Source organism: Pteronotus mesoamericanus, unplaced genomic scaffold (genome assembly GCF_021234165.1).
Source record: "Pteronotus mesoamericanus isolate MK-2021 breed Mesoamerican mustached bat unplaced genomic scaffold, CSHL_Meso_final scaffold_21, whole genome shotgun sequence".
Classification (NCBI taxonomy): Eukaryota; Metazoa; Chordata; class Mammalia; order Chiroptera; family Mormoopidae; genus Pteronotus; species Pteronotus mesoamericanus.
The window spans coordinates 2,835,223-2,949,647 of record NW_026555310.1 but is presented as its reverse complement, the minus strand read 5'-3'; the positions used below and the strand labels follow the sequence as shown (position 1 = coordinate 2,949,647).

Below are 114,425 nucleotides of genomic sequence, written 5' to 3'. Positions count from 1 at the left end.
AGCAAGCTCCGCAGAAAGTTTGAAAACATGGACTCCGATACTGAAAGGTTTTCATTAATAGAGAGGAATGTTTACGGTGTATTATTTGCCTGCAATCAAATCTATAATGTAAAAAAGACACAGACCAAGCAGACACCCTGGACATACTTCTGCAGAGAATCACACCTCAAGGAGAGCCTCAGGCGGGGCCTGCAGGGGTGTTCCAGAAGGAGGCCATGTCATCATGGGAGATGACAGCTCCATGCGTGTTCTGGCCTGGAAGACCTTCCTGTGGGACCCAGTGGGGAGGTCAGAGATGATCCTGACCCTGTGCAGACCTAAGCTATTGTGCGTGTTTGTGTCTTAGTTTCTAACAAAAAAAGTCTAAAAAGTAACAAATTTTAGCAATAAAAAAGCTTATAGAATGATACAAAGAAAATTTTTTTGTACAGTTGTGCAATATGTTTGTGTTTTAAACTAAGTGTCATTACAGAAGAATCAAAAAGTTAAAAAAATAAAGTTTACATAGTAAAGTAAAAACATTACTGTAGGCTAAGTACAGTATGTGTAAAGCCTACAGTGGTGGACAGTAATGTCCTAGGCCCTCACGTTCACGCACCCCTCACTCACTGTTCCAGTCCTGCAAACTCCATTCATGGTAAGAGCCCTGCAGGGATATACCGTTTTTATACCATATTTTTACTCTACCTTCCTAATGTTTAGATATATGTAGATACATAAGTACGACTGTGTTACAATCACCTTGAGTATTCAGTACAGTAACATGCTGTCCAGGCTTGCAGCCCGAGAGCCTAGGTGTGCACTCGGCTATCTTCTCTAGGTGTGTCAGTGCACTCTATCAGGTTCACACAATGATTAAATCGCCTAACGATACATTTCTCAGAACGTATCCTTGTTGTTAAGGGACACATGACTGTATATATAGTTATAAAGACAGACTACACTGTCATGCTGGTGTCTCTCCTTGGCCTGGCCCTCTACCCTCCATTCTCAACCTAGTAGAGTGATCCCCTTAAAACGTTTCATTGGATTGTGTCACTCCTCTGCTCACACACTCTGATAATCCCCCATTTCACTAGGAATAAAAGACAAATCCTAACAGTGGTCATCAGGGCCCAGCACTGCCTGCCCCTCTTGGGACCTATCTCACCTCAGCTTCTTGCTCTTGGCAACCACACCAACCTCCCGCTGCTCCTCAGACGCACTGGCACACGCCTGGCTCAGGGCCTTTGCACCGACTGTGCCTTCTGTCCAGAATGCTCTCCCCTTAGCCACACGGCTTTCTCTATTCCCACCTGCAGGTCTTTGCTCACTTAGCGCCTCTCATAGAAGCCCCTGATGCTTTTAAAAATAGCAACCTGTCCATCCTTTCCTATCCATTCTCCATTAAGCTTATCTTGCTTAGATCTTTCTCTTCATTCCATAGCACTTAACACCTTCTAATATACTCTGTAATGGACTTATTTATTCTATTTATTGATTATAGTCAGTCTTGCTCTCACTCCAAAATAAACACCACGGGAACAAGGATTTTGTCTGTTGTGTTCATTGCTGGCTCTCAAGCACTCAAAACAGTGTTGGGAGTATAGAATATTCAGTAAATATTTGTTGACTGACTGAATGTATAAATCAATGGATATCTTGGATATTTTAGATATCTGATGTTTGGCAGAAAATGTCACCTTGTGGGAAACTGGCTCTTAGGCCCAGTTTGAAAACCATGGGACTCAGAGCCCTCTGTGGCTTTTCCCAGCTTTGAGGTTGTTTTCTGAGCACCTGTGGGAACAAAGACTGACATAAACACAGAAAAGTGAAAACAGTGCTGAGTCGGACTGCTGAGAGAGGGGGTGGATTTCTTTTTTAAAGTTGCTATTCACTGTTGTAATGTCTGTGTCCTAAACACAGTTTTGGAAGAAAAATTGTTTTAAAAGACTCTAAGCTCCCCTCTCCCCCAACAATGTTAAATCACAAAATACTGGGTTACTTTGCTTTGAAAATGCCCTGTGCAGTGGCACCTGGAAGTTGGTGGCCAGCAGAGGGCAGCAAACCCCCAGAGCTGGAGAACAGAGTCTCAGTCCCTGCAGTAGGAGCTGGAAAGACCAGGCAGCTGCCTGCCTGCCTGTCTGTAACTCAGGGTTCATGCAAATGATGGTAAGAGTCCACTGACATTACAGCATCCACCTGTGCCTGAGCTTGGCCTGAGTCGCTGAGCTGTCGACCAAAGCTATTCCCTACTAGCAATAAAACTAGAAACACCTCACCATCATCAGAACACTAGCAACCATTTATTGTGTACCCACTGTGTGCTAGGCTGTGTGCCAGGCACTTCAGTTGTGCCATTATATGTCATCTCCACAACAACTCTTTGACATAGAAAATATTTTCCCATTTTATGCATAAGGCCAGAGGCTTACTGTTTTCTTCCAGTATTATTTCCTCCATTCTGCAGGTGACAAATTTTCTTAGTTATCTTTCATCTGAGGATGTCCTTTTTGATTTTTTCTTTTTGCCTTCACTTCTGAAGGATGTTTTTGCCAGATATTGACTTCTGGGTTGACAGCACTTAAAAATGTTGTTCTCTCCTCTGTCTTTCATGGTTTCTGATGAGAAACCTGTGTCACTTTTGTGTAGCTTAAAAAAATATTTTTTCCAATCTTTTTTTCTTTATTCTTCAGATTGGATAATTTCTATTAATTTATCTTCAACTTATTAACTCTTTCTTTTGTGCTGTCCTTTTTTTCCACAGAGCTCATCAATGATTTAAAAAAATTTTAAATGTAGTATTTTTCAGTTCTAAAATTTCCATTTTGTTCTGTTTTTACAGTTTCTATTTTATGCTAGGAAACATTTATTCACTTCAAGTGTGTTTGCCTTTATCTCCTGGAACAGAGTTATAATTGGGCTTTAATGTCTATGTATGATAATTCCAACTTCTGTATCATCTTGGGATTGGCATCTGCTGACTTTATTTCCCCTTGAGAATTAGTCACATTTTCCTGGTTCCTTGACTGTCAAAATAATTTTGGCTCATATCCTGGACATTTAAAGTATTAAAATGTATACACTTCCAGCCAAGATGGAGGAGTAGGTAGATACACTTTGCCTCCTCGCACTACCAAAAGAAGGACAACAAATTTAAAGACAAAAGCAACCAGAACTGCCAGAAAATTGAACTATGAGGAAGTCTGACAACCAAGGAGCTAAAGAAGAAACATTCATCCAGACTGGTAGGAGGGACAGAGAGAGGCAGCTGGGGCGGAGAGGATGCACAGCAAAGTTGTGGGTGCCCAACTGGGTGATCCCACATTTGCCTGCAGATAAACTGGGAGGAACAGCTGGGGTGTGAGACAGACCATACAATCCAGGGTTCCAGTGTGGGAAAAGAAAACCTTAAAACCTCTGAAAGTAAACACATGTGGGGGTTGCAGCAGCGGGAGAAACTCCCAGCCTCACAGGACAGTCTGTTGGAGAGATCCAAGGGGTCCTAGAATGTGCACAAACCCACCCATCCAGGAATCAGCACCAGAAGGACCCAATTTGCTTGTGAGTAATAGGGGGAAGTGACTGAAAGCCAGCCAAGAGCTGAGTAAGCAGCATTGTTTCCTCTTGGACCCCTCCCCATCACACAGCGTCACAACGCGGCAACCTGGGTTGCCCTGCCCTGGCAAATACCTAAGGCTCCGCCCCTTCCAATCTAATAGATGCTGAGACAAAGAAATATGGCCCAAACGAAAGAACAGATCAAAGCTCCAAAAATAAAACTAAGTGATGAATAGGTAGTCAGCCTGTCAGAGTCACAATTCAAAACACTGGTAATCTGGATGCTCACTGAAACGGTTGAGTATGGTTGCAAAATAGAGGAAAGAGTGAAGGCTAAACAAAGTGACACGAAGAAAAATATACAGGGAACCAACAGTAAAGGGAAGGAAACTGGGACTCAAGTCAACGATTGGGAAGAGAAGGAAGAGACAAATACTCAACTAGAACAGAATGAAGAAACAAAAATTCAAAAAAATGAGGAGAGGCTTAGGAACCTCTGGGACAACTTAAAATGTTCCAACATCTGAATCATAGGGGAGCCAGAAGGAGAAGAGGAAGAGCAAGGAATTGAAAACTTATTTGAACAAATAATGAAGGAGAACTTCCCTAATCTGGAGAAGGATATAGACTTCCAGGAGATCCAGGAAGTTCAGAGTCCCAAAGAAGCTGGATTCAAGGAAGCACACACCAAGGCACATCATAATTACATTATCCAAGATTAAAGATAAGGAGAGAATCTTAAAAGCAGCAAGAGAAACAGAGACAGTTACATACAAAGGGGTTCCCATAAGACTATCAGCTGATTCCTCAAAAGAAACATATGTGGGCAATGATTCCAAGCTTAGGTCAATTTTCTAAGCTTTTATTTTTACTTTTGTTGCTTTGTGTCTTTCTTGTGTAAATGGTGCTTAGTGGTTTGCCTGAAACTTGGGCAGTGCTTTAAATCTTACCTCAGTCCTCAAAGCCTTTGACCTGCTGCTTTGGGGTCTCTCCTGCATGTGTTGCTCAAGGGAGAGCCCAGGACTTGAGAGGATTTACACACAGAGGAACCCCTTTCTCCTCACCCTCCTTCTCCTGGATTAAGGGTCCCTCAGCCAGAAAGAACAGGTTTTTCTTGGAGTTTTGCTCCCATATCACTGCTGCCACACAGCTCCATGGCTGGGATCTGCTCTTTGGGCAAAGCCATGAGAAGAAAGAGAAAAACATAAGGATTCCTCTCCATACTTTCCAGCCCCAGGGGCCCCTTTTCCTGCTTTCTTGGGTTAAAAAGACGGGATTTCTTTTGGAGTTTTTTCTTGTCATGCTGATGGTTCACAGCCCCACAACTGGGGCCTGGCCTCAGTTCAAAGCCATGTGAGCAGAGGGAAAAAAACACATGGGTCACTTCTGCAAGCTTTCTCATCTCGCCATGCCCTACCTGCTTTTGTTTACTTTTTGGCGTCTTCTGATAGTTTATTTAAAAAAAAAATTATCCAGGGATTTTAGCTGTAATCAGTGGGAGAGACAGGTTATAATAGGCTTATTCCATCATGGATGGAACTGGAAGTCAATTTAGTTTGAACAACATCACCTTGGTTGTTTTTTTGAGAATAGACTGAACAATGTGAGAGAGGTAGAGAGCCTAGCGAGGAGGCCACTGCAGCAGTCTTGACTAGAGCCATGAAGCTGTGGCCCCAGTGGGGGTCACGGAAGTGGGGGAAGCAGTTATATTCTGGATATTATCTGAAGGTTATGTTGATGGATTAAATATGGGGGTGTTAGAGAAATAGAGGGGTTAGAGATGATTCTAAGGTTTCATTTATTTATTGAAATATTTATATGATGCTTAAGCAACTGAAGTTGCCATTATTAAGGAAGGAGCAGCACAGAGAGTGAAGAAGGAAGATGAGGAGTTTGTTTTTGGACATGTTTAGTTTGAGATGCCCATTTGATACAAAAGTGGAGATGTCAGTGAGCAATCTGTATATACCAGCCTGTAGGTAATGGGAGGTCTGGGCTGGAGATATAGACTCAAGTGTCATTGGCATATGGATGGTGTTTAAAGCCATGAAACTAGGTGAGGTCACCTATTGGGAGGGAGAAAGAGAGAGAGAAGAGAAGAGATCTGATGGCTGGATCTTGAGGAGTCCCAGAGTTGGCTTGTTGTCTGGCCTTAGCGCTTGGAAGCAATGCCGTCCGACTGGCATGTGTCAGCCAGGGTCCAATCAAGGGACAGTACCACACAGAAACTTGAACGGGGGAAGTTTAATATAGATAATATTGGGGCCTGGAGTCTTGAGGGAAAAAGAACTCTAAAGAGTATAGAAATAACAGATGTTAGGAATAGCATCTAGGGCTGTAATAGAAGCCCCAAGCAAAAGCCATGGCTGAGATCCAGACCCCATTGGAGAGAGTACAGCGACTACTCACTGGGTCCCAGAGAAGTCATTGTGGTGCTACACCATGGAACTTGCTGGAAACCTTCCATCCAGACTTACCAGAATGTACTGTTTTGGGTGCTGGGAAAAGCTTTTCCCAAGGAAGTGTCTTGCTGGAGGCACTTTGCTATGCGATTGCCCCACAAGGGTGCTGGCTGCTGCTGCTGCGTGGGCTGAGCCTGAGGTGTAGACGTTTGCGCTGCAGGAATCTGCACTGAGGACACTGCTGAGAGAGCGCAATGGGAACAAATCCCTACTTCGCAATGTGTCTCTAAAGTTTATGGAAATGCTTACTAACAAGGCCTAACTTCATGCCAGCAGGTAAAGGGAAATTTCTAAAGCGATCAGATCCATTTGCACAGATTAACCAATAAGGATGAATTTGGAGCTGAGGCAATAAATTGACAACTGGCACAGGGTGAATGTGTGTCTGGCTGAGGAGAGGCATCAAGGTCAGATGGGGGCGGCCTGGGTGTTGCTGTCACCTGAGGGGCACGTGTGACTTTGCACATGGGATATGAGGTGGGAAGTCAGGAGCCCCTGGAAGCAGGGAGGCAGGTAGCTGGTGAGTGCAGGGTCAGGCAGGTCTTAGGCTGTGAGCAGAACAACCTGTAAATTGTCCAGTTGCCTCATGTAGTCTGGGCAAGGCAGCATATTTAAAGGTGTAAGATGAGCTTCCTGCTCTCTAAGGAGGACTCTGGAGGTGAGGCAGAGCAGCTCACTGTCCCTGCTGTGAGGTATGTGCCCTAACGGAGCTCTGTCCAGGGTGTTGGTCATGACTGCAGCTTGGCTGCCCCCTGCCCCACTCTTTCACCTGTGCTATAGTCATACTCAACCCCAGGCAGATCCTCCAGCTGGGCATGCTCTCTTCAACCTCTTGGTTTTCACACATGCTATTGCTTCTGCTTGGAACACTTCTCCCTTCTTAGCATGGCTAACTCACCATCCTTCTTACCTCTGCTGGGATACCACATCCTCCTGGAAGCATTTGATGATGCCCCAGAGCTGGGGTGGGCCTCTCCTCTGTGCAGCACTGATTCTACCCTTAACACAGCATGTAGCATATCGAGTCCTAGTTGCTTGCTTGCCTGTCCATCTATCAAGCAGGACTATAAGCTCTCTGAGGACAAGGACCAAGTCTTGTTCACTGCTATTTTCCCAGTGCCAGGCCTGGCAGGTAGTAAGCACTTACCAAATGTTGCATGAACAAATAAAGGATGATAGGCCAAAAGTGGGGCACACGGGGAGGGGGGATAGCAGGGGGTGTGTGAGTACATCACTCAAGGTTTATGTGCCATGTTAAGAAGTTTGAGCTATTTTGGGAGGCAATGGGGAGCCACTGATGGCTGTAAGCATGCAGTTTTCTATGTGGGAAAGACCACTATAGCAGCCTCATGTGAATGAGTTGGATGAGGACAAGAGTGGGGACAGAAAATCAGGAGGCCCTCTGCAGTGATCCTGGAGGAACTGGGTGCAACGTGGGATCCTGGGAACATGGAAGGGCTCCCCGTGGTCAGAAAGGCACCGATGGGTTGCAGGGCAATCCCTGGAGAGAAGTAGGCTGTTTGGCACTTGTTTTCAGAGCCTTTGCTATATGTCTTCTCTCCCTCGCTGAACTGTGAAACCCTCCTGGGAAGGACCTGAGCTCTCTTTTCTTAGCACCTACCCTGTACCCAGGATACCAGCCTCTGCCCTTGGCAAGTCCCCAGGATGGGGTCTAGGAGGCCATAGCCCTCACCCAGCATGAAGAAGGAGAGGCCAGAGTCCTAGTGATGTTAGCATGGCAAGTTTATTGAAAACTAAAGAGCACAAAAAGCAGTACAAACAGGTTAACCACCCCCTCCTGTCCAGGCCTGCCTGGAGCTTGCAGACGTAAACCCTCCTGCAGTGGACAGGGCTGGATCTCCCTCACACCACCAACAGGCGTGTGGGGTGTAGCAAAGCCCACCTCTCCACAAGTACCCAACCCAACTCATGAGCTCACATGCTGTGGAGTTAAACCAATAACCCAGGAAGATAAGTAGCCAGGACATACGCCCCTTGGAAGAACCATCTTGGGGTACTAAGGGATCGCCCGGGCCACCAAGGACCGTGGATCCTTCAGGGTCAGGCGAAGAATGATAAAACCTTTTTCTGCTAGGGAAAGGAAGAGGAAGGAAGCCAAAGGACGGTGGGCCAAGGACACCTGCAATGTGGACAGTCAACTTTGCATTCTCCAAATGAATCCAAAGTTGGGATGGCGATGGTGCCCAAAGACATTCTTTTTTCTCATCCTTTCTTCTGCTCCTTTTTTTTCCCAGGCACAGATTTTTGTAATTGTATTGAATCTGCATTTCTTGAGGTTGTTTCACTGGGTGATGAGGAGTGGCCCAACGGAAGGAAATGGGGAGTCAGGCAGAAACTAGTCTGAATGGGGCTGTGGATGGAGCATCTCAGGAGGTGTAAAATATCACCCTCTGCATCAGGCCAGGCAGAGCTGTGTCACTTCTTGGCAGGAGGGGTAGCCCCTCCAGCCCAGAGTCCAGACGCCTTGGGGACAGAAGCAGGAGACACTGAGATGGTTCTTCCCTGGGCAGTGGCCGGCTGGCATTAGATTCTCAGTACTTGGTCCGGCGAGAGGTGGCGGCGGCCGCGAAGCGGACGCTGGAGCTGCGGATGCTGCGGCCCCCACTGCAGCTGCTGAAGCCACCCTCAGTGGGCAGGGGGCAGGGGACGCTGGGGGAGTAGGCCTCCCCCAGGAGCACTGAGGCTCCCCGGGAGCCTTTGCTCAGCAGGCTTCCACCACCCATGATAGCCTGCGCGCTACCCAGGCTGGAGCTGTACATGCCGCCGGAACAGATGCTGCTGCTAGAGAAGGTGACTCCGCTGCGGGAGAGAGTGGAGCTGGTGGCCAGGGGCTCAGGCCCACACACCATGCCACCGCGGGAGCTGCTCACAGCTGCAGGAGGAAGAAACGTCAGCGTCAGCGAGGCTGCCAAGTCCTTCGTGCTCCCCAGTGTGGGGTGGGGGCCAGGGCTGGCAGCATCAGGGAAGTGGCCTGGGTGGACATCTTCCCTATTGTCTACACAGTAATACCCACTTTTCCCTTTTTGTCTAGGTGACTCAAAGGCTGTGACTATGCTAGAGTCAAACATCCAGAGTGAAGTGGAAGGATTCAGTCAATTCTCCAGATGTTTGCACGTAGCCCTAGGTGGATTCTCATTTATATATGACCAAAGCCGGGCTGGGTTTTCTTGGGAGGATAGCAAACTGCATTGTCTAGACAGGTGAAGCAGTAGCCTTTATGAAGCCATGAGGCTCCTGTTCTCCAATTATATCCTGTCCCCTGGTCGTCCCCACATGGCCCTTCCAATGAGTCACTTGTCAGTTCTTTTCTGACCCACTGATGGCCCTGCTTGTAGCCCTTTAGTTTCCACTAGGCACGCCCCCATGCCCCAGGACCCTAAGCTGAAGAAAGCTTGCTTGGGCCAGCTCTCATCTGTGGAGCGCCCCTCCTTCTTGCCTCTCCTCTTATCAGAATCCCTCCTGGCTCCACTCAAGCCTGGCCTCCCGCAGAAAGCCAATCCTCGCTACCCTGTCCCTGCCCCCTGCGGGCCCTGTCATCCAAGCGCTTGCAGCTCTGACTGTCTGATCCACCCAGTTTAGCACTCAGTCCTACCACACATCTGGTGTGTTTGTGCTTTTGGAGTCAGAAATCTGAGTTTGAATTCTGGCTGTGCCACTGATTATGTGAGTTCTGACAAATCTCGTATTTTCTCTGAGTGAGCCCGTGTCTATTCCTCCCCCACCCTAAGGTTTCTTTGAGAAGTAGGCTGACAGTGGATAAGACTCATCTTTTCAAGAAGATTATAATGCTAGAGGGTGGGGCTCACCTCCTTTGTGCCCCACCCTACAGTGCCAAGCATGGTGCCCTGCATGCTTTGGGTACAACCAAGGCTTTGGTAGCAGCAGCAGCAGCAGCAGGGGGACTTCCATTCAGCCTTGTCCCATCCCCTGCCATCAGGAGGGTAGGGAACTCCCTGGCAGAGGCCCTTTCATTCCTCCCCATGGCTTTTGTCCCTAAAGGACAAGCCCACTCAAAATGGAAGGGCTGTCGCTTTTCTGGAACCCTCTCCAACCTAGGAAGCCCTTCAAACCTTGGCAATTGCTTAATCTGGGGAAGGTAGGCTCTGGGGAGACCTCAGATCCGCTAAGGGGATGTTCCCAGTCCAGGAGCCACGTGGTCCCTGCTCCCCTGACCATCCTGGCCAGGCCAGCTGTGGGATCCTGACCCCCATGTGGGCTTGAGTTTAAAGGAAATTTGAAGGGCCCCAGGGGGGAAATGTGAAGAGGAAAAGACTTCAGTTTCTTACATATATTTACTGGTCCAACACCTTCACAGATTCTGGAGAGAGAAAGAAATAAGTCAGTTACCAGGTAGTGTTCTCTAAAACCCTGCTTGCTCCCAGAAGGGATTTCTTGGCTGAGTAGATGAGTGGACCTGTGGTTTTCACCCTTAGCAGTACAAGCATCCATAGAGCTTTGAAAAAAATGGCGTGTTTCTAGGCCCTACCCCAAAACTACTTAGCATGCTAACCAAATATTTTTAACAAGATAACCAAATCAGGCAAAATTCTGTTTCTAGTGCAGCCTGTCTACAAACTTGCATTCAGGAGGCATAGATTTAGGGCCATCTTCTAATCCTCTGCCAGGATCAACCTGACTAATGTTTGCAGAAAAGGCTCTCTTACTTCAGGAGGTTGCTTATTTCAGCTGTTCTTCACCTGGCCCCTTCCCCTACTTAGTCCAGATGCCCAGATCTGACCTTGCTCCCTCTTGGTGCACTGAAAGCTCTCACCGGATTTCCTCGCCCTCCAGCAGGCGCCTGTAGGTGGCGATCTCAATGTCCAGGCCCAGCTTGACGTTCATCAATTCCTGGTACTCGCGCAGCTGCCTTGCCATGTCCTGCTTGGCCTGCTGCAGGGCGGCCTCCAGCTCTGCCAGCTTGCACTTGGCATCCTTGAGGGCTGCCTCGCCCTGCTGCTCCGCCTCAGCCACTGCAGCCTCCAGTTTGGCCCGCTACAGGGAGGGCAGTTTGCATGGGTTTGGGGAGAGACTAGGGGATCCCCATATGGGGCTAGAAACATTGTTCCCTGTTAGTGGGAACACAAAGTGGTGCCAAGCCAGGGATGGAGCCCATGTGACATGCTTTCCTAGAGACTGTGATCCTGCAGTTTGATGTCACCAGGGGTAAAGTGTTGCTTTTCTTCAGTTCCCATTCCCACTGACTTCGCACTTCCTGATATCTGCTGCTCCCAGAGCCATGACGTTCAGAGAGTAAAGTTATTCTTTCTCCTTCACCTTTCCCCCCCCAAGTCAGCCCCAGGCCTTTTCTTCTATATGGGAGACCCTCCTTCCGTTCCACATTTTCTTCCTCCAGGAAGTCTTCCTGGACTAATCACTCCATTCCTCCACTTCTGCTCTAGTGGTCTCCCCCAAGTCATCAGACCTGGGAATCGTCAAATCTCAGAGCCCTGCCTTCCTCCCTCTGGGGCTTTCTCTGTTTTCCTTTCCCACCTGAGCTTTGGCATGCTCGATCTCTGCCTTCAGCCTCTGGATGAGGCGGGTCAGCTCACTGATCTCATTCCGTGTGTTGCGCAGGTTGTCACAGTGTTGGCCAGCTGTCACCTGCATCTCTTCATACTGTGGGGGGATGGGGAGGTAGGGATGTTTTGAGGGCCCAAAGGTTGGGTCAAGACCACAGCTTCAACTGAGCTGGGGGTCTCAGACCCTTACAGGGCACACTTCATTGTACATGAGTGTCACCCCAGGGCTGCCTACATCCCATCTTCAGCCCACCTCTGCTCACCTTGGTCTGGTACCAGGCCTCAGCATCAGCCCGACTGCGCCTGGCAACCTCTTCATACTGGGCCTTGATTTCAGCAATGATTCCATCCAAGTCCAGGTCCCGGCTGTTGTCCATCTTCACAATGACTGATGTCTCTGATATGTGTGACTGCAGCAACTCAATTTCCTGTGTTGAAAGATTAATAAGAAAGATGGATTCAGAGTCCCATCAGTGACCAGGATACCGCCTCAGGTCCTCAGGTGTGGTGGCAGGAGCAGAGAGCATTGTTCATTAGTTTAGAGCAAAGCAATGGAGCAAGCCATCCAAACCAAGGGCAAAGAAGAAGACACGACTGGGAAACATTTCCGTTTGACTGTAAACTCTTGTTATGTACTTGGAGACATACGTCTACTGCCCTAACTTGCTTTGATGAATATTAAGACCATGGGGACCTAGGTGTTAGGTAAAGAGGAATGCTAAGGCTTAAACTTTTCTTTGGATTATTCACAAAATGGCTGTGCCATTCATGGATTACTGAGAGCTGACAATATCTTAGAACATGTTAGTCTAGGAATTTTCATATCCCAAGTTCTTAATAGCACCAGGGAGCATGGAACTGGCCTACAAGGTGAAGGCTCCAAAGGGAGCCTTCTTTAGTGTTTCCACTCAGAGTCAGACATTGAGCTCTGGCTGTGCCTGTACCAGACCAAACAGACCACTCATGAAGCAAAAGAGAGCTAGTTCATTTGACTAATTGGATCAAACACAATTTTTCTTACATCTTCTAGCAAATCAGTTTTCCAGAGTCTTTTGATCAATAGATAGGAAGGGACATTCCTAGACCCCAATCTTTGGCCAAGAAGAGGTTAGATCATAGATTCGAGGAGTTTATTCATAAGTCAGGCTGCTGAGAGACCTGCTTACCTTACCTTCTCCATTGGTAGATACATCATCATAGAGGATATAGATTTGAGTGGGGGGAGAGATGTATGACAACACATGCTAGAAAATATGCCAGTCCAGGCGAAGCCACCAAGGAGTCTAGGTTAAGCACTGATCTTACATGGTTCAGAGAGGATGGGCCCTTACCGCCATGTATAAGGTTTTCAGGAAGTCAATTTCCTGAGCCAGGGTGTCCACGTTCGTCTCTAGATCAGATTTATTTAAGAAAGCTGTATCCACATCCTGCATAAAAGAGAGAAGAATAAAATGCTCATTACTTGTGCACTGTTCAACCTGCCCCCCTTGGTAGAGTCTGGAGATGGGAGGGATGATCAGACCAATCCCCACAGGGCCAGGCCAGGCTGTGGGATGGGTGGTAAAGTCACTGGGTAGAAATGCAGTTTAGTGACTGTTGCTTTTCTCCTCCTGCAACATAAAAACTCCCCGGGGGCTGCTGGACCTTTCTTCATGCTTATTTAAAGACAAGGGGAATCTGGATAATCCAAGACTCTTGAAAGGATATCTAAATAATCTAACTGGTCTTAAATAACCTGAGACCAAATCAGAACTTTGAAGGGAACTTGTGTGACCTTAGGGATTCCACTCTAAGTAGTCCGAGACACCACAGGGCCACCTGAGCAGTTTCATGGGGACATCTCAAGAACGTTTGTCTGCTGAAGGAGAAGTTTGCCTAGACCTGCTGCTCTCCTTTACCTTCTTCAGAGCCACAAACTCATTCTCCGCGTTGGCCCGGAATCCCACCTCCTCTTCGTACCTGGATGATAAGAATTAAGAGGGTGGGTTCTCATTCTTAACTGAGAGCCAGTGACTTCCAACTCCCCAGCGAGCCTCTTAAGACCTCTCTGCTCCACCCAGGATACAGCTTCCTGTTGCCACCTACATGGTCTCAGCCACTCTGTCCCTTCTTTAAGACCTTACATGAACCAGTAGTCCTTGGTTTCTCCAAATCCTTTTTACTTTCTCAAATAGAATGTAGGGTCTAAAAATCTGGTCTATTACCATACTCCTTTGCTAGAAAAGATTTAGGGTCATTACATGTGAACATAGAGGAAGTAGGACCCAGCTTATTGTTGAACCTGGACATTGTTCTCAAAACCTGAAGGCTTCTTTCCCTGGGGCTAACTTACCCATCTCCACAGTTAGGATTAGGAAAAAACCATGCCAATTCCAAGTCTCCTTTTCCCCCAGGACCTATGAAGGGCCTCCTCCTGCTTGCACATCACTGCCCCTGCCCCTTTGTTTCTTGGCTGGGTATTGAAACCTGCATTCAACCCTGGTTCTCCCAGCTGCTCTCATTTGAGCTTAGCTACTACTTCTGAGACCAGCCCCTGTCTCTCCTTGGTCAGTGCCATCCAATTGCCACTCACTTTTTCTTAAAACCCTCAAGAACGTCCTGCATGTTGTTCCTCTCGGCCTCCAGACGGGCCCGGTCACTGTTGGCTACATCCAGCTGTCTCCGCAGGTTGGTGATGTAGTTCTCAAAGAGGGGCTCCAGGTTGCTCCTGGTGCATTTCTGCTCTTGGAGGAAGTTCCACTTGGTCTCTAGAAGCTTATTCTGCTGTTCCAGGAACCGTACCTAAATCCACAGGAGCACAGAAAGGGCCATTGAAGTGCCTGACAGAGTCACCTGCATGGCCACTTGTTCTTCAGGTGTCAGATTCTCTGCTGTGACAGTGTTCTCTCCTCCATTGACTTACATTCTTTTTCTAATTCAGTAGAACCTGGAAGAGCAGGTCTCTGACACCTTCCTCATGCTCAGTCAGGCTCAGCTACAAACAGAGGCACTTGAACCAAAGTACCTCAGGACCATTTCTCTTTCTGACCGCTGAGAAATGTGTAAGCCAGTTCATCGGGAAGTTTGAAAGATTGATTCTGCCTGATCTAGGGTTTGTCTATTTACAAAAACTGATGTCAGCCATCCCTGACAGGAAGTGAGGAGCAGAGTAAAGTATGCTTGGGGAGGGATATGGCATTAGGAGGTGGATCATACCCACCATCCCAGATATTCCATCTGCTGAGACTTACAGAGCTGGAGAACTTAGAGATCATTTGCTCCAACCCTTAATTTTAAATGAGGAAACTAAAGCTCACAGATATGAGTTTTCTATCTCAGACAAAATCAGAGCATTCCCCCTCCAGGGAGACATGGTTTGTGGGATGTCAGTTCCATATCACCATTCCTCTCATCAGCCTGACGTTCTGTAACTACCCATGGTAGTTCCCCACTTTTCCCCTCAATCTAGGAAACTAGGCTGAATCTGGATAACCCACATGGAGGTATGAGTTCTTTGTTTTGTACTCCATTCTCCATTTTCCTAAGCCGGGACAGATGGGGCCTTCCAGTCTCAGGAACTATGAAAACTTCAAAGAGGGCATGAGGGACTCAAAGGATAAAACCTTTTAAACCTACAAGAGCTGGCACCTGGGCGAAGTCCTAGTGTTTCCAGCCTGTTTAGGAGATGGTTCTAAGTGATAAGGTAGTAGGCCTTAGTTTTTCCAGATGCCCTCAGGTTTTGGCTGGATGTTCCTCTTTCCTCCTGAAGGTACAACCTCTGTGTTAGTCTATCCCACCATGTAGCATTCCCCAGGCTTGTCCTTGCTCTGCAGCAGAGTTACTGGAAATCATACTGCAATGCTTTTGGTTGATACCTGAAGGATCTAGGGGTCAAGTCTGATGCCCTAGGCCTGGGCCATTTCTTAAGGGAAAGGACACCCCAATGCATTTTAGCTCTCATGATTCCAGACCCAGAGATTAAGCTGTACCTTGTCGATGAAGGAGGCAAATTTGTTGTTGAGCGTCTTGATTTGTTCCTTCTCATCCCTCTTCACTCTCTGCACATTGGGGTCAATTTCCAGGTTAAGAGGGGTCAGTAGGCTCTGGTTAACAGTTACTGTTGTGATAGATGGGGCTGCTGAGACTCCAAGCCCTCCAACTCTGTAGCCAAAGCCAGGGCCACCGAAGCTAGGACCACCAAAGCCATAGCCAAGGCAGCTGCTAGCTCCAAACCCCAGACCAACACCACTGCTGGCCCCAAACCCTCGACTAGCACCACACCCACTACCAAAGCCAAAGGTCCTTCCACTACCAGCACCAAAGCCAACTCCACAGCGAATGGGACGTGGGCCTACAGCCACCATTCGGGGTGAGCATGATCCATAGCTGATGACGCTCCGACTACCAAAGCCACCAAAGCCTCGGAAGCTGGACCCACTCTTGCAGGAGACAGAGCTGGCCTGGAAGCGGTTCGGGGTCTGGGGAGCCCCTGCTGAGCAAGAGCTGAAGTTGCCCACATGGCGACTAGAGTTGACTCGGTAGGAGCGGCAAGACATGATGGCTTCCTGGGTGAGAGCTAAGCAGCGATTGCAGAGTGTGGGGAGAGCTGGAGCTAGGAGTCCCTCTGAGGCTAGAGGATACTTCTCACCCCTTTTATGTGTGTGGGGATATGAGGATTGGCCCCATAAAAATGGAAAAGGCCATTTGGATGCATTTATGAGCTTGGGTAGTTAGCAGAAACTCTTCATGCCTATAACCTCCTTAAAATGAGCTAATCTCAGACACACCTATTCTCCTCAGGATCAGAGCTATAACATCAAACCTATAAACATTAAAAACACATAAACACATAAACATTATGGTCCCATTTTTCCCACAAGTCCACCACAATTACCATTATGGGGACATTAATTTGTTTCGGTCATAAATCCAATAGACTTTTTCACTGCAAGTGTGGCTAACCACCAGAAAGTTAGGATGGTAATAGCTCTAGCAAGAGGCTCGCAAGGGATGCACCTATATAGACATAACCTCCTAAAAAGATGGTGTATGCAGAAGAGAGACAGCTCTGTAGAGCTCCTAGTAAGAAATGATATGATGAGAATACAGTTTATTGCATCTCTGTAGATAAATTCAGGGGTGTCCAACATTTTGGTGTCTCTGGGTCACACTGGAAGAAGAGTTGTCTTGGGCCAAACATTAAATGCATTGCAACATGTAATTGCAAAAAAATCTCATAATGTTTTAAGTAAATTTATAATTTTGTGTTGGGCCACATTCATAGCCATTCTGAGCCACATGTGGGCTGCGGGCCGCAGTTTGGACACCCCTGGATAGTCTAGAAACCTTTTGCAATATTGTATTTATTTCCTATGATCTGGTTTGGCTGTTTACATAGGAGTTTAATCTTTAGTAAAGCTCATTTGCAGTAGTATAGACACATGCCTAATTTGAGACACTCAAAGGAGATTCATTTATTCATTCATTTATTTATTCATTCATTCAACAGTGATCAGGTGCATACACTGTCCCAGTCACTGTGCTTGGTACTGAAGGTTCAGAAATAAAAAAAGATGGTCTCTGTCCTCACAATGGTAGGGAAAGATTAATCTTGAGGACTTCCACCAGTCAATACTTTTGTCACATAATTTGAGGCCAAAGCACACCAATAATTTGGCTATTTATCTGTGTGAAAAATTAGCCACATGGTTTTAAGCCCCTCTCCCCAATACCCATGAGGGCTCATCTATAGCTCTGTCTGAGCAAGTTCCTTAAATTATTGATGAATCTTTGGTTAGGATAGACAGATACAAAGCAATAAGCATCAAGAGAGAAAATAAAAAGTTCTAAGCCACTGGTTATTGTCATTGTTATCAATACGCAGCTATTTCAGGACCCAGAGGCAGGTGTTTGCCTTTTCTATTCTAGCGGGTGACATGGTTTGTCTCTACCTCTCCTGTGCCTGAGGTAACTTATGCTTAATTGCACACTGGAATTTTTTGGGATGCTTGGGATTATGCTTGGAAGCAAATATGTCCTTTTGACTGGAGCTCCTTTCTTCCTTCCCAATCACTATACCTCTTTTTTCCTCTTCTTGACTTATTGCTTTAGCTAAAACTTCAGTATGGTGTTGAAAACCAGTGGTGAAAGGGAACATCATCACCTTATTTCTAATTTTACTAGAAAAGCTTCACTTTTCTTATCATTAAGCATGATGTTAGTTGTAGGATTTTTTGTAGATATTCTTTATCAAGTTGAGGAAGCGCCCCTCTATTCCTAGCTTATTACTGTTTTTCATAAACCCTGTTGTCAGGTATCTGTCTAATGGGAGAAGAAGCAGAAAAACAGTAACAAGAGAATACTTCTTGTGAAGATTACCAGTGAGCTCCCTGTTGCTAAATTCAATGATCTGTTTTCAGCTCTCATTAACTTGACCTATCAGCAGTATTTGACATAGTTGGTCATTTCCTTTTTTCTTGAAACACTGTCTTCTTTTGGTTCCCAGATATCACACTCTCCTGATTTTCTTGCCATTATTACTGGCTGTGTATTTTTAGTCTTCTTGGCCAGTTCCTCTTCATAACTCCAACCTCTGGACACTGCAGCACTCTCGCACTCAGCCCTTATACCTTTTCTCATTTTTATACTAATTCTCTTGGTGAGATCATACAGCTTCATAGCTTTAAATACTACCTATCCACTGATAATTGCCAAAGGCCTATCTGTCTTTGTCTTGGACTTCCCCTCTGTACTCCACATATATACTTTAAAAAAAAAACCTCACCCAAAGGCATGTTTATTGATTTAGAGAGCAAGGAAGCGTGGGGTGGGGGGAGAGGTGGGAGAGAGAGAGAGACAACATTAATGTGAGAAACATTGATCAGTTGCTCCCTGCACACACCCTGACTGGGGATCAAATCCATAACCTTTTGGTGTGGGGGACAGCGCTCCAACCAACTGAGCCATTCGGCCAGGGCTCCACATGTATACTTTGATCAATGTCTCTATTTGGATATTAAATAAGCATCTCATCCTTAATATATCCAAAACTGTTCCCCCAAATGTTCACAATAAATAGAGGGTCTGGCAGAAGTCAGGCTTGCTTGAATGTGGTTGGTAGGCTACATGAATGTCTTGCACGAGATGGACAGCAATTTGAACATTTTACCTAAAATGTCCTGTGGTGTGCTTGAGTGTGATATTGTTAAGTTACAGAATTAAATGCTTATTATTTTTTAATAAAAGAGTTTGTAATAAAAAAAGGGGCATTATTTGTGCCGGACCCTGTATCTTTCACTTGCCAGGCTCACTACCCCTGCAGCAGCTCGGGCCAAAAATCTGAGAGCCACCCTTTATTCCTGTTTTCTCCATGTCCCACGTTTAATCCATTGGCAAATCATACTTTCATAGTGTATCTGGACTCCTACTACTTTTCACCACTCCTGCTGCCACCATGCGGGCCCAAGCTCACCACTTCTCATGTGGACCATTGATGTATCCTCCAGCTTGTCTCCCTGTGTCCTCCTTTGCCTCATTCAGTCTTTTCTTAACACTGGTCAGTCATCCATTAAAAACATGTTAGATTATGACATCTCTGTGCTCAAACCTTTTTAGCGGTTTCCCATCCTGCTCAGAGTAAATGCCATACACATTCTGCCCTCCCCTTTCACTGACCTCGTTGCTCTCAGCCACCTGGCCTCCTAGTTGTCCATCAAACAGGCAGGAAAACCCCTGCTGCACACGCTTTCCCACTTGCTTTTTTGTCTGCTGGAAACTCTTTTTCCTCAAATAGCTGCATGCCTGGGTCCCTCAGCTCTTCTATGTCTGTGGTCATAGGTCACCCCTATTTAAAACCGCTCCCCCATGTACCACCTAGCTACGCCTAAATCCCAGGGGACACTCCCTGTCCCCTTCTCTCCTTAGCAGTCCTCACCACTGAGGCCCAATCCTGCAGGGATTTGCTGGCCCGTGGACTGCCCTCCCTCGCTGGAAGAAAGCCCCAGGAGGCAGGCACTGCTGTGTGTTTTGCTCTCCTCTGTGTTCCCAGTATGTAGTGGAGTGGGGCATGTGGTAGGCATGCCACATAGTTCTATTGAATGAATGGATACACCACAGAGATTAAAAGCAGGTGGAAAACAGGAGACAGGGGCAGGATGTACCAGGAAGAGGGATTTAGGTATTTGGTGATCCAGAAACTCACACGCTCACACGGGAACCAACCCAGTTTGCCCTCCAGCTCCAGCTCCTGGGGGCTTGAGTCTGGTGCTTGTAGGAAAGGGCATCCCTCCCTCTGAGGCCAAAAAAGGGGATCCAGGAGACTGGGGAGGGGATGAGAGGACCCCTGTGGGGGTGAAAGGGAGAGATGAGCTGGAGGGATGGCATAGAGAACACCAGCTAGTGTGGCAGGCCTGGGACAGAAGACTTGACCCAGCCCTTGGAGTTAGATGGCCCTAGCTCCAGTCCCCGTGTTGCCACCTGCCAGGAGTGTGACCTTGGACAGTGTGCACCGAGGGCAGGGTGGTGGCAGTGTTCTGCTCTGGGTAATAGTCAGTAAATTGTGCTCATCTGTAGAGAAGTTAAAAAGTAATAATATAACCAACTAAACGCTGATCAGTTTTTATTGTCAACGTGCTCTGCTAATTTGCAAATACTCTCCCTCCATGGTATATGAGTAACCTGGGGAAAATTGTTTAACTTCTCTAAGCCTCAGTTTTCTCATCTGTAAAATGGAATGATCCTTACTTCCCAGTACTGTGAGGGGGAAGTGTAAAGGTATTTGGGTGTACACTGTGTGGCTATTGTTACCCAGTTTTTCCTCCTTCCTCTCTCCATCTTTTTCTTCTGCCCCTTCTCCTCTCTTGCACAATCCTCCCTTCACTTCCATTGTAAGTAGTCATCCCTGGTCCAGCCCAGGCCCCGCCCCTTCCCGTCCCAGCAGGTGTTCATTACCCCATCAGCCATTCCCGGGATTGTCCCGTGTCTGGGCTCAGCTTTTCTCAACCCTGACCAGGCTGGGCGGGGTGGGGGTAATTGGGACCAGGCAAGCGTAACCCCTGTTCTGGGATGAGCTGACACCATCAGCAGTTTATAGTTCTGAGGCATTATTTCGCCAGATGATGCATAACACAACCCTCAGTCATTTTTAGGGGGTGGCAGGTGGGGAGAGGAGGAGGAGTTGCTCTCGAAACTCCAGGCAGAAGGTTTTGCTGCTCTTAACAGTTTCTTCTTACTGCTGTCAGTCAGCCTGAATGTAATCCTGAGATCTGCTGGCGGAGACCAGACAGGGCGCCTGCCTCGCTGTGCTGCTGCAGGATGGTTGCTGGCTCATCCGGATGCTATCTGTGCAGCAGGGAGGAGGGGGTGTGGGGGAGGGGCTAAGCAGGGTCTGGGAGCTCTGGGCTCCCTGCGAGAGTGTGTGTGTGTGTGTGTGTGTGTGTGTGTGTGTACCGGAGTGTGTGGTAGGGAAAGAGGGTAACAGGGAAATCTCAGATGCTAAGAAGGCTTTACTAAAAGCCGCCTTCTTCAAGGTGTTTCCGTTTTGGCTGGAGACAAATTTGTGCTGGAGAGAGGCCCTCACCAGGAGGTGCTCATGCTGAGACCTGCCCTGTGAGAAGGGAAGCTCAGGAGTCCCCCTGCAGAAGGAGGGCGACAATGGGAGAGGTTCAGTCCACCCCTGCCTGTGTCCTTTCAGACTGATGACCCTTAGGTGGAATCTAAACACAGGCCTGGAGAGATAGAGCACACCTTTTCTTTGGGCCCATCCTCACCTTCCAGGCAGGATGATTTTTTTCAGGTTTAATCCAGATTCCTCATATTGCCCACACAGCTTCACCTGTCCAGGGTAAAACTATTATATCTCATAGACATAAGGTCAATTTGCTTCAACAAACCTTTATTGCATGCCAACGTGTGCCTGGCATTGTACGTAGGTGCTGGGGTGGCTGGTGCTCAGTCCTCTTCCATCAGACTCAGTGGTCTGAAGCTTTCCCTCCTCTACTCACAGCGCCATTCCTGAAACCATTCCCCCCAATCCAAGCTCTGGGTGGAGAGCGGCAGTAGTGGGTGCACCTCGGGGGGCTGGGATGAGCAAGGGATCCTGGAGAGACAAGTCCTCTGGGGACAGAGGCAGAGAGCACCTGAGGTGGGGGGCAGTGGGGACAAGGCAGGGCCTTGTCAGGAGAAGAGAGGCCCCAGTGAGAAGGTAAAAAGAGGGACAAGGAAATGGGAGACATTCTGGGGAGACAGACAGAGACACAAGGAGCTCCATCCAGGATTCTCCCACCCTCCCCAGGCTCTTTGGTGGTTCCCCCCAGGCCTCACAGGGGCTTTCCGGAAGGGCCTGGACTTGGAGTTCCGAGGTGAATGGACTGCAGTGAGGCTCTGACTTCATGCAGCCGGTCTTCCTTCCTCGCCCAGGGCAGAGGGTCGGAACTGATCCTCTCTGCATCCCAACACCATGAGAGACTGGCCCAGGGAGAAAGAACTTAGATGTTTGCCCAGGTGAGCAGAGTGTGAATCCCTGGGCCCCCACTAGGAGGCGCTTTTCCCCCACCTGCCTTAATTCATCTTCTGGGAAGAAGAGGGGGTGGGGGGCGGGGTGTCACTGCTACACATCACTAAGGGAGTTCCCCTGGTGAAAGTTCTGGAGGGGGTGTGCCCAGGACTCTGTGCTCACATCCAGGCCTGATCTGGGGCACCTCCATGATTAAATTTAGTCTTGCCTCCCCTCCCCAGGGGCCTGGGCACTTCCAAAATGGGAAGTTCCAAAGGGATGGTCCACAGGCCCAAGCCCAAGCCCACCTGTCAGTGATGGTGGGGGAATCTGCCCTCCTTCTTGTCCTTTATTCCAGTGGGGTGTTCCCTGGGCCTCAGGTAGTCACTATCTATGGGATAGAGGTGGTCAGTCTGTTGGAATCTCCTAGACCAGGGCATCCCTGTAAGTTTTCAGAGCTTTGATATATTAACCAGCAAGGAGCTTAGCTGACTCTAGGGCCAGATCCAGAGTGACAGGATTCAAGTGGGAACTGATGCTGTGTAGCCCCATTGTTCTGTCCCTTCCTCCTCCATGTGTGGAAGTGCGTCCCTGAATCATAGACTGTCACGGCGGGGGCACCGTGCGCTCTGGCTCACAGTCACCCGTCTGTCAGCATGAAACAGGCTCTCTGCTTCCTTCCCCCTTGTCCTGCTGTCCTTCAGGATCCAGCTCGTCTGCCCCTCCTCCCTGAGGCCTGTGACTAGGGTGGTACCCGCAGATATGTCCCCCTTCACAACAATTCTCACATCTGTGATTTCCAGTTTCAGGTCTGAATTCCCTGCTATTTATTATTGAGATATATTTTCCATACCATATAATTCACTTTTTAAAAATGTACAATTCAGTCATTCCAGTATATTCCCAGATGTGTGCAGTTATCATCACTGTCAATTTTAGAACATTTTCATCACCTGAAAAAAACCCTTTAGCTGTCACCCCCATTCCTCCCTGCCCCCCCATCTCTCCGTCTTCTCCTTTCTCCAGCCCTAAGCAACCACTAATCTGCTTTCTGTCTCTACGGATTTCTATATTCTGGACTGTCTAATGAAGGGAATAATATGCCATATCGTCTTTGTGTCCGGCTTTTTATACCTTCCATAATATTTTCTGTGTTCAACCATGTTGTAGCACATATCAGTACTTCATTCCTTTTTATGACTGAATAATATTCCATTGTATGAATATACCACATTTCCCACTGAGCCACACCAGCCGAATATACAACATTTTCATTATGCACTTGTCTGTTGATGGACATTCGCGTGGTTTCCACCTTTTGGGCATCATGAATAGTGCTGCTATGAAGATCCCCATACACGTTTTTGTGTGGACATGTGTTTTCATTTTTCCTGCGTGTATACCCAGGAGTGGGATTGCTGGGTCACGTGGTAACCCTGTGTTTAACATCTGAGGAACTAACAGACTCTTTTCCAAAGTGGCTGCACCAGTAACAGCCCCTGTAATGGGCTCGAAGTGCTGTGTGTACTGTGCCTACTCAGTGAGTTGGCTGACTGGGTCTGCCTTGTTCACCACTGTGTCACCAGCCCCTGGGTGGCCTGACCCATAGCAGGTGCTTGGTAAGTATATACTGAGTGAAAGAAGTGAGTGGATGGGTCCTTTGGAATTTTCTGCCCATGAGTATGATACCTAGAGTTCCCTTCCAACTCTGTCCTTACAGTCCTCTCTGTGAATCTCTCTCTGACCCCTACTGGGCATAATCATGAGCTGCTTTTTCTCTTTGCTGCTCTACTCCCTGGCTCTCGTTAATGACTCTTCTGTGAGGCAGAGCCCTTCCATTGGACTTGCTTTCAGAAGGTGTCTTAGCCACCTCTGGACCGTCAGCTGCTCGTGCAGGGCTCGGCCCAGAATAGATGCTGTGTGGGGCTGTGGGGGAAGGTGGCTGTGCCTAAGGGTAAGGAAGGGGAGCCATAGGGGGATTTGTGTGTGGGGGGGGGTTCTTTCAGGGAATCAACTCTCCAACCACAGGGAGGCTCTTGGGCCCCACAGAGGGTGAAACTGTTGCGACCAAGTCTCTTTCCAGACCTTGGGGCTCCCTAAGGAGGGAGAGGAGACTAGAGGGCTCTTCTTCCTGGCTGGGCTGCCACCCATTTTCACAGCTTTCCCTGGGCCAGGAATGTCCTGCGCTGAGACTGGTCCAGGGTGGGGAGGCAGAACCCAGCCCTTGGAGCCTGAGAAGCATAGACATGATCGGGGGCCCCATGTGCAGGGAACCATGTGGCAAAGAGGCCTGTGTGCAATAGGCATGTGGTTTTTAATGTGGCAAGCAACTTTTACACTATTGGGTGTGATATGTGGTTTTTAAGTGCAATTTGTATGGGTCCACATTTATTCCACAGGCCACTTGTGAATTGTTCATAGGTAGTTTTCCCATTTGTATAATAACCTTCATTTCCATCCCGAGTTCCCCAGCTTTCAGTCCCCAAACGCTGCTTATTTGTTCACTCTCTGAGGAGGTTCCTCATTTCGCACCCCACAGAGTAGGCTGAATAATTCTGATCCCTGTAACCTGCGAACAGTTTATTGGGAACAGACAAGAGGCTCCTGGCAGAGTGGATCCTTGGGTGGGTGGGGCTTCTGCAGTACTAAGTGGGGGGGTTGGGGTTAGCCCAGCACCTCCTCCTCCTCTCTTGAAGCCCCAAAGCTAGAGCCTCCAAGAGGGGTAGCCTCACATTGCTGAAGCCAGGAAAACACATTCGTATGAGACCCAAAGCAAGAGGAAGTAAAGGGAGAGGGAGTAGGAACCAGGTGGCTATGTACAGAAGGTGGGGGTGGGGCTCGGGCTTGATTCCTTTGAGCAAATAATGTCAGCTCTTGATTGTCCCTCTGTCAAGTAAATATTCCATGTCTCCTTGCCTTTGTTCTAGGCATGTCTCCACCATCACTGGTCAGTGTGAGCTCAGGAAAAGATATATTTTCATAGAGTGAGTTCAATACATCTGAGCAGGTAAATCTACTGCCCAAAGACCACCTTTTGATTCTGTGTTCACTGAGAGGACTGTGGACAGGTCCTGAGTGATCCCCAAATCCTGACACTTGCCTTCGAAATTCAGGAGGGGATTTTGGACTCTTTCCTTTTGACATTTGCAAGAGGGGATGTTTTAGGTGGGTGTTAAAAGATGTTCATTTTTCTTAGGTGCATGAGAATCAGAGGTAAAGGAAGTGGGGAACTCCAGGGGTTGGGGGAGGCTGGCTTTGTGGGGAAACTTCCATGATTTAATCCACGAAGCAGAACTGTGATGTGCCCAGTTGGCTTTCTCATCCAGAAGAGAAGTGGTTGGCGCTGTTGCCATTCTCTCGGCCATTCTAGGGCCTGACTGTCAGCAGCAGTCTAGGGGGCATGGGTGATGCATTCTCTTTCTTCGCATCCTACCCCCACCTCCAGAGCCTAGCTCAGGGTTAAAAATGACTCTAGAAGGCATGATGGACCTGAGGAATGGGTTCCAATGAACATCCTAGGGAAACCTGAGGTCAATACATGAAGGTGGGGTTTTGGAATCTCCCAGCCTTCTGCCCTGGTAAGCATGGGCAAAGTCCAGGCTGGGGGCTGGTGCCCTGCATCCTGGACTGAAGCAGGGCTAACACTCGTGGCAGGAGGAGCTGCCCCCGGCCCCGAGCTTCATGCTGGAGCTCTGCCCACTCGAGCAACCCAGGAGCTCCTGGGGCTCGCAGGGGATGTGGAGTTCACTGGTGCCCACCACATTGCAGCCCCCACTGCTCTTGAGGACAGTGGTGCCCCCTGGGCAGTATTCGGTTCTCAGCATGGGCGTGCTGACGACACACGGCTCGTACAAGACTGCACCTTTTGAGCTGCTCACGGCTGCGGGAATAGGAAAGGATGCTCAGGGCCCCACGCTGTGTGGGGTCTCAGGGCATTGCCCTGAACCATTCAGTCAGGACATGACCCCATCTCCTGTCACTCACCTCTAAGGAACCCCCATCTCAGTTACCAATTCCCACCCCAGCCACAAAGTGCCTACAAGTTTCCTCTTCTCTATTCCCAGAGCCTTGGCTTCTGCTTCACCCTCTCTGTGTCTATTTGTCTGAGCCTGCTTCAAATCCTTTCTCCAGAAAAGCATCCTCTGGTCAGTATGGCTCCTTGCAGCTTCTGGGCCTAAAGCCCTGGAACCATGCTGCAGACCTGGTCCTAATTCTGCCTCCCAAAGACTTATGCAGCCCTGCAGGAGAGCTTCTCCCTCTGACCAGGAGCTCCCTGCAGACAGAATCCTCCTTTGGGGTGGGGAGGCATGCTGAGGTCTGGGCAGGGCTGCTGTAGTCTGTGTTGGGTTGATCAGCCCCCAAAATCCCAGAGCCCTTGGGGAGTCGCATCTACTCACAGATGTTCACGGGCCCAATGCCTTCACACAGCCTGGGGTGGGAGGAAAAAGACACAAAGTAACTGCATCAAAGAAGACAAGGCCCAGAGGCACCTGGCGCTCCCCTTCTCCTGCTGACACCACAGACCATGTTCACAAGGAGGGCCTTCTGATTGTGTGTTGTTCTGTATTTTCCATGACTGTGGGATGGGCAACAGCAGCAGTATCCCAAGGGCAGGACAGTGTCCACACCTGGGGCCCAGCCTTAACTCACCTGTGCTCCTCGCCCTCCAGCAGGCGCCTGTAGGTAGCGATCTCGATGTCCAGGCCCAGCTTGGAGTTCATCACCTCCTGGTACTCCTTGAGCAGGCAGGCCATGTCCTGCTTGGCCTTCTGCAGGGCCTCCTCCAGCCCAGCCAGCTTACCCTTGGCGTCGTTGAGGGCCGCCTCGCCCTGCTGCTCTGCCTGCGTCACTGCCACTTCCAGTTTGTAGCGCTGGGGGAGAGGGCAGAGAAGGCATCACTGGGGGCCTTTGGAGCCTTAGGCTGGCTCTCAGAATAGAGAGAACATGGTCATGGTGAGATAAGAGAAATAGACGTATATATATCTGCCCCTGCTCCTGGCACAGAGGCCCTAAAACCCTTGTAATTTCCTGAGTGATAAGAGCACTCAGATCATCTTTGGTTCCAATATTTGGTCTTTGATCTAGGTTCTTGACACAGAGCTCCTAAGTTCCTTGGAATTTCCTGAATGACAGCAGTTGGTAATGAGTGACTCTGTGTGGGCTTCTGGATGGCTCCTGGTGAGGGTGGGTCCCAGAAAGACCAGGCCATTATTAGAGGCTTGGAATTTTCAGTCCCACCCTCCATCCTCAGATTGGGGAGAGGGGTTGGCAAGGATAGACCACGCCTACGTGAGGAAGCCTCCCTAAAAATTCCAAAGTATGGGGCTCTGGAGCTTCTGGGCTGGTGAACACGTGGAGGCGCTGGGATAGCGGTGCACTCAGGGAGGGCATGGCAGCTCTGTGCCCGTTCTCACATGCCTTGCCCTAAGCATCCCTTCCACGCGCATGTTCATGTGTATCCTTTATCATCTCCCTTTATAACAAACTCAGCAAGTAAACTATTTTCCTGAGTTCTGTGAGCCGCCCTAGCAAACTCATCAAATCCGAGAACGGGTTCCAAGGTACAGCAGAGGGGCCAGAAGCTCAGGTGACAATCTGGGCTTGTGATTGGCATCTGAAATGGGGCAGTCTTGTGGGACTTGTGGGACAGCCCTTAACCTGTGGGATCTGACACTGTTTCCATGAAGGTAGTGTCAGAATGGAGTTAAACTGTAAGACATCCACTGCCCAGAATTGCTTGGTGTGGGAAAAAACCCACACAATTGGTGACAGAAGTGTTTTGAGTTTTCCCACAGTCTTGGCTACATGGACGATTTAAATCTGCTGTGGTTTTCATCCAAGGATTATGACATGTGGTTCCTCTGGGGGAGTGGAAACAGTTCTCCTGTCTGTAACACTTCAACAAGATCTGAGAATTTCTCACAGACACACTGAGCAATTTCTTCAGGGCTAATAGATTTTAAGGGCCTGGTTGGTCTTTACCAGCCCAGGGAAACAGAGTGGGTCTGACATTAGGAGTCACTTTGAATTTCAGGATTATTAAATTATAGAGTCTTTGGGTTGACAGGACCATAAAGACCATCTTTTCTATGCTCCCATCTACTGAACAACCCTTGCTATTTCATCTTTGACAACAGGCCACCTGGCCTCTGTGGGGGATCTTATTGTTTCCTGAGGCTGCTCCTCCTGCCATTGGTCAGCTCTTTTGCATAAGGGCTGTGTCCTCTTGCTTGAGGCAGCCTAAGTCTATTCCCTCTTTAACAGCACTCCCAGGGTGGGCGCAACTGTCCCACCTGACTAGACTAGACAGTGGGCCAGCCTAGGATAAGCCCTCAGAACAAGGTCTCTCTGGCCTCACCTGGGCTTTGACGTTCTCAATTTCTTGCTGCAGCTGCTGGATCAGCCTGTTCATTTCCAGGATCTCATTTCTGTGGTTGCGGAGGTTGTCACAGTGGTTCCCAGAGGTCCGTTGCAACTCTTCATACTGCCGGGACTGAGAGGTCAGCACCCCGGTGCCCTGCTGTGGTACCTCCTAGCCCCCTTTCTCACTGTCCTAAGTCTCTCCTCCGATGACTTCCTGACTCAGGTGCTCCCTGGATACTCACACTTCCTCTCCTTCCCACTCCCTTTCCATCTCTGGTCAATTTTGGGGTCCTCTCCTGGGCGGTTCCTTAGTCCCTTCTCACCTCCCAGCCCTGAACACTCAGGCTTATTAAACTCTCCTTCAGCCTCCACACTTCCTCCCTCTCTGTTTAGCTGTTCTGTGTCTTGTCCTTTTCTCTCTGCCCTAGAGCTCAAAGGTCTCCTGAGGGCTCCCTCCCTTTTAGATGGCCCTCTGGATCTCAGAAGGGATCTCAGAAGGGGTAACCCCAGGCTGTTAGTTCAACCTGGGGTGGCTAACAGACCAAGGATTGAGGACAGGCCACGTCTGCCCCCATAGTGAGTACAATTGTATATTCTTGTCCAAAGCAATTGAAAACAAAATGCAATGTTACCTCTTACCTTGGCCCAATGCTTTTTTAAACTTTGCAACTCGGAAGCCAATTTCTAAATAGTGTGTTATAGATGACACAATTTTTGACAATTAGCCAACTAGATTTTCTGCACATAATGGATGGAAGCATTTTGTACAGAAAATGCAAAACCAAGAGATAAGCACATATCCCTCTCTTTGGCCCTTTGGGTATTTGATTATTTTGCAAAAGCCTATAGTTGCCTCATGAATATCTACTCTCCATTTCTTAAGCAGAACTCCTTTTTTAAGCCCAGATAGGAAAATATTGCTCGGCCTTCTTATCAATGAGATCTATGGCCCTCACTGGGTAGGGTTTCCAAAAAGTTCTTTCAAATGGGAGATGACTCAGTTGGCATGGCTTTTTTTTTTTTCCCTGTCTGTGCTTCTTTCTGCCCACAATGAGCATGTGAGGTTGGTATGACAGCCGTCTTGAGACAGAAGGCAACCATGAAGATTAAAGCACTGTTAAGGATGGCAGAACAGAAAGCTAGAGGGAGCCCGCATCCCTGATGGTGACATAGACCCCTTGGGTCATCGTGGATAGTTTATTCCTGTACTTCAAGTTATTTGAGAAAAAAGTGAAAACCAAATTTGTTTTAACTAATGTTTTAAAAAGTTTCCAGTCCTCACGGCTAAATGCAATCCTTAAATAATAAAGTTGTCTTTCTGGTCCTGACTTAGAAGGATGGGAAACTGAGATTCTTTTCTCTGAGCCCACTTGGCTGATGTGCGGCCCAGGAGAGTAGCCAGAGGAGGGACCAGCCAGGGTGAACCCTGGTGTGGTTGGGTCATAGAATCACTGGGAACTCACTCCAGGCCAAGGGTTTGATACCTTTGATTACCACGGATCTCCAGAAAATGGGCAGAACATTGCTTGGGGCACTCTCTGGGCAGTGGTGCCCATTGTCTTCAGAAATCAAGTCTAAAGTACTTAGCACAGCTCTGCATATTTGCTGTGCTCTGGACCCATGCTCCCTGTCCAGCCCCTTCTCCCTCATGGCCCTTCATACCGCTCATGCTCAGCATCCTGGCTTCTGCTGCCCCCCAGCTGGAGACATCCTCCTCTCAGGCTCTGCTTATTGAAATTGTGCTTGGCCTTCAAGATTCAGAGCAAATGCTGATGCCTCTGCGGTTCCAGGCACTTGACGCTACCTTGTTTTTCTGGTTACACCTTTCTCTCCCAAAGAACTGGAATCTCCTTGAGCGCAGGGGTGGTCTGTCATTTAGTGTCCCTGTGGTGCCACACACCTCGGTGAGACCACCCTTCCCTGGCTACCTTTTTTAAAACCATATTCCCACAACACTTGCTCTGCTTCGCCCTGACCCATTTTCTCCATAGTATGCATCGCCATCTAACTGACATGTACTTATTTGTCTTGTTTGCTGTCTGTCCCTCCTCTGCCCCTGTTTCTAGAATGAAAGTGACATGAAGGCAAGGATTGCTGTCTGTTTTGTTCCCTGCCAGAATCCAGCATCTACAACAGTGTTTGGCTCATGACAGATGCTCAAGAAACAGCTGTTGAATGAATAAATGAATGAGTGAACAAATGAATGGATAGGTGGTGCCTTTCACAGATAGGGCAGGTGAGACTGAGATGATAATATCTGTTCAATCAAATTGTCCTTGGGGACACCAACTGACCTCACAGCAAGCCCCTAATTATCTAAGTTTGGGGCCACCTTAATCACCCTTTCTACTTCACCATTAGTAACCACTCGGTGCCCTTAGCTTCCCCTGATACCTTGGAGCCTAGAGCCCTCTTTGCCATCATTGCCAATTAATATTCCTTGAATTCACATCAAGGGAGCCTGTGGGTAAATAAAGCTGGGGCACCCTGGCACTGTGAGGATAGGCCTGGGCTGCCTGTGGGGTGCACGCCCCTGTGTTCCACAGGCACCTGGCCCGGGGCCTGGCAGAAACGTCAGGGTCTGGGGTTTCAGGAGCTCCCTGTCTCTGTGTCATGGCATGACTCTCTCCTTATCTTCTCACCCACTTTCTGGGGAAGTGGGTCCGGGGCCCCCTCCCTGACCTGGGCCTCACCCGGCACTGGTACCAGGCCTCCGCTTCAGCTTTGCTGCGGCTGGCGATGTCGTCATACTGGGCCTTGATCTCGGCAATGATGCTGTCCACGTCCAGCACCCGGCTGTTGTCCATCTTCACAATGACTGAGGTCTCTGAGATCTGAGACTGGAGCAGGCAGATCTCCTGGGGGGTTGGGTAAGGATGGGGGAGCTCTTTGAGGATGAAGGGGAGAACCTGCTCTGACCTTCCCATAGCAGCTTTGCACAGGACTTTGGTGTGGCTGTCCTGAGTCTTCAATTACCAACCTGCTCTAGTTATACAGACACCTGAGAACCAAGGTCTGGGCCATCTGACTTTCGGGGTCTCGCTGTCTGAGAACCAGCTGCCCCATGCTGACTTCTTTACATGCTCACTTTTCAGTCTGCTTGTCTTGAAACATACCCACTGCGCTGGAGCTTTCCCACCCCAGGGTCCTCACAGAACTGGCCCCTGATCTGCCACCTGTGGGCAGCGTGGCTGCAGGTACCTCCTCATACAGGCCTTTCAGGAAGTCGATCTCCTGGACCAGAGCTTCCACGTTGGTTTCCAGGTCAGCTTTCATCAGGAAGGCTGTGTCCACATCCTGTGGTCAGAGCATTGACAGCTATAACCTGGAGCTGGGGTAACATGGAAGGGCTCCTGCCACTCCACACCAGCTGAGCCACTCCCAGCAAGCTGGGGGCAAGTGGCAGATGTGGGACCTCACTTAAGCCCATGGGAAAGTGGAGGGATCACAAAGCCAAGGAAGGAGAGAGGACCCCTAGCCACAGGACCACGTGCCTGGGCCTAGCACTTTTTGGGGAAGGATCTAAAGGTAATGAGGTTAAAAAAGACTTGAATACAGCTTCTGAGAGCTTATTGTTAGGGCTCAGGCTAGATGCTTCCTAGCTATCTGTATGGGAAATCATGGCAACTGTTTTCATCTTTTGGGGTTTGAGTCAGAGTTTTTGTTTTGATTTGGCATTAGTTACACCTGCAGCTTCTTGGGCAGGTGTAGACACAACCTTAACCAGCCTTGGCCTCTGTGAATTGGGAGGTGGAAGCTCAGTCAATCACTGTCCTTTAGCAAGGGGTTGGGGATGCTGGCCCTCCTCTTCCTGAGAGTCCCTCAGGCTGGCACTGGGCCCTGGGGGTGAGAGACCCTTTTGCATGTGGGTGGGCTGCAGACTCGTTTGGAGACAGTCCGGCGCCGAGTGTCCGAGACCAGCTGGGCCTGCTCAGGAGGCTCTCTCCCTCTCTGTGGCATCTCCCTCACCTTCTTTAAGGCAACGAACTCGTTTTCTGAACAGGACCGCAGGGACAGCTCCTCTTCATATCTGGTGGCATGGGCAGGAAAAAATGTTTTAGTCAACCTGTGGGGTTTGGAAGGGACCTTGGTATCAGATTTGAGAGAAGGGGCCTTTTGGGGGCAAATCTGCCTCTCACTGACTGAGTGCCCTGAGGAGTCACCAGGCCCCTTCCCTGTCTCTGAACACCTCTTGCTGTTCTGGCCACTCAAGACAGTTGATTATTGTCATAGTCTTTCATTAGCTACTTTGCCAGTTTACCCCACTCGCCATTAGCCTGTTCCTGTGATGAATCATCCTCTGGCAAGTCCTTCCTAAGGCTAACTTCACTCTGCCTTGCTGCTGAGGAAGCTCATTTTAGCTGATCATTTCCTATGGGAAGGTGGTAAAAAGCTGGCTGCCTCTTGCTAGCATAGCTGTCTATGAATTGTGTTGTTCTGGGAGTTGGCTGTAGTCCCTGAAATCCCAGCTGACCCTATGCCCTCCTCATCAGAGTCCTGAGCCTGGCCCCTACCTGCAGCTCAGTTGCAGAGGTAGCAATTACCCATTTTACCAGACCCGCAGACGCAGCCCAGCTATTTCCTCTAGGTCCTCACCCACTTGGTGCTCCCCAAGGCAACAGAGTCAGGGTCAAGAGGTTCAGGCTGGCCAGAATGACTCAGGCCGAAGGACAATATCGATCCATTAAAAGCTTCGCCGTGCTTCCTGACGCCCATCCTTCCTTTTCCCAGTGGAGCTCTACTGCAACACAGGCACTGGGAGCAGGCACTTACCCCCTGGGTTTGAATCCTGCCACAGTCAAGTGCTAGTTGTATGACTGTGACTTGCCTTTTCTGGGCCTCAGTTTCATCATCTGTAGAATGAGGATAACACTGGCCCTGCCTCACAGGGCTGTTGTGAGTTAACGTATCACATGCGTTAATACCCGCACAGCACTAAGCCCTGCATGGGGCATATGCTGTTTAAGTGTTGGCTCTTCTTGTTAAAACACCATCTGCTCTCATCCTCCTCTACTGTCCCACTTTCACAATCCAGAGTCCTCATCTTGAGCTGCAAGCCATGTCTCCTGACCTTTGCGTGTCTTATCCCTTGGAAAGGCATGACTCCTGCTGAGAGGGCTGCCACATCTTGCCTGTCACAGCCTGCTGGAGTTGTCTCCTCTAATTTGGCACACTCTCTCCCTTCCTTGTCACCTGCTCCTGTGGCTTCTTCTTTTCCAGGGTCTACTCTGGACTCCTCTTTAATAAGAACTGCAAGGAAATGTATTCCTCAAGGCTCCAAACAAATGGCACCTCCCCCAGGATGCATTCCTAGGCTTCTGCTCTCTCACTCTCTTGCGATTCCTCTCCCATTTGGCCTATACCACCTGGTAGCTGTTGGTGTGTGCACATGAGGGTCTGTGCTTACTGGGCTGAGGCATCTTGAGAAAAGGAGTCAGCCTTCTCCATCAGCCATGAGTAGGCACATGGTTGACATGCAGCATCAGTGTCCCTGACATGGCTCTGTTCCATTGACCCACATCCCTTATAAACTATTGTTCTCAGTAAATTCACTCTGTTTCTTGTTAGTGGAAATGTGTCTGTCTCACCTTCCCCCACCAACATAGGCTCCATGGGATCCTGGTCCCAGGAGAGAACCACCTAGGACCATTAGGCAACTTATCTGGGTCTCAGCTTCTTGTATGCACTGGATCTATAAGCCTTCAAGCTCTTCATTAACATATGCTTATTGATCACCTTCTCCTGCTGTGAGTCAGGCTTGAGCTGCAAGTCTAGCAGGCTACAGAACCTTCACAAAGGTCTGGAACGCAGACAGGGAGACAGAGGACCTGCTAGTGAGAGGAGGGTTCAGGACTTGCATCTGTGACAGGAGGAGGCAGGAAGCCAGAAGTAAGGGGGTAAGAGGAAATGTGGGGTACATTAGCCTGGATGTGGTTCAAGGAGATGCTGAGAGGGGGACCTATCAGAGGAAAAAAGAGGGGGAGCAAAAGCTTGGAGGGAAGAGGGTTTGGGGATCTGTTTGGGGAATAAGATGTAGTTCAGGAAATGCCAAAGGACTGGTAGAAGATAGGTTAGAACAGGAGGTTTGGAGAGGAGCCCTGTAATGCCAGAAATGACAGGTGCAGATCATGTTTTACACTGCGGGGGAGAGGGGGAGAGAGAGAGAGAGGACAAGGGTCTTCCTTAGGCAGGGTGGCGGGAAGAGAGATGAAGACAAATGCACAATTTCAGAGTTTCTACCATGTGCCAAGCAGGAAGTATCCTAGATGTTCTGCTTACATTATCCCATCTAATCGATCTTTTGAATTGATCCCACTAATGATCTTTTAGATTTCCCTAACACTTTTTATAGGTGGGGAGGCCAAGGCCCAGGTTGTTTACGTAGCTTGCCCTGGGTTCCCTGGTAGGGTGAAGTTGGAGCAGACTCACTTTTTCTTGTAGCCCTCCAGTGTGTCCTGGAGGCTGCAGAGCTCTGACTGTAGCCTCGTGTGGTCCCCTGCCACACAGTCCAGCTGCCTCTGGAGGCTGCAGATGTAGGCCCTGAAGATGGGCTCCACATTGCTCTGGCAACACCTTTGCTGCTGCATGAAATTCCACTTGGTTTCTAGCAGCTTGTTCTTCTGCTCCAGGAACCGGACCTGCAGCCAAGGATAGGATATCACTGGGCAGCAGGTTCTCTTGGGATCATGGCTTGAGAGAGTAAATTGTGGTAGGGGCAGTGAATCAGTTTCTGTCTCTCTCCTGACACACTGCTGCCAACATGCTGAAGTTTACAGATTGGGTCTCTGTGTAGACTGGCACCTGACGTTATATCTCTGTGTCTCTCCTGCCTGGGGCAGTTTATAGGACCCACTTTCCACCCAGGGGTTGCACATTGTAGTGGAAAGAACACTGCCCCATGAGGCCTGAGGCAGGTCCTCCTTCCAGCTTTGCCTGCCTGCTTCCCACCAGCGTATAACCTTGTTGAGACCATCCCATCCCTTTAAGCCTTGTTTTCTTTTCTGAAGCTCCTATTTTGGGTTGTGTATGGGAAGCAATTTACAGATCTTCATACTAGTGTAAGTGGGTGGCATTCTACCCGAGAGTAGTTGGGTTCCCTTCAATTACTGCCCAAGGACACGTTGGGGAGAAAGTCATATCAAAGGCTATGTCCCAGGACTTAAAGCCCTTTCACTCACTCTATCCTATCCTGCATGGCTGCATCCAAAAAAAAAAGTCCCTGGTACAGTCATGTGGAGAACTGCTGGCCCAGCTCCTCCATTTTTTTGGCTTGAAAACCTAGATTAGGAGAAGCTGAGCAAGTTGACCATGGTCACCCAGCTAGCCATTGGCAGAGGGAACAGGATGTCCAGTCCTCGTTCTGGGGTTTTCCCTATTGTGGTTGCCTCTCAGAAGAACTATAGAGGAAGGAACGTTGCCCTGCTTCTGGTCAATGGCCACATCACCAGGAGGCTTCCAGCCTCACATGGGGTGGTGTGATGCTTCTGACAGCCAGGGCCCATGTTGTCAGAATGAGCTTACAACCGGAACTTACAAGCTTTCAAAGTTAAACTGTGTGACAGACCCCATTCACTAAAACAAGCTCCTTTTTGGAAGGTTTTTGCATATATTACAAAATTTTCCCACCATCATCCCCTGACTTGTCCCCACCTTCCCTGAGGCTGGGAAGCGAATGGTTTGCATAGAGCCTCAGGATAACAGTCAGGATTGGAGCCAACGGGCCTTCTGATTTCTCACCCAAGACTCCTTGCCCTAAACCTTGTAGTGACCAGAAATGCCTGCTCAGACCTTAGCATGGGTTCTGACCCCTAACAGGGGTGTGGGGACAGGCCCAGAGGTGGCTGAGGGTGATGGGCCAGGTCAACGCCTTAAAAAGACAGCATGCCACCCTTTCCCAAAGGCTTCCAGAGTTGTGGCTCTGGGGTTGACAGATACAAGGCTTCAATCTCAACCACCTTCCTGTGTCTTCTCTTTATCACAGACCTAAGCTGAAGGCAAACTCCGAGGTTGCAGTGCCCATTCCCACCTCCACACTGAAAGGTGTGGCCAAAGCTCAGACACTTAGAAAGCAGCTCTATTGCTAAAGCCTCATCAAGAAGACCTCTTAGGTTGTTCCTTTCAGTATCTATTATTGCTTTGGAAATTCCTCAGAGATGGATGATATGTTAAAAACAAAGGATCAGCAAACAAAAATGTTCTGTGCTGACCTTGATCTCACCAGCTTTCAATGACTAGTGAAAAGGCCAATAGATGAACCATGGCTTCTTATGTTCAGTCTTCTCCTGCTTCCCCTGGACCAGATACAAAGTGTTCTCTGAATCCCATGGTCCTGGTCTTACCTTGTTGATGAAAGATGCAAAGCGGTTATTGAGGCACTTCATTTGCTCCTTCTCGTCCCTTTTCACACTCTGCACAGTCGGGTCAATTTCCAGCTCGAGTGGGACCAGTAGGCTCTCATTGATGGTGACAGGGGTGATGCAGGCAGAAGGCCCACAGGTGGCCCCCACTCGGTATCTGAAGCCAGGAGAGCCACACCTGGAGGCGATCCGGGGCCTCCCAAAGCCCACGTTGCACAGGCTCTGTGAGCCAAGGCAACCCAGGACTCGGAGGCTGCCACCACCCCCAGACCGGCATGGCCCCGTGTTCACTGCATAGTGGGTGACCACCTGGGGGAGGACAGCCGAGCATGAGCTGAAGCTCCGTCTGCTGCATCTGGAGCCCTGCTGGAAGGATCGGCACAACATGGCAGGGGAGCGAGGCAGAGAGGTGGGCCCTGGCAGAGAGAATGGGAGATGACAGCTTCACGTCAGCTCAGCTCCCACCCTTTTAACTGGTAGTGGGATGGAGGGCTGAGCTGGGTCAAACCCCCAATTGCCATTAAATCAGGTTTATGAGCTTGTGACATTGGCAGCTCTAAGTACCCTGATAGATAATTAGGGTAGCAAAGAGCAGAGAAAAGAGCCAATGGTCAGTGCTGGTGGCCTTATAAAAATCCCATGTGTCTTCCTTCCTTGTTTACAGAGGTGATGAAAGGGGCCAACCAGGCAGATGTGTTTATCACATTCAGAGGCTCAGTCTCAAGGCAAGGGAGAGGTGGGGCTTTATGCCACTTCACTGGAGAGGGGGCATGGATTATATACCCTGGCCGCCCTGGAATCAGAGGCCAATTTAGATATGTTTGAAGATGCTCTATTTCCTCAAGGCTGTTTTTATGTGTTTCTGCAAGTACTCCAGACCCAAGTGCCTTCATGGACAGATGATCCTAGGAGCTCCCAGAGCAGAAGGTTTTTTGGGTGGGAGAAGCCTAAATAAGCAGGCTGGGCCTATCCTTCCTCCAGTCAGGCAGAACCCTGGCTCCGGCTTCCTTACCCCTTTTCCCCCTACAGCTCCTGAGAGATAAGGCTGCAGAGACAGAGTCTTGTCTCCAGGGCTTGTTTAGACCAGAAAGGCCACAGGGGACTCAAGAAGAGATGCCTTGTACTTGAGGAGAGGAGAGGAAGGGATGCTTTCTCCAAAACATGCAGCCATGTTAGCCATTAGGCTGGGGTTCCATTTCACTCTTTCTTTTGCTTTCTTCCCACCCCAGACTGAGGCTCCCTGAGGCCCAAAGGTGTCTCTGGGAATAGTCGTTTCCCTCAGGAATTGTTCAGGTAGATACGAGATGCAGGCCTTCTCCCCAGCATCCAGGTCACAACTCTTTGAAGATGCTTGAACTACTAAGCCCATTCTGTTTCCTCCCCATTTCCATCAGTTCCATCAGTGAAACTGTTGCTGTGGCCAATGGGTCTTTCCCTTCCACATTGTGACTTTTCCCAGGACAGAATCAACTCAATAACAATAATAGTAAGAATATTTATTGGGTGCTTACTCTGTGCTGGACCACCCTGAGCTCTACATTCATTATCTCATTTAATTCTTATGGTAGCACCATGATGGAGTTTCTATTTTATATATAAGGAAAGTGAGGAGTGGAGTGGTTCAACTCCTTTAAGGCTGAGTCCAATCCCATTCTTTCTGACGTCCCTGTGTTCTGCTGCTCCAGTAGAGAGAAGCCAGGGTTAAGAATTGGGGATCTGCAGCCAATCTGCATTATATTTGCCTGTTCCTTGGCTTCCCCACCTGTAGATTAGGAGATTAGAACTCAGACCTTTCTTGTGCTTGGAAATTCTCAGTCTAACTGTGATGTTTCACAAATTCCCTTTTTGCATAGTCTTGACTTTGGGTCCCAGCATGCTGAGGAGGGAAGAATGGGGCCAGGGCACGTGAGGGTTATAACAAGAGACTGTAGGGTGGGATCCTGTTGCATGGAGCACAGGAAGGGGATTCTTATGGTGCCGTGGAGGAAGTGTCACAGAATTGGGCCCAGGAGATGGTGTTAGTGGTGACGGTGACATTGAGAAGCCAGGACAGAGAGCAAACTTCCTCCAGACTCCCGCCAGAGGGAATAAATGACATAGTGGGCAGACCTGTGGAGGCAGGGCTCACTGGGGACAATGGGGACATGGGAAAGCATCCTCCCGGACACATCAGACCAGAGAGCGGTCTCAGTGACTGTGCTGGATTCCCTGGAGCCCAGGACCAGAGCTCTGGGGCAGAAAGTAGGGTTGTTCATTAGAAGACACCCGCTCCCAGGGAACCCCAGCTCCAAGGTTGTCCTTTGAATGTCAGATAGGACCCAGACTCAGTCAAGACCCACAGAGCTTGGTGACATTTTATTGAAGCTATTTCAGGCAACTAGCAGGCACAGGGAGCAGGTAGTTGAGAAGGGTTTAAAATGATCAGAGTGGGGGTGACTTTTTCTGAAGCAGGGAACTCTTGCCTTCATGTCAGCCACGTGGCAGCTCATCTCTACTTGTCTTGGGAGTGCATTTCTGTCTTGAATACGTGGCAGGTGTTTTGAGAGTTTAGAACTCTTCTAACTAAAGAGGGAAACTGCCTTGTGAAGGCCAGCCTTGGAAAGATCTCTGCGTTTTCCTCACCCCCCTATTCTACTGCCACCCTACCTCTGCCCTTCAAGGGGCTGAGCAGCGTTTCCCCCCAGGAACATGGAAGGAAGAGCTGCCTCTCCTCTGGGTCTGCTCTCTCAGGCCTTCCCTGTGTGGGTGGGGCATTTGGTGGCCTGCCTTCAAGAGTTTCAGTTGTGACTAATACTGGCGGTGGGCAAATCCACACCACAGACATTTCAGAGACAGGAAAATAGAAAAAGGAAAATCAGGAGAGAGAAAGAGCAGGAAATGTATTGCCACACAGAAAAGTGGGGGAGGGAGAGGAAGAAAGGAGATGAATAAGGAGAGAGGAGGAGAGGAGGGAGATGGAGAGAGGAGACATACAGGATGGCAGAGGACGAGTGTAACAGGAGTGAGGGTGAAAGGGAAAGTGGAAAGACCGGGTAGAAAAGGAGGGAAAACTTCCCAGAAGAGATGTGGCCAGCACAGAGGTAAGGGAAGTCCTGAGCCTGGTGGGTTGTTTTGCAGGTGGACTCCCCCAGGGCAGTTCTAATAGATGCTGACGGGACTCCTTTTCCCAGAGTGTCTGTTGTAGGCACCTGGTGCTGGGCTGCCTTTCTCGCACCCTCACAGAGCCTGCCTCCTCCCCCTCATCATCAGGACAGTGCTGTTCAGGCCTGTAATTCTAATGTGGCTTAAATGAGGCAGATTGGGAAGGAATTTGGCTATAAAATATCACCTAATGCAGCCCTTGGCCATAAAGAACTTTTGGATTCTTGATAAAATTATCCCATTCTCCTATGAATAATCAAGAGATGGTAATATTTTGATGGGTGTTGATTTCTCATTCAAATATGCTGTTGGTGGGAGTTGTCATGCAAAAGTGGCGGGCAGCCTGAGCAAAGACAAGAAGGAAGAAGGTGAAGAGGCTGTATGTGGGCAGGGGTTGCAACATTTTCCTGGTTTCAGGGGCCTGCAGGGGAAGTATTCTGCCTGTGGTGAGAAAGCTCATGCGGAAACTCGGCCTAGACTGCACTCAACTTTCTTGGAGCACCAAGGTCAATTCTAAGCCCCGCTCCCAGGGAACCCCAGCTCCAAGGTTGTCCTTTGAATGTCAGATAGGACCCAGACTCAGTCAAGACCCACAGAGCTTGGTGACATTTTATTGAAGCTATTTCAGGCAACTAGCAGGCACAGGGAGCAAGTAGGGCAGGTGAAGGGCTGTGGCTGCAGTGGGTCTGGGCTGGGCAGAAGGAGGAAGGTCCAACTGCACTCCTGTTCTGCAAGCTACTGAAGGGCAAAGTCCTAGCCCAGGTCTGGTTCAGAGCAGTTGAATCAGCATTAGTCAGAAAGGATGCCTGTGGCCCCTGGAGGGCTCTGGGATTGGGGAGTGGGTCGGGTGCCTCTGTGCGGACCTGTCTGAGGCGGAGGGAGGATAAGGCAACCTCGGAACTCATTTCCCCGTTCCCGTTCCCTGTGCTTCCTGCTGCCAGGATTGATCGTGTGCAGTGGGTGTCAACAAAGCGGCAGGCCTTGGGGCAGGGAAGTGGGGGCCTGCTAGGGCAGGGGTAAGGGATGGGGCCGCAGCAGAGGTGGGTGGGACCCTTTAGCTCCTATAACTCTTTTTAGTGGACGTCTTGGAGATGATGCGCATGCTCGAGGTGCTGCCGCCCAAGCTGCGGCCGCTGGTGGAACTGAAGCCGGGGCTGCCGGTGCCATAGGAGAGGCTGCTGCTGTAGCCGCTGCCGCCCCCGCCGTAGCAGCCGCCGCCGTAGCCGCCGCCCCCGCTGTAGCCGCCGCCCCCGGAGGAGGAGACCACAGCTGTAGAGAGAAGGCACAGAGCACACTGGCAGTCTCCGCCAGTTTCCCAAGACCCACCCTCCCCAGGTCTGGTGCCCTCCCACGGTACTTCCTCAGGGATCAGGAATCTCCTCTGTCCCCCAGGAGTAGGGGCAGAGGGTGGGCACGGACTCCTGTCCCCATCGCACGTCCTTTTCAAAGCCTTTTCACAGCTGTGACCTCAACTGACCTGAGAGGATGCTATGCCTACGAGCACCCCCTTTTTACAGAGAGAAAACTGGAGGCACAAAGAGATCAAGCTGCAAGCCCAAGGTCAGCCCTGCCAGAAACCAAGGCACTAGGCTCCCTCGTGGCGTTCGGTCCTCATCTACACCAGGGGCTCTCACCCAATGGAGTGTGAGGCCTGGCACACTGTGAGGGGTTCCTGACTTCCTTGCTGGGATACGCCGGGAAGCCATCCAGATGAGCTTCCCCACATGCAAATCCCCCTCTGCTGCGTGCGTCCGTAGAGGCAACTGCTCAAATACTGACAGTGACAGGGAGCGCGCTGTCTCTAGATGCAGCTGTCCCTAGCCCATCCGACATCTGAAGACACCTCTGTGACCTCCCCTCTCAGGTATATTTCTCCAGGGGAACTATGTCTGTTTCCTTTATTAATCAGTTTCAAGCTCTCCCTCATCCTGACTCTCCAGCCGCCCTAATGTGGTCTGATCTACACTGGGCCCAAGGGGACTCTCCTTCCCATGCCCAGGACTCAGGGCTCCATGAATACCACCCGCTGGGTCCCTATGGGAGATGATTCCTCCCCACCTCCCTCGGGTGGGCTGAGGCCAAGCCGGGTCAGTCATGGCTCAGCTTGTTCAATTAATTTGCTTCCATTCTAAATGGAAGTCTTTACATTTGAAAGCCTGTTTAGTAGGCTCTTGTCAACTGTGTGAGTTTGAATCCTTGCCAGAACTGGCTGAGAAAGCAGGGGTTCAGATGGGGGACCCACTTCTGCCCTATCACTGGGGTCCCCTGAGGCTTAGGTGGAGTCATTTCTGTGGACATATGACCCCCCCTGGGACGGGCCCTGGGGGTGAGGAGTCATCCCAAGTCTCTCTCGACCCCACTGGGAGGAAGGGCCAAAGAAGACAGAGGTCTCCACAAAGCCCCTCAGAGGGTCTTAATGACGTTCCTAAACCAGCTTGTTCATGTTCTAGTCATCAGATCCTTGTCAGTGATGCTATCAGCTTCCACTTTGTCTCCCACTTTTCTATCATCCCAAGACATTTACTCACAGATATTCACGGCTCCAACACCTTCTCCGATGAGTCTGTTGCAGGTGGGAGAGAAAGAGACATTTGCTGAGACGTTAAAGAGCCCTGGCTTCTCTGTGTTTAGAACTGTCAGCACAGAGCGCTTACTGTGTGCCAGACACTATGCTTTACACACTTTCCTTTCATCTCATCAGCTTAAGGAAGTTCCTGTGGATCTGTGAGGGGACATCTAGATGATAAAACCAGTTACAATATGTAGAGAAATGGGGAGAGGGACCCGTGCTGACTACATAGAGAGGGACAATTAGACTGGAGGCATATCTGGGTAACACAGAGCCCTGTGAGGCTTGTCCAAAGTCTGGCCTCATTTGTCATAGGGTCAGGGCAAAAATGGCCCTTACGGTGGCCTTCTAGGTAGTCATGGGCCACTTTTCCCTGAGACCTTACACCTTGCCCCCTGCCCCATGTCCAGTTGGAGCCGTGGGAGGAGCTGTGACTGCAGGCAGCCTCCAGGAAGCAGCTGTGTTTGAACCCTGTTTCTACCCTTGGTATGTCTGTCTGGGGCCTGGCACTGTGGGGTTCTTGGCCTCTGCGGCATTGTTATCATGCTCTGGTGGAGTCTGTTTGAGCCATGGTGGGAGGAAAAAGTAACCCACCGGTTCTCCTCTCCCTCCAGCAGCTTCTTATAGGTGGCAATCTCGATGTCCAGGGCCAGCTTGACATTCATGAGCTCCTGGTACTCGCGCAGCTGCCTGGCCATGTCCTGCTTGGCCTTCTGCAGGGCGTCCTCCAACTCAGTCAGCTTGTGCTTGGCGTCCTTGAGGGCCAGCTCCCCACGCTGCTCGGCATCCGCAATGGCGGCCTGGAGTGCGGCACACTACCAGGAGAACACAGGGGTTTGTGAAATTGTCCACAGAGAATGCAGAAAGATGTGGGCTTTAGATTAAAAATATGGAGGAATTTTTAGAAATGGATTTCATACAAAGGAGTCTGGAGCTTTATCATGTTTAAAAATAAGATTAATCTCTGTCCCTTGTGGATAATTTGAGACAGCCAGGATTGAGAAAATGATTTTGGGGGTGGGGTCCTTCCCAATGCTGAATGTCTGTGGATAGTGGGTAAGTAAAGCAGGTCAAGGTTCTGCCATGGATGCCTCCAGGGAACAGAGCCTTTGCTGGGAGCATTGGTGTTGGACAGAATTCAGGAAGAAGGTCCTGACACCCGTGGTGAGGCAGGAGGCTGTGCTTTCCTGGGTGGTCACTCATCTGGGGAGGCCTCACTCTGCATGGGCTGAATTAGGACCGGCCCAGGACTGCCCAGGGGTAGGGGCATGGCTAGGATGCCTCTGGGAGCTCAGTCCTACACTACCTGCTTCTTCAGGTTATCAATCTCAGAGCGCAGCCTCTGCATCATTCGGTTCAGCTCAGAGATCTCCATCCTGGTGGTGCGGAGGTCATCCCCGTGCTGGCCAGCAGAGCGCTGCAGCTCCTCGTACTGGGGGGAAGGAGAAGCAGGAGGAAGCAGATTCAGGTCAAGGAAGAGAAGGCAGTCATTTCCCAGGGTCCAACAAGCTTTCAATGCATTGCTTGGAGGCCCCTCGCCTTGCCCTTGCCACTCTCCATCAAATCCATCCCTGTTGTCCCTGGGCCCTGCCTCTCACTCTTGGTGTCCACAAGCTCTGCACCACAGTTGGACCTTTCTTCTTGGATACAGCCTTTTGTTCTTCTCCATTGAAACTAGGCATTTCATTCTCAGCCCATCACTCTCTGATTTTAAAGCTCTTTCGTGTTTCTTTTCCTTAATACCACATCTCATATCCCCACTGACTCCCCAGCTCAGAGTGTTGGCTCTAATCTGGAAAGTGTCATTGTGTGACCCATATCCATCCTTTGTCCTCCTTACTCCCCATTCCCTCAGCCCCAGACTATTCTAGCTTTCTCCTCTGGATCCAGGAGGCTCAGCCTACCTCTTGTTCCCACCCTCCCTCTCTTGCTCCTCTTGGCCCTGGTGGATGGTATGTCCAGCTCTCCCTTGCCTCTCCTCTACAGGGCATTGGAGGTGTGTCCATCCTTCCAGTGGCAGAAGGACTTACCACCTCCTACCTTTATTCGGCTACTCCCTCAGGTCCTGATGGTGCAGCCCAAGGAGTGTTCAGTACAGAGGCTAAGCCCCAGGCTGAACTCAGATAGATCCCTTCAACTCTATCAGATGGAGACATAGGAGAGGACAAGGCTTTTATCTTTGAAATTCCAGTTCTGTACAATTGTTTCATGAACATGATGTTGACACCTCACCTTGGTCTGATACCAGGACTCAGCCTCGGCCCGGCTGCGGTTGGCGATGTCCTCATATTGGGCCTTGACCTCGGCGATGATGCTGTCCAGGTCCAGCTTGCGATTGTTGTCCATGGACAGGACCACAGAGGTCTCAGAGATCTGGGCTTGAAGCTGAGCCAGCTCCTGTGATGGGGTACAAATGGGAGAGCAGAGCAGGATGTCATGTGTGTGTGTGCATGTGTGTTGGGACACTGTCACCAGGTCCCCGGAACAGGTCTTGACATTGAGGGCCTCAGTTGCACAGTTGGGGTGTAGCAGTCGGCTTAGGTCTAACAGGGCTGGGGCGTTAGGAAGGTCACTGGGTTCACTCCCATTCTTATCATCAACCCATCTGCATGGAGGGAGTGGCAGCACAGTAACCCTAGCTGCTCTGTCACTCCTGTTGTGAAGGGAATGCACCTTGTTGTAACCTGTCAGTGCCAAGATGTCTCATATTCTGAGAAAAACACACCCTTTCACACCAAGTAAAGAAATCATCTTGTGACAGAAAACTGAGTCAGATGGAGCCAAAAAGCCTTGCTGCATCTCAATCTTGTTTCCCAACTTTGCTCTTCCCAGTAACTTGGGGACAGGAAATGGAAATTTGCTGGAAAGAACAGAAAGGGTGCCTGACTGAAAAATTTAAGTCTTGGATCTGCCAAGCAGGTGAGATAGCATCTCTGAGTCTCAGACAGGAGCCTTTAATAAATTCATGTACATGTGAAATGACTTTTGAAACAATAAACCCACAATTAATTTTTACTAATGATTACTCCTCAGCTTCATCTAGGGCAGTGGTTCCAAACATGTGATCCTCAGACCAGCAACGTCAGCATAACCTGGGAACTTGGTTGAAATGCAACATTTTGGGTCCCACCATGGAGTCACTGAATCAGACTTTGTGTGTTACTAAGACCTCTAGAAGATTCTGATGCTTCTAAAATTTGAAAATAACCTGTCCAAAACACAAATTTAAGTGAAAATATTCCTTCCTTTCTTAACTAACAATTGGTTCATGCATTTCCTGCTTCAGGAAATTGTTATTTTTTGTGTCCTGCAATTTGTTTTTCATAGTTTTTTGCTGGTAGCTGTTGTAGCTTGAGAGTCTCAACCCATGGGCTTGCTGGGCTATGAGCTAGTTCAGAATTAGGAACAAACAGCACACGTGTCAGGATTAAAGTGAATAAGGAGAAAATGATGCCTTTTTGCCCCATGTGAGCTATTGGTCACTGAAGCCATCCAAAGACACAGAACTGATGTTCCTGCTCCTGGAAAAACATGATCAGCTTCTGTTGAGCACCGAACATATGTAACCCCCTGGGCATATCACCTGTCCCTACGAGGCCTACCTGGGGGCATCCAATATCCTCTACAGTCTCTCCTTGACATCACTGATTCCATCCTTATCTCTCTCCCCTCACTCATTCTACTCCAGCCACGTTGCCTCTTCCTGGCATTCCTGCTTGCCACTGCTCCTTATTGTCATTTTTTTCATTGTCCCTGTTGTGCCTGATATGGTATTGAGGCTCTGCTGCCAGTCTCGCACACTGCACCAAAAGATGCAAGAACTCAGGGGCTTGATTTTATTTGCTCAATGCTTTGCCTGCAGCTCCCAAGAATAATGTCTGACTCTTAACAAAACGTGACTTCAGGAGAACGAAGCAATTGTGTTGTGTGCTTCTAGAAGCACCTGAAGGCTCACTGACTGTCACTTGATTTGCATAATTGTGTCATTCTGTAGCCAAGAATAACAGGTAAATTTAAGCTGAAATGGGTGAACAAGTTGCTCAGATAGTTCTATGGAAATCATGCAGTTCCTTTGTCTGACCAACAAGACATATGTGGTCCAGGAGGTCAAGGTTAAATTTCTCACCTCACCTGACCCATCAGGTACCTCATCTTTCTCCTTAGGTAAGGGACGCAGCATCTGTTCCCTGACTTCCAACCCAGGGATGGGGGCAGAGCAGAGAAGAGATCAGAACAGGAACTGGTAACCCCTGTGCCCAGCCGAGGGCACCCAGCCTCCAGCCACTCTGAGGGGAGCGATGGGCACTGCTTACCGCATCGTAGAAAGCTCTCAGGAAGTTGATCTCATCCATTAAGGCATCCACCTTGGCCTCCAGCTCCACCTTGTTCATGTAGGCAGCATCCACGTCCTGGGCACAGAACATGCTGTCACTCTGAGTCCTACCCAGTCTGGGTTAACCTGCTCCGCTGCTGAGCGGGAGAACTTCAACTCCCAGGGATGAGAGCAGTTCTTTATTCCAGGCTATGGAGTGGGACTGGCAGGGGTGAGGTGGGGGGATCCAAACTGTGTGAGGATCAGGGCTCAGGGAGTGCCCATGTGGAAAGACTTCCTGTGTCGCCTCCGTATGGTGAGGATAACCCCATCCTGGGCCCTTGGGCTCTCTCAGCCTCTCCCTGAGGCTCTCAGTGGCTTCCCCTTCTCCTTGCACTCTCTGCCCCTTCCTCCCCTTCATACACTACTGCTCCCTTCTCCCTCCTGCAGTTTAGCTCAGGGCTGGTTCTTCCCTCCCTCTGCCTGTCCCCAGCTAAGTGGGAAAGCCCACAACTCTGTGGAGCTGATCCTTGTTTCACACCATCCCCCAAGCCTGTCTTGATGTCATGGACACTCAGCCCAGTGTAAGGCCCATGTTGCTTCCCTTTTCCCTGCACTGGACTCCATGTGGGGAGGGGGCTGGTGTTGTGATTTATGACTTGGACTTTGGAGCCCTGGATCCTGACTCACTTCTGATTATCTGGGTAACCTGGGGTAACTTGCTTAAGCTCCATGAGTCTGAGTTTTCTCAATTCTAAAGTAAAACCTGCTTCCAAGATTCGTTGCACAAATTAACTCAAGCCTTATATGCAAAGGCCACTGACTTAAGTGGCAGCTGTCACTCCTGGAAGGAGCTGCCTGGGAGTTAAAAGGGAGTATCCCTGTCCCCTCACCTTCTTCAGCATCACAAACTCATTCTCTGCCACCGTGCGCTTGTTGATTTCTTCTTCGTACCTGTGGAAAGCGTCAGATGTGGATTCATGTTAGGGGCAGGGTGGGGGGTCTGAGAGTAACATGGGTCTGCCCACCATGGGTCTGCAGAGCAGACCTGGAAAATGAGCTGCTATAGCAGAGCTCTCCTGCTACACATGTGCGCCCAAATTCCATATCAACCATCACCCACCTACTCCTATCCAAACAAAACCTAAGCCCCAAACAACAATAAAACAGAACCGGCCCTCATGCTTTCCGAGCTTGTTTTTCACATGGCCTTGCCCTTTAGCCTGCTTAGGTCCTATAAAGGGGGACAGATGTTTCCTTTTATACCCCACGGTCTTGCCCCAGTCCCAACAGAGTCTGTGAGTGGAGGAACAGAGAACAGTAGGAGGTCAGCAGTCCTAGGCTTCAGCGGCTTCTCATGCCAAAGGTGCCCTCATGCTTTTCTGTTTTGTCCTTGGCCATATTGACCCTGTCTTAGGGAGCAGAGTCTTCAGGCTAATAGGAGAGACCCACCCCTTCGTCAGCTTCCTCATTCTTCAATCTTCCCCGAGGCTGCAACCCTTCACTCCCAACTTTGCCTACTGATCTCTGGGAAGGGGGTTGTACTTCTGCTCTAGTGACCCATTTTCTACCCAACCTTTCTAAGTATCAGGGAATCTCACCCTCTCAGAGGCTCTAGACAGCTGTGGTTGTGGCTTTGTCTCCTCTACCTTCCAGCTGAGTAACCCCAGGCAGGTCACTTAACCTCTCATAGGTGCCCTTCCCCTCAATGAAATGGCATGTTGTTATTCTTTTGAAACCACAAAGCACTGTCCCACATGATGTATATAATCACATCTCCCCTGCTTTTAAATTGCCTGTGCTGTCCAGTAGGACCTGAGATAACTTCTTTCCTGCCAATTGATTTGGTTTTCCTTATTGTTTCCTTGCATTGCCTTTTCACCAAATACAAACATCTGTTCTTCAACTAATTTCATGCAGATGTCCTTGTCTTCTGTGTTTCCCAGCTCACAGGCCTTCTGCCAGAAGGTGAGCACCAAGTGGCTCTGCACAGGCCTCTTAGACACCTGCTGCAGGAACATTGCCATCCGTTAACTGGGGGCACACTCTTCAACCCCCCAAATCCTTCCTCTGTGCCTCTTTCCTTCTCAGCATTAAGCTTTCATCTCATCCTCCAAGAAGCCTTCTTGGATTGAGGCATTGTTACTCCACATTTGCATTCATCTGCACTTGCTTTCCTTGTCACTACATATACCTAAACATCAATACAATAAAAATAGCTAACACGTATTAACAACTTACTATGTTCCAGGCACTGGGCACTCTTCCAAGTAGTTCATATGCAAGTTTTGATTTAATATTTTCAACCCCCCATATAACGTAGGTACCATTAGTATCCCCTTTAACAGACAAAGGAATTGGGGCTTACAGAAGTGAGTTTTTTGAGTCTCCCGCTTACCATCATTTCACTGCCTGACTCACTTACGACTTGGCAGGGCTCCATTCACCTGCGTAGGTCACTTAGACCACCATACTGAAACGTGCATTTAAGAAAGTAGGCATCAGACTTCCAGTCAAGATGGAGGCATAGGTAGACATGCTTCACTTCCTCACGAAACCACAGAGAGAATTACAACTAAACCTCAAAACAAGTAATAAATAAATAACACCCAGAACTGTCAGAATATCAAACTGCATCAAAGTCCAAAAACCAAGGATTTAAAGAAGCCACATTCACCCAGACTTGTAGGAGGGGTGGAGACATGGAGATGGGTGGAGAGGCGAGAAGACACACTGAGGTGGCAGTGGGAATGAGTGGCCCCATATTCATGTGTGGCAGATAAAAATCGGGATGGATACCTTGGGAGCCATTCCAGCCACAGACCAGACTGCACAACCCAGGGTTCTAGCACCAGGAAGATAAATCCCCATAACTTCTGGCTGTAAAAACCAGTAGGTGTTGGGACAGCAGAAGAAACTGTTGGATTTCCAGGAGACTCCATTTAAAGGGCCTGCATAGTCTTAAAATGTATGCAAACCTACCCACTCTGGGATTCAGCACCAGGGCAACATCTAGAAGGGTACCAGTTGCATAAGGAGAGTAGGTAAAGTGACTGAAAATGGGGTGAGTGCTGGGTAAAACTCCAGAAACCAGGTAGCGGCACTGTCCCCTCTCTGAGACCTCCCCACACACTGAGCCACAAAGTGGTGAAGTGGATTGCCCCACCCTGGCAATTACCTAAGGAGCCACCCTACACAATTTACAGGTACCTTTTTGACAATAAGCCACACTACTAAGACAGAGTCAAAGCAGCTCTACCTAATACACGGAAACAAACATGGGGAAGCTGCAAAATTGAGGAGACAAAGAAACATGGCCCAAATGAAAGGATAGGAAAAAACTTTAGAAAAAGAACTATACAAAATGGAGATAGCCAACCTATCAGATGCAGAATTCAAAACACTGGTGATCAAGATGCTCAGAGAACTCATTGAATACAGCAACAACATAAAGGAGGAAATGAAGGCTACACTAAGTGAAATAAAGAAAAATCTATAAGGAACAGTGAAGGGAAGCAAGCTGGGGTTCAAATCAATGATTTGGAACATAAGGAAGAAATAAGCATTCAACCAGAACAGAGAGAAGAAGCAAGGATTAAAAAAAAAAAATGAAGATAGTATAAGAAGCTTCTGGGATATCTCCAAATGTGCCAACATCTGAATCATAGGGGTGGCAGAAGAAGAGAAAGAGCAAAAAATTGAAAATTTATAAAAAAAAACAGCAAAGAAAACTTCCATAATTTGGCAAAGGAAATAGACATACAAGTCCAGGAAGCATGGAGAATCCCAAACAAGTTGGACCTAAAGAGGGCCACACCAAAACACATCATAATTAAAATGCCAAAGTTTAAAGATAAAGAGAGAAGCTTAAAAGCAGTAAGAAAAAAGCAGAGTTACCTACAAAGGAGTTTCCATAAGACTATCAGCTGATTTCTCAAAAGAAACTTCACAGGTAAGAAGGGACTGGCAAGAAGTATTCAGAGTGATGAAAAGCAAGGACCTACAACCTAGATTACTCTATCCAGCAAAGCTACTATTTGGAATGGAAGGGCAGATAAAGTGCTTCCCAGACAAAGTAAGGCTAAAGGAGTTCATCATCACCAAGCCATTATTACATGAAATATTAAAGAGACTTGTTTAAGAAAAAGATCAAAACTATAAACATTAAAATGGCAACAAATTCACAATTATCAATAACTGAATCTAAAAAAATACAAAGTAAACAACAGAACAGGAACAGAATCATAAATATGGAGGTCATTTGGAGGATTATCAATCACTTGGGAGGGAGAAGGGGGAAAATGGGGTAAAGGTGTAGGGATTAAGAAGCATAATGGATAGGTACAAAATTGATAGGGGGGGTGTTAAGATAGTATAGGAAATGGAGAAGCCGAAGGACTTATATGAACAATGCATAGACATGAACTTGTGTGAGGGATTGCTGGAAGGAAGGTGGGTACCAGGGAGAGGGGGACAAAGGGGAAAACATTGGGACAACTGTAATAGCATAATCAAGAAAATACATTAAAAAGAAATGAGTTTTCTTTAGGTCTTTCAGCTAGTAAGTTGTTGAGACAAGATTCTAAAGCCACTGACTAGATATGATACTGCTGTCTATAACTTTCTGTGGTCTTGGAAATGCTCTATATCTGCATCTGCCATGGCACCCGTTAGCCACATGTGGACTGAGCACCAGAAATGTGGCTAGTGTGATGGAGGAGCTAAATTTAAAATTTTATTCAATTTTAATGAGCTTAAATTTACATAGGCATGTGTGGCTAGTGGCTACCATGTTAGCACAACTCTAGAGCCTTAGCTCTTACCACATTGCACAAACAGTAACTAAAACTGCTCGTTGAGTGACTTATTTTAAAGACAATTAGAAATAAATTAGAACAACAAAAATAAGAAATTACTCATACCTATAGGCACATCTTTAGTGGCATGGGTGTGTGTTGCCAGGGAGAGGGCCGCATATATGGGTTTCTTTCCTCTGTTCCCCACCCCTTGGTCAGGATTGAGGCAAATAAGTGGGCATTGTGTAAATTAGTAATGGGAATGAATTGAACAAATGAGAGGGTGAGATTCAATGGGTTTAATTCTTAACTCGTGAGTTGCCACTTGTATACACTTGGATAAGTCAGTTACTCTCTCAGAGCCTTATTTTCCTCATCTGCAGAATTTACCAGGTTGTCATGTGCATCATGCTCTCTGTGCCCATGTTTCATCCTATGTAATGCCAGCCTCTCCCCAAAGCCCCAACATTCTTAAAGGTAGGGTCCCAGTTCACTTTCTGAGTCTGCCTTGGTGCCCTAAACTGTGTGTCCCACTGGGCACTTTTGGAGGAGTTGGCTGAGCATGCACTCACTTGTTCTTGAAGTCCTCCACCACGTCCTGCATGTTCTTCAGCTCTGTCTCCAGCCTTGACCGCTCCCCACCCAGGCTGTCCAGCTGCCGCCTCAGGTTGCTGATGTAGGCTTCAAACATGGGCTCGATGTTGGCCCTGGTGGTTTTATGCTCCTGCAGGAGGCTCCATTTTGTCTCTAGGACCTTGTTCTGCTGCTCCAGGAACCGCACCTGCCCCCGCCAGAGGTGAGAGACTGTGAGGGCTTCCTTGCAGCAGCCTCCCAGGACCCTCCTTATCAAACAGTGTAAGGGGGTGCTCTGCAAAGCCTCATAGTCCAGGTGGCAGGTTCCTCCTCATCATCCTCAGCCTGGAAGTAGCCTGGAATGTAGAGAGCTAAGCAAACGTAGGTGCAATGGGCCCAGGACAAGGTGGTGGCTTGGTTTGGAGGGGAGAGAATCATGGAGGCCCAAAGGGGCTGGGAACTCTGACCACACCAAACCATGCTGATGTGTGGTAGGTGAAGAAAAGAACAGTCTACCATCACATTACTGGGTGACATTTTGATTCCCATTAAATGGATAGGGTTCTTGGCAGAGAATTCAACCTGTGTATTTTCTTTCCAATACAATTTCTTGAGATCTGGAAGCTGGGACTCAGTTGCCCACACACCCCAGGCATGCTAGAATGGGACACACTGGAGTGGCATGGAGGGGATCTGGGCATAGTCTCAGCCATGTCCCGCTAGCTTTGTGGCCTCGAAAAGCCCTTTCCTCTCTCTGTTCTCTCAGGTCCTCTGTGGTCTTGTGCTACAAATTTGGCTTTTTTGAATTGCACTTAGCAGCCTCTTAGCCTGGAAACGTATGCAACACTTTCTCCCTAAACAAAGTCCTTCCCTTGGGAACAGATGGAATGACACACAACCTCAGAGAATGAAGGAATAGCCTCCAAGGCTGGAGATGGCAATATGCCCTGCAGAGGGTCTTTGACAAATGCACCTACCCCACCTGTTATCAGAGGAAGGAGGGCAATCCTGGCTCCAAGTCCCTCCCTAGTTACAGCCCTTTATTCCCCATGCCCCATCCAGATGAAACTAGGAAAAGCAGGGCCCACGTTCTTTCCCTCAGAGCCAGTCTCCTGGAAATCTCACAGCTGTTGATGTGAACACCAGGCCAAGTGGGGTGACATCATTGACAAAGGTGAATAACTACTGCCTCAGTGGTTAGGTTTTACACATTTAAAGACTTGGGTCCATATGATGAGGCATTTCATAGACTGTTAGGCCTGCGAAGGCACCTTGGAGTTCATCTGCCCAATCCAACCAAGGCCTGAGAAGTTAGGGATTCTACCAGGAGAGCCAAAAATGGACCTGGGCTGGTTGCGTCTTAGGTTGGCATGCTTTTTTCTAGATCCCAGGTGTGGAATCTGAATGACCCAGATCCTTGAACTGGTTCTTTCCAGGCAAAAACAACCAGCTAAGGTGTGAACCAGTGGTGATGCAAAATAAAATCTAAAATAGAATTATTTATTTCCCCAAACTGGGAAAATCCCTAGGATTCCAGGCCACACAACAATGGGGGCCCAGGGCTGAAGTCACAGCTTTCCTCTTCCCAAAAGAAAAGAGTGAAACACTTGAGCAGCTCCTGGCTGACGACCAGCTTCCCAGACATACCCAGATCACTAGAGAGGTCGCCATGGGGGCCTCTTGCTCCTATTAAACTGGGCAGGAAAAAGTGACCTCAGCCCACTTCTATGAACTGAATTTGTAACCTTTCTTTCCTTTATCTTCTTCCCTCCAAACTGGTCCCCTTTCAGGGTCTAATTTTAATCCCATTACACGACCACTAGCCATCACAAGAGGAATGTCCTTGCAGTAAGTCAGAAAGCTCTGAAGCCTGGAGGTGGACATTTTCTTCTCCCACCTCAACAAAATGGGAAACCACCCCATCCTCCATCCTGTCAGTAGTTTTCTCACTCCCCAAGACCACAGGTCTTGGGCAAATCTCAGTTGACCTTAGAAAAGCACAGAGAGTAGAGATCCCCCAGAGTTTCTGGTGGGCACCCCACTTGCCTCTCACCTTGTCGATGAAGGAGGCAAACTTGTTGTTGAGAGTCTTGATCTGCTCCTTCTCCTCCTTCCGCACTCGTTGGAGAGAGGGGTCGATCTCCAGGTGGAGGGGTGTCAGAAGGCTCTGGTTGACAGTGACCTCCTGGATGCCCCCAGCTCCAGGCATCATCCCTCCTCCAAATCCCCCTACCCTGTACCCTATACCGCCAAGACCCATCCCATAGCCAGCGCCACCAAAGCCCCGGTTGGAGCGGTAGCCCCCGCTGACGGAGATTCTCTTGCTGCCTCCAAGGCCGTGGAGACTCCTGGTCCCAAAGCCACCCCCAAAGCCACCCCCAAAGCTCTTCCCGCCCTGGGTCACGGAGACAGAGCTGAAGCTGTTCCGGCTGCCTGGGAGGAGGTTCACTGAGGAAGTACTGAAGTTCCGAGTGCCCCCTGACTTGACGGTGATAGAGGATCGTTGGGTCATGATGGGAGCTGGAGCCAGAGGGTCAGAGGAGCAAAAATGTCAAAAGGATGAGGAGACTTCAGAGTCTAACTCTCTCAAAATCTCCTTGACTTTTATCCTTTTCAAGAACTGGGCTTGGCCGAAGAAGATCAAAGACCACTGTGTTGAGTTCATTTCAATGGCATGTCTGGCCACGGCCCATCTTCCTGCCCCACTAATCATCATGGGGAACACCCTAGCTAGGACAGGACTGGGCCTGGGCATTCGAGCCCAGGGCAGGCCTGGGTCCTGAGCCCCCCGCCTGCCCAGGTTCTCTGCCACATGCTGGAGACACTCCTTCTCTAGCTCATCTGCTCCTCTCATCTTGCTTTCCAGGTCTTGGACTCTGAACCCAAGCGCTTGATTATGCCCTTCCCATCATTATGGTCACTTATAAAGAAACCCCATTTGCTGAAGATTCAGTCTGTGTGAGATCATGTGGCAGGTCATTTGCAAGCACTGTGTCGTTTGATTTTCATGATAACTTTGTGAGGGTGGGTGGCAATAAAAATTGCTGACATTTACTGAGCACCTACTATGGGAAGCTATTTTACACTTGTCTACTCATACAATCTATACACAGCACCCTGTGGTGGTGATTACTGTTCTTGTTTTGCACGTGAAGCAATTGAGGCACAGAGTAAAGACACTTGGCAGACTCTGCATAGCTAGTGACTGCTGCGCCGATGTGGGGGCCCCGTGGTCTGACTGCACCACACAGTGATGGACAGAGGTGGCTTGGCAAAGAGAAGAGGACTCCGGATTTCACTCCAAATTCCTGTCCCCTCTACTCCTCTTGTCCCAGGTCTTAATTTGCTCATTCCCACCCCCACCCCACCAGGGATCTATCTTTAAGTTGTTCTCAGTGTCATTTCCCTCCTACTTGTCATCCTCTCCCCTTCAACGCTTCCAAATTTTCCCTGATGAGAGGGGTCCAGGAGACTGCAAACTCAGGAATGCGGGAGCTTCCCGGATGTCTTATAGCTGCAATTATGGGCCTGAATGCCTCCTCTGCCAGGTGAAAGCACTGCCCCAGGGCGGGCTTTTAACTCCACTCCTGCCCTGTTATTTCTCTGCTCAGGTCTGCAAGTTTGAAGCTGTCAGGGAACAATGGCCCCTTTGCTAGGTGAGGGCTGGGCAGCCCACCCTACGTCAGTGTCCTGGAAAGACAGTCTGGCTTTGGGAGGGGATGGCATCGCCCTGCATGACATATGTAGTGAGGAGGCTGGAAGAGCTTCTGCCCAGGGGCTTGGGCTTCTTCAAGAAGGCATCCCAATGAGAGGCAGGAGGAAACGGGCAGAAGCTTGGGTGCGGAGTCTGCCCTCCTGTTCATCCCATCTCTCCCCAGTCCGGTCTTCTTAGCTCTGGGCAGGAGTGGGGAAGGGAAGTTTGATGTGTTCTGAGCACTCTTTGTGTGGGACCTTGTGCTTGGAGGAGACCTGGAGAAGGAGGAGGTGGAGGTGGTGGAGAATTGCTCTGTGCTCAGTCACCATTCCAAACAGAGGGCTGGACACCAAACACATTACACATACATTTAATTGACACATTCCGGGGAGGGGAGAGAGGGAGCCCTCACTCCCAGCAGACAGCTTATAAGCACCATAAGACAACGGGATTAACAGCCTGGCATTAAGACAGCCTGGGAGACTCGGCCTCCCCATTTCTGCATCTGGAGGGAGGGAGGGAGGCAGGGGTGAAGGGGGAGTCTTTGCTAGACAAGCTGAATGTGAACCTTGAAAGCCTCTGTACTTTGGCACAGAGAGGGCACCAGGGGCAGTCTGGCAACTGTCAGGAGGCCAGAGGCTGGCTCAGGTTGGAAAATGGGGTTTAGCCACAATGCCAGGCTTCCTAGCAGCACAGGTGGACCTTGTGAAGGGGAGCAGGAGGAGGACCAGGTCAGTGGGCAGATCTGATTTCAGGATGGGGTGAGGGAGTGGGGTGGTTGTACTTAGTGCTTATAGCTTTTTCGGCTAGAGGATGTAGAGGAGACAAACTTGACACTGGAGGCATTGCCCCCAGGGCCCCGGCTGCTACCAGCACTGAAGCTGGAGCCCCCCAGGCCCGCACCCAAGCTGTGCCCACCGCTGGTGGTGAAGGAGTAGCCGCTGCCCCCACCAAGACCCAGGCTTCCACCTCCGATGCTGCTGCCACCGCCGTAGCCACTGGAAATGGTGGAGGTGACCACAGCTGCAGGAAGAGAGGAGACACGGTCAGAATTAAGGGCAGGAGTGAAGACACCTGGGGACCTGGGGTGTCAGGGCCTGTGCCCTGAAGTTCCTTGGGTGGGGATGGTGTGGTCTGGTCAGGCAGATACTAGCCTTCTTTTGATCCCCGCCCCCGGCACTCCCCTGTCCTTGGCCCAGTGCCTCAGCCTCGGTTCTTTCTGCGCTGTGGCTCTGGGCTTTCTCCCAGTCTGAAATGGCTCTGCCTCCCCTCCGCTACTCAGCGCCTCTGTTTTCCTTCCAGAACTTAATGGAGAAGTCTCTCCTCTGGGAAGCTATTGCAGTCCACCTGCCTTCCCCTTTGATCTCACCGCACCTACCCCTTTGGCTTTGTCCCTGTCTCTCTTTGTGAGCCTGGCTCTGGTGTCTCCTTTCATTCTGGAAGCTCACAGGGGGGCACCTCTGTGCTTTCCTTGGTGTCCCCCGGCCTCCTCCATGCTCTGAATCCCAGAGAGAGGCTGGAATGTTCTTGATAGACCAAGTGACAGATGACCCACTGGTCTCTCTTCTCTTCCCAACCTGCTGTTTCCCTACATTTTATAACTACCGCCACCTTAAACATCTAGTATCCTACTTTGGGCTCTTGAGAAGAAAAATTGAACTAAAAAATAGAGTCTGTGTTATTGGATGAATTGTAGCTTCCAAAAACATATGTGGAATTCTAGGACCTGTGAATGTGATCTTATTTGGAATAGGATCTTGCAGACATAATCAAGTTCAGAGAAAAGTCATTAGGGCGGGCCCTAAGCCAGTATGACTAGTGTCCTTATACGAAGAGGGACAAAGTCCTTATGTGAAGACAGACAACAAGGAAAGGGCCAATATGATCAGAGACAGGGATTGGAGTGACGAGCCACGGAGTGACAGCAGCCACCAGAAGCTGGAAGAAGCAAGGAGCGGGGGTGCTCTCCCCTCCAGGTTTCACAGGGAGCACGGCCGTGCTGGTACCTCACTTAGGGATTTCCAGCTTGGAGAACTGTGAGACAATAGGCTTCTGCTGTTTTAAGCCACCCAGTTTGCGTACCTTGTGGTGGCAGCCCTAGGAAACCAATACAGACTTTTAGGTGCTTTCAAGAGAAAGGAAACTTCAGAGGTTGTGCTGTCCATTCCCAGGGATGTGCATTCCCAAGGACACCTGAGCAGTTCAGAGGACTCTGCCTTCTAGAACCGTTGGCTAATACAATCGATTGCTTTTTTTTTTGAATCCCACATCAAGAAAACCAAACTTGCTTGTGGAGTGTAAGTTGCAGAACTCATTTCTGTTGGTCTCAAGATGGCCAGCCCTGAGTTCTGTGAGTGACGTCTTCTGCTCTTACCCATGCGGAGTGGGGCCAGCTTGCTAACCTCTCCTGTTTGTTAGTAGCTGCTCCCACCTGCTGTGACTTATGGGCTCTCACTGCCTTGAAAATCCTTGGTAACTCTCCACAGTTATACTCTGCAGAGTTAGGCCAAGCAGTGGAGCTTCTTCCCAAATTGTCTAAATGGCAATGCCCTTGTGCTCCACATGAAGGCTCCCTTCAAACACTGAGGGCAGACCAGGTGTTCTCATAAATTCTGTCTACATCGAACGCTTATCTCTGAGCTAGATCTGCAGCCCCAGCAAGAAATATGTGAAGTTCTGGGAGGTGGGGGGTGTGGCCTGGGAGTCTTCCAAACCCAAGAGGAAGGAGTGCAGCAAACCTCCCATCACTCCCTCTGTGGCATCTTTCAATTGCAAAGAGTTAAGTATTGTGACATGGAAGACTCTCTGCTAATATGACTCTCTTTTTAACAGATTCAAAACCTCAAACCTTCTCAAAATGAGCCCTTTTGGTGGGATTCCCTCCAATGCCTCATGCATGCCCACCGCCTCCCTGCCCCCCAACCCCACATATACTCCAGATGGCACAAAGGATGTCATACTCACAGATGTTAACCGGAGAAACACCCTCTCCACTCAGCCTGATTGAAAGGAGTGGGGAGAAGGAGGTCACTGTTGTGTCCAGAAGCTTGTGGGCATTTGCAATGACATTTTGTAATTGTTACAAATGCATTAAGAAAACCCTTTATCAGTTTTATTGCAGAAAAATGGATGTCAAAATTATATAAGTACTGGTGGTATTAAAAATAATAATTTAATGAATGAAATAATATGGAGTTTGAGATTTATAAGAGTAAAACCTGTAATACCAGCAACACAGTTTTTGGTTTAAACTAGGTAGACACCTTATGAAGATTAATCACATGCTGGTGTCAGTTGAAAAGGCAGGGCTTGTCATAGAAGGAGAAGAACTCTTCTCTCTTAACAATGGACTATTGTCATGCACTGGGCAGTGCTGAGGTTGCTATAGGTGTGGAGAGGAGCCTGAGACATAAACATAATACCAGCAATAATCAGTCTATCATCGTGGTAGCAACTAGAGTAATTTTGTTTATACATCTTGAGGACAGAACTGGCATTCATTTATAAATACATACTTAGAACATGAAGAGAGCTAACAATTACTGGGTACCTGTTACCTACATAATGCCACTTATTCTCTCAACAACCCCATTAAGTAGACATTATTATCTCAGTTTTACAGGTGGAGAAACTGAAGCTCAGAAAAGTTAATTAAGTCGCCCATGGTCACAAAGCTAGATTTGAAGCCAGATTCATTGGGCACCAGAGCCCATGTGTTTGGCCACTAAACTGAATGATAACTGTCAACTAATGAGCACTTTTTGTATACCATGCATTGTTTTAAGAGCTTCATGTGTAGTCCCTATATTGACCCTCTTAAAAACATATGAGCTAGGTACTATGGTTATGCTTGTTTTAGAGGTGAGGACACCGAGGAATGGAGAAGTTAAGTAATTTGCTCTGGGTCACACACCTGGTAATTGGCAGAGCACAAAGCTCCCACTGAGCCAGATCACGTGACCTGGACTCTATTCTATCACGGAGACACTGAGGGCCAGAGAGGAGATACTGACTTTCCTAAGGTAACACAGTCTGTTAGTTGCAGGCATGGAAGCCTAAATCCTGGAACAATTTATTCTCAGTCTAGAGCCTTTCATATCACATATCCAGCCCAGCCATGTAACCAAATTTCTCCTTGGACAGAACTTGATTACTTGGACCTGATCAGGTCCTTGATTTCTGTGGGGTGCTAAAAGTAGTCATACCTCAAACATGGGAATCTGATAATGATTTACTAACCTGGAAAAAAATTGCACCTGTATTCTTTGCCATAACCCAATTCCACCTGCATTTTGCTTTTTTCCAGATGAGGAGGGGGCTGCAGCAACCTGAGCCCCTAGGAGTGTCCAGGCAGCTGAAGTGGAGTTACCGTCCCTGCCCTTACCTGCTCTCCTCTCCCTCCAGCAGCTTCCTGTAGGTGGCGATCTCCACGTCCAGGGCCAGCTTGACGTTCATCAGCTCCTGGTACTCCCGCAGCAGCCGAGCCATGTCCTGCTTGGCCTTCTGCAGGGCCTCCTCCAGGTCCACCAGCTTGGTTCGTGCATCCTTGAGGGCCAGTTCTCCGCGCTGTTCTGCATCAGCGATGGCTGTTTGCAGGCTGGAACACTATGTGGAAAGGAATAAGCCATGAGCCTTCCTGAAAGCCACTGGATTTGTGGCGTTTCTTGGTTGGAGTCCTGTACACAGGGCAGAATGACCCGGAAGAACTGAGTATGCAGGGAGTTCTTGGTCCTACCCAAACTTTACCTGCTTTTTCACGTTGTCAATCTCACTTCTCAGTCTCTGGATCATCCTGTTCACCTCAGCGATTTCTTGTTTAGTGTTTCGAAGATCATCACCATGCCTGCCCGCTGTGACCTGCAGCTCCTCATACTGTAGGAACCAGAGAAGAGCCAGTAATCAGGTCAAACACCTGGGCTGGACACTCCCCTGGGTACACAGCAAGCCCCTCCTTTCATTGATCACTCACACATCCCCTTGCTCATTTACTCAGGTGACATTTCTTGAGCATATCTTCATGATAGGCATGTACTGGACCCTGGGAATAGCACAAAGAACATAGATACCCCCCCCCACTTACAATTTATTAGGGGAGATGGACATTAATCAAATCAACATATGATTGAATATATAGTCCCAAACTGAGATAAGTGCTCCTTAGAAATTAACATAGTGTCCTACAAGAGTGTCATAAAGGAATCTGACCTAGATATGGAAGTGGGGGTGGTGATCAGGGAAGTCCTTCCAGAGATGGAAATGCTGGGGCTGAGCTCTGAAGGATGGGCGTGAGCTAAGTGACTGGTTGGGCAGAAAGCACACCAGCGAAGGGAAACAGACCACATGAGAACCCTGGGGCAGGAAGAAGCATGGGGAGCTCTAAGAATGAGTGGGAACTTGGTCACTGTCCTTGGGGAATTCCTGGTCCCCGGACATACATCCAGACTGATTGTGATCGTGTATTTTGGTTGCCCTGCAGACATCAGTGTTGAAGAAACAGGAATAAGATATAAGGAGATGGTGTTGGATGCAGCCAAAGCTGTAGAGGATCCAGTCCTGAAGACTTTGTAACGGAACAGTGCTCTACCTCATCTAGGTGCATATCCAGGACACACTCATTTTGGAGAAAAGAACGCACCCTGTTCCCTCTAGCAGACTGGAGTGATAGCCACACTTTTCCCAATGAAAGAAGGGCCCCTGTCTGAACCAGTATCTGGTGGGTTCTGAAAGTGCTAACTAGCTGAGCTCCTCTGTTTCTAGATACACACAGTTAAAGAGAACAACAGTGTTCCCAACAAAAGAAATTATCTGCTATAAATTTCAACCACCCCACTTGGGAGGTAATTGTATCCCACCTCTACCTACAGTCAAGGGGCTGCCTCTGTATGGTGCACCCCTGTCGGCTGACCCCTTCTGTCTTTCCCCCCACCTGGCAGTGGTAGGGACAAAGGCATAAGTGCACAGAGCAGGGCAAGAGATAGGAGCCAGCTTGCAGATGAGCAGCTGCCCCTGAATAACATCTGGCTTTGGCAGGGGGCTCATCTCATGGGTTGGACTATCCTGCCTACCATACCCCTCCAAAGCCAGACCTTTTTCTGGCTGTCTGCACTTTTGGAGAGTAGCTCTCTCCGGTTGTCTCAATGTTCTTCTTCCAGACACAAACTCTCTTGCTCAGCAAATTGCTAATTCCCACCTTCCAGCCCCACAGAACTGCTTATTCAGCCTTGAACACCTCCTCCTCTTGGCACTCTTTTGTCCCTCGCTGCTTCCAAAGTGGACTGAAAACCTACTGCTTCTTGGAAGCTTTTTGTTAATGTTGTCTTTGTCCCTTCCAAAATTGTCCATTCACTTTGTGGCCTCTCAGACCTGGGTTCTGTTTGTAGTTTATTTACTTACAACTCTGTAACCTGTTTGGCATATAATAAGAGCTCTGTGACCATGCACTGAATAAATAAGCCCCTCAGAAACAGTTTTATGACTGCTTCTTGAATGTTTCAGAGTGTCCCCTAGCCCCCAACCAGATCATAAGTGATGTGGGGACGGTGGCTGTCCTGAGTGCCTAACACCATCTGACCACAAATAGTGTGTATGATTGGGTTTCCATATGCATTTCGAGCTAAGTTGTCATAGTATCAAAGATGCTTCTGCTAAGATGAGAGAGATGGAAATACTCATGTTTCCAGAAGCTTATGGGTAATAGATGATGATCCGGGGTTTCCGAGAACACTAGCCCTGGACCCTATCACCGAGGTGCCCACACTCACCTTGGTCTGGTACCAGGACTCAGCCTCAGCCCGGCTGCGGTTGGCAATGTCTTCGTACTGGGCTTTAACCTCAGCGATGATGCTGTCCAGGTCCAAGCTGCGGTTGTTGTCCATGGACAGCACCACGGATGTGTCGCTGACCTGGGTCTGCATTTGGGACAGCTCCTGCAAAGCCAGTAAACTCAGTGTCATCAAGGCACAAAAAGAAGGGATCTTGAAATCATGCAGTTGACCACCCATCTAGGTCAGAAAGTGCTTCTTTGGCGTTCCTGGCAGGAGATCTTTCAGCTCCTCCCTAGGCACTCCCAGCATTTATGGGGCCCTGTATCAATCCCCAAGAGGTGTCTGGGTCATAGGTCAGTGTGATGGGATTGTGTCCCTAGCATCGCTTCTTGAGACTCTCATTTGGGTGATTTCCCTGGATATAAAGGGTGGGTTAGTGTTCTCTGATCCAAACTATATGCAGTTGAATAGGACATACATTGATTCATATGCTAGCATAAAAGGTTTCTTTAGGATCAGGTGATTTTAGGACCCTCTGCCCCCTGCACAACATATCTCTGTCCCTCCTTGCATCTCTCTCTCTCTCTCCCCATGTGCCAAGGTCTCTGCTTGCAGAGTGGCAATACCCAGAATGAAGGACCTTCAGAGGGCAAGAGGCTGGCCAATGAGCTGGGGCACAGCTTGCCTTTAGAATTTTCCTATGAGGGGGAATTGACCTCCCCTTTCAGAATGTTACTCAGTGACCTGGGATTCAAGGATCAGCATACCTTCCTTGATATGCTATGGAATGAGGGGACTAAGCTTCACAGCTGGAGTAGGGTTTAGGGTGGCAAGATTCCAAGCTGTTCTCCTAGGTGTCCCTGACCTTCCAAACTCCAGCGTGGATGACCTGGGGCACGATACCCTGTGGGGGCTCTGCAGAGATGATACTCTTTGCAGCAATTTTTCTCTCCAGGGACCAGAACTAGGAGGGATAAAAACATTCGCAGGCTCTTACTTCCTCATAGAGCATCCGTAAGAAGTTGATCTCGTCGGTCAGACAGCTGACCTTGGCCTCCAGCTCCACCTTGTTCATGTAGGCGACATCCACATCCTGGAACAACAGCACGGGATGCCCCTCTGAGACCCCAGCCACGAGCAGCAAGTCCTAGAGAAGCTGAGCAGACTCCTCCCTGGCCCTTCCAGGTTGGATTTTAGCAACCCTGCATCTGGAGTTGGGAGGTGGGGGTGGGCAATTGCTAAGAACTGGAGGCTTGAGCTCCCTGGGCTAACAAAACCCTAAGCAGGGGGCAGTGGCGCTGTATGGGCAGAGGGAGCATTTTGGCAGATTTGAGCTCTGTAGCTCTTCTCTGGGTTCTGTGACATTTCTTGGGTGGCATAAAGGCTGGGTCACCCCATACTCCGGGATTCAGTTTGAATCTTCTCCTTTGAGAGACATTTCCACCCACCTTCTTCAGGGCCACAAACTCATTCTCTGAAGCCGTGCGCTTGTTAATTTCATCTTCGTACCTGGTGAGCAGAGGAGAGGGGGCATGCCATTGAGCAAGGTTCGGGTGGAGCTCTTCCCTGGCTGGGGAGGAACGTGCTGGGGCAGCAGGAGCTAAGAGACCTTGAATCCCCTCCAGCTCTTCTCCTGACCCATGTGTGACTTGGGGTGATTCACTTAACCTCTCTTTCTCCCTCTATGAAAGGAGAATAATATCTTCTGCCAGAGTGTTTTTTTTCCCCTTATTCTTTCTTTTGTAAGACTAGAAAGTGAATATAGAACTTACGGAAATAGAAATAGGTATTTAGCCAACTCCATCTCCTTACAGATGTACAATTCCAATCTTTAAAACAATTTTGTTGCCTCAAGAACCTGCTGTAATGTTTGTTCAGGACATTGTTCCTGGAAGATTTTGGTATATTTTCACTGAACTTCAGGGCAGCCGTTTGAGCAGTGTGCTTTTAATAAGCTAGTGTAGCTCTACCCCAGAAATCAAGGGTAAGGCAGCTAAGGGGTCAGTGAGGATCACTGCCTTCCATTAAATAGCTCACCTACTGCGACTTGGAAAATCGCTAGTCAAATTTTGCCTCCTTGAGGAGGACCATGTTGCCTTGTTTATACTCTAGTGTGCATCCTGGAAATGCAAGCCATCTCAGTGACACAGCCCATGCCCAGTGGAGTTAAGTCATATGCTAACCTTGAAATAATATTATGCTTTCCAGAGTAACAATATTCAGAGTAACAATATAGATATCCCTTTGTGGTCGTGTAGGCAGGTAAGAATAGGCTTCTCATTAATCGTAATGCTTGAGATGAGGGTCCCTCTGTTATCTTCCACCATGCTGTCTTCGTCTTATGGGATAAAGACTGCAAGGTACAAACCTCCCAGCCGATACTGGCATTTGTGACTTTGCACCTCTGTGGTACTCATAAAAAGGAGCCCTGAGACGACTGTGCGTGACGAGAAGCCCATCTCCCACTTACTTGACTTTGAAATCTTCTACAACGTCCTGCATGTTCCTCAGCTCAGCGTCCAGCCTGCCCCTCTCAGTGGCGACACTGTCCAGCTGCCGGCGGAGGTCATTGAGGTAGGCATCAAAGAAGGGCTCTAGGTTCTGCCTCACGGTCTTGGTGCCCTGCTCCTGCAGGAGGCTCCACTTGGTCTCCAGGACTTTGTTTTGCTGTTCTAGGAACCGCACCTGGAGTGGAGAAGAAGAGAATGAAATCCTGAGAAACAGGGGAGACTTGAGAAATTAACTGGAGCAGACATTCCAATTAATAAGGGAAAGGAAAAAAGTATGTTTTTTACCTGACACCCATATTTCAACTATTTAATTGACAACTCCAAGTCAAGAAGAGAAAACCCTGGAAGCTACCCCAAAGTTCTCAAGGGCTGGGGCTTGGAGGCCCTTATGGGGAGCCTAGATTCTTGGGTGGACAGTCTTGATAATACCTGCTCTGGGTTAGGTTAGTTTGCTTAGTGGACACTCCTCCTGTAGAGAACAACTTAACTTTCCCTGGTATTGACTGAACCAGCCCACATGGCTCCCAAGAAGGACAAGGAGAAATTTCCATAAGGTTCCCATTTGTAAATACCTCCCCCTCCCCGGGAGGTACCTGTTCATCAGATGTGCTTTCATAGGGAGGCTGTATCATTGCTGCTTCCCCTCTGGGCCAGGGCCTCTCCAAGAGGTCGTACCAAACCAACCCAATGGAGCAGACGCAGCCCCTGGCTCACCTTGTCGATGAAGGAGGCGAACTTGTTGTTGAGGGTCTTGATCTGCTCCCGCTCCTCTTTCCTCACTCTCTGGATGGTGGGGTCGATTTGCAGGTTGAGGGGAGTCAGGAGACTCTGGTTGACGGTGACCTCTTGGATGCCTCCAGGGGGACAGACGGGGAAGCCAGGGCCACCAAAGCTCCCTCCCACGCCACCCCCATAGCCAAATCCACTGCTGACCCCAAAGCCACTGCTTGCCCTGCCACCGAAGCCACCTCGGAAGTTGCTGCCACTCCCACCGATAGAGATCCGCTTGGTCCCTCCTAGGTTGTAGAGGCTGCGGCTTCCAAAACTGGCTCTAGGATCACTAATTCTTCCCAGCCCTCCACTGCCCCATGTGGAGCGGGCCACAGAGGCTGAGCTGAAGCGGGAGCGACCAGAGGCTGAGGCAGTGCTGAAGCCCCTGCGGCTGCCAGTCTGAAACGTGAGAGTGGACTGCCTGGACATGGTGCCTGAGAAAGCAGGATGAGAACAGCTCCAGATGTGGCTGTGTGCGAAGGGGGATAGAGAAGGCAGGGTATGTGGGCAGCCCCAGGCCCCTTGGCTTTTATGGGCCTCTGGGAGGGGTGGGGCAGTGCTAATCGGGGCCTCTGATGGCATCCCCTAGGCTTTTGCCAACCCTGAGCTCACACTCAGGTCCCCTCTGGAAATGGTGCACAAGCCACTGGTTGGTTCCCCAGGAGCCTCGCCTCCCCCATGTGGAAACTCCTTTCCAGTTGCAACTTGATCAGCGAATGAATGAGAAACACGTTAATTGCTTTCAGTCATGTCCTAATGATGCATCTCATAATGAACTCGAAAAACACTGCCTCATTTCTAAACCGTTTTCTTAGGCCTGGGACCGACTCCCTCCTGTCCAAACATTTTGTGTCAGTACAAGTGACTGCGATGTACTGTTTCCTGTTCCTTCCTATTCCTTAGCTGTGCTTCCCATCCCTGAGCGTTTTCTCAGCTATTACAGCCAAGTCTTGCTCCTCCCACCAAGCTGTCCCTTCAGGTCTTGAAAATCCTGCCTATACTCATCTTTCTTAGGAATCCACCCAGTTTTGATTGCCCCTTTATTTTGCTCTCAAGCTTCCATCTCTTGTGTAAGTCAGATATCCTGGAGCATGAACGTGCACATGCACACATGTCCTGTCTACTCTAAACTAACATGACCCTAAAGACCAGGCCCTCTGCCTGCCATGGAGAGAAGCTGTGAGAGTAGACATCTCAGGCCTGCCATGTACTTGTTGTGAGACCTTGGGACAATCATGAACTTCTCTGAGCCTCAGTTTGGGTGTCTGTAAAAATGAGATTGTGATGAGCATTCATGTGTGAAAGCAACTTTTGCAATGTCTCAGCCATGTAAGTGCTGAGTAAATGTTTGTTGAAACTTCTCTCCTTCTGACACTATCAAGCAAGTATGAACGAAGTGCCAGTGCTGTGTCCATCCTACGGCAAGTTCCAAAGGAGCACAATATGCATTCTTCTTCTTTTATAATGGACTTGTGTTCCTGTTGGGAAGACAACACTGAAGCCCATTAGGTAATTTATGAAAAAGTGCTAGACACGAAAGCACCACTACCCAGCTGTGTTTGAGGCTGCCTTATTCCAGAAGTCTCCCAGACTGGCCACCCCTTTTACTGAGGGCCAAGGAGTGCCCACCTTTTAATCCTTCATCAAAGCTCCAGTGGTTGCATCAAGGAGAGGACTTTTTCTTCTTTTCCCTGTTCGTCTCCCATCTGTCTCTGTCCAAAACTGAAAAGTTTACAAGGCTCCTCGTCCCTCTTTTATCTGCCTCTCAACTTTCCACCTCTACCCGGTGGGGTGGGGGGCGGGGGAGTCAGACAGAGGCAATGCTAGATTTTCTCTTACCTGGCTGCTTGCAATGATTTTGAAGGATGGCAGAGTGAGAGAGGAACTTAAATGTATTCAGTCTCCCTTTTGTGGGTGAGGAAACTGAATCCTCAAATGGTAAATTAAGCAGGTGGACATAGCCTAGCTAGTGAGAAGCAGAGCCCAGATTCCATTGTCTTGCTACCCAGGTGCCCTTCCAGAGGCGCACGGTAACCAATGGGCTGGCAGACACTCCTCTGCCTGGACTGGCAGCTTAGCACTTGGAATGGCAGTTCTCTGTCGTCTGAGCTATTTCCTCCTTGGAGCCAAGGCCGGGGGTGGGCCTCCCCTCCATCTCTCGATTGTTTGAGAGTCTCAGTTTCCACAGGGAAGCTATGAATCATCGCTTTTGTTGATACAGGCCAAGAGGAACACAGGCGTTCCTCTCACCTGGTGGCCAATGCTCCCAGGTCCTTATTGAGGCGGTGCATGCGTTTGGGGTGGAAAGAATAATCATCTTTGTTTTCTGTACTCCTTGCATGATAATCTTTCTCCCAGAAAAAGGAACGCTTGTTTCCTGAGCCATGCTGACTAAACCCTTCAGAGCTTCCTGTGAAACAAAGGGTTAAGGCCTGGGGCGTGCCTGTGAGAATGGGAACTGCCAGAGCTTTCTCCCATAAGCCTTCCCACGTGGAAGCTGGCTTCGTTTGTCTTGCCTCCTGGGTCATTCCTTTCTTTCCCATATGGTCTCCTCAGGGCCCTATTCCCTGTCATTGCCATCACTTCCTTTCCCATTCTTGTTTTTCTCGGCCTTCACCTCTTGTCCAGAGTGGCCCACATCCTTCCTTTCCTGCCTCCTTCCTCTAATTTTTCTACCTGGACTGGTGTTTCCAAAGCTAGATTGTCTTACTCACTGACTTCTGTGAGATAGATGAAAATAGATAAATCTTTTACTTCTCTTACCCCTTCAATCCCTCCTCTGTGACCTTTGATCTTCACTGTGACCTTTACCCCAGTGGACGATGTCTACGTGAATGTCTAGACCTGACAGCCTGTGTCACTACCCCCTCAAAAACCTTGAAACTTAGAGACTCTGAACACCTTGTTTCATTCTTGCCAAGGCAAGGCGTGGTTGTTGTTGTTATTTAATTTAACCTCCATTATAATTCTGCTTAGAACTCACCTTCTAGAAGCCTTCCCAGATAAACTGTGCCCAGGTACTAATCCCTTTCCACCTGTTCCCTGAGAACACCTGTGTGTGGTTTGCACATCAGTCTATTTTTCCACCTGCACAGGTTTTCTGGTGGCCTGAGTGTTAGTTTTCTTCTCAGGGTTAGGAATGTTTCACAGGTGGAATTGTGGCAGAAGTTCACTTGACACAGGTTGTTTAATATAAAAAAAGAACTATGTATTCCTCCTGTTCCCCAAATCTCCTAAATCTCTCCAACTATATTGTTGGATCTTTCTGGGAGGGGTTTTCTTGAGGTTTTGGGGAGTGGTGGATTCAAGAGTGATGGTATGTGCTCAGGTGTCCAAGGCTGGGAGTGCCAAACTCTTTGATTTCTTTGTTTCCTGCCCATCCTACTCAGAGTGACCTCTCCCATTCTCAGAGGGACCCTGAGGCCTTTGGCTCTGGTGGATTTCAAGAAGATGGGGCCAGGTGGCCACTGGGGCTGTGGAGGTCAGTGGAAGAATGGAGAGAGGCATGGTGGTATGCGTCTCAGGGCTGAGGCAGTGGGTGGTGCACAAAGGAGCTTTGGCTTCCAGCCAGGTCAAGGCCAGATGGGGATGGAGGGGTTTAGATAAACCCCTAGAGCAGACTGGCCTGCTTCACAGAGCCAGGGCTCCTAGCACAGTGTCTAAGGACCCAGACCCCAGCCACCCACCCTTGATCCCTCCTCGACAGCCTACTATCTTAGAGAATCATGCCTATAGTAAATAAAATGTTTATTAGCAACTATGTGTCAGTGTTCACTATTTTAGGCACAGGCAATAGAGCAGTGAACAAAGTAAAGCCCCTTCCCTCCTGGAGCTCACACTAAAAGGGAAAGGACAGAGGAGTCCATTTAGAGGTGCAGTCACAACCTGGCTCTTCCAGTTTACAACTCACAGCAGCTGAGTGTGGAGAAGACAGCTCCATGGTGATACCTGAGACTCCCAACCAGAAATACTTTTCAACCTTGACTATTCATGTGAGGGCAGCAGACTTCCTCAATATTTGGTATCTCTAAGATGCCACCCAGCCTGCGTCTATGTGGGCCAGACCCTCTGCCTCATGGACCACTTTGTTCCTGCATTCAGTGGCAATATTTCTCCCTAAAGGGACTAACTATGCCAGCTGATCCCCCAAAACCACCAAAATTCAGGACTCAGGATGTGTATTTCCACATGGCCAGACCTCACCTGGTCTGTTCCCTTTACAACAATTATAACTAGGCATTTCATGTGGACTCAAATTTGATGGGCAGGTGCAGAGCCTTGTACAGGTGGGCAGGCAACCCTTAAATCCCCTTCAGTCAATTTTAGAAGCAAAATCAGATGCTCTTTCTGTTCAAATTTGTCTTTAAGAGAAGCAAGAGGGAGCTTCCCCTTCCTTCCATGGTCAAGTCCTTCAGGCACATCCAACAGGTGTGCATGTGCAAAGCATGGGCACGCACGTCTTAGGAACATTCACAGAACAATAATCCACACATGAATGTGTTGCCAAATGGATGCATACGACAGAGAACTAAAGCAAAATGCCAGAGCCAGTCTTTCAGGATCTGAAGGAGCCCTTACAGATGAGGACACCAAGGACAAGAACATACAGCCATTGGGTGGCCAAGGCAGAGCTCCTGATTCCTTCTGGTGCCCACATTTGCCCCAAGCCTTCCTCACACCATAGAGCTCAGGGAGAAAAATCTCTCCACTGCCCTGGAAGCACAGTTGGGACCCCTCCTGTAGGGAGAGGGTGGGTGCAGTGCCAGCATCTCAAGGGCCACACATTTCTCCCCCACAGGGAGCTACTGAAGGGATTTAGATATGGGAGAACCCAAGGTGCATCTTGGCCATTCACCTCTGACCACTTAAATTGCCTCATTTTTCCTGGATTGGAGCATTGCACCAAGCCTCTTTGGTTGCTCAGGAGCTACCATGTAGGGACGCTGCTGGGAGAGGAAAGTGGGGGTGAGGTGGGGTGTCTCTGCAGCTCTTCTTGGCAGTGAGTGGCATAACTGATCTTAGGATGGAAGTTGAGGCTTCACTTGAGCTTTGATCTCCCTATTGGCTCCAAGGGTCACACTTTGGGTGCACACAAGAGATTGTAGCCTCCTGAGCATGGGAAGAGAGGCTGGGAGCTGGCTTGGTTTAACATTGCTCACAGATAAATCACAGAGTGAAGCCACCCAAGAATGTTAAGACGGGATGGTGTTTATCTGCTGAATGCACACCTACCTTGTCTGTAAAGCTGTGTTTCTGTCTGAGACATCTCAGTGATGAATCATTTACCAGTGTGTTTCCACAGGCAGAAGCTTTGGGATGTGGGGTTGTGTTTTCCACCATCCCCAAGAAGGCCAGGTCCATGGGGCAGCCATCCTGGGCCTAGGAGTTCCTGCCTCATTCTGGGCAGCCTGATGCCCAGCTGACTTGCAGGCACCGAGTGAGCACATGCTTATGATGAGGACAGCAAATGATGATGGGAAATCAGTAGTCATTAAATGGGAGTAATTGACTCCAGGTAACTGGAGAGTGGGTACCTTTCAGTTGTTGTCTGATTTAAGAGAGGTAAACATTCTAAAGCCCAGACACAGAGGGATAAAAAAAAATTACAGCCCAAGACTCGTTATTACAAAAGAATTTGTCTCTTTGAAGAAGGACTCAGCAGAAGACTCTTTCAATTTTGAGCGCTCTACTTGTGTGCACTCAAAGTACAATGGATGTGAAGCTTTGCAGAAGGCTTGGAGGATGCAAAATCAAATGTATTTCTGGAGTCTGATGGGATTAAATAGTTTTCACTGAACAGACAGGTGCCTTGTCTGTGATGCAGGTTATGTCTGAGCAGCCAGGACACTGCTCAGTCCTCTCCCTTGCCCCTTTCTGGAAAGGGGCTAAACTGGTTTATGACTCCACAGGCAGGGATGACCCCTGATCCTCTGCGTGATTCCCTCCTGATGGATCTTCTGGATATGCTCCCATCAGACCAATGAGAGACACCAATTCCTTTTACAGGAGTGCTTCAACGTGCTTTTCATTGGCCTCAGGCACTAGTTTATTAAGCAAGAGTTGGCCAACCTTGAGTGAGCCCAGAGACTAATGAAAATGACGAATGAATTGGGAAATAGGAGTTGTGAGTAAAGGGGAAAGGCATTATGGCAGGAGACTGATCTGTTTCTTTGTTGTTGTTATAGTGACCAGGGAATACACTTAAACGTTGGCAAGAAACTTTCCATTACACATCAAAAGGCTTCTACGGCCTGTTGGTATGCAGGGGCATTGTCTCTCCACAGAAGTTGTGAGATTTCTGTAGTTTCTTTTTTTTGTCTATATGTGATAAGCACCTACCTATAATCTCTATCTTGATAAGGTTGTTTAAGCATCATGGCATTTTATAGATTTAGTTTAAAGTATGATTTTCCTACTTCTTTAAAAATTTCCTCATGAAAGAACTGACACCTACTTAACCTCGCTGACATTAGACCTGCCATTGATCACAAAATATGAACTTGGCACGTATTGTCCTTGCCTTTTGGTTTATATGGTATGTATGTGTGTTTATGGGTGTAGTTTTAGCTCTGCCAGGTGAGAGGGATTTTTTTATCAAAGGCAGGCACATGATTCATTACACTTAGTATATACAATACCTCCCTTTCTTTATCTGCAGTGTCCAGAACGCTGCTATCTTTCACTGTAATCTTACACTGTATTGCTGAGTGACTTTGCTTGGTTGCTGAGTGACAATGGGCATAGATGAGCAAACAATGAGGTTTGGAAGACAGTTTTTGAGACAAGGGTAAAGACAGACTAAATACAGTCACATTCCACTCATCGCCAAATAAACGAGAAGTCAGAGATGGCAAAATAAGGCTTCAGAGACTAGTCCAGGCTTTCAGGAAGAGAAAAAATAAATAAATAAAGCCTGGGATCGAGTCCAGAGCCGGAGGAGGAGAGAGCAGTAAGCTGTGCCAGCTTGGGCAAAAGCATCATTCCTTTTCTGCCCAGTGTGGGCTGGGATTCTCAAACTCAAGGACAACACTGCTTGGTGTTTGCCCTCAGTGTGTGAATATGGCACCAGCTGATGTCATTATCCAGCAGATGCCCCATTTAAGTGAGGAGTTCTGCTCTTTGCATCCCCTGAGAGTGGCATCTCCACCAGAGGGCAAGCAAAGCAAGAAAAGGGCTAGACAGTGATAGCCAGGTCAATCCCTCCCTGTTCGCACCTGCACCCATCCCCAGAGCCAGAGGGGGAACTGATGGAGCCAGAGTCTGGGAGAGACAACACCTCTCTACCACTGGGGAAGAACACAGATTCTGGAAGGAGGCAGGTTGGTCCTTGGATCTTGGCTCACCTTCTTACTCGTCACTTATCACAACTGGGATAAAGTTCAGCAAGGTGGGTGGATACAGAAATCAACAATTGTCATGCACTACATTTCAGAAATTAGAAAATATGATAGGAAAGAAAGGGTTCTAATTCACAATGCAAAAGCTCTTAAGGTACCTAAGGACACCTAATAGGAACCATAACAACAAAACAAAATGCACAAGAATAACCTGAAAACATTGAGCAAAACAAACAATGAGTAGGAATTGCTGTCTCAGAACTAACATTGAATAGAAAGCTTTAGAAATTAAAATGGTGTGATCACACAGAGAGTTCAATGGAACAGAAGAGAAAATATGTGAATTAAGCCTGTAACAAAAGTCATGTTTCAATGGGGGAAATGAGGATGTTTATCTTTATGTAAAGTACAAAAAAGAAAATAACAATTACCCAAATTCCCACTCCTCAGAATCAATCACTATTAATATTTTGACTTATTTGCTTTCACCCTTGTTTCCATGTTAACAACTTTTTAAGTAAATCACATACATAATAAATAAACACAATGTGCTTTTAAAAAAAATCCATGGTTCAAGTTCCAACTAAGATGGCTAACCAGCTGGTCCTGCTGTTTCTCTCCCCCAGAATCAGTCCTGAGAGATTGCAGAAACCCATGGAAGGCCTGGATAGGAGGAATTGTCAATGACCATGGAAAAAACTGAGAAACCCCAGGGAGCTTAAAACTATTTGAGCTGATTTGTGTGGGGACAGGTGGATAGCTGTAGCCTGGAGCTGAGGTGTAGGGTAGAAGACAGGGGCTGGGTAGAGGAAAGGGTCTTAAGTTTGGTTCTTGGCTATTGTCTGCCCCTTTACAACAGAGATCCAAAGCAGCAGCCCAACCACCAGTGCCCTTGTCTGTAGTTCAGTATGAGGACAGATCTACTTCATTGGCAGAGTTGCCAGATTTAGCAAATAAAAATACAAGATGTACAGTTCAATTTGAATTTCAGATAAAAAACAAATAATTTCTTAGTGTAAGTATGTTCCATGTAACATTTAGGACATACTTATACAAATTTATTTTAATTATTTATGTGAAATTCAAATTTAAGTAGGCATTCCCTATTTTGTCTGGGTGGGCTTATTCACAGGTGACCGAAATAGTCTGCTCTGAGCATCAAGCCTGCTGGCGGGTGGTTGGCCTCTGAAGAACTGGTCTTTACCCAAGGGTGTGGGGGGAGGCCTCTAGGCAACCCGCTGTCATGCAGCTTCTCGTGTGGAGAGGGATAACCAGAGTCTGAGCCTGACTCGTTGGGAATTTTCTCTATTAGCTTCTGGGATTTGGTGTAGCATGGCAGTTTCTAAGCTCTGCTTCCACCATGTCTTTGATCTCAAACCCTGTAGCTGTATAATAGAAGGGTAGGGAGGTCACTAATCCTCAGAAATCTCACCTGGCCCCCAAATTTCTGCCTAGTGACCAGCTGAGCAGCAAGACCCTTACCAACCTGCAGACAACCATGGAATAAGCCTAGACCACAACTATTCTCATGACCTGGGGCACAGGGTCTCTGCCACGGCTTCAAATTATCAAAATATTATTATAACTGTGTTGGTTATTATTGTTCTTAAGGAATTTTTTCTTGCTTTTTATTTATTTAATTTTTTTTGGCATACAGATAAGACCGGGTATAAAATACCTGATTAGCCAAATTCTAGAATAAGCTTGTATAAACATGGACTGAGAGTCTATTTCTGTCTAAAAATCACAATATAACCCTGACATTGATTCTGGGAAGCTTTGAATGAACCACCAAAATCTATTTTTGCTTACATATCTTTACACTGAAAGTGGTTTTTGGATATCCCATCACAAAAGGAGACTTTTCCCGGCCAGTACCACCTCCATGTTAATGTGTCATCTGTCTGCATGGGCCATCTTTCAGTCTCATCTTTTTGGTAACAGCACTTCAGAACAAAGTTTCCAACCAATGCTTTTTGAAGGTTTTTTTAATTTATTTTACAGAATATTTTGACAGCTTTAATTTATTTCACCGTTATGGAGATGTAATTAATGGACAGTCACATTTATTGTTTTAGGTGTATGGTTCTACAAATTTTAACTAACATTTGCCAAGAGAAGCTCTTCAATGGAGTCCAACTATCTTTTGGTACAAAGGAAATCCATTCCAACTCATTTAGCACTACGTGGCTTTTTTAGATCCATCCACCATGATCTGGGGATATTTCTTTTCTGTGCCAACTGGTTTGGTACATCTCAGATATTATGTCAGAGCAACAATTTTGAGGCAAATGTATTTGTTGTCATAGAAAGGAATCAAGCATTTTGCTTTCCTATCCACTGGCCTCTGTTCCACTGGATCAGTGCCATGTTTCCTTGGTTGTGGGTGAGGGAGTGAAGGGTATCTTTGAGGAGCCTCAGAGATCAGGTTGGGTATCAAGCCAGTAAATGATGGAGCTGGAGGAAAAAACCCTCAGTTATACCGATTTAGGTTCCAGGACTCTGGCTTCCTTTTCTTTAAAAGACTTCCTTTTGAGAAAGAGCCTTGAGTGGCAGAGGGCTGAAGAGTTGTTGGAAGTCATCCACCTTCAGGATAACTGAGTCTCATGTACTGTTGACCCACAGAGTTGGGTACAAAGCTGGGTAAGTTGTCAGTGGGGCTGAGAGATGGTCCTTCAAAGATGAGGATTACTGCATGGGATGAAAGTTTCAGAACCAATACATGATCAGCAATACAATCAGACACAGAATCTTTGTATTAAAAATCTGTTTTATTGAAGACAACTAAAGGAAGCAAAGGAAGCAGAGAATAGCATCCCAAGGAATACAACTCTGTACATGACAATGTTGTGTCAATACCATGTAGGGACACTGATGGAAAAGTAACTTAATTGCCCTATGGACAGCTCCTGGGTGGAGTTATAATGAACAGGACAGTCAGATATCAAAGGGAAGACTCCCACTCTGTAGATGAAGTAGATTGAGTTTCACAGGGACATAGGTAATTTTATCCCTAGAGTTACGGTAGACTGATCTAACTGATAATAAGATGGGAACATATTAAGATGTCTGCATGTCTTCAAGACACTGATTGTAGATCTTTGGAGGGTAAATAATGAAAGCTCAGAACCAACAGGTATAGACAGAGGAAATGAAGACTAGGCCACTTCAGCTTAACACAGAGGGAAAGACAAATCAGAGGCAGGAAAGAAGAAGCAACCAGAAGAGAGGGCCCTGCAGCTGGACAGGGGCCCTGAGACCATGTGGGACGGCCGGTCGATGGGAGGACTTCAGTGCTTGTAGCTCCTCTTGCTGGAGGATGAGGTGCTGGTGTATCTGATCGTGGAACCGCTGCCCCCAACAGAGCTGAGGCCACCGCCCAAGCCTCTGCCACTGCCGGAACTGAAGCCACCCGCAAGGCCGCCGCCATAGGAGTAGCCGCTGCCTCCGCCCAGGCCGAAGCCACTGCCCACACCGTTGGCGCTGCCATAACCACTGGAGACTGTGGACTGCACCACGGCTGTGGAAGGGAGGGGACAAAGACACACAGACATGGTGAGCTCACTCTGCCAGCCTGAGCGCAGTTAGGAGACTCAAGGGCCAGGGAAGTCGGCAAGCAAAGATACTTACAGATGTTGACTGGTCCAACGCCTTCCCCGCTCAGCCTAGGAGGGAGACAAACACAGGAACCGTGAGACCTCAGAGAGCCACTGCTGGACCAGCGTGGGAAGCCTCCAGGTGAGGACAATCCATGGGGAGACTGCCCTTTACAAGGTCCCCAGACAGTAGCAATTATGGCCATCACCGCGGTGCTCGACACTTGTGCTCACCGGCTGGGCATCGTGGAGAAGCAGCCAGATGACTGAGGAGGGAGGTCCTGAATTACCCACCTGCACTCCTCGCCCTCCAGCAGCTTCCTGTAGGTGGCGATCTCCACGTCCAGGGCCAGCTTGACGTTCATGAGCTCCTGGTACTCCTTCAGGAGCCGGGCCATGTCCTGCTTGGCCTTCTGCAGGGCGTCCTCCAGCTCCATCAGCTTACTCTTGGCGTCCTTGAGGGCCAGCTCCCCACGCTGCTCAGCATCAGCGATGGCGGCCTGCAGGCTGGCGCACTGGAGGCGGGAAGGGCAGGGTGAGCTTGTAATCCAGTGCTCCACAGGGGACTAACCGTGGTTCCTCTCTCTCAGTGAGGCAGAGATCCGGGGCCCAGATCTCAAGGAAAGGGAGCTCGGACCATTTTCCTCCAGATTTTGTCCATTCTGCAGACCTTCTCTAGTTGATGGGTCACTTGAGAAACCTTGTGTCCCTTTGTGTTGGCCACCCTGCATGAGCAGGTGGGGGCTGGCTGGTGGACGGCGCTACGGCAGGCACAGACCAGGGACAATGGAAGAAATGGGCCCACCGGTTTGTTTTGAATCTCGACAGCTTTTGATAATCTCACCTGGTAGCTACACTAACTTGTACAAAATTACAAGCATTGTCCTTGAGGTGATGGGTTTCTTTCATCTCACACTTTTAGGTGACACAGGTCTCTGTCCTGTGTCTTTGCCTGACTGGGTTATTTTTTCCACCTTGACTATTGAGCAGATTTGCACCAATCTTCCTCTCTTGCTGGCTTGCCTTTTCTTTCTCAGTTTTCTGTGTTACCGGATCTACTGTCCTTCCTATGTAATCTCTCCTCAGTGCCTCTGACGATATGTTTACATCTTTGACAGGGGAAACTGGTTTTGTTCACCCGTTTGTCTCATGCCCTTGGGTTGGGATCCATCTCTCTCGTACCTGCGGGAACTCTCCAAGGGTAGAAGCCGCATGGCCTCCTCTCCCTGCCCTGCCCCCAGTTCCCAGGTATTTCACAAATGATGGCTGATGACCATGTGACGGTCTAGCAAGGAAGCGGTGCTCTTATTTCCCTTCGTGCCCACCCTACCTGTTTCTTGACGTGGTCGATCTCAGATCGCAGCCTCTGGATCATGCGGTTGATCTCAGCGATCTCCTGCTTGGTGTTGCGCAGGTCGTCCCCGTGCCTGCCAGCCGTGACCTGCAGCTCCTCATACTGCAGTCCACAGAGAGACAGGTGATGTGTAGGGCTTTCACATGTTAACAATGAAATCGGGTTTTCATAAATTAAGCCTCGCGGCCCCTCCCAAAGAGATTGTAGGAAGTGCTGATGTTACCAGGTCACTGGGTACTGTACACCAATCTTATTACGAGACCACTGACCCTCTAGTTCTCTCCAGAACCAGCAACGTTCTGCACTAGGTGTCTGAGACCAGCGTCAGGGTGAAGCTAAGGCGAAGCTCAGTAGGTCCTTGTCTACGTTAGCTTTGCTCCTGCTCGGGTTCTTTGTCCTACTAGAATTGCACATAAATTCTGTAAATATCTACTCTCTCGGTGTGAGAGGCTGGCGGCTTCCTAGAAGTGCCGTTTCCCAGTGTAGTCTGGAAGCCTCGCTGGTATTTAGGGAGCAAGCACGGGGGTTCCTCAGCAGCTGCCCGCTGGCTGCTCACCTTGGTCTGGTACCAGGACTCAGCCTCAGCCCGGCTCCTCTGAGCGATCTCCTCATACTGGGCTTTCACCTCAGCGATGATGCTGTTCAGGTCCAGGTCACGGTTGTTGTCCATGGACAAGACCACGGAAGTGTCTGAGATGTGGGTTTGCATCTGAGCCAGTTCCTGCAGAGCACAAGATGGTCAGGTCATTTTCTCCAGTGGCGTTCACAGAGCCGCCAGCGCTGAGACCCTCCACCCTCCAGCAGAGCCCCATTAGAGGGAAGAAAAGGAGGGTGGAGATGCTTACTGCCTCGTAGAAGGCCCTTGTGAAGTTGATCTCATCCATGAGAGCATCGACCCTGGCTTGCAGTTCAACCTTATTCATGTAGGCAGCATCCACATCCTGGGGAAGAAGCCCACAACGCCGAGTCAGCTGAGCCCTCCTTCCCCCTCTGCCCATCTCTTAGCCTCCCGCCTCTTCTCCTCCCCGATGCCGAGTCCTCTCCTCCTGCAGATAAGCCTGGGCCCCTGGTTTTAATCAGCTCACCTTCTTCAGAGTCACGAATTCGTTCTCCGCTGCCGTGCGCTTGTTGATCTCATCTTCATATCTAGAGTGAGAAAGGGATAACGGGTGACCGAGTCAGTGGTGGAGATGATGCAGAAAAGGCAGCCTGGGGGCAGAGCTCTCTATAGTTGATGCATCCAAATTGAGGCTCCCTGCCCGTTGCCCAAGAGATGACTCTGGTTTATCAGTTGTTCCTCTTTTACTCTCCCTGTCCACCACCTCTACGGCCTCTTTGTTTTGGGGGGTTTGTTCTAGGCAACTTTTGTGAACTTTATGTTCACGGACGTGTTTCGCCTCGTAGTCACGCTCACGTCTGGACCTGGACACTCCGTGGTGTTTGAGTGTGTGCTTCAGAAAACTGGGCCCATTTCTCTCCTTAACTCACTTGCTCTTGAAGTCCTCCACCAGGTCCTGCATGTTCCGCAGCTCCGAGTCCAGGCGGCCTCTCTCCCCGACGATGCTGTCCAGCTGTCTCCTCAGGTTGTTGATGTACTGCTCGAACAGAGGCTCCAGGTTCTGCTTCACGGTCTTGGTGCCCTGCTCTTGGAGTAGGGTCCACTTGGTGTCCAGGACCTTGTTCTGCTGTTCCAGGAAGCGCACCTGGAGAAACACACGTGGTCATTTGCCAGCAAAGGAAGGAAGAAAGGCATGTGAGTCGTCAGGTTCCCAAGCAGGCCACGATGCTGGGCTGCTACGGAGCAGGTACAAAAGTTTACGCTGAGAGTCCTACCGCCTCAAATTGTTTTCCTTCACAGCCCACAGATGTCCCCTATGAATTCCGTGTGGGCACTCAGCTGCTCTCACCCTCTAAGTTATTGAGCATATGAGTGACTTTCAACTTCTTCTTTCTCTTGGCACATGCAATCACATATCAGGTTAAAATAATGTTTGCCTGATACAAATCACAAAGTTTTTATTCTGTTAGGACCTAAATAAAGGGATGTTACATGTTTAGAATCTAATAAATAAATTTTCAACCAATTAATTATTAGTTTCCAATCTAACTGCCCATATGTATGAGTCTCCTCTAAAACACCCTCATTTAATGGTCAGTGCCTGTTTCTAAAATCAATTAGTTTTCCTATGGAATATGTAAATGCTTCTGTGTCTTTTTTCCTAATCCAGCTACAATATCTTTTTTTTCATTTCTTTTTTCTCTTTCTGTTCAAGTTTTAAAGCAGTTTTCACTGGAATTTTCTTCTTAATATATTAGATTCTTTGGAAGGTAAATCTAATCCATTCCATTTTCTCATTGCTGTCTTTTCTTTTTTGCTTCAGGATTGTCAAAAGTTGAGAATTCTTTCTAGACAGCAATGAGAGACATTTAAGAGACTCAGTGGTTCTAAATCATTGTCATCACCTTCTGCCTTTTGTGTCCTAGTGGGGAGCCAGCCTGAGTTCCCTTCCCCCTCGCCCTGTCCTCCTCCTGGTGGGACATGTGTTGGTCCTCTGGTCTGGGGACTCTGAGCCCCCACTGGAGGGCAGGTCTTCTTGGCTCACCTTGTCGATGAAGGAGGCGAACTTGTTGTTGAGGGTCTTGATCTGCTCCCGCTCCTCAGTCCTCACCCGCTGGATGGTGGGGTCGATTTGCAGGTTCAGAGGAGTGAGGAGACTCTGGTTGATGGTGACCTCTTGGATGCCTCCAGGGGGGCACACAGGGAAGCCAGCGCCGCCGTAGCCACCAGCCAAGCCAGCTCCACCACCGAACCCAAAGCCGCTACCAGCTGCACCGCCAAAACCAAATCCACTCCCGGCGCCACCTCCAAAGCCAAAGCCACCGCCAACTCGGCCGCCATATCCGCCACCGATGGCACAGCTGCCCCCCTCCGATGGAGATCCTCTTGGAGCCCCCCAGGCTGTAGAGGCTCCTGCTGCCAAAGCCAGCTCCTCCACATGCTCCACCGAGGCCCCCGCTGCCCCTGGAGCGGGACACAGAGACACTGCTGAAGCCAGAGCGGCTGACCCCAGGGACTCTGGCTGAGCTGGCGCTGAAGCCACGCTGGCTGCTGCTTTGGATCCTCATGGTGGATTTGCTAGACATGGTTCCTGACGATGAGAAGGCTGAAGAAGTTGAGAGAGGCTGGAGGGTGGCACTGAGAGGAGCAGATGTGTGTGATGAGTTTCCTAGCAGTTTATATACGGTGAAAATGGGCTGGGCTCAATCCTGGAAGGTGAGCTTGCAGATTGGGAAGGGTTGGGCTTTACAATAGTGAGATCACATCTGGATTATTAGAAAAGTTATGAAATATGAAGATTGCATTTTGGCTTCCTATAGTCAGGGAAAATTTTCTTGCCTTCCAGCTTTGTCTTGATCTGAGTACAATAAGGCTATTCTCAATTCACTTAGCTAGGAGTTAGTCACTGTCTCAAACAAATGTTTTGCATTTCATGCTCGTGTGTCAGAACGTACTGAGTGCTCTCCTCTCCAAACTGCTCTTTCACTCAGCAGAGATATTGCAGATCAAAATAGTCTGTTTATATGCCTAACAGAAATATTTCTGTTCTTTTTTGTTGATTATAAAGTTAAAAAATGACTTTCCTTTAATGTAAAATTTCACGTAGGTAGATACGTGGAATAACAACATGATAGGCTCCTGGGTACTCCTCACCCAGCTTTACAAACAGCATTGTATCATGGCCAGACTTCTTTCCCCCAGACTGCCACGCAATTCTCTGCCAACCCTGTTATTCCATAGCAGATCCCAGAGATCATATCACTTCTTTATTACATAATTCTATATTTATGTCTAAATGATAAACTTTAGAAAATATAACCAAAATACCATCTCTATAACTTAAATATTTATCTGTTCATTAACATCAACAAATGTCTATTTAATCTTCAAACACACCTGTTTTGTGTTATTTATTTTTTGTAGCTTGCTTGTTTAAATCAGGATCCAAATAAGGTCTACACATGTATTTTGGAGATCTGTTTTTCAAATCATTTGTATCATTAAATTTTCTTCTTTTTCTTTGCTCTTTATTTGTTAAAGAAACCAGGTTCCATGTTTTGTGCTGTTTTCTACTCTTTGGCGTTTTCTAATTGCATATTCAAGCATCTCATTTAATATGCTACTGTGTCCTTTGTATGCCCTGTAAACTGATGGTAAAAACTAAAAGCTTAATAAGCTATGTATTTAAACTTTCCAGATATAGATGTGGATATTGTATATTATTACTTACACACTTATTTATATATTTAAAAACTAAGTAAATAATACCTGTTTAAGAAACAAAATACATGCTCAAGGCCATCGTCCAGCTACCTAATTCCTATATACGGAAGCAAACAGTGTTCACTGTTCTGTGTGTGTCCTTGCAGTGACTTTACCCGGAGAGGTCTCTGAGCTTTTCCTGGGGTGTGTGCAAACTGTGTGCGTGTTTATATCAAATATGTGTATACATGTTGTATATGTATGTATACATGTTTTATATGTATAAATACATATAACACATACGTTCTCTTTTCCAATTGTGTTATATCTATTTTATCTTCCACATCTATGTTTTCTCTTAATGCTCTTTTAATACTTATAATTGCTCTTTCATAACTGCTTGCTTTTCTCCACCCTTACCTGTTTGTCCCTTATTGTGCATTCAGCAATCTCTTTTTCTCTTGCGCTACTTTCAATTTGGCCTTCATTTCTATTGTGACTTTTTCCGCCTCTGCTTATTTTCTGAGCGCTACAAGCTAGTGTTTTAATCTTTTTTTGTTTTCCCCTCACTATATGGGTCCTTTGTTCTCTGATTTTATTATGGTATTTACTTTATTGAAATAAGGTCAACAAAATAATATTTTATTGTGACTTTTTCTGTTGTGTGTTTTTTATATGCTTTTTATTTTCCCTACGTTTTTAAAAAATGCGAGGTATCTTCTGTGGGTCCTGGAATGGTTTCTTTCTGACTAGTGCTCATCTTTGAAGGAGGTGAGCTACTTCTGGACATGCCATTTGCAGAAAGTATTGGGGGAGAAGGGGCCAAGGCCATACCCAAGCTAACAGGAAGTCTCTTTATGTCGCAGGGCTGAGTGAATAATTCTTTTGATCTTTAATTCAGCCAAACCAACAAAGATCACTACAGAGTGGCTCACAGTTTACAGCCTTTCTTTGCTTCACCAACAAAATGCTGCCAGTCGTCCTTGACTGATTCCTTGTTCAACACTGTCTTCACAGTTTCTTGAAACTTCATGATATATCTGGTCCTGCCTCCAGCCCACACACCCAGTTCTGACTGTTGCAACAAGGGCTTCTTGGATTTGCACTTGAGGAACTGTCCTTTACTTTGGCTTAGTAGGAGTTACATGAATCACCAATGCCTGGCAAGTAGGAAAACCTCAGCATTAGCTTTGATTCTTTGATAGGTGTTCCTTTGTGGTTACCATGTTCTTCTGTTTTGTTTTGTTTGTTTGTTTGTTTGTGAGAGTGTTCTCTCTGTGTTCTGCTACAATTGCATGTCCATTCTCAATTTCTGTGAGAATACTCTTTTCTTTTTTCTAAATTTAGGGGTTTAAAGATGTTTTTTCCTTTTTTTTGGTGTTTGAAGGTGGAGTTAACTTTTATATTTCTTGTTCTTAATGTTTTTAAGTAATTTCTTAGAAGCAGGAAATGCCTCCCTTTTCTCCGCTAGTTTATATTCAGAAGTCTTCTATTCACATATTTATATTTAAAATATCATACTAACTACAATGTTAAGTTAATAACTTAAGTTAGAAATATTAATTTTCCTCTCCCATGCTTCATGGAAATACTTTCATTCAGGGCAGATATCATTGGCCTCAGGACCTCTCTCTTCTCTAGAACCATGTTGCGAATGGCCTGAAATTTTTCTACGGGACATCAATCATATTTACCGTCATCACTAGACATTTAATTCCAAAATATATTTGTGCTCTTCTCACTATAACAGCCTGCTTTATTGCTTAAATAAAATTTGTATCATTGAAAATTTTAAACATATATAATTACCATATTTTGCCATGTGTAATTTTGCTCAAATTTTTGAGGGAAAAATAAAGATGCACATGATAAATGGGTAGTAGTAATTCTGTATCTATATGTTTTTAATTCTTTTATTTATCCTTAGGCATTAAAAGTGTGACTCTAGAAAGCAGTACTGATATCTGTATGCAAAATAATACCCTGGAATACTATAATCACTTTTGTTTCTAAATATAAATAAATAAATAAATAATTGAATTTAAAAATTAAAATGAGAGATTTTTTTTTCCCCTGAAAGTTTGGGCCAAAAATGAGGGTGCGCATTATACACGGCAAAATACGGGAAAAAGAATAGTATTCAATCACCATGTGCCAATCACGCAGATTAAACAATTATCAATAATTTTTAATTATTGTTTTATCTAATTCCCCTACTTTCTATATCTGAATTATTTACTTCTTTTGTTGAGGCATCTTAAAGGAAATCCAGATATTGGGTCATTTCACTCATAAATACTTCCATGCATGTCTAAGTAATAAAGACTTTTTAATCTGAATTTAAATGTAAATGGGTATTAGATTTCATTAAGAAAGAACTTTATCATGATATAATAACTGTTATGCAGTTAGATTAAAAATTGTAGTCACTGACAAGTGCGTCCTAAATGCAATCAGTCTATATAGTCTGACAGAGTCAGGTTTATTGACTCTTTATAATTAGGGCAATCACAAATGGAGGAAGACACAGAGGTAATGTGCCATTCTCATCACAGAATATCAAGGGTACATATTGTCAACATGCCTTATCACTGTTGATATTAGTCACCTGGTTGAGGAAATACTTATTAGATTTCTCTACTGTAAAGCTGCTCTTTTACCTCATCCTTCCTTTGCAAGGAAACCAGTATGCACAGCCCACACTTAGCGGGGAAGAGTTATTCTCTACCTCTTCCAGGTAGGAAAACCTATATAAATAACTTGGAGTTCTTCTGCATGAGAGTTATCTATCATCCCTTATTAATTAGTATTCAATCATTTATTCATATCTGTATGGGCCATGCATATTTATTTTACAACCCAATTATTTGGATTACAACCCAATAATGTCATCTCTCTTTAATTAATTAATTAATTAATTAATATATTTACAGCTCAGATTGTTCCAATTTGGCTATTAGGAGCTCTTTCACTGGGGTTTTTGATTACTTTCTTACTTTATGTCACTAAAAGATGCTCCTGTATAACCTTATGTATTTCCCACTTCATTCCAAGAATCAATAATTTCTACCTTATCCTTAATGAAAGAGACTTTAATTTCTACTTTATCCTTAAGAAAGGAGCCTTTGTTTCTAATGGCATTAGTCAGGGTTCTCCAGAGAAACATAACCAATAGAAGATATATATAGTAAATCTATATAGAGAGAGATACATGTATTATTTTAAGGAATTGGCCCATACGATTTTTGGAGGTTAGCAAGTCTCACATCTGTAGAACTGATGTCCTAGTTCAAGTTCTAAGGCTGCAAGGTTGTTTAATAACTAGGAAGTGCCAGTGTTCTGGCAGAAGAAGAATTTGACAAGAAAATTCTCTCTTATTTAGTGGAGGGTCAGGCTTTTCTTCCAATTAGACCTTCAACTGATTGGGTGAGGCCCACCTATATTATAGCGGGCAATCTACTTTACTTAGTCTATTAATTTAGATGTTAATTTCATCTCAATACAGGGTTTGGCAGAAGTAAGGCATGCTTGAGTGTGGTTGGTAGGGTATGTGCATGTCTTGCACGAGACGGACAGCAGTTGGAACATTTCACCTAAAATGTCATATGGTGTGCTTGAGTGCGATATTGTTATACTCCAGAATTACATGCTTATGATTTTGTAATTTAAAAAAGGGTATTATTTGTGTCAGACCCTGTACATCCTCACAGAAACACCCAGGATGATTTTTCACCAAATATCTGGGCACCTTGTAACCTAGTCAAGATGACACATAAAATTAATTATCACACTAATTTTTTTAGAAGCCCAGATCTGGGTGCTAGATGTGCTCATTGCTATTGAGTGCCATTGTTTCTAGGCACCATTAGGTGACAGAGAAAAAAATATGTGTGTGTTCTAGCACCTGTATATGCACATACCTATAAATATTACTGAATGTAACCATCTCTGTCTGTATTAAACTAAACATAAATTCTGCTTCTAATTCATTACCATAAGAATCATTTTAGCCTTCTCCTTTGCTTATCTGTAACCTCAGACATCAAGAGTGATAAACCTTGCTCCAACCATCAGCTATTCATTTACTTAATTTTTCAGAATTATTAAGCCATATCTTCGATGGAAACAACCCTATCAACTAGAGTGCAGTGTTAATGTATAGTTCCTTTGTGCCTTTAGTCTGCAGATTTCACTCATTTCCAAAATTTCTTAGGTCAGCCTTTTTTCTCCATGCTCCTTTCAGTGAGGTTTTTCCATACTTTTTTTTTAAAGAGAGATTCTTTTTTTAACATTCTGCATTCCATCTTGGGATTTCTTAACCTCGTAATTCATTATTTTAAGCAATTTCCAACATTGAGGTTCACCATGTGCTGCACAATTCTAAGTTTTTACAAATGCATAGTGTTGTGAATTCACCGTTGTAGTATCATACAGAAGAGAACCATCACCCTAAAAAAAATCCCCCTGTGCTTCACCTATTTGACCTTGCAAAGGTCTTTTACCTTTCCAAATACACTTTAGAATCAACTTGAATCTCTAAAACCAACAAAAGAGATTGCTGGAATTTCAAATGATATTGTGTTGAATCCTTATACTAGGTTGGGAAAAATCAAATTTTAATGACATTGAGCCTTCCAATCCATGAATAGGGAATATCTCTTCATATATTTATACCTTTGATTTCCTTTGTCAGTGTTTTATAATTTTTCACATATTTTGTTATATTTATGCTTTAGTATTTAATATTTTGGTGTTGTTATAAATGGCATCTTTTTTAGTTTTAACTTTCAATTCTTTGCAGATATATAAGAAATGCATTTTTTATAATAATCTTTGTCCTGCTACTTTGCTATATAGTAGTCCCCACTTACCCACAGTTTTGCTTCCCATGGATTCAGTTACCCAAGGTCAACTATGGTCCTAAAATATTAAATGAAAAAATCCCAGAAATAATTCATAAGTTATAAATTGTACTCTTCTGAGTAGGCTGATGAGATATCATGCTGTTCCACTCTGTCCCACTCTGGCACATGAATCATCCTTTTGTTCAGTGTAGCTACACTATATACTACTGGCCCATTAGTCACTTAGTAGCTGTCTCAATTATTAGATCAACTGTCACAGTATCACAGTGCTTGTCCTCAAGTAACGCTTTTTTAACTTAATAATGGCCTCAAAACCCAAGAGTAGTGATGCTGGCAATTCAGATATGCCAAAGAGAAGCCATAAAGTGTTCTTTAAGTGAAGAGGCATATATCCATAGGAATAAAACAGTATTCATATAGGGTTTGGTATTGTTCATGGTTTCGGGCATCCTCTGAAGGTCTTACAATGTATCCCCATGGATAAGGGAGGAGCTGCTCTATTGGCTTGTTAGTTCTACTTGTTTTTGAAAAAGTCTCAGATTTTCTACATACTCTATCATGTCATCTGAGAATAAAGACAGTTTTATTTCTCCATTTATAATCTGTATAGCATTTATTTATTTCCTCATATTATTGGACTAGTTAGAATATCCAGTACAATGCTGAATAAAAGTGGAGAGAGAACACATATTTTTCTTGTTCTTGACCTCAGAAGGAAAGGGTTCAGCCTCTTACCAGGAAGTTTGATATTAGCAATAGGGTTTTATTTTTTGGTATGTTTTTCATTAAGAAGAGGAAGTTACCCTTTATTCCTTGTTTGCAGAGATTTAAAAAAAACATTAATGATGTTGGATTTTGTCATATACCTTTCTTGCATTGATTAATACAATCAGATGATTTATCTTCTTCAGCCTTTTGCTATGGTGGATTGCACTGACTGATTTTGAATGCTGAACCAGCCTGCATATGTGGAGTATATCTCACTTGGTTATGGTGTATACTTCTTTTTATACACTGTAGTATTCAATTGGTAATACATATTTTATTGTGCATTTTCATGTCTATGTTTGTAAGAGGTATTGGACTGCAGTTTTCCTTTCTTGAAATATCTTTTTCTAGTTTTGGTATTAAAGTAATGTTGGCCTCATAAAATGAGTTAGAAAGAATTCTTTCTGCTTCTATTTCCTAGAAGAGACTGTCAAGAATTGATACCATTTTTTTTAAGTGTTTGGTAGAATTAGCCAATGAAGATATGTGGGCTTGGTGCATTAGTTTTTGGAAGGTTATATATTATTTATTCAATTCCTTTAATAGATATAGGACTATTCCAATTATCTATTTCCCCTTGTGCTAGTTTTGGTAGTTTTGTATCTTTCAAAGATTTGACCTATTTTATATGTTATCAAATTTGTCTCATAGAGTTCTTTGTAATTTTCCTTTATTATAGTTTTAATGGCCATACACCATAAGATTTTAATTTAAGTTTATATATACATATGCTGTTTTTAAGCCTCTTTCTTGTGTATTTTTATAAGCTAGATAATTTTCCCTGTCAGTTGTTTTTACTGTCCATTATTCCTCCTGGGTACATAATAAAAAGTGTGGTGAGTAGGCTCAGACTTGGGAGGTCAGTCATCACACATCTGCTGCTGGGGAGCTTCTGGGCAGAAAGTGACGAGGTACTAAAGTCAGAGGCTTTGATGTTGCTCCCATGTTGCTGGACCAATGGTTAGAGGTGAATATAGTGAGATTCTGATACAGCAGTAACCAGAAACGCCCTCCACAAATTAGCTAATCCAAGAAAATTTCTCTTGTGGTATGAGAACCTGGGGATTGGGGACATGAAAAAAATGGATTAGAAACAGTGACTGGCCCTCAGGAAGCAAAAGCTGACAGACCACTGTTGCACTGTATCTGAGTTTTCCCTACCCATTCATAGAAGACAAAGCAGGCCAGGGCATGCCTGAGAGGAGGTGGCCCATCTCTTTGGAGCAACAAGGGCTTGACTTCTTTGAGTCTCTGTAACAGGTTATTAGGTTAAGCAGGTGGAAATTTTCATTCTTGTTTTTGCTTTCATACTTCAAGAAATCAACACCTGCATTGCATGCCTGAGTCACTGGATCCTTAATCTGACCAGCTCTAGTGTTTATAAATTTTTCTGATGTGGAGATTATTGAGATTCACGTCTATGATAAACAACATTCACATTTGAACTCTTTACTCAGGATCCATCTCTAGAAGAATAAAACCAGATCAGGAGTGTGCACATTTTAATTGCTCTTGATATATATGTTATCAGGCAAATTTATTGCTCATGAAGGCAATTGTAAGTATAAATTAAATATCTCATTCTCTTTTGATGTTCTTTTACTCTAATTGGACAATAATATGTTTCTCTGTGCATATGGGTGACTATTGAGGCAGGAGGAGGTGAAGTTTTAGACACCAACTGTAGAGCTGCCAGTAACTGCTATGGGCAGTAAAAGCAACCTTAACAATGACAATGGACCAGATCCCTAATACTCCACATGCCAAACTTTTAGATGGAATCTGATCTGGGAGGAATTCTGAACTCAAGGGTGCATAACTGTTTACTGATGTTCTCCAAAGAAGAAGAATAAAGCACATGGGGATTGGGAGTCTCCTCATTTGTAAAAAGGAATTTGCCAGATAAAAAAGATCAAAAACCATTGGTGAAAAATCAAGGCAATATGAAACATGCATTATATTATAAATTTGCTTTATTTAGCAATACAAGTGAGCAAAGACGAGAGGAAACAAAGTGGGGATACAGACTGTACATTATAGAAATAGTCACTAGTGCTTTTAAGACCACTACAAGGGTGGAACCCACACTTGGAGGATGGGAAATTCCTGGGCCAGAGGAAAGCAAGGAGAAGTTGCCTTGTTCCACAGTCATATCCAAGCAGTGTCCTCCTGATGGTGAGCAATGAAAGCTCAGATGGAGCAAGTATGGGCAGAGTAGAGATATAAGGGCACTCAACTTGAGTTCTAACTCAAGAGCGAAGAGAAGTAGGTAGCAGGATAGAAGAAGCAACCAGAGGAGAGGGCCCTGCAGCTGGACAGGGGCCTTGAGACAATGTGGGACGGCCGGCCGATGGGAGGACTTCAGTGCTTGTAGCTCCTCTTGCTGGAGGATGAGGTGCTGGTGTATCTGATCGTGGAACTGCTGCCCCCAACAGAGCTGAGGCCACCGCCCAAGCCTCTGCCACTGCCGGAACTGAAGCCACCCGCAAGGCCGCCGCCATAGGAGTAGCCGCTGCCTCCGCCCAGGCCGAAGCCACTGCCCACACCGTTGGCGCTGCCATAACCACTGGAGACTGTGGACTGCACCACGGCTGTGGAAGGGAGGGGACAAAGACACACAGACATGGTGAGCTCACTCTGCCAGCCTGAGCGCAGTTAGGAGACTCAAGGGCCAGGGAAGTCGGCAAGCAAAGATACTTACAGATGTTGACTGGTCCAACGCCTTCCCCGCTCAGCCTAGGAGGGAGACAAACACAGGAACCGTGAGACCTCAGAGAGCCACTGCTGGACCAGCGTGGGAAGCCTCCAGGTGAGGACAATCCATGGGGAGACTGCCCTTTACAAGGTCCCCAGACAGTAGCAATTATGGCCATCACCGCGGTGCTCGACACTTGTGCTCACCGGCTGGGCATCGTGGAGAAGCAGCCAGATGACTGAGGAGGGAGGTCCTGAATTACCCACCTGCACTCCTCGCCCTCCAGCAGCTTCCTGTAGGTGGCGATCTCCACGTCCAGGGCCAGCTTGACATTCATGAGCTCCTGGTACTCCTTCAGGAGCCGGGCCATGTCCTGCTTGGCCTTCTGCAGGGCGTCCTCCAGCTCCATCAGCTTACTCTTGGCGTCCTTGAGGGCCAGCTCCCCACGCTGCTCAGCATCAGCGATGGCGGCCTGCAGGCTGGCGCACTGGAGGCGGGAAGGGCAGGGTGAGCTTGTAATCCAGTGCTCCACAGGGGACTAACCGTGGTTCCTCTCTCTCAGTGAGGCAGAGATCCGGGGCCCAGATCTCAAGGAAAGGGAGCTCGGACCATTTTCCTCCAGATTTTGTCCATTCTGCAGACCTTCTCTAGTTGATGGGTCACTTGAGAAACCTTGTGTCCCTTTGTGTTGGCCACCCTGCATGAGCAGGTGGGGGCTGGCTGGTGGACGGCGCTACGGCAGGCACAGACCAGGGACAATGGAAGAAATGGGCCCACCGGTTTGTTTTGAATCTCGACAGCTTTTGATAATCTCACCTGGTAGCTACACTAACTTGTACAAAATTACAAGCATTGTCCTTGAGGTGATGGGTTTCTTTCATCTCACACTTTTAGGTGACACAGGTCTCTGTCCTGTGTCTTTGCCTGACTGGGTTATTTTTTCCACCTTGACTATTGAGCAGATTTGCACCAATCTTCCTCTCTTGCTGGCTTGCCTTTTCTTTCTCAGTTTTCTGTGTTACCGGATCTACTGTCCTTCCTATGTAATCTCTCCTCAGTGCCTCTGACGATATGTTTACATCTTTGACAGGGGAAACTGGTTTTGTTCACCCGTTTGTCTCATGCCCTTGGGTTGGGATCCATCTCTCTCGTACCTGCGGGAACTCTCCAAGGGTAGAAGCCGCATGGCCTCCTCTCCCTGCCCTGCCCCCAGTTCCCAGGTATTTCACAAATGATGGCTGATGACCATGTGACGGTCTAGCAAGGAAGCGGTGCTCTTATTTCCCTTCGTGCCCACCCTACCTGTTTCTTGACGTGGTCGATCTCAGATCGCAGCCTCTGGATCATGCGGTTGATCTCAGCGATCTCCTGCTTGGTGTTGCGCAGGTCGTCCCCGTGCCTGCCAGCCGTGACCTGCAGCTCCTCATACTGCAGTCCACAGAGAGACAGGTGATGTGTAGGGCTTTCACATGTTAACAATGAAATCGGGTTTTCATAAATTAAGCCTCGCGGCCCCTCCCAAAGAGATTGTAGGAAGTGCTGATGTTACCAGGTCACTGGGTACTGTACACCAATCTTATTACGAGACCACTGACTCTCTAGTTCTCTCCAGAACCAGCAACGTTCTGCACTAGGTGTCTGAGACCAGCGTCAGGGTGAAGCTAAGGCGAAGCTCAGTAGGTCCTTGTCTACGTTAGCTTTGCTCCTGCTCGGGTTCTTTGTCCTACTAGAATTGCACATAAATTCTGTAAATATCTACTCTCTTGGTGTGAGAGGCTGGCGGCTTCCTAGAAGTGCCGTTTCCCAGTGTAGTCTGGAAGCCTCGCTGGTATTTAGGGAGCAAGCACGGGGGTTCCTCAGCAGCTGCCCGCTGGCTGCTCACCTTGGTCTGGTACCAGGACTCAGCCTCAGCCCGGCTCCTCTGAGCGATCTCCTCATACTGGGCTTTCACCTCAGCGATGATGCTGTTCAGGTCCAGGTCACGGTTGTTGTCCATGGACAAGACCACGGAAGTGTCTGAGATGTGGGTTTGCATCTGAGCCAGTTCCTGCAGAGCACAAGATGGTCAGGTCATTTTCTCCAGTGGCGTTCACAGAGCCGCCAGCGCTGAGACCCTCCACCCTCCAGCAGAGCCCCATTAGAGGGAAGAAAAGGAGGGTGGAGATGCTTACTGCCTCGTAGAAGGCCCTTGTGAAGTTGATCTCATCCATGAGAGCATCGACCCTGGCTTGCAGTTCAACCTTATTCATGTAGGCAGCATCCACATCCTGGGGAAGAAGCCCACAACGCCGAGTCAGCTGAGCCCTCCTTCCCCCCTCTGCCCATCTCTTAGCCTCCCGCCTCTTCTCCTCCCCGATGCCGAGTCCTCTCCTCCTGCAGATAAGCCTGGGCCCCTGGTTTTAATCAGCTCACCTTCTTCAGAGTCACGAATTCGTTCTCCGCTGCCGTGCGCTTGTTGATCTCATCTTCATATCTAGAGTGAGAAAGGGATAACGGGTGACCGAGTCAGTGGTGGAGATGATGCAGAAAAGGCAGCCTGGGGGCAGAGCTCTCTATAGTTGATGCATCCAAATTGAGGCTCCCTGCCCGTTGCCCAAGAGATGACTCTGGTTTATCAGTTGTTCCTCCTTTACTCTCCCTGTCCACCACCTCTACGGCCTCTTTGTTTTGGGGGGTTTGTTCTAGGCAACTTTTGTGAACTTTATGTTCGCGGACGTGTTTCACCTCGTAGTCACGCTCACGTCTGGACCTGGACACTCCGTGGTGTTCGAGTGTGTGCTTCAGAAAACTGGGCCCATTTCTCTCCTTAACTCACTTGCTCTTGAAGTCCTCCACCAGGTCCTGCATGTTCCGCAGCTCCGAGTCCAGGCGGCCTCTCTCCCCGACGATGCTGTCCAGCTGTCTCCTCAGGTTGTTGATGTACTGCTCGAACAGAGGCTCCAGGTTCTGCTTCACGGTCTTGGTGCCCTGCTCCTGGAGTAGGGTCCACTTGGTGTCCAGGACCTTGTTCTGCTGTTCCAGGAAGCGCACCTGGAGAAACACACGTGGTCATTTGCCAGCAAAGGAAGGAAGAAAGGCATGTGAGTCGTCAGGTTCCCAAGCAGGCCACGATGCTGGGCTGCTACGGAGCAGGTACAAAAGTTTACGCTGAGAGTCCTACTGCCTTAAACTCCCCACAGATGTCCCTGGCAAAATTTTCCTGCAGTCCTTGAGGTGTTCTCACCTTCTAAGTTCTAGAGGTTTTCTGTGACTTTCAGCATTTCTTCTCTTTCTCTTGACTAGTCACAAATCTACACATTAAATAGTATTTCTCTGATACATTGCACAAAGCTTATTTTTAGGATAATACCTCTGTTAAAGTAATATTAAATCTTTGGAATCTGATTAAATTTCAATCTCATTATGATTGGATTCTAATATAATTTTCCATTTAGTGCGCAAGTCTTTTCTAAAACAAACTTCCTCAATGGTCATTACCTGGTTTTACAAATTTATTATTTTAATGGATATGTGTTTCTGAGGTTTTTTTCCTAATTCACGCAGAAATCTCCCCCCCCCCCCGCTTTTTCTGTCATTTCCCTCTTGATAATTGCCCTAGAAAAGTTTTCCACTGGAATTTTATTTTTAATATTTTGGATTCCTCAGAAGGTAAAGCTAACCCATTTAATTTTTCTCCTTGCTTTTTTTTGTTGTTGTTGTTCCATTCCCAAGGTGGGAATTTTTCCTAGACAGGAACGAGAGATATTTAAGAGACTCAGTGGTCCTAAATAACATCCATCTTATTCTGTCTGTGGTTAATATGGAGCTAATCTGGCATGCCAGAGGGAAGCCAGCCTGAGTTCCCTTCCCCCTCGCCCTGTCCTCCTCCTGCTGGGACGTGTGTTGGTCCTCTGGTCTGGGGACTCTGAGCCCCCACTGGAGGGCAGGTCTTCTTGGCTCACCTTGTCGATGAAGGAGGCGAACTTGTTGTTGAGGGTCTTGATCTGCTCCCGCTCCTCAGTCCTCACCCGCTGGATGGTGGGGTCGATTTGCAGGTTCAGAGGAGTGAGGAGACTCTGGTTGATGGTGACCTCTTGGATGCCTCCAGGGGGGCACACAGGGAAGCCAGCGCCGCCGTAGCCACCAGCCAAGCCAGCTCCACCACCGAACCCAAAGCCGCTACCAGCTGCACCGCCAAAACCAAATCCACTCCCGGCGCCACCTCCAAAGCCAAAGCCACCGCCAACTCGGCCGCCATATCCGCCACCGATGGCACAGCTGCCCCCTCCGATGGAGATCCTCTTGGAGCCCCCCAGGCTGTAGAGGCTCCTGCTGCCAAAGCCAGCTCCTCCACATGCTCCACCGAGGCCCCCGCTGCCCCTGGAGCGGGACACAGAGACACTGCTGAAGCCAGAGCGGCTGACCCCAGGGACTCTGGCTGAGCTGGCGCTGAAGCCACGCTGGCTGCTGCTTTGGATCCTCACGGTGGATTTGCTAGACATGGTTCCTGATGATGAGAAGGCTGAAGAAGTTGAGAGAGGCTGGAGGGTGGCACTGAGAGGAGCAGATGTGTGTGATGAGTTTCCTAGCAGTTTATATACGGTGAAAATGGGCTGGGCTCAATCCTGGAAGGTGAGCTTGCAGATTGGGAAGGGTTGGGCTTTACAAATAGTGAGGTCACCCCCAGCACCTAGAAAAGTATGAAATATGGAGATTGCATTTTTGGCTCCCTTCATTCATGGAGAAATTCTCTTGCCTTCCAGCCTTGACTTGATCCTCACACAATAAGTCTGAATGCGATTTCACTGAAGTCATAAGTTAGTCATGTTCTCAAACAAAGGAGACAAGGTACTGATCTGTGTAAATTGTCTTTTCCTCCTGCTTACTCAGACGTTCCTCTGTGTGTCCCCTTCCCACACAGGTTTTCTCCTCCACCAGCACCACCCTTCCCATCAGGGTGGGACTGTCTCTGAGGCTTACAGGCATTTGCTCAATGCCCTGAGCAAGAAGTGGCCTGCAGTGTTTTTTTCTACCACGTTTAAACTTGCCCTTCGGGGGATCCTGGATGTTGTTTCTGTTGGCCTGGCCATGGGTATGGGGGTTAATTTAAGGTTACTTTGGGGTTAAAATATTCCTTCAAAAGGCAAGAAGGACAAAAGAGTTGTGTTTTTAAGAGTACAAGAGCAACAACTATTTTCTATCCTGTCTGATAAGGTGCCTAATTGGTAGTTTTCTGAGAGGACAGGAGACATCAGCCAAGGACACTCTGCCCAGAGATCTGACTTGTGCACAGAGTTTTTCTCCATACCTGTACCTCTCTCCCCAAGGTGTTTTTTCCACTGAGCTGATGATCACATTAACTTTTCTTTACAACTGGAATTCGTAGTCACTGTTTCTTTGCTGTTTTGGAATGTTCACTTAGAGCTTAACTTAAAGAATCTAAAATGAGTATGACAAAAATCATTAAGAAATTGAATGAATTTTGATTCCCACAGATTTTGATATTTCTTAGGACTTAAGAATCACACATCTTAATGTGTGCATACCAAAAGTTCAGGGACATATAGAAGCAGTGAACATAAAAATGCGCCCTTACAAGCCTGATGATGTCACAAGTAAATTTCGAGTGTATATTTTCAATCTCAGAGCTTGACATCTAAAATCCCTACATATCTTTTCAGAAGACAGAAGGCTGTCAAATGCATGTGGTGTAGGTTTAGAGGGGAATGAGGTTTATTTTTTTCACTCCAGACACTAATTACTGAGTGCAAGAAGCATTGAATATAGGCATGTTGTTCTACGAGAACATCTGGTTAAATGAGCAACCAGGAGAGAGAAGACAAAGTCCCACATTGGGATCACCCCAGGAACGCTCCTGGTACTATTTCATAAACAGTTCCATCTCTCCAATGTTTTGGGGGATACGGCACCCAGTAGAGCAGGGTATTCCCTGCCAAAAAAAGGTGCTAACTCAGCGTCTGGCTGGAAAGAGATACCTTCTTAAGACAACGGAAGCAGCTCCCCTCCCTCCACCCAAGTTGCACAATGATTGACCAAGAAATAAGCTGTCACCTTGTTCTGGGAAACTAGTGTTCCTTCTCATGGCACTGTATTCTGATCCCCACTACTGTCTTTGGGCTAGAGGCTTTAAGCTTAGCACAGATGGTGTCAGGAGGGGCAGGAAGGGTTGGCAAGTCTGGTGGGAACAGCATGCATTCGCCCAATGTCTTATGTCCACATCAGTGTCCATGGCTGCTGTCATGGTGGAGTTGGGTAGTTGTAACACAGAGTGTAATATTTACTATTTGACCCTTTCAAGGGAGAAAGTTTGCCAACTCCTGCATAAAAGCATGGGCTCTGGAGACAGTTTTCAGGCTCTCACTTGTCTCTGTGCAAATTACTCATTATTACAGGTGTCAGCTTGGGGTGAAAATAGTATCTACCTCTCAGTGTTATGAGGATTACAGGACATGATTAATGTAAAGGCCTTAACAGTGTCTGCACATAAGTTCTCAATGAAGATGAGCTAATATCATTATTATAATATGAAAATAAGTCTGGTGTATTTAGGCATCCACTAGAAGCTTCAAGAACTGGAACACAGGTGCAGCTTGTGTGTGTGTGTGTGTGTGTGTGTGTGTGTGTGTGTTGAGGGGGTGGGGTGAAAGAAAATGAAAGCAACATTAGTAAGCTCCTAAGAGCCACACTTAGGCAGATGCCTACGCATAGCCTTGCCCAAGTTGCTGGAAGGTAACAGTGGTCAGCAGAGGGAGGACCAGAGTCCTTGCAGGCTGCTCCTCTGGAGTCAGGCTCCCCTGCACCATCTTCTGCTGAGTTCCCATCTGTTCTCCGGACTGTGCACACAAGGACAGGCTGTCATCAACCAGCATAGATGACCAGATCAGTTCCTTCTTCAGTATTGATTTTATCTGTTTCCAGGTTGGGGATGGGCTCATCTCTGAATGAAGTACATAATTTAATTGCAACAGGAACCTCACATTCAACCTTTGAGTCTATTGAAGGATGGTCTAACTTTAACACATTATCTAATCCCAAGTTTGGTGTGCATACCAGACAGCGCCAGCAATATAAAGTATCATGTTCAATTTCCCGACACAAGTATTTCTCCTACTGGTAGATTTATAAGATATTCTGTAACATACATATGATATATAACACATTATACATAAAGATATGCCTTTTCTTTTTGAGATTTCCATCACCATCTGCCAGGGAATGATGCCCTGGGAACCAGTTACAGCGGCCCTGACCACGAGTGAGGTCGGTTGAGAGGGCTTATGTGAGAGGGTGAGGGCTCCTAAGAGAGTGAAGGAGGAATTGGAGAGAAGAGACTTTGTGCCTGACCCATTTCTGATTCCACTCCTTCCTAGTCCCATCACCCTTGAAAGGCTGACTTTGTACTTGATTCATTTGCCCTTAATTTTCTATCTCTCTCTTTGGGTGTAGGAGGTGCTTCGTGTTTCCTAATTCACTTTTAGGCTGTCCCCTGAGCTAAACTCTACTCCTTTCCTCCTCTGGAGTCCAGCCCTCTGCTCTGGCACCCAGGAATGGGTTGTGTTCATAGGTGGTGGGGCCACACTGGATGGTTAGAAAATTGACCTCTCAGATGAAATCTCCCCAGTGGCCCTGAATTATGTTCCTTGGTGGACGCCAGGGGAGTTCTATTTTCCCAGAGGAACAGGGTGGGGAAGGCTGGACCTTCATAATAAGATTAGAGCAAAGAGGGATAATTCAGGCAACTATGTGAGAGAAACCAAAGCAAGGAGTGTGAGTAACTCTAATGACAGCTGGCCTCCTCCTCAGCAGGTTGCCGAGCCTGGCTTCTACTCTTCTGCGAGAGCCTCCTTGCAGCCCAGTGCTGTCTCTGACCTCCAGGGAATGAGGAAGGCATTTGCTCTAGCATGGCAGAAAGCAGGAAGGAACGCTGATACCTGAGCCCATGGAAAATCTGCCTCAAGAAGATTTGCCTTGTCTTTCTGCCTCCCTGGGTGGAGCTGGCTGATGAGAAAGAGAGATGTAGGCTTTTGTCATCACCTGTCAAAAGCTTAAGACTAAATGCCTAATCCTGCAAGCCCCAGCACAGGATGATACTGTTCAGAGGGAATCCCATAGATCTAGTCCTGTCCCTTTGGAACACCCATTAAAAGAGAAACACGCAGCCACATGTTTTTAAGAAACATAGACAGTAACACCAAAGTTGACGTGGTAAGGGCAGCCTTCTATGATATACAAAGTGGTGCAGAAAGTATTGAAGCTTTCAAAACTGCTTAGTAACTAAGCTGTTTATGACCATGTAGTATACACTAAACTGTAGCATTTTCTTCTATTTCTCACATGGTCTGCCCTTTTTTTTTTTCTTTTGCATAGAACACCATGATGGGGTTGCACCTCTGGACATGATTCCTGAGTTGCTTGGCCCACAGCTTCAGGAAGTTTCTGACAACTCCATTCTCAAGCAGAGTGGAGCTCTACTTTAGGCCAATTGTAGGGTCCAGAGGTCTTTGAAAGAACACCTTCCACAGTGCTCAGTGAATGATTAGCTCAGAGCATTGCCCTGCTTCTGGAACCGAGCTCTCAAATCCCCAGACATCATCCATGTGGCATCTAGTGTGGATGAGTCAGATCCTCATATTTGTCCCACCTCCTCCTCCTTGCCTGAGAGAGATGAGGGAAGTATTATAGTGGCCACCAACAACAATATGCAATGAAGGGCCTGGGATGAATTGAAGTGCAATTAATTATTAGCCTATAGGATTGAAGCATGCCATATGCATTGATAAATTGAATATTTATACAATTATAGAAAAAAACTCTGACTTTAATTGATTTTGATACATATTCCTCTAAAACCTAGTTCCTGAGTAATACATTTTTTAAAGTGTTTATTTCCCTTTGACTGACCCTGTACATGCTGATATTGGATAGGTAAGTACACTTGAATGTTTAAGTAAATGGTAAGTGCATAATTGGACTGGGGACTGAAGGATGTATTCAGACAAAGGGGATACCCTTGGCTTTTCTAACCAATGTGGGGAAACTATTTGGAGGTGGAGGGGCAACGTGTATATTGTGACAGAGATATTTAGATGCTCAGAGGCAAGTTCTGTTGGCTGTAGAAAGAAGTGCTTTAGAGGAGAAGTAAGGGTGGGAAGAGAATGGGCTGAACAGCAAGGCTAGCGCAGATCAAACCCAGGATGGGCAGGGCAAAAGGGCATGGATGAGGGCACGGGGGGCCAGGTTCTACTTATGTCTGTATCCAAGGTCCTCAATAAAAATGGGTTAAATATGAAAAAATGCTCAACACCACTAGCCATCAGAGAGATGAAAATTAAAACCACAGCGAGATACTACCTCACACCTATCAGACTGGCTATCATTAATAAATGAACAAACAACAGCCATCGGTGAGGATGTGGAGAAAAGGGAACCTTTTTGCACCGTTGGTAGGAATGCAGACTGGTGCAGTCACTATGGAAAACAGTATGCAGATACCTCAAAAAATTAACAATTTCAACCCAGAGATTCCCTTCTGGGAATATATCCTAAGAATCCTGATATACCAATTCAAAAGATTATATACACCCCTCTCTTCATATCAGTGTTACTTACAAAAGCCAAAATCTATAAATAGCCAGAGGTCCATCAGCAGATGAGTAGATAAAAAACAAAAAACAAAAAACAAAACTGAGGTACATTTATACAATGGACTACTACAAAGCAGTAAAAAAGAAGGAATTTTTACCTTTTATACAGCATGGGTGGGAGTGGAGACTATTATGCTAAGTGAAATAAGCCAGTAGTTGAAAGACAAATACCATATGATTTCACTTCCAAGTGGGATTTAAAGAACAAAATAAACTAACTAGCAAAAGAGAATTAGAGGCATAGAAACATGGAACAGACTTATGGCTGTAGGAGGGGAGAGGGGAGGAAGGGGCTGCTTGAATGAAGGTCTAGGGATTAGATAAAGAACATATATGAAGGACTCATGGACATGGACCACAGTGCGGGGATTGACTGTGGGAATGGGGCAGGGAGGGCTGGGTGGAGGGGGGCAAAGGGGGGAAATTGGGACAACTGTAATAGCATAAACAATTGAAAAAAGAAAAAAAGAACAGGGGTTGAAGAGAGCCAAGCCAGGACTGCAAAGAGGCCAATACAATCTCCATGAAGAATCACCTTTGGACTGGTGTCTTTTTCTCTCTACTATCTCCCTCATATCCCTACCTCCCTTCTTACTCTTGTCTCTGCTTTGACCTTCTGGTTGCTCCCTCCTCACCACTGCAGGTCCACCTCACTATACTGTGTCATTCTTAAAAAGTGTAGTTGGGTAAGAAAAAAAAAGAAAAAAAGAAAGAAATACTCCAACAGTCCTCTAATGAGATACACAAGTACCTGACTTAAATAATTTGAGATCGAATGAGCTGCAGCCTTGTGGGATGATGTCTCACTACATTTGCTCCCTTTATTTCAGAAAAGAAAAAAATCTGGTTAATTGTGTGTGTACTGGGTGATTCCCCAAAATTCAGGATGATTTGGAGTAATTTCTACCCTAACAATTCATCTCAAAATCATTTTATTCTTAGAGTATGATTATCCTAGAGAGGAAACATGCCTCAAACAGTCAGTCTCCTCTGAGATTTCTTGACATTGAATGGCTACTGCCACCTGTTAATCCTTCATAATCTCACTTTTAGCCTAATGTTGGTGTTAGTAACAGACCATTGATACCCTGGCACAAGTCTGTGGAATTAATGTTGCAAAGGAGGCCTCAGGGGGATCTAATAAATTTAACTTGCCTGTATTTTTTTTTCTGGCCTTCCCTCAGCCGCTTCTGGAAAATAGCCTGGAGTTTTCGAATAAGCACAGAATACTCAATAAGGTTAGGAGAGGTTGCCCCCTGTGGCAGAAACTGTTGATTGGCTCATTTCGATTCCATTCTCAATTCACTTTTTTCTTCCCCATCACTACTATAGAAACTTGAAAGGTGAAATATTCTTTCTTTAAAAAAAAAGTTTATTGATCTATAGTGTTCATACAGTGAAATGCACAGATCTTAAGTGCAGAGTTCAGCCCATTTTGACAAATTCATGTGCTTCCGTACTCCATACAATATCAAGATATAGAACATTTTTATTTTCCAGACAATTCTTTAGTGTCCTTTCCCTATTGCTCCAAGCAATCACTGTTTTGATTTTTTTCCACCTTGGAATAATGCATTTGAGAACTTTATATAGGTGGAATCATACAGTATACATTAAATGTGTGTGTGTGTGTGTGTGTGTGTGTGTGTGTGTGTGTATGCGCGCACATGGTTTTTTCACTTGGCGAAATGTTTTTGAGATTCATCCTGATTGTTGTGAATTTTAGCCGTTTATTCTTTTTTATTGCTTAGTAATGTGCCATTGTATAAATATTCCATAGTTTTTTTTACCTATTTTGACTGATGAGTTTCTAAAATAGTTAAAATTTGGTGTTATGTCCCATAAAACAGTTCTGAACATACTTGTGCATCTTTATGTGGACATCTGTTTTCATTTTGCTCAAATAAATACATAGGAATAGAATCGCTGCATGAAGAGTAAGTGTACGGTCAGCCCGGCCAGACACATCTCACAAAACCAGAGCCATAGTAAATTTCATTTCAAACATATTCACACACATTTATTAGTGTTCTCAAATGGTTATACCATTTTTAAAAATTTTAATTTTTAGAGCTGTTTAGGTTCACAGCAAAATTGAGCAGAAAGTACAGAGAACAGAGAGCTCCCATATAGCCTCTCCTCTCTCACACAATAACTTCTCCCACTATCCACATCCCAGAGCAGAGTGTACATTTGTAACAGTTGATGAATCTATGCTGCTGTAAACATTGTATGCAGGGTTTTGTAAGAACATACGTTTTCTGCTTGTTTGGGTAAATATTAAGGAGCACTGGATTGTTGGATTGTACGGTAAGAGTATGTTCAGTTTTGTAAGAAACCACCAAACTGTCTTCAGTGTGGCTGTACCACTTTGCATATCCCACCAGCAATTAATGAGAGTTCTTGCTCTACGTCCTCACCAGCATGTGGCGTCAGTTTTGGATTTTCACCATTCTAACAGGTATGTAGTAGTATCTCACTGTTTTAACCTGCATGTCCTTAATGACATATGATGTAGAACATCTTTTCATGTGATTATTTGCCATCTGCATATCCTCTTTGGTGAAGTGCCTATTTATGTATTTGGCCTATTTTCTAATCGGTTTGTTAGTTTTCTTATTGTTGAGTTTTATTGTTTATATTTCAGGTTACAATCTTTTTAACAGAGCTTTCATTTGTGATTGTTTTCTCCCAGTCTGTAGCTTGACTTCTACTCTTGACAGTGCCTTTTGCGGAGCAGAAGTTTTTCATTTTTATGAAGTCTAACTTGTCAATTGTTTCTTTCATGAATTATGCTTTTGGTGTTGTATCTAAAAAGTCATTGCCAAACCCAAGTCATTTAGATGTTCTCCTGTTTTCTCTAGAAGCATTATAGTTCTGTAGTTTACATTTAGGTCTATGATGCATTTTTCATTAATTTTTTTATGAAGGGCTATGTTTAGATTCATTTTTTGCATGTGGATGTCGAGTTGTTTCAGGACCTTATATTTAAAAGACTCTTTGTTCCATGGTATTGCCTTTGATCTTTTGTCAAGGACCAGTTAACTATATTTGTGTAGGTCTCCTTCTGGGCTCTCTATTCTATTCATTTGACTTATTTGTCTCTTCTTTCACCAATACACACTGTCTTGATACTGAGACTTTATACTGAGTCTTGAGGATGAATAATGTCAGTCCTACAACTTTGTTTTTCTCCTTCAAAATGGTGTTGACTATTCTATGTCTATAGCTTCTCCATATAAAATTTAGTTTGTCAACATCCACAAAATAACTTGATATAATTTTGTTTGGGATTGCATTGAATCTGTAGATTAAGTTGGGAAGAACTGGCATCTTGACAATATTGAGTCTCCCTATGCATGAACATGGAATATGTCTCCATTTATTTAGTTCTTTGATTTTGTTCATCAGAGTTTTGTAGTTTTCCTCATATAGACAATGTACATATTTTTGTTAGATTTATACTTTTTATTTTATTTTGGGGGTTGCTAATGTAAATAGTATTGCGTTTTTAACTTCAAATTCCAATTGTTTGTTGCTGGCATACAGCAAAGGGATTAACTTTTAAATATTAACTTTGTATTCTGCAACTTTGCAGTAATCTCTTATTAGTTCCAGGAATATTCTTTGGTCAATTCTTTTGGATTGTCTACATAAACTATCAAGTAATTTGCAAATAAAGATAGTTTAATTTATTTATTCCCAATCTGTATACCTTTTCTTTTCTTTTTTGTCTTATTGTATTAGCTAAGAATTCCAGTACAATATTAAAAGGAGTGGCAAGAGGAGATATTCTTGCTTTTTTCTTATCTCAGCAGGAAAATTTCTAGTTTCTCACCATTAAGTGTAATGTTAGCTGTATGACTTTTTGGTAGATGTTTTTCATCAAGTTGAGAAATTTCCACTTTAATCCTAGTTTGTGAGAGTTTTTATCATGAAAAGTGCTAGATTTGGCCAAATGCTTTTTCTACACCTGTTGATATGACCATATAACTTTCCTTCAATAGCCTATTGATGTGATGAATTATTTTCATTGATTTTTGTATATTGAATCTGCTTTACATACCTATAATAAATCCCACTTTGTCATGGTGTATAATTATTTCATTACATTGTTATATTCAACGTACTAATATTTTATGGAGGATTTTTGCATCTATGTTCACACATCTATGGTCTATCGTTTTCTTGTAGTGTCTTTGCCTGGTTTTGGTATTAGTGTAATGCTGATCTCATAGAATGAGAAAACATTTCCTCTACTTGTTTTCTGAAAGAAATTGTAGAGAATTGATACATTTTCTTCTTTAAATATTTCATAGAACTTACCAGTGAACCCATCTGGGTCTGTTGTTTTCTGTTTTGGAAGGTTATTAATTATTTATTCAATTTCTTAATAGATATAATCTTACTTAGATTGTGTATTTCCTCTTGTGTGAATTTTGGCAGATTATGTTTTTCAAGGAATTGGTTCTTATCATCCAGGTTATCAAATTTGTGAACAAGTGACAGAAGATGCTCAGATTACCATGGAGATGGCTCTGGTTGGGATTATTTTCCTTTTGTGATAGAATATCCAAAACTATTTTCAGTGTAAATATGTATGCAAATTTTGACCAATAAAAATAGATGCTGAAGGCTCATTCGAATCTTCCCAGATATCACTGTCAGGGTTATATTTTGACTTTTAGACAGAAATGGACTATCTTTTAGGCCACGTTTATAGAAGCTTATTCTAGAATCTGGCTAATCAGACATTCCATACTAGTTTTTATTCTGTATGCAAAAGAATAAAAGCAAGGACAATTTTCACAAGAACAGCAATAACCACTGGCTTATAATATTTTGATAATTTGCGGCCCTCTGCCCTGGGTTATGAATCAAGTTGTGGTCTAGCCTTTTCCCATGGTTGCCCGCAGGTTGGTAAGGGTCTTCTTGCTGAGAAGGTCACTAGGCAGAAGCTTTGGAGCTGGGAGGGACTTTTGAGGATTAGTGACCCCCCCTACTCTTCTACTATATTGCTACCGGGTTTGAGATAATGGGCATAGTGGAAGCAGAGTGTAGGGATGGCCATGCTACGCCAAATCCCAAAAGCTAATAAGGAAACTTCCCACTTTGGTTCTGCCCCTCCTCATGAGGAGCTCCATCAGAGTAGGTTGCAGGCCTCCCTCACTATCCTGAAGTGATGCCAGCTGAGAGTACCCATGCCTATAGAGGCCAATTACCTGCCAGCAGGCTTGATATTAGACATTACTATATCAGTCACCTACAAATAGGGCTACCCAGACAAAATAGAAGATATCCAGTTAAGTTTCACATGAACTATAACAAATTTTAGTATTAAGCATGTCCTAAATATTGCATGGAAAAAATTTATACCAAACAATTGTTTTTCATTTATATTAAATTCAAATTGAACTGTACATCTTGTATTTTTATTTGCTAAACCTGGGTAACTCATCCTGTGAAAGAAGTACATCTGCCCTCATACTGAACTACGGACAAGGGCAATGGTGGTCAGGCTGCTGCTTCGAATCTATGTTGTAAGGGGCAATAAACAAAGGAGAAACTTAATACCCTCTCCTCTAACTATCCCCTCATTAACTAATCCATGGGTTACCTAAAAGTATTTAGTTTAGTTTCCAAATATTAAGGATTTTGAGATATTTTGTTGTTTTTTATTTCAAATTTAATATACCATGGTCAGATTATATAGTCTATATATTTTTAGTCTTTTGAAATTGGCTTAGCATATGGTCTACCTTTGTGAATGTCCCATGTGCACTTAAACAGAATGTGGTTGTGGACAGTGTTTTGTAGTTCTCGGGACATTCTGCATGCAATTTCTTTGAGAGATATATTGTACTGTAAATCTGTTTTCCTTGGTTGCTGTTTTCCTCTCTTCATGTTATTTTATGAGCAGAAGTTCATACTTTTTTTATGGTAAACAATTTTTATGGTGTTTAAGAAATTTTACCTCCTCTCTGGCCATCATGATATAGCCTATTTTCTTCTAAATACATTATTGTTTTACCTTTACATGTAGGGTTGTAATACAGCTGAAACAGATTTTTGAAAATGGTATGAATTAGGAGTCATGACTACAGTTTTTTTCCATATGGAGAGTCAACTGACCTGGCACCATTTGTTGTGCAAAGTTATCCTTTCCCTATTGCAGTTCAAGGGCATCATTGTTGTGAATCTAACATATCTATATGCGGTTTGCTTCTAGATTCTATATATTGTTCCATGGTCCATTTTTCAGTCATTATCTCAATACCACACTTTCTTAATTACTATATCTTTATAAAAAGTCTCAATATCAGAAACTGTAAGAACTTTGTTCTTTGTTTCAGGATTGTTTTGACTGTTTCAGGTCTTTTTATTTCCATTCAAATTCTAGAAGAGGTGTATTAATTTTTATAAAATACCAGCTGATATTTGACTGAAATTGCTTTGAATCCATAGTTCAAATGGGGGGAACTGACATGTTTACAAAATGTTTTCCAATTCTCAAAGATAATACATTTCTATATAACTGTTTTTCTAAGTTTCTTTAGTCATATCAATAAGATTTTGTAGTCTTCTGTATGTAAGTCTTTTATGTCTTTGGCTACATCTAGTTCTAGGTATCAGATATTTTTGATGGTACTGGAAATGGTATCTTAAATTTTATTTTCTAATTGTCTTTGCTAGTAGACATAAATACAATTGATTTTACATTGATTTTCTATTAATCTTCATAAATTCACTTACTAATTCTAATAGTTTGGAAAACTTTTGATTTTGATTTTATACATATATAATTATTTCATATGTGAGTAACTGTAGTTTGCTTGCTTTCTTTCTAATTCTTATGGTGTTTATTTCTTTGTCTTGTCTTATTGCACTGTCTATAATCATCAGTATAGTGCTGAATAATTGTGGTGATTATAGCTATCTTTGCTTTCTTCCTGCGGTCAATAAGAAATTTTTGATTATTCCTTTTTAAGTATAATACATGCTGTGTGGTTTTGAAAGAGAGATGATCATTTGATTTCTTTTCTTTTATTCTGTTAAAGTTATGTATTATATGATTATGTTTTTTTTTTCATGTTAAACCAACATTACTGTAATGATGTTTGACATTTGAGGACTTGCAAACTCTACTTCTCCCTCTTCCTCTCTTACCCACATCTGAGACAACTAAGAAGAAAGCCTGGGTAATCCCTTTTATATGACTGGTGGGAACTTCAAACCCTGTGTGGGAATCCTCAGCCTGGCCCCACCCCAACCACAATAAAAAATCCACTTTAGTCTTCTTTCCATGTTTTTTCAAGCCATATTTGGACCAGCTTGGGGAGCTTGTCTTGCTGTCTTCAGAGAGCTTTATTATGGGAGTAATATACATTTTCATACCATCTTGGCATGGGTGGCATCATCAGTTTCAATAGCTGAACCAAATTTTAAGTGGAGATTCATCCTTTGTAGGGTAGTCATGATCATTGGTGCTGTGAGCAGGATGTCTAGATGATGATTGCTCCACTGGGGTCTCTCTTTTCTTGACTTGGCTTACAGTCTCTCTCTCTGCCATCTGCTTGTGAGCATGCATTTTGTGCTGTGGCTTTCAGGCTAATGGGTTCTTTGAGCTGTGTTGCTGCTTGATATCAACCTTGGACCTTGAGCTGTTTGGCTTTGTGCCACATTTACTGAATTCTACCAAGGTCTCTGTTACAGACTTAACTGACCTATATCAGAATTTTCAATAGTCATTTAGAGTCAGGGGTATGGATTGGGGCCCTCCTCAAAGTGGCATTGCATCATGTATCTCAACCCTAACAAATCCATGTGTCTTATATTGAATTGTTTCTCAGTTCTTCTGTAAGTAATTACTGACACCAAGCTCAAGGGAATAATTCTTACCTTATGAACACTGGTGTGTTTCTGAAGCAGGCGTAGATAACCTGTGCAAATATATGCTCCTATCAGGTGATCACTCGTGTGGACGATGATCAGTTACTATGTGGCACGCTGAGGCCACACTCTTAAAAGCAGATGGTTTACTAGGACCCTACAAAATGTCTTTGCTGTTGCCACCACCTATGCCTCTGTTGGAAAAAATAAACTTATTTTTCCCAATCTGCTACATATGTAAAATATGTAAAAATACATATGGCACCTTTGTAGCATAACTAAGGGGTTTATTCAACTATTTTCATGGGGGAGGCCCCAATCTCTGATGATACTGATTTAATGTTTTCTGAAAAAAACAATTGATAGATGTGAGCATGGTAGAGAGAATCCCTCTCTCCCTCAAGTATATCCAGGAACTATAGAAAAGAAAAAGGGGGAGGAAGGAAGAGAGGAAGGAAAGAAGGAAGGGTGAAAAGAAGAAAGAGACAGAGAAGAAAGAAATGGGGGAGGAAACAAAAAACTAAAACATAATTTCACGTAATTGGAAATCCAAAATTTATTATTAAAAAGATTTTTTAAAAAAAGAGATATGGATTGGCTTTGTGCCTCTATCACACAGGTTCTGACTTAACTTTAACACCTGATGAAATATACCAAATGACAAATCTTCATGGCTTTAATCCATAGTGGAGCTCAAATTATCCTTATGCCTAAGGGTCTCACTAAATTTAAACAAGTCATCCTGTAATTTGGGGCAAGTTACAGAACACAAAACAGAAAACAAACAAATATTCCTCACTTTGTCAGAACTATTGATTTACCTAGATCTCATATGATCATACCATCAGTTACCCCGTTAGATACCTTGCAGTGGCCACGAACACTGTGACCCAATAAGAAATAAATTAAAATGAAGTTACGTCTTTGGCACTTACAAATGGGCTTGACAAAATGGGACTCCACGGACCTTACCCCAGTTAAAATAGTTAAAATTCCCAGTGTAAATTAAAACAGAACCTTCAAAGAGCGAAAAGTATTATAGGGGATATACTGAGAGAAGGAGTGATAGGCCCACTGTTTCTCCATTCAGCAACTCAATATGACCTGTTTTTAAGTTTAGAAAGAATAAAGGTGACTCTCAGTGGACTACCACAACCAGTGCCATGGGCATACCCGTGAAGGTCCCCTGCCCAATATAATTGAAATTGCTGACTCTATCCAATCAGCAACTGGTAAATACTTTGCTTTAATGAATTTAGTTAATAACACTTTGTTTGGTGTCCATTTCAACAAACTGCCAGTCACAGTTCGCCTTTATCTTTGAAGGGGCACAATAAATCTTTACCCAGACCTCCCTGGAGTACCTCAACAATGTTGCTATTGCAGAGCCTTTGCAGGCAAGATCTTAAATGCATAGATAGGACTTTCCCTAGGATGATATTGCAATTGAGGAATCCTCCACCGAAGAAATTCACTAGACACACTCACTCAGGGTAGACAAATGCTCACACAGGAGCTCACAAAAAGAGGAGGGGCCATTGTCCCACACATAGCACAAGTTCCAGTTGCCTCAGTTAAAGCCCTGAAATTATCTGGTAATCTGAGGACCACTTCTTCCCTGACATTGTTAAGAAACAGCTATTGACCCTTTCAGTACCCACAATATTAGGACAGGCCCAACATCTTGTAGGCTCTTTTGGGTTCTGAAGACAAGATATTCCTTATATAAATTTTAGTTAAGACTTAGGCTGTTACTTGCAAATTGGCCAACCTTGAATGGGGATGCCTCTCCCCCCCAACCAAAAGGCTCTACAATCTGTCTAAACTGCCATACCATGGACACTCCCATTGATGACCCCCAGAGAGGCCTTCATTCTAGAGTCTTTAGCAACCTTCTTTTGTGACTCCTGGAGTCTCTGGACCACTCAGGATGACACCCCTTCCTTCAAGGTTATTCCATCCTCCTTGCGAATCATCAAAGGAACCAATCACATCTGGACAGATTGAGCCTCAGGAGGTCTCTAGGCTGGTTGTAGACCTTAAATAAACAATTCTGTACAGCAGCTTATATTATAAAAGCATTTTATTGAACACACTCTGGAGGTAGTCAGAACCACAACAAAATTGGGGATTAGGGTGGGGACTCTGTTTTGATTGTTTTAGATATTGAAAAACTTTGGACTTTTCTCTCATCAAGGACCATACTTAAAGGCTGATTTGAAACAGAACATAGGATCACAGCATAGGAGACTAGAGACTGGGTAACGGGCCTTTTCCGGAACCGAAGACTGTGGTTCTGCAATAGGCGTGGTCTAGACTACACTCCAGTAAAAGAGAAAACTTAGCTTGGCACCCACCTAGAAGAGGCAGTCACCGGGGGCCGGTTGCTGCCCTTGGAAAGCAGACTTGCAGCAGGCTCTTAACTCTTGAAGCTCTTCCGGGAGGAAGAGGTGGTGGAGACAAATTTGACGCTGGAGCTGCTGCCCCCGCCGCTGCTACCAAAGCCCACCCCCATGCCTCGGCCACTGCTTGAACTGAAGCCAGAACCTCCTGCACTGAGCAAACTGCCTGTGCCGCCGCCCCCACTGCTACTGGAGTAGTAGCTGCCACCTCCGCCAAGACCACCGCCGAGACCACCGCCGAGACCACCGCCGAGACCACCGCCGAAACCTCCGCCGAGACCTCCGCCGAGACCTCCGCCAAGGCCACTGCCAAAGCCGCCGCCGCCGCCGCCGCCACTTCCGTAGCCAGAGGAGACGCTGCTCGTGACAACAGCTGCAGAGAAAAGAGGGATATTGGTGAGATCAGTCTGTCTGATTGATCCTACTCATCCAATTAATTTGATCCTGCTAGTGTTAAGGTCCCTAACAGAAAGTTGGTGAATATAGTGGGCAAGGAATGGTGCTAAATTGGGTGGGGTGGGGGGAAGGTGCAGGGGAGTAGGGTACAAGATGTGTAAGATACAGAGTTACCCTTTAGGAGATAAGACATGAGCCACATTGCTTCATGTCTCAATCCGTGTCCTTTCCCCTCCACTGAGTATACTAAATAACCATATATTGGGATGGGAATGTCCAGAATGTAGAAACAGCAGGATTCCGAGTTGACACTAAATACCACATATTATCACTGTTAATGTCTCTTTAAAGTTACTTACAGATGTTGACTGGTCCAACTCCTTCTCCACTCAGTCTGAAAGGGGAACAATTGAAATAAGAGTTAAAAACTCCCCCAAAGAAAATACCTAGAGTCATGTTTAAGGCTTGATCTATGAAGCAAGGAGCTTGCGCGCGCGTGCGCGCACACACACACACACACACACACACACACACACACACTAAAAAATAACCTGCTTAAATTAGAGAAAGAGATAGCTCTCTGGAGGGGCTTTGCAAAGAAGAGAAAATGACCTAGAAACAGCTTATCAAAGGGAGATTATCACTCACATTCTCCTCCACCCATTATATGGAAAGCATGAGTAAGAGACCGGGAACTTTGAATATGTATGAAGGAGTTTTTGCCTTGCAGGAGCTTACATTCTGTGAGAGGACTTGGCATGGACAGAAATACTTCTAATAGAAAGTAGGCAGTGCTCCATAGAAGATTGAAGAAAACAGAGTAGTTTCAGAACCCAGAGTCAGGTGAATTTAACTCAGCTGAAGGAATCATTAAAGGTTTCACGAAGGAAGAGCAACTTGAAGAATGGAGAAGACATGTGTTGAGTTGCTTAGTTGTTTGAAGGAGAGACAGCATCTGAAAATACTAGTGGTGGCAACGAGGTTAGAAAAGGGAGTTGGGACCATATTGCGCAGGTCAGCTATGTGCCCAAGGGTCAGATTGACTCCAGATTAATGATAGATAATTATCATGCACAATCAGTGGTCACTTGTGCATGTGTTTTACACCTTGTAGTGGAGAAGAAGCTCTACGTATCAAATGTGAGGCCATCCTGGGCTTGCAATATCAGCCCTATGTTGCCCACCTGCACTCCTCGCCCTCCAGCAGCTTCCTGTAGGTGGCAATCTCCACATCCAGAGCCAGCTTGGTGTTCATGAGCTCCTGGTACTCGCGCAGCAGCCGGGCCATGTCCTGTTTCGCCTTCTGCAGGGCCTCCTCCAACTCAGCCAACTTGTTCCTGGCATCCTTAAGGGCCATCTCCCCACGCTGCTCAGCATCAGCGATGGCGTTCTGCAGGTTGGCACACTACAGAGGGAAAGGAAGAAAAGTCAGGATAGTTTAGTAGTGAGCAGGGCCTGCAGTATCTCTTTCTGAGTTTCCAGAGAAAAGCCAGAACATTTGTCCTGGTCACTATGGATTGGGGGAATATTGAAATGCTGGTACTTGTTCCAGCTCTTTGTGTGTGCGCGCATGTTTAGAAGAAGTGAAACAAACAAAATATATCTCCCTTTTAGAGTTCAGCTCCCACCCCCACCTTCTTTCGACTTCTCCTTACCTGCTTCTTGACATTGTCGATCTCCGCTCTCAGCCTCTGGATCATCCGGTTCATCTCAGAGATCTCATGCTTGGTGTTGCGAAGATCATCACCGTGCCGGCCAGCTGACTGCTGCAGCTCCTCGTACTGGGGCCAGCAGGAAAGAGGAAAGGTTCCATTTATATGCTGATGGAAACACTTTCCCAGCATTCCCAGGCAGGAGGTACCAAGAGGTGGCAAGTGGTACAGTTATCTGAGGCCTGGGGCTGGTTTTGACTTTATCAAGGTGGACCTGATCTTAGATAATTTTCTCTTTAGTGCCTTTGCTCTCCTGGAGACTCTGGTGTGATATTCAGGGTGAGATTCTTCTTAAGGTACTTAAATTTTTTTGTGGTAAAGGCACACATGAATGTTCTCATAACTCAACCCAAGAAGCTTCCATGGGTTTCACTAGATCCGTCCTTAGCATTTTGTTATGGTTTGGAATCCTAAACATGTGTCTGATCCCCTGGCTCAGAACACATTCACCACGGTACCCACCTTAGTCTGGTACCAGGACTCAGCTTCCGTCCTGCTGCGGTTGGCGATGTCCTCATACTGGGCCTTGACTTCGGCGATGATGCTGTCTAGGTCCAGGTTGCGGTTGTTGTCCATGGAGAGGACCACAGATGTGTCTGAGATGTGTGTGTGCATCTGGGCCAGCTCCTACAGGGAAACTGGAAGTCAGTCATCTAATTCTGTGCTATCTTATGTCAGGTCCACTCCAATATTCCACTCATTGTGGTATGTCAACTTGAGAAAAAATAATAGCCACCTACATCAAATGATTAATTATTAATGAAAACTATTATTAAATTAATTTTAAAAGCTTTAATAAGTCTGAACCTTCACAAAATCCCTATCATGTAATTTCTCAGATGTGAATCTTTTGGGATCATAACTCATTTCAAAAGAATCTAGTTGACTGGTCTGTCATGCCGGGATGAAACAGAGAGGGGAGTTTAAGTACCACAGCTGGGTGGTACACTTGTGCCTTGAATAACTTATTCTAAACCTCACTCGGCAAAATGTCGAAGAAATCTTCTGCTTTAAGTCTGACTTTGTTTTTTTAAGGATTGGCCTTATAAGTAATAAAGTATAAGTAGGACTAAAGGGATAGGAAAGACAAAGATGTGTCCACAGCTTAGGAGCCAGTGGAAGTCACTTAATTCTGGATACCCTAATCCCTGTTGGTGTCCCAGTGACCATCTCTCTGGGACCTGGATAGGGGGCATTCCTTACCGCCTCGAAGAACATCTTCAAGAAGTTGATCTCATCCATCAGTGCATCGACCTTTGCCTCTAACTCCACTTTGCTCATGTAGGCGGCGTCCACATCCTAGAGAAACAGGGATGGTTGGCTCTGTATCCAATTTCCACCCTGACTTAAATGAATGACACTTCAAGAGACCATAGCCACAGGCAACAGGTTCTCTTCTACCCACACACCTTTTTAAGCATCACAAACTCATTCTCAGCTGTGGTACGCTTGTTGATTTCATCTTCGTACCTGGGGTAAAAAGCATGGAAAGTGCATATTAGAAGATGAAGAAACAGGTGAGGCCTGGGGTATTTATCGCATAAAGTCAACTGTGAACCTACTTTCCCACTGGGAGGGGGCTTCTCTTCTCACTTTTTGAAAGCAGACAGGGAGGGGGCACTGGTAGTATGACCCCCTGGGC

General features: G+C 46.6%; 7 protein-coding genes across 15 annotated transcripts in view; all 7 read right to left on the bottom strand.

Moving 5' to 3' along the window:
- Positions 1-8,554: 8,554 nt before the first annotated feature.
- Positions 8,555-16,077, bottom strand: KRT84 (keratin 84). 2 transcript variants are annotated; one of them, XM_054590783.1, is made up of 10 exons: positions 15,792-16,077; positions 15,511-15,659; positions 14,115-14,323; positions 13,441-13,501; positions 12,874-12,969; positions 11,806-11,970; positions 11,514-11,639; positions 10,795-11,015; positions 10,310-10,341; positions 8,555-8,895 (listed from the first exon to the last, which is right to left on the bottom strand). In XM_054590783.1, the coding sequence occupies exons 1-10, from the start codon at positions 16,075-16,077 to the stop codon at positions 8,555-8,557; spliced, it is 1,686 nt and encodes a 561-aa protein (XP_054446758.1). The 2 variants fall into 2 exon arrangements, with proteins under 2 accessions (XP_054446758.1, XP_054446757.1); XM_054590782.1 differs by having other exon boundaries at positions 15,511-16,077.
- A 10,325-nt stretch (positions 16,078-26,402) lies between these two features.
- On the bottom strand, positions 26,403-37,120 carry KRT82 (keratin 82). Its single transcript, XM_054590781.1, has 8 exons — positions 36,716-37,120; positions 34,806-35,014; positions 32,346-32,406; positions 31,578-31,673; positions 31,070-31,234; positions 28,372-28,497; positions 26,664-26,884; positions 26,403-26,442 (listed from the first exon to the last, which is right to left on the bottom strand). Exons 1-8 carry the CDS (start codon positions 37,118-37,120, stop codon positions 26,403-26,405), a joined length of 1,323 nt encoding a protein of 440 aa, XP_054446756.1.
- A 3,808-nt stretch (positions 37,121-40,928) lies between these two features.
- Positions 40,929-54,636, bottom strand: LOC129084576 (keratin, type II cytoskeletal 5-like). Its single transcript, XM_054590780.1, has 9 exons — positions 54,178-54,636; positions 52,124-52,332; positions 47,649-47,709; positions 46,757-46,852; positions 44,676-44,840; positions 43,750-43,875; positions 43,038-43,258; positions 42,403-42,437; positions 40,929-41,143 (listed from the first exon to the last, which is right to left on the bottom strand). The coding sequence occupies exons 1-9, from the start codon at positions 54,634-54,636 to the stop codon at positions 40,929-40,931; spliced, it is 1,587 nt and encodes a 528-aa protein (XP_054446755.1).
- A 1,966-nt stretch (positions 54,637-56,602) lies between these two features.
- On the bottom strand, positions 56,603-66,292 carry LOC129084575 (keratin, type II cytoskeletal 75). The gene is made up of 9 exons (XM_054590779.1): positions 65,807-66,292; positions 65,053-65,267; positions 64,031-64,091; positions 63,580-63,675; positions 62,580-62,744; positions 60,565-60,690; positions 60,203-60,423; positions 58,783-58,817; positions 56,603-56,841 (listed from the first exon to the last, which is right to left on the bottom strand). The coding sequence occupies exons 1-9, from the start codon at positions 66,290-66,292 to the stop codon at positions 56,603-56,605; spliced, it is 1,644 nt and encodes a 547-aa protein (XP_054446754.1).
- Positions 66,293-76,490: 10,198 nt separating this feature from the next.
- LOC129084574 (keratin, type II cytoskeletal 6A-like) lies at positions 76,491-81,294 on the bottom strand. The gene is given in 10 exon segments (XM_054590778.1): positions 76,491-76,720; positions 76,831-76,865; positions 77,091-77,311; positions 78,127-78,252; positions 78,707-78,871; positions 78,996-79,091; positions 79,236-79,296; positions 79,639-79,853; positions 80,754-81,077; positions 81,079-81,294. Coding segments are annotated over 10 exon segments (1,689 nt in total).
- A 9,111-nt stretch (positions 81,295-90,405) lies between these two features.
- Positions 90,406-95,220, bottom strand: LOC129084573 (keratin, type II cytoskeletal 6A). The gene is made up of 9 exons (XM_054590777.1): positions 94,681-95,220; positions 93,555-93,769; positions 93,152-93,212; positions 92,911-93,006; positions 92,622-92,786; positions 92,042-92,167; positions 91,006-91,226; positions 90,746-90,780; positions 90,406-90,635 (listed from the first exon to the last, which is right to left on the bottom strand). Exons 1-9 carry the CDS (start codon positions 95,218-95,220, stop codon positions 90,406-90,408), a joined length of 1,689 nt encoding a protein of 562 aa, XP_054446752.1.
- A 15,472-nt stretch (positions 95,221-110,692) lies between these two features.
- Positions 110,693-114,425, bottom strand: part of KRT5 (keratin 5) — a 5,749-nt gene continuing 2,016 nt past the window's right edge. The window contains exons 3-10 of one of the 8 annotated variants that reach the window (XM_054590770.1): positions 114,193-114,253; positions 113,987-114,082; positions 113,246-113,410; positions 112,727-112,852; positions 112,256-112,476; positions 111,431-111,465; positions 110,884-111,048; positions 110,693-110,841 (exon numbers count right to left, since the gene is read on the bottom strand). In XM_054590770.1, coding sequence (XP_054446745.1) covers positions 110,693-110,841; positions 110,884-111,048; positions 111,431-111,465; positions 112,256-112,476; positions 112,727-112,852; positions 113,246-113,410; positions 113,987-114,082; positions 114,193-114,253 — 1,018 coding nt within the window. Of the gene's footprint in view, positions 111,049-111,430; positions 111,466-112,255; positions 112,477-112,726; positions 112,853-113,245; positions 113,411-113,986; positions 114,083-114,192; positions 114,254-114,425 lie in introns of all 8 variants that reach the window. The other 7 variants (XM_054590771.1, XM_054590775.1, XM_054590773.1 and 4 more) reach the window with 7 other exon arrangements.

What these genes read in the sequence shown, in the direction of transcription:
- KRT84 (XM_054590782.1), bottom strand. Translation starts at nt 16,077, where the DNA reads ATGTCTTGCCGCTCCTACCGAGTCAACTCTAGTCGCCATGTGGGCAAC. An exon ending in CTTGAGGGTTTTAAGAAAAA is followed by an intron (nt 13,502 to 14,114) that starts GTGAGTGGCAAT and finishes CTTATCATCCAG; the next exon opens with GTACGAAGAGGAGGTGGGAT. An exon ending in TGAAAACCTTATACATGGCG is followed by an intron (nt 11,971 to 12,873) that starts GTAAGGGCCCAT and finishes CTTTCAACACAG; the next exon opens with GAAATTGAGTTGCTGCAGTC.
- KRT82 (XM_054590781.1), bottom strand. Translation starts at nt 37,120, where the DNA reads ATGTTGTGCCGATCCTTCCAGCAGGGCTCCAGATGCAGCAGACGGAGC. An exon ending in TGAAAGGCCTGTATGAGGAG is followed by an intron (nt 31,235 to 31,577) that starts GTACCTGCAGCC and finishes CCAACCCCCCAG; the next exon opens with GAGATCTGCCTGCTCCAGTC. An exon ending in TTGAGAACGTCAAAGCCCAG is followed by an intron (nt 26,885 to 28,371) that starts GTGAGGCCAGAG and finishes CCTCTCCCCCAG; the next exon opens with CGCTACAAACTGGAAGTGGC.
- LOC129084576 (XM_054590780.1), bottom strand. Translation starts at nt 54,636, where the DNA reads ATGACCCAACGATCCTCTATCACCGTCAAGTCAGGGGGCACTCGGAAC. An exon ending in AGTCCTGGTATCAGACCAAG is followed by an intron (nt 43,876 to 44,675) that starts GTGAGGTGTCAA and finishes CCTTCCCCCCAG; the next exon opens with TACGAGGAGCTGCAGCGCTC. An exon ending in CTGGAGGGAGAGGAGAACCG is followed by an intron (nt 42,438 to 43,037) that starts GTGGGTTACTTT and finishes CACCTGCAACAG; the next exon opens with ACTCATCGGAGAAGGTGTTG.
- LOC129084575 (XM_054590779.1), bottom strand. Translation starts at nt 66,292, where the DNA reads ATGTCCAGGCAGTCCACTCTCACGTTTCAGACTGGCAGCCGCAGGGGC. An exon ending in TACGGATGCTCTATGAGGAA is followed by an intron (nt 62,745 to 63,579) that starts GTAAGAGCCTGC and finishes CTGGCTTTGCAG; the next exon opens with GAGCTGTCCCAAATGCAGAC. An exon ending in CTGGAGGGAGAGGAGAGCAG is followed by an intron (nt 58,818 to 60,202) that starts GTAAGGGCAGGG and finishes CCTTTCAATCAG; the next exon opens with GCTGAGTGGAGAGGGTGTTT.
- LOC129084573 (XM_054590777.1), bottom strand. Translation starts at nt 95,220, where the DNA reads ATGTCTAGCAAATCCACCGTGAGGATCCAAAGCAGCAGCCAGCGTGGC. An exon ending in TCGACCACGTCAAGAAACAG is followed by an intron (nt 91,227 to 92,041) that starts GTAGGGTGGGCA and finishes TCCCGCCTCCAG; the next exon opens with TGCGCCAGCCTGCAGGCCGC. An exon ending in CGTTGGACCAGTCAACATCT is followed by an intron (nt 90,636 to 90,745) that starts GTAAGTATCTTT and finishes TCCCTTCCACAG; the next exon opens with CCGTGGTGCAGTCCACAGTC.